The sequence below is a fragment of the Artibeus jamaicensis genome, unplaced genomic scaffold (assembly GCF_021234435.1).
Source record: "Artibeus jamaicensis isolate MK-2021 breed Jamaican fruit bat unplaced genomic scaffold, CSHL_Jam_final contig_432, whole genome shotgun sequence".
Taxonomy (NCBI): Eukaryota; Metazoa; Chordata; class Mammalia; order Chiroptera; family Phyllostomidae; genus Artibeus; species Artibeus jamaicensis.
Genome location: NW_026521828.1, coordinates 12,755,094 through 12,867,762, shown reverse-complemented (window position 1 = coordinate 12,867,762; position 112,669 = coordinate 12,755,094). Strand labels below are relative to the sequence as shown.

Sequence of the window (112,669 nt, the reverse complement as noted above, 5' to 3'; positions counted from 1 at the left end):
GTAGGAGGGCCGAACCCAGGGTGTGCTGGGAGAGAGGAGGGGACTTCCCGAAGAAGACACCAGTGCTGATTCCTGAGGACCAGGAGTGTTGAGCAAAAGAATGAGGGGTAACCCGCCCTCTCCAGCGGACTTGGGACTCTTAGGTGCGGTGAGGAGGTAGAGCCTGTAGGCATGGACAACTGAGATACGACACAGTAGCTGTAAGAGGCAGAGGGTCAGAGGCAGGGGTTCCTGAGAAGCCCCGTCGTTATATGCTGGCTGTCTAGGAGTGGGAGACAGTGGGGGAAACAGAGCTGTGCTCTGGAGCCCCGGCCGTGTCCACTCTGCACTGAGTCTCATTGTCTTCATCCTCAGAACAGTGGCTATCGCAGCTGGGACAAGAGGTGCGGTGAAAGGCTCTGAACTGTAAAAGGTCACGTTCTATTAGATAATAATAGTGTTTAGGTGGAGCTTGTACTTTTTGAGTGTTCAAGGATACGTCTTGAGGTGAACTGGGAGCACCCACAGCCCAGAACGTGGTAGCCCCACAGGGCACAGTTCCTCCTGTAACCTGCTCCTATGCTTCCACCTACTGGCGAGTGTCTGCAATGGCATCCCAAGCCTCAAGCCCTTCCTCTTGCCACGGCAGGAGAGCCAGGGCTCCTGAAGGCAGAGCTGGGTGGCCTGGTGCTAAGATTTGCAGGTTCAAGGGCAAGACTGCAAATGGAAGCGTCCAAGTTCCTCTGCAATAAGCCTTGGCCTCTGCTCTCGCTGTGAAGGTTGTCGCGTGTACAAGGGTCCAAACCCGTTTCCAAGAGCTCTGAGGCTTGGGGGCTTGTCTTTGAGGTTGGGCTGAGGGAAAACAATGGGTGGGAAAGAACTTCTGAAACAACCTCCTCCTTAATACAAGGAACTGAGGTCTGGAGGAGACATGCCCCAGGTCCCTGAGGGAGACTTTGCTATTTCCTGATTGTGACAACCACTTTGCTTTTGTTACGCACCCCCCCTGCGGTGTGCCTGAGAGCTCCACCCCTGGCTGTGAGATTGGGGAATGCGGCCCAGGCATTTCACAGTGATTGGCTCAGCCTTGAGCATGTGACCAAGTTGGTCCAATCGGAATGAAGACCTGGGTTTTTATTTGGCAACTGGGGAGATCTAGAACAGGAAACAAACGACCTCCCAGTGGGTGCCTGAGCCAGACAAGGAGCCAGCATGCACAGAAGTTTGTAGCTATTTATTGCACTGAAAACACCAAGAATAAAACAGACGCCCCTCTTTTCCCCCCTCCCCCCCTTTAGCAGAAAGTTTGAGCAGTGGTCATTCAAGTTCACAGCCACATATTTTTAAAAACAGAAAAAAACAAGAAAGAAAAGAAAGAACCAAAACAAAACCCCAAACAGATAGTAACAAAGAAACCAGCACGGGGAGTCTACAAACACATCCCCCCAGGGGGTCTTCCCTTGAAGGAAGACAGGAGGCCGTGGTCAGGATTAACACACAGCGGGCATGAACCCGGTGAGTACTTTCCCGTAAACATGTTTGCATGCCGGAACCTAGGTCTTGTCTTAGGTCTAGATTTTTTGCATGGTCAGGATGTTCTGAAGGAGTAGAGCTGACTGGTGGGGGTGGGCGCTGGGCTGCTTTGTCTGTGGTCCCCCCTGCCTGCTGCCTAAGGGTCACGCTGGTGCCTTCGTGGCCCGCACCTGCCAGCTGCCCACCCGCAGGTGTGGCCTCTGCGGCGGGGCCATTTCGGCCTGGGGTAGGGACCTGCCTCCACTTCCCTGGTACTTAGAGATGGACACAGTGGGCAGGAGGTGTGTCAGCAAATGAAAGGCAGGATATTGGTGTCCTCCACCTCAGTTTTTTCTTGTGGGAAACTGAGGACCACCGCAGGGAAGGTCTTGCCCAGGGTTTCACAGCCAGCCTGGTCAGAGCTGGGAATGAAACCTACTAACCCCAAAACCACGGCTCTTGCCCCACAGTTCACTGCTGAGAAGCAGTTGACAGACACCAAAGAGGAGAATGAGGGGCACACGGGTGAGGGGAGGGGACTGGCCAGGCTCAGAATGGAGCGGGAGTCCAGCCAGTGACTAACCCTATTAGTTCTCACAGATGTATTGGGCTTCACCTCACCACTCCATTTGATCCCCCATCAGCCCTGCCACATAGGCTGGGCAGGACTGTTTAACTGAGGGGGGACACCGAGGCTGAAGGAGGGACCAGACTTGGCCTCGGTAGTTGCAACATCCCCTGGTGAAGGCCACACCTTTGGCTTGGGGATGGCTGTGGGAGCTGGCAGCTCCCAGGGAGGCAGGCAGCTTTGCTCCTGGTGTGCTGGGATCACTGGGCTTTACCAGGAAGCCCTCTGGGCCAGGGGCAGGCCAAGTGCCCACCCCTGAGCCTCGGCAGCGGGGTCTCTGCCAAGGCTTGTGGCCAGTGATCGACCAGTTTGGAGACCAGGAGGCTCGGGCAGCCCGTTTCCTGGCCGGTTGGCCCTGGCCTGCCTGCCTCACCTGTCCCCAGGGCAGCAGCAATTGAGAGAAGGGCCCAACAGACAGCCCACGGTCAGGGAGAACTCAGAAAGGTCTGGGCCAAACATCCCCATCAGTCCTATTCCACCCACCACCCAGGACTCCGCAGCGGGAATCAGTGCCTCCTCTACAGCCGTGGGGATGTGGCTCTTCCTCCCCTAAAATCCTCCAGAGGGGACAATATCTCATGCTGGCAAAACACGGCCACACAGAGGCCAAAAGCACAGAGAGGCAGCAACATATTTCCAAGTTGGACACTGAGAATACAACCTCTATTTCTTTTTTTGTCCAAAACATGTAGATTGGTTTTGCTGAGTGTTTTTTCTTCTTTTCTGGGTTTTTCAACATACTTACTGCATATAAAGTCATGCAAAGAAAACGGTGCAGACAGCAGATCCCAGTGGACGTGCCGAGGCTTCCACGTCAGAGTCAATCTCGGGGGAGAGGGCACTCGAGGAGGGAGGGAGGGAGCGATGCCAACCCACAGCTGAAGGACGGGGGGTGAAGAGTGGACGTTCCAGGGCTCTGCTGGGACCAGCAGACACCGAGGGGGCGGACGATGGAGACACATGCTGATGAGCCACCCCCAGAGATGGGTGGGGGCGCTGGGGGTGGCACACGAACCAGGTGGGATGCAGTCCTGGAAAGCGTGGCAGTCAGGACCCCGAGTGGGAGGCGGGCAAAGAAAAATCCGGGCGTTTCCATCCCGATGACTTCCCTCACCCTGCCTGCCCTGAGTTACTGCTGCTCCTCAGCAGGAACAACTGATCTGGTCCTCAAAGGAACCTTGGGACCAAAATTTCAGCGAGGTTCTTCCTGCAGGGGTTGAGTCCCGCTGCCAGGGTAACCCCTGGTGACAAAAATCCATCTCAGAGATGACATTTAAAAATAAATACACAAAGGACCTAGAACGAAAAAAAAAATCATCCTTCTGCCCTCTCCCCACCTCTTTCCCAACCCAACCAACCTTCTTCGCACTAATTGAGAGGTCTAATTATTACATAAATATCCATTAACGCGAAATCTGTTTACGAAACACACAGGAGTTTGGCTGTAAAAAGGCATGCGGTCCAAGTAGTGATACCTAAACATTGCTTTCTTTTGCCCCCGAAAAGCAATCAGGTTTTCTCCCTCAGAAGCAATGAAGCTGGAATTCCCCAGGCCTGATGGAGGGAGGGGTGGAATGGGCAGGTAGTGTTGGAAGTAAACATCAGAGAAGGAGGAAGGAAAAAGTGGGGGCACCCTGAGAGGATCGAGCTCCCCCCTCGAGGGAGAAGTGGCAGGCAGAGACCTGGAGGGAGGGCAGGACGGGAGAAGAGGCCGGGCCCTAGTCTGAAGCAGGGTGAGGCTCCTAGCATCTGCTCTTCTCTCGCTCTCCCACAGCGGAGGGGGCCTTCCTCTGCCTTTTCCGGGGGCGGGGGTGGGGGGGAGACCCCTGGAAGAGGAGTGATCAGGGGTCTCCCAACTCTGCCCCTCCTTCTCCCCAGCCCCTGGGTGAACACACAGCTGGGCTTTCTGGCCTTCGGCCAGGGGGGGGGGTCCTGGGGGCCCGCATGCAGGGCACCCAGGCCTGAGGAAGCTCTGCCCTGGCTGGGGACAGAGACTGAGAGTGCCAGGCCGGAGGCAGGGAAATGTGGCCGTTTGCTTTGAAGACGTGGAGGCTTTGGGGGGCAAGTTTTCTTGCCGCAGGTATGAAGGTGACAGCAGTGGTGGTGGTAGCAGAGTGATGTGGTTGGGGGAATTCCAGCAAAATCCAAGGTGGGAGAAACAGCAGCGACATTCCAAGGCTGAAGAGTAGCTCTCTGCGGCGCTGCGCCCCAGCCCGGTCCTTCAACTGGAAGACACCGATATGTGTGATGGGTGTGCAGGTGCACCTGGGGGCGCCCCGTTTTCCTCCAACAACCACCCGGCCTTCCTGCTGAGATGGAGTTCCAGCTGCCACCTACGGGACCCGCCCAGCTCTTCCCCAGAGGCCCGCACGCCTGGTCTCCTCCTGTGGTCCTCCCGCCCCACCCCATGGACTTCCTTTAGATGGTCCTAAGGACAGATGGCGAGAAGGAGGGGCTCTTACTGGGGCAGGACAGAGGGCGCCCCGGATCTGTGGAAGTGGACGATCTGCCATTTGCCGTCCCGGCGGTGCCAGACGCGGGTCTCCTCGGACTGGGCCGTGCGAGGGATGCCGCCGGCGTCCAGGTACTGCGTGATGCGTATGTAGGCGATGCAGGCCGACTCGTCGCCCATCAGGTGGATGTGGGGGTTCAAAATGGTGGTGTGCACCGGCTTGCTGTTCCGGGACCACACTGCAGGCGGGGACGGGAGCAAGCAGAGCCGGTGAAACCGGGGGCTTCCCACCTGACTTCCTTCACTTCCCCAACTCCCAGCCACCTTCCCTGCAGAGGCCCCTCTGCCTGCCTCGTTTCCAGAGAAGCGGTGTCTGTGACAGGGCTCAGCTACCTGGGGGGCAAGGTTGAACTTCTAGGTGACTGGGTCATATCCCAGCTTAGATATGATGGATCTCAGACACTGCAAAGTTGTCAGGCCCAGGGAAATGGAATTTAGAACTGTAGTGTCTCAAACACACAGAAATATAGGACGAAGATGATTATAGAATCAATTCAGTGTAGACTAGAGTTTCGAACCCAGATCACTATTCAGGCCAGGCAACTACATGTATGAGGGGCTGAGCTGGGTATGAGACGCTAAATGACGCCTGACCATTTGCCTCTGGATCAGGGATGCAATAGGGAGTGGTGGAGACTGTGGTGAACTACTCACCACATCCCATCTACAGAGGGTAACTGGGACCCATTTTGCCCCACTTTCTGACTTTTCAAAAAAAATCTAGAAATCTGGATTTTTATGTGGAAATGTCTCATTTTTAATTATGGGCCAAATTTAAAACATCATGCAGGCCATGTGAACATATGTGCAGTCCAAATACGGCCTGTGGGCCACTCATTTGCCACCTCTATCCTCGACATGTAGAATCATGGAAACTTGGGGAATATTAAGATTGTGGACTCTCACAGTCTTGGAGTTGTAAGGGTGGCGCTTGCGGTCACAGGGTGCGGTCATGGGGCATTTCAGAGTTAGGGAGGGGTGCCTAGCTTTTACAATTGTGAGAACTGACAAAAATATCTGAAGCTTTTTCTCTATGGGGATATTATCCACCATTGCTATTTTTTTATTTTACCTATTTTGATTGTAGGAATTGTTCATGTTTTTTAGCAAGACAGAAAACAAAACACAGAGAGACGATGACCCAGCAAGGGGCTGGACACGAGCCACAGGCGTCTTGGGCTCCAGAGCAACCCTGTGCTTTTCCTTAGCATTGCCCAGATGCAGGTCCAGACCCCACAGACAGCATGTTTGCCCCCTAGAGGTCCCAGTTGAAGAGCTTATAGCATTGCCCTGGCTGGCACGGCTCAATTGGTTGGAGCTTCATCCCGTAAACTGAAAAGTCGTAGGTTTAATTCCCAGTCAGGACACATGCCTAGGTTGAGGGTTCAGTCCCCAGCGGAGGCACCTGCAAGGGGTTCCCCATTAGGGTGTACATAAGAGGCAACCAATTGGTGAACATATCAATGTTTCTGTCCCTCCCTTCCCCTCTCTCTAAAATCAGTGAGCATGTCCTCGGGTGCGGATAAAATAAATAAAACATTTAACAAAAACAATCTGTAGAATGTAAAAAGAACCCCCCCCATCCCCTTTCCCACCCTCTCTGATTCTGATGCCCAGCCAGGTTTGTGAGTCACTGATCTCCTGAAAAATCTGGAATGCCTTTTTTAATTTTCAAGACTGCAGAAAGCCTCCAATAGTACCCATTCTAAGATTATAATCACATTCTACTCAGGCTTTGGATAAAGTACTCAAAATCACTGAGTCTTAGATGGGTAGACTAACCGACTCTTACAATTCTGGGCTTACAAAGAGAATGTCCAGCTTTTGTGTTGTAGGCTTGGAAATGACTCAGAGGTCAGAGGTCACCCAGTGGCCCTCCTGCAAAATCCAAGGAGGCCTCCGTGAGCATCCTCGACAGCACCTAGGGCTGAAGACACTTAAGATGATCCAGTTCAACAGATCCATTTAGCAGATCTGGAAACTGAGGCCCAGAGAATCAATGTCCCAGGCTAGCCCAGTTTCTAAAAGAAATGCAGTAGGACCTAAAAGAAGTCAGTCTCCATGTGCAACTGAGTTAGAACAATCTAGAACAATCCCAGAAGGGACAAACAGAGCTCGACATCATTGAGGGCACTTGACGAGGGTGGGGGCCCCAAGGGGCATCTGTAAAGAAACAACCACCCTAATGTGCTGTCCTGAACGCACTGCAGGCTTTCAACATCCACTGTAGCAGAGAGCACAGGGGAGGAAGCCAGGCGCTCCAGCAGGAAAGGGTAGGCAGGAGGGCGGGGCTTGGCCAGGAGTGGGCAGTTATGTGTAGGGGGCTGGTGCTATGACCTTGGCCCAGGTGTAGGCCAAGGGCTAGCACAGGCTTCTCTCTGTGTTCTTTTCCCTTTTCCCATCCCTGAGCCTGGAGAGTCAGCTCAGCCTAGTCTCTGCTCTGCTGCGCTCTGCAAAGACTGTGGAGTGTACACCAGGGAAGCAGCACCCCCAGAGACAGACCAGTGGAGAGATAGCTGTGGTGATCTGCCAGGGGGCTCCAGGGCGATGGGCACTGTTGGGGGGCCCAGCCATTTCTTTTCGCATGACAACTCAGCTCCCACTGCTAACCTTGGAGAATCAGAGTTTGATCGATCGAGGAAAAATGCAGCTTCCTTCTTCACAGCTCTTTGGGGGTGCTCTTGAGCCCCTGTACTCTATAAGATTCGGTCAGATTGGGTGCAAGCGAGATCGTCCACCTGGTGGCCAGGATGCAGGGATGAGAGCAGCAGCACGTGGAAGGGACGGGCACCGGGGTGAGTCAGGCCCAGGGTCTGCCACTGACTCTCTGGGTTCTTTTGGACAGGTCACCTCCCCTCTCTGGGCCTCAGTTTCCCCTTCGGTGTGATGAAGAGTTGGACTAGATTCTACTTTAGTCACTTAAATTTCACCTTTATGTTAACCTACAAGGACCACCTGTACTTCATTAAAATATTTTCTTAAATCGATGCACGTTATTAATTTATATCAATGTATTTTACAAGAGAACATTCTGGCACAATGATTAGTGAACACCCAGTATCACAGAACACAACTTTCCTAAGTCCAGCGGAAACGAACTGAAGTTACGTAACCCTGGCTCCACACTCCTGCCTGCACGAGGTCTCAGCCCGAGATGGCTGCTCTCTTCCACGAAGAGGAAAATTAGAAAGTGTTAAGAGGCATCCAAGACGGACTAGCACCCAGTGGAGCCTTCGCCCTCGATGGAGCCGGACGTACTGAAGAATTTGGAAAGGGACCGGCGTTCTCACTGAGCGCCGGTGCACTGCCCACTCGCACTGGAGCCATCGGAGGAAACGCCAGTGGCCCAGGCCCTCCCTTTGGAAGACCCTGGATATATCACCTCCCAAGGCCTTCCTCCGAGTTCTCAGCTGCATGATCCTAACTTGCAGGGGCCCCATCTGACCCCTGGCCAAGGTGAGACACAGTGAGAGAGTGCCCAGGCTCAGCCCCCAACAGCCCCCGGGTGCAAAGCTGCTGGGTCTCTCCTGCAGAGGAGGGGCCCAGGAAGGAGACACGTGGACAGGGACCTAGACAAACAGGCAGGGCACAGCAGCGTGAGCTCGGGGCCTCTCTACCCAAGACTGCCCACCCAGAGGGGGACCCTTGCATAATAACCCATGAGCCAGCCTGTGACCAGTAGGGCAGCTGGGGTGGTCCCAGGTGTTAAGATGCCTGGAACTTCGGTGTGTGCCCTCATGGGGAGGCTTCCTTATCTGTAAAATGGGAATAAGGCCTCCCTGGGGAGGGTCACAGGCCGGAGAAGGCCGGGAGGGCTTGTCACGCTTCTCCCAGGTCCCCATCCTCAGCCACAGGAGGGGCAGCTGGCAGTTGGATATGCCAAGGTTAGGAGAGGGAGCCAAGACGGTACCAACCCCTGTCCACACGGGGTCTTCCTCTTCGCTGGCTGCTGAGCCGCCCTGGGTGCCCTGCCCGTCACCCTGCTGTGCCATCCAGCAGGACATGGAACAAGAGCAGACAACAGGCCCCCAGACAGAAGGGATTGCTCACGGTTTTCAAAATAGAATCGATGGAAGTCCAGGCCCTCGACCAGGTTCCCCAGGGCCTCGGGTTCGAAGGCAGTCATCCCGGGGTCACACATCTTCCTGGCAGGAGGAAGTCAGAGGAAAGAGGGGCTGGGGTGGCCTCTCAGCACCACCCTCTCATCCTGGGCCTGGACTCAAGGAGGGTGAGCCTGTGAAACTGGAGTGATTGCACCCACCTTACAAGATCAGTGAGGCAGATGGATGGGAAAGGGGCTAGCAAACTGTGCAATGTGGGGCCTGGCTGGTGCCATTTAGAACTGGGAAGCCTGGGTTCACGTCCTGGCTCTGCCATTTTCCCAGCAGGTGGCTTAACGCCCCCAAGCATTCATTCATTCTGCATGAATGGTGTACAGAGTCTGCCCAGCACGATTCAGCCCAGATGCTACGCTCCACATCAAATCCCATCCTCCCTCTCTGCCCAGGGCAGCAGATCCACAAGGGGGGTTTCTTAGTTTGTCTTCCTGGGAAGGAGACTTTTCCTTCATATTAAAGTGACTTCTGCTCGCCAGGAAGGTCTGTCCTTAGACAGGGTACGTTGTGCTACTTCAAGCGAAGATTCCCTACTGTTAGCAGCCCTCACTGGAAGCCTCTTTCTATTCTGGAAGATGAGGAAAAGAGTGGTCCACAAGGCAATGCTCAGGGGGACGGGGAGGGGGCATGGCCGTGGAGGCCCTCGGCCAAGGGTTTGCAGGGCAGTGCTCCCTTCCAGGTCTCAGTCTCCTGGCAGACCCTGACAGCTGGGTGGCAGAGGGAAAAACTGTCTCCCCTATCCCCAGGTCTCCACGGCACGACATGGACTCCTGAGAAGATGACAATGAAGCCAGGGACAGAAAGTACCCTGGGTAAAGCAAAGACCCCCATATGGGGGTGGGGGTGAACTGTAGGAGGGTGCCAGGCTCAGCATTTTCTGAGCTGGACACCATGGCCAGTGCAGGGTGCTCTGTCCCAGTGCTGTCCTGCGACTGTCCTGTCCCTGTGACCCAGGCAACCTGCTTTTCTACTCAGGACCTCAAGTTCTTCAGGTGGATTAACCCGGGGCTGGGAGGCTGGGCTCAGACCACAGGGGATGCTCAGGATCCCTCCAGCAGCAGAATCCTCCGAGCCTGGGGGCCTGAGCTTGAGCCTCCAGGAGGCTGAGCACCCGCACTGGGGAAGCCCCTGTGGTCCCAGGAGGTCCCAGGGCATCCCTGCCTCAGGAGGAGACCATCCACGCCAGCTGCACTGTGCAAGTAGGGAAGCCAAGGCTCACGATATGAAGGGGCTTATCCAGGGTTACACAGGGCCAGACCCAGGGCACCTCAGGCCCCAGAGGTCATGGAAAGCTGTCAGAACCTAGAGTGAACTATAGATGCCAGAGAAGGTGACATCACATAGGTGGGAGCAGGCCCCAGAAGTGGCATTGGGAGGCTTGGGGCCCACAAGAGCCACCTCTTTTTCTCTGTCCCTGGCTGTGCCCTACCAGAGCCACTCTCTGGCTCTCCCATGGCTGACTTAACTCTCTAGGGCCAGAGCAAAACCCATTTAGCAGCACATTCCCATGCTTTGAAGCAGCACCCAGTGCACACACACCCGTGCCACCCCCGTGCACACAGCGCAAAGGTGCATGCCAGGACAAGTGCATGCGCACCCAGGTCCGTGTAGCCTCAGTCTCACACCTGCACCTTCCCGGGTCCTGTTCCTCCAAAGACCACCAGTAAACTGCCGGGGCTTTGGCACCCCCTGCTGTGGGAATCCTCACACAGTGACCTGCCTAGCCTTTGGGAGACACACTTCAGTTCCTGGGCGTAGTGGAAACCAGGAATAGGCTGCCCAAAGAGCAAACCCCAACTGGGTTGTTCCCACCTCACCTGAACCCAACAGGTAGGGGTCACTCTGCCTTAATGGGCAGCTTTTGTTCACTAAAAAGCGTATGTGGGGTTTCCAGATGCAGGCCTTGTCAGCCCTGGCCAAGAGACTGAGGCTTCATTCAGCCAGGGATCCAGCTGAGGGCAGTCTCAGGGCCCACTTCTGGGCCAGACAAGGAAGGGTGTGTGGGTGACCACCAGGGGGCGCTCCAGCCCAGCCTTTGCACCCAGCTGCCCCTCCAAAGGCTGGCCCAGGTGTGTAGGGAACCTCTTACACCACCTGTTTCATTGTGTTATTTTTGTGCACATTGCCTTACTCTCCAAAGGATTTAAGGTTCCACTTTGAGATTCTTTTGCTCACCCTTGCTCAGTGGAGGTGCACACCCTATGGACTCCTGCCCACTGCTGCCCAGCTGAGGTCAGAGGTCTGAGGAGGTCCGGATTGGAAGACCCAGGCCCATGCAGCAAGACTAAGGAAGGGCCTGCCTTTCTCTCCTCCTTCCCAGCTTATCTCCTGGGGAATTCGATATGAGGAGCAGGAGGAGCAGGACTGAGATATGGAGAAGTGTTATGAACAGAAAGCTTAACAAAAGCATAAAGTCTGAATGCCAAACGGAAAGACGAGTTCATTCTGATTCACAATACATGCAGAGTGAACGACTGGGGATCAGACATGAGGATCCCTGAAGTCAGCCGCCAGCCCCCCAGACAACAATCCAGGCAGGAGGACATGCAGGATGGGCCCAGCCAACTCACGTGTAGGACTCAAAATCTCCATTGCTTATGGCTTCAATCAGCTGCTCTGTCACTTTTATAATTTCCTGTTTCCGCACTGCAAGGCAGGAGAGGACACAGAAATAGCAGCAATCTTGACAGTAATAAAGCACCAACTACCATTTCCTGAGTCCTCCTCATGTGCCTGAGGGCCCCCCACACACTGCCTCATCTGTCCTCAGGGTAGCTGCGACAGGTAGGTGGTATCACTCCCATTCCACAGAAGCAGCTGAGGCCTAGACAGGTGGGAAAGGTGTGGAGCTTCCTCAACTACAAGGACAGATCCAGTGTCTTAGCCAGCAGCCTTTGCCTCCAAAAAGCAACCATGGTGGGCATTCTGACCTAGACCTGTTTTGATTCCAAAATACACTTCCCTGTCACCTCTCTTTATCCACCGAATCAAACAAGGCAAGTGTGGTGGTCGCCACTAGCAGTCATGAACCAGGGGCTCTCTCCTGGCCCAGACTGGGCTGCTACAGCATGTCTCAGGGCTCACTCATTCCTTAGGTCTGGGGGAGCCTTTTGCTCCATTGGGGTGCCTGTGGAAATCAGGCACTGAGCTTTCCAGAACTATCTAGGCATAATGAATCCCATTTGCTGTGAGACCTGGCCTCCCTTGCCATCCCCAAAACAACATGAACAGTAGCTGTCTTTCTGGTAGAAGAACAAACGTCACTTTTCTCAGTAGGTGTGTCATGTTCTGAGCCCCAGTGGCCCCATCTGTCAAATGGAGACACCATCACCTCTCCTTCATTCAGTGCCACAAGTGTTATGGAAAGAACCCAGACTTCAGGATCAGACAGGCTTTGCCTAAATTCCAGCCCAAACGCTTACAAGGTGGGCAACTATGGGCTGTCCTATGAGATGACAGTGTCCCCACCCGGGCTGGGTGTGAAGGTGGGATGATGGGTTGTGCACAAAGCACTCAGACCAAAGCCTGGCACACAGTAGGTATGCGGTGCAAGTGCCCTTTACTAACCCCCCCACACACACAACTGCTCCTCGTGCACACCCTAGGAGCTGGGCAGGGCCGGTTTCCCCACCCGACTCCTGAAGAGACTGAGCCTCAGTAGCAAAGGAATTTGAAATCAGGTGTCCTGGCTCCCAGGACAGTCCTACCAGAATGGACATGAAGCCCATTTCTTGATCTGGGAATGTGGAACAGAGAGGTTGCCTGGCTAAGGCCCTGTCCCTGACCTTTTCCGCACCCCTTCCCAGGACACTCCACCCCAACTCATACTGGGGAGCTCACCTCAGACCCAGAGGACACAGTGTCACAGAGCAGCCAGGCGGGAAGAACCCCTGGAGACCAGGGACTCAGCCTCATTATCAAACTATTGGGGAAATAGAGGCCTGGTAGGGGGTTACGACTTGTCCAAGGACACAGAACACATAAGGCGCAGAGGTGGGCTCCCAGCCGAGGACCTTAACCGCAGGCTCCAGTGCCCAACACTTTCCCCGCCACTTTGGGCCTGTATGCTGTCTATTCCCCAGTCCAATACCGGCTTCACGGAGGCTGGGCCATGGCTGCCCTTGACTGCCAGACCCGGGAGCCTGGCACAGGCCTGCCCGGAGCGTGCCAGGCTCTGTGTTGTGTGCCCAGCCTGCAGAATCTTACGGCTCACAGCACACCTTCCTGTGGTTATCACTTCCACCTAGGAGATGAGCAAACTGGAGGTGAGAGAAGCCAAATGGCCTGCACCAGGGGACCAGCCGCCCAGTGTCTGCAGCTCCAGAGCCCATCACACATCCCCAACCCCACGCACACCACTTCCCCTCAGACAGGGGCCCTGCCCAGCACAGTGCTTGGCACGCAGTGGGCGCTCAGCAGACATGGCAATCATCATCTTCAATGTCTGCTACCATCGTGAATGACCAATTATTTCTCTCTTAGCTCCACTATGAATCCCCAGGGCTGGCAAGGGGTCCCTCTTAGACCCTGAGCTCTGCCAGGTCCCTCTTGGGCCATGCCTGGGGCTGGAGCGGAGGCAGCAGGAACAAATGAGTGAGTGGCACCAAGCCAGGGTCAGAGGCTGCCGTCTTTGCCCTGCTTCTTGAAATTTCCTAAGTCACCAGGTGGCCTCTACCCCCGGGAACCCAAGAGCCCGGCCTCCTGGCCAACTCTGCCCTCCTTCACAGAAGCTGGAGGCTGAGGGTGGGAGAAAACCCACCTCTGCCAGGAGACACCTCATTCCAGCCTCTCCCACCTGGAGTCAAGGTGGGTTCACCGAAGGCATGGAACTGGTGCCACCACCCTGCCTCCTCCATTTGGAAGTCACTCCCTGAGCCTGTGCTTGACGCCCGGCCCTCTCTGGGCTGCTCTCCCTGCCACCTTGACAGGCCAGCGAAGTGGTCAGTTCTGTAGCCAGATTCCCTGAGTTTGGATCCTGGCTCTGCCTCTTAAAAACTGTGGCCTTGGGCAAGGGGTATCCCCCATGCCTCAGTTTCCCCATATGTATAATGGAGCTACTAATAGTACTTACCTCATGGGGTGGTTCTGAGGACTGACTATGTGACTTAAGAATATATCAGAAGAAATAGCTGGTACATATGTGGTCCTCGCTAAGAACCAGCTACTGTTCCAAGCCCTTTGTATCAACGTCTTTATATAATTAACGATGCTTTATGTCGTTAAAATAGCAGCATCTGGCGCTCCACAAGTGAGGGCTCTGATTACTGTCACGTTCAAGTCTTTGAATGGGAAGGTCCTCGGAGGACAGCCTCTCACTGCAGGCAGGGATACTCCCCAGCAGCCCCGCATGTGGCGGTTCCGTCCGGGCCAGCGTTTGGGGGCTCCCAGCCCCCTGGGCAGCCTGCTGTGCTGTTGGGCAGCTCCTGCCATTGGCGCCTGTCTCCTCCTTTGTTCAGGTTGAAATCTGTCCCCTGAAAGCCCCTAGTCACTGTCCTTGTCCCTTTCTGCCTTCCGGGGCCCTGCGCTGAGTACCTGCTCCCTGCACCCCGGACTTAGGCCCTTCCCCTCCAGCAATCTTCTCAGGGCTGAAGGCCTCCAGGATGTGGTTTGCAGGGTCTGACTCGAGGGGCCATCTGCTCTCCCAGGTCTTTGGGCGATCTGGACGCCTCACTTAGCGTAAGCACACAGTCCCGGGGTGGCTTGGATATGACAGAATACCAGGTCTGGAGTAGCACTCTATCCACTCCACATTCTGGACACTATACCTCTATCAATGCAACCCGAGGCAGTGCCTAACTTGGCTGTTTCAGTCTCTGGGAAAAAGATCTGGGGATCTAGTGCTCTGTAAATCAGGGGAAATCCACTCTGGTTCTGGGCCCTGCCCACGCCCTCGGCAATCCCACTGCTGTGTGAGGGGTTCGTCCAGCAGCTGCTCAGACTAACCTGTGGCATTTCTATCTGCCAGGCATTCGCCTGACAGTGCCGGAGTGCCCCCTGACAGATGGGAAAGCTGAGGTCCCAGAGAGGTTAGGGCTCTCTCTCCAGGCCGCACAGCATGCCAAGGCTGAGATGAGACCAGTGCTTCTGGCTGAAATTTCCCAGAACGTCTCTGCCAAGATGCTGAGGTTCCTCTTTGGGTTGCAGAAGAAATTAATTTTTCCTGGAGCTGACCCGGAGGAGGCAGGGGAGTGGGGAGAAGCCCAGCAAAACTCGGGGTGAGCGGCCTGGGGATGAACCCCGAGGTGCTCTGAAATATTAACGTCCCTCTCTTTGCTCAGGAGAAAGTGTTCCCTGGAGGATGACATTTCTCATTAACTTTAATGTTAGCTCAGCATCCACCCCACCAGCTGCCATTCTCACTTAGGAAGAAGGCTTAACAAATTAGCACCAGAACAGGGCTCTCCGGAACTTTCTCTGAGGCCTCAGGAAGGCACAGTGCTCCTCTTCCTGGCCAAACACGGGGAAAGCTCCTGGCTGAGCCGGCGTCGTGGCCTTCGCATGTGGGGACACTGAGGCAGGGAACGGGGCCGGTTCAGCATTAATGACCCCATGTGACCTTCCTCGTCCACGAGCCTCAGATTTCCTCCAGGAAAAGGGGCCTGGATGAGCTAAACAAGATTCAAGACCACAGATTTCCCATCCCGCTCTCTCTAAAGCAGAGAACTACCTCGTGAAGGTGGGTCCTCGAGGTGCAACCCCGAGAGCCATTACCCCAGGCGGCAAATGTCTTTGGCAGCTTTCATTCTGCATTTGCAGCACATACAAATCTTGCATTCCCTTCTAAATAGTTTCCTGTCTGTTTAATATAGAAATATTTGCCTTGAAATAATCTTTCAGTGAAATCGATGTTCCAAAAATGTCATGTGGCTTCCTGTTAACCACAACTCTAGTTTTTTTTAAAAATCAAGATTTATTAGACAATTACCATGTGCCAAACACTGTGTAAGCACTTTATATGCAGCCTCTCATTTCATCTTCACAGCAGTCCTCTGAGGTTGGAACTATTATCATTACCTCTGTACTGCTAAGGAAACTGAGGCTCAGAGAGGTTGAGTAAGTTGTCCAAGGTCAACCAGCAAATGCACCCCAGTGAAGAAGCACAGAACTAGCTTGCCTCTGTGGTCCCTGTCTGCTCTGAGACCGGGGTTATGGGGCCACAATGAGTCTCCTCAAACTCTCAACCTTACCATTGTGACAACAAGCCTCAAATATGGGGACCATCTTAGAAACACCATGTCTCAGCCCAACACAAAAGTACAGAATCAGAATGCACAGGGGCAGGGCCAGAATGTGATTAGAAAATCATTCTGGGAGGGACTTAGAACACTGACTTGGCCCTAATAGGGAATTCTTTTTTTTTCCCCTATTGCTCTCCCTTGCTCCACCCCCACCCATTGGAATTCTTCTTCAAGATAATATATATTTTTAAAGGTTGTCACTAATGCCTTCATAGAAAACTGGTTTGCTCTAGTGCCCGGCTATGGCGTTAGTCACCACCCCCCTTGCCCGATCTGGGACTGACCAGAAAGGGGCATGAACAGGGTGGGCCTGGTCTTCCAGGGGGTCCTGGCAGAGTCCAGAGGTAGTCACGGCCTTTATCGTATCAAAACAGCCCTATAAGCCGGAATTGCAACTGTGCGAAAACATTTATTATGTAACAAAATGCTCTTTCCACATCACTGTATCCTTTTAGAGGCAAACTATCTGAACATCTCTGACCCAGGCCCAGATGCTCTGGCCTCCCCATCCCAGTGGGATGTGGAGGGCTGGGTGCGGAAAGGACACAGAGTGTCCCCACCTCATCCGAAGGTTTGGCGTCCCCTGACCGGAAGACAGTGTTCCACCCTCCATTCCCCATACTGCACACGCCACGGCCTCCAGAGCGGTGGTTATGAGCGGGCCCTGCAGTCACGCTGCCTGGGCTCGAGTTCTAACTCTACCCTTACAAGCTACCGGACCTGGGGACAGTCGACTCCACTCCTCTGTTTCCGGGGCTGTGGAAGGGGCTCCATCCCAGCATCTACCCCACCAGGGTTGTTATGAAGTTCAGGTCGGTATGAAGTACTGCCAGTCTGGCCCACAGCGAGCATCCCCACGAAGGCTGCCGTGTGCCCATTACTGTCCCGACTACTTCCTCCCTGACCCTCCAATCACAGCTAGCTGGCGGTTTGCTCCCTCGTCCACGGCAGGGCTTTGGAGGACGGTCGGTCGCCAGCCGCAGTCACTCCCACATTCTGGATGGCTCCTGGCAGCAGTGCCCATACTTCCCATGCACCTGAACTTTTTGCATCTTGGCTTTCTCTTCCTTTACGATGATTATATCATGGTGTTTTTTTTTTTTAAATCAGTGCACTTAATAAATGCAGAAAACATGCACTTCGAAAGGAAAATACATACCACTAGGATACATTTATGACATGAACATGTTAAATTAATTTTTTTTCTGACACATATTAAAGTAAATACATAGTCCCTGCAATAAGAAACATCCAGCTCGGTACAACTAGCAGGCTGAGCACCCCACCTGGGAAAATGGTGCGCTCAGTCTGGAAGGAACCAAAGCGAGTTTCCGTCCAGAGGAGCAGGATGCAGGCTTGGCGATGGGGCTGTCAGTGAAGGGGCCCCAGGAGGCCCGGGGGCCCCGGTGCTGGAGGCAAGGTCCCCCCTACCTTTGGTGTCTTCATCCTCAATGGTGGTATTGGTGCTCTCTGAAGATTCCTGCCAGAGAGAACAGAGAGTGGTGAGGCCAGCCCGGCCAGCAGGACGGGCGCGGCCAATGGAGGGCTGCCCCAGCTGCCTGACGCTGTGGCCCGGTCTCTGGGAGCCTCATGGGCTCTCACATCCAGATGGTCCCCTGAAAACCCTGGCAGACCTTTGAGCCTAAGGAGGGGAAGGGTCCAGCTAAGCAGACGGCCGGTGGCGGGGCCATGGACGGAGGGATGGATGCGAGGAGATCCCTGGCCTTTCTGGAAGGGCTGGGAAGGGTTCCTGGGCTCTCTCTGCTTCAGGGAGCAAAGAGGAGGTGTCAAAGAGCAGAGAGGCACATGGTGGCCCCGGAATGGGGAAGGGATGTACACATTGGCAGAAAAGGAAGAGAGAGAGGTAGGGGGACGGACGCCCGGTGCAAGAGAGCTGGGCTCTTCAGGGGAGAAAAACCACACGAGTGAGGGAGACAGCGATGGAGTCAGAAGAAGAGGGCGTGGGCCACCGTGCCACCGCTGGAACATCTAGACCAAGGCAGGGCTGGCGGCTCCTCTGCCACCGGCAGGCCCCGTGCGGCCTTGCTCAAGAAGGGCCTCCACAGTGCCCGCTGCTTTGGCCACACTGAGCCCCTCCACCCTTGCTGCACCTGGCACAAACCAAGCCCTGAGATGAGTTCTAGAGCAGGGGGCAGGAGAAGCAAGAAGCCAAGGGCTGGGTGTGGGATGGGGGTCAAATCCGCCTTCGTTACCCAGCGGAGCTCTCAGGCCTACTATCAGGCTGCGTGCTGGTTTGGGCCATGGAGGTGGAGGTGTCAACAGAAACACGCCAACAACACACACACACACACAACGCACAAAGTGTCACACGAGGCACACATACCAAGCACGCCCTGAGCACCCTCTCCCCGCCCCGGGTTCCCCGTGCAGCCTGCAGGAGGGAGGCAGGAGCGAGGGGTCGAGGCCCAGCATTTACCGGCGTTTGGGAGACGGCAGACACTCACCATTAACTGAACGCTGGAACTGGACTTTCTTTTCTGGAAAAACAAGGAGAAGAAATGGGACAGAAAAAGACACAGCGTGAAAACGGCAGGGAGCAGAGGAACGGATGACAGGGGAGGTGTGGAAGGAGGACGGGCCTCAGGGTCATCCTCTGTGGTCCCCTGCCAGCACGGGGGCAAGGAGTCAGGGCCACCAGCATCAGCTGATTTGGTGGGACCAGTCCTCTCTCAGCCTGAAGTTCTGGGGCCTCGTGCACAGCTGCCTGCGTCTCACAATCCAATCGCCAAGCTCCAGGTCAAGCCCCCTCAGCCCAGGGCTCCCTCTGCTCCAGGCTCTGATGGGGAAGTCGACCCTGGGTCTTGGACCCAGGTGCCCAAGGCCTCCAGAACCCAAAGTCACTGAAGGACAAAGGGGCGCTCAGGTCTTGAGACAAGGACCAATCTCTCCTTCTAGACTCCCCATGCGTCTCTGCTGAAAGGACCCCAAGTGTCATAGTCACCTGGGAAACTTGTCGAAAACACACAGAACCAGGCCCCTTCGAGGAGTTTGGTAACTCAGTCTGGGGTGGAACCTGGGGGTCTCCGTTTTAAATAATCTCTCCAGGATACTCCGGAGCAGGGCCAGGTGTGGGAGCCGATCCTCTCAGTGGCCTTGGCAATTCTGCCTGTGTTCACAGCTTCCCAGTGACTGGCCTAGCCAGCTCCTTTATGCTGAGAGAGGAACTGAGGCACAACCAGACGCACAGAGAGCCCAGAATTTCAGTTCTCGTGCCCTGCCAGGTGCCCTGTTCTGACTTTTGGCGACTCTGTAGCTTTCCTTGTGTTACTGGCTGTAGAACCAAGGGGAGGAGAGAGAGAGCAAATGGGGATTCTCTTCTCCTGCTTTTAGCTCCAAGCCAGGAGTCTTAGAGACTCGTACTCATAGAAGCTTGCAGGTCAAGATGACACTTGAATCGCGCAGATGAGAAACTGGGGCCCGGAGATGATCGGCCGCAGGTCTCTCGGCTGGCTGTCTGCAGAGCAGAGGCTGGGCCCTGCAGCGCCGCTCTCTCCTCTGTCCGGGCCCCCGGCTCCCACAGCCTGGCCACTCTCCAGTGGCTTATACTTCCCAGACGATTTACGTCTGCGGTCCGGAGGCTGCCCTCCTTGCTGCCCTGTGGGGAGAGTGGAGGAGACTGGAGGTGCCCCTGGGGCAGGCCTGCAGGGAGAGGCACTCAGTATTCTCTGAGGGTCCTCAGGTCTAATGCTGGGCTTTCTGACTCCAAGATCACCGGGCATTTCCCATGTAAATGCTCACAGGCCCTGCATCTGCGCCAGCTGGGCCTGACGGTGCGACTGCCAGAGCCGGTGGCCGGCAGTCAGCCTCCCCCTTCTCTCCTCCTCCCCTCCTGGCCAGGCACGGAGTCTGTGGGAGGGGACGGGCCCTCTCACCTCAGCTGTCAGCGGAAACCTGAGGAGTGGCCCGGGGATGCCGGGAGGTTCCAGGCAGGACACAGGAGGCAACACAGAGCAGAGACTGCGTCAGATTCGGACGTACAGTGACAGGATGGGACATGGGGGAGAGAGGTCACAACGGCACGGATGGGACACCAACAGGGGCAGTGAGTGGGGTCGCGGGGCGGGAGCAGTCGGCCCCTCCACGTGGCAGAGAGGTCTCGGGGTGGCTGAGAGGGGACATCGCTTCTTGGTAACAGAAACGCTAGTTCCCCTGAGTCACAAGGGCTGACAATACCAGTCATAACCCCCACTGACCGGCAAGTTGGAGTTTAGTTTTCGGGGGCTTCCACCGCAAGCAGAGTCATTTCTCTCAGAACCGACCACATGGCGAAAAGCATGGCTCTGAGGTCGGCAAGGATGGCAGGACGAAGTGCGGCCGAGCTCAGCCTCGAAAGGCCATTGTCAGTCCCTGAAGGGCGGCACTGTGTCCCACCCCACTCCCACAGGCCGGTTCCCTCCGGTGTTGGGACCAGTCACTGGGAATTCAGTGAAGCCCTGGCTGACACCAGCAGTTTGTCTCCAGGGTGACATTGCAGGAAGAATCTGTGTCCCCACTCGGGCCGAATGTGTGCCAGCCAAAGAAGCACAGGACGACTGTACCAGGGCCCCGGAAGACCGCCACTCTCCCCTTGCACAGATGACAGAAGTGATGACGCAGGCCCCAAGGGAGGGAGTGGTGGGGCCCAGACTCAAACCCTTGGCTTCTTGACTGGAGGCTCAGTTTCACGCACAGAGAAAGTAGGACCGGGCCCTCGAGTGACAAATTGCAGGCAGGGCACCTCAAGTCCTGGACAAGGCCCCTGGTCTTGACTCTGGTCTGCCAGCCAGATTTCCTCCTTCTCAACCCCAAGGAAGGGAAGAAGGATGCCAAGACTGTCTGGCCAGCAGCAGCCTTTGAGCTCCCGTCCATCCACACTCAGGCCACCCCTCAAAGTCACTCAGGGCCTGTTTGAGCTGCAGGAAGGAGGGCACTTTCTTCAGCTGTGCCTGCTGGGAAGCCCTGTGACGACCAGCCAGAGCCCCACCACGCCATGTCCTTGCCCCCCGACAGTGTCTGCCTCCTGGCCTCGCTGGAAGAAGAGCCAGATCAGAGAGAGCCTTGTTCCAAGACCCCGCCTGAGGGAGGCCCTGACCTCACACCAGGAGCTCTGAGTTAGCCTTTGCCACGGCCACACCCACGAGCCAAACAGACAGGACAGCCGGCCCTCTGCCCCTTCCTCCTCCACTGACCAGCTCCTGCGGCCTCTGTCCCATATCTCCCAAATACCAGTTTTCCCCCGGGGAACCCAGCACCCCAGCCAGAGCCAGAGAGGGCCCCAGCAGCTCCAGACCAGACCACCCTTTCGATGCACAATCCCCTCGTCACCCTTTCAGATAAGGGGCTTGACTCGTGGGTGACCCAAAGCAGCAGGCAAGCCAAAGCTCTGTTCTGAATCCCATTACAGATTTGGGATGCACGCCTGTTAACTTTAGAAACTGTGTCGGCTTTGCATCTGTGGACTACCAAATATGTTCTTGAGCAAACTTTGTTTTCAAGACAAATGTTAACCCGAAGTCCGATATATAAAACAGAGAGGACAGTGACACTGAGCACACGTCACATGCCCCGCACCACACTGGGCCCTCAGAACAGCTGCCGTTCTCCCCTCGCACAGATGACCTTGGCTCTTGCTCACAAACATCCCTGTGAGGTGGAAACCCCTTCTACCCCCGTCGCGTGAACGAGGAAATGCAGGCTCAGGGCATCCAAGTGACCAGCAGAGGTCTCGTCTGCTAACCCTGCCCAGACTCTCTTAACCATGGTGCTGGCTCTTACTTGGATCCGCTCTTGTTGGAGTGGGCGTGGGAAGCCCAGAACCTTCTCTGCTGGCCCCCACTTCCAATCCCACCCGACCCCATCTGTTGCTGGACGTGCCTCCCCAGAAGCTTTGGGCTCCAAGGAATTCAGTTTGAAGACCACCAACCTTAGCTGATAACCAAATAATTATGAATTATTCCCCAAGCACCCAAGATGAGAAGGGAGAGTGATTAGATAGGGTTTTGTTGGGTTTTTTCGTTCGTTTGCTTGTGTGTTTTTAAAGCTAAAACCCTGGAAATCATGGAGTTCACACCCCTTTCACCCACCCATTGTATCTTCTGGAAAACTCAAGCCTGTTGAGGGGTGACCCCAACCCTGGCCTCCGACAGCCAGCCCAGACACCCACTCACATAAACCTGACTGACCAAAGCCAGAGGCCTGAGACCATAAATGCCACTACAAATGAAGCCATGAAGCCACCTTCCCACCTGGATGACCGGACAGCATCCCACACCTTCCAGTGTCCTGGGCAAGCCCAGCCCTCAGTCCCTGGCCAGGCAGGGCTCTGAGCCCAGAGAAAGGCAGGGTCTCGAGAGAGGAGGACCCACAAGGCGAGCCAGTGGCAGGGAGAAGGGAGCTGCAGAGAGTGGGCATCGGGCCCAGAGAGCAAAGGGAAGAGAGAAAGGGGGGGAGACGGGGAGGAGGGGAGGAGAAGTCGTGGGGTGTGTAGGGAAGTAGCTCGGGCATCAGGCATGGGGTGGGCAGAGGGCAAGCCTGGGTCGGGGGCGGGGGGCTTGCCTAGCGCTGAACCAGCAGGCCTTGATGGAGAGGGGCTACTTCTGGATCCAAACTGGAGAGGAAGGGAACAGCTGTCCGTCCCCCACAGGCTTTGTGGGTGGGACTGAGGTGTGCCTCGGGCAAGGGGCCCGTCCCAGCCAGCCTGCACTCAGGAAAGGGAAGGTCGTCCCTCGTGACCATCTCTGTTCCTTCTTTGTACCCTCTCACTCACCAGTCCTCCCGCCCTGGAGCATCCCCAAAACCCCCTTGGGACCTGCCCCTTTCCTTGTGCCCGCTCCAACCCAAGGCCACCTGCCTCTCCCACCTCTTTTCAAACCTCCCCCTGCCCCGCCTGCCCCCGCCAATCCTGGTGAGAGGGTGGGCGCCCAAACCCAGGCCTCTGGGTCTGGGGGTGACCCGGCCGCAGTAGTGATGGCATCAGCCCGGAACACCATCAGCAAGACCTGGGTCTCACCCCAGGCTGGAAAGCTGGGCCCTCCTGCCGGAAACGCTGGCGGAGCAGGCCCTGGCAGGCTCCCGGGGGGCTTACCTTCACACCGTCATTCTTCTTGTTTCCTCCACTCTTCCCTCCTATAGAGGAGAGAAAGTAGAGGGTCACCAACACCAGGCAGGGCACCAGGGCCCACAGGGCCAGGAAGAGCAGCATCTACGGGCGGCCGGAGGGCGGGAGCCGGCTCCGCGATCCGGGGAGACCGCTTCCTCCTGCTTCTCCTCCCTCCTCCGGAGCCTGGGATTGCCGGTGGCCCACTAGGTGGGCCTGGGCTCCCCCAGTTCTCAGGGATCTCGAGTGTGACCCTCTGGCCCCATGGGTTGAGGTCGAGGAGGGTGTCCAGTGCGCCCCGAGACCGTGGGTTTACTGTTTCAGCCTGGGGATTCCCTCCGGACGCCAGTCCCCACCGGTGCTGGTGGTGGCCAACCCGGAGGCCCAGCCGCCCGGCGCAGGGCTGGACCCTCCCTCCCCAACCCGCCGGCTCTAATTTTAGCCCCATGCTGCTGCAGAGGTCATGTGTCAGCCCTGCCTACTCGAGCTGGACAGCTGCGAGCCGTGTTTTGCCAGTGACAAGAAGCAGATGCCCCCTTCTGAGCCCACCCCTGCCAGAGCACCCATCCTGGCAGAGGGTTCCCCACCCTCAAACTCCAGAGTTCCAGGCTGGCTCTGGCCCTGGTAGCCAGGAAAAGCTGAGCAACAGATTTCAGGGAGCCCCCACCTCCGTCATTCCCCTCCCCCTCCCCCACCCCCTCCTGGCCAGAGCCCGTGGAGAGGGAGGGCACCAGCTAGGAAGTGCCCAGCCCTATCCACCCTGGTATCCGGCTGCTCAGATCTCAGACAAATGCCTCAAGTTAAATGAGATAGGCTATCCATAAAGTGCTCACTTAGCACTGCACTTGACCTCTATGCTGTAGATGCTCAGTAAATGGCAGTCACTTGTGCTTCTGTTGGCGGCATGGAGAGGGTGAGCCAGAGACGGGGCAGGGGAGTACAGGATATTGCAGCCCCAGGGGCTCTGAAGGATGAAGCTTACAGTCTGTCTGTCCAGCTTCCCAGGCACCCTCACATTTCCAGTGGCCCCCGCCAGGCTGCCGTTCAAAGTCTCCCTCTTGTGAAGCAGGTGTGGGGCTGGGTACCTCTGGATCCAAAGCCGAGGGGAATGGCTGTCCTTCCTCCATGGGCTCTGTGGGCTGGACTAGGCTGTACGGGGGGTGGGGGGTGGGAGGGGGTGGAGGGAGTGCTTGCCCCTCCGGCCTCAAGGTGCCCCTCTGGTCTCCAGCCCACTATTGTCAGACAGTGGGCTCTGTGAGACCACATATTTTGGTTTTCAGGAGAAGACAGAGACCTAGGCTCTTCCATGAAACCTCCTGATGTTTCAGAGCTGAAAACTCCCCCCAAATTTTTTTACAAACACCCCTGGCCCTGTGCACATCTAGAGATTGGACCTAACCCGAGGGCGTCGTTTTGCAAGTTGGGGATTAAGTTCTCCAGGGGCACTTCAGCTGTTAAAAAAAGACTCTGGCTGCGGGTGGCTCAGGTTTCAGTTTAAGGAGCTGCAGGGTCCTTGTCTTGGGAAGGGATGGGAAGGAAGGCCGTTTGGGCAGTGGCAAAAGCCCAGGTCCGAAGTTCCAGGGTCTTCCCACCCCTGGTCTCATTCTTCGAGCTGGTGAAGTGGGTAGGTGGACCCCCTCTGCGAAGCCTGGGAGGTAGCTGCCCGGAGCCGCGCCCTGGCTGCAGGGCCGGCCATGTGACCGCAGCAGCCCTCCCGGGTTGCTGCAGCCCAGCCACAGGCAGAGGGCCCCTCAGGTGAGCTTTGCCATATCTCCTAGGATGCCCCGCCAGCCTCCGGCTCACCAGAGAGCAGCCTTCCGCAGCCCTAGTTCCAGAGCCCTCCAATGTGCCAGGGGGAGCTTCTTGCTAAACCCCGACGCTAATCCCTTTCCCTTCTCTCTTCAGGGCCACATGCCACAGGTCACTGGGCACTCCCCACCCTAACCAGCCTGGCTTGGCCAAGGCCAAAGGCTCCTTCCTACCCTGGACTCTCTAGTGATTCACCCTTGCATCAGGGTGGGTCTAACCTGTGCTGCAAACAGACTCCGCCTCCCCTTAGCGATGCGACCCGAGGCCCATCACGGTCACCTCCCTGTGCTTCAGTCTCCTCCTTCAGAAAACAGGGATGGCAATGGCCCCCACCGCCTCGTCCTGCAGGGCACGTGAGTGAAAGCACGGGGACTGCTTAGCGCAGGGCTCGGGGAAGGACAGGGAACAGGAGCACTGCCACTCCCCGAGCCTGGCTCAGTCCCGCCGAGACCGGGACCCCAACCTTCAAGAGGCCTTCCCCTCTGGCTGGCCTGGCCTGAGAACCCCAGCCCTGCTGTGAGTCGGGGGAGGCAGACAAAACCTCCGACCCTTCCTGCTGGGCCCTCAGCTTGCTGACTTTTGACCTTTCACCACTTCTGGGTGCAGTTTGCATCACGTGAGCTAAGCTGCCAGTCACGGGGTCCTCTGGAGCCCCCAGTCTCCCCAGGCCCCCTGGCCTGAGGGTGCCCAGGTAGCGGACATGGCAACGTCTCCACCTCCTGCAGGAGATATTTGGGACTTCGAGGTCCCGCTACCTACCAGAGAAGTTCCTGGTGGCCAGCATCGTGGTGAGGATCGCTCCCTGAGGCAGGTAAGCAGAGAGGATGTGGAGGAGAGATGGGGGGGGGGGCGGGAGAGACAGAGAAATGGGTGGTGGGTGGGGAAGGAGAGGAAGGTGCTCCATTCAGACACAGGGCCAGAGCCTTCTGCCCCTCCACGTGCCCCCTCCCCCACAGCCCAGGGACCACCCTCCACCTCCCTGGAGAAATCAGGGCGAGCTCAGCCTTAGCTGGAACCACACCAGGGACAGGGCCACCCTGGGGGCAGATATTAATAGGTTCCAGCGGCCTGGCCGGAACTGGCCGACAGGCCCGGGCCACCTGTCCGTGGAGGCTGCTAAAGACCAAAGGAGTTTCCTGCCTGGGAAAGGACAGTGGACCCTGCGCCCTGGCCCCCGCCCCCGTCCTCCCGCTGCCCACAGCACTCAGCACCCGACTCTGGCACTCATGTGTCCCTCCATCATCCCTGGGTTTGGGAGCCTGGAGGATTATTGTGGGGAAAACCCTCTTCTGTTAATGAAGGTGCTGGGGACAACAGTCCTTCAGTCCTGACACTGCCTCATTTGGACATTCTCTGAGTACGACTGTCCGCGATTTTAAGAATCGCTCTTTCTGACATTTTGAGACTTCCGGGACTGTTCCCTTTGAGGACTAATGATAATTTTCCCGGCAGCGTGTTGGCTGCCATCCTCTCAGCCGACGTCCTTTTCCTGTGCCACCACGCCAGGCTTGGGAGCAGTTGGTGAGAAGGTTCCCAATGAGCTGGGACCTCAGTATCTGTCACTCAGCATGCTGATGGCTTCTCTGTTCCGACCAGCTGGGGACCCCCTGGTGGCTCTTCCTGCCTGCTCGTGGGATCACGGGAAAGGTCCAGGCCAGGAGCTGTCCCGGCCCTGAGAACACGCAGGACCTACTCAGGCCACAGCTCAGGGCCCGCCTAGATCCCGCTGCACCTTCCCTGGAGTCACGACCCTACCCAAGTCTCTGGGCCATTCCTCTCTCATGCTTGGCAGCTGGCGCCTCACCCTCATCATGGCCTCTTGCCCTGTCACATGTCACCTCCAAACCCTCTCTCCAACTGTGCTGAAACACTGCAGTTCCCCTAAGGGATCCAGCCCACGCTTCCAGACTTCTTACATGGGCTTTTCTCTGTCCGGAACATCTGCCCACTCTGACCCCACTCGCACCTGGTAATCCTCTGGGGTCTCGGCTTTAATGTGACTTGCCCAGGAGGACTTCCAGGGTCCTTCCCTGGTCCTTCCTTGGTCCTTCTAGACCTGGTCATGGCCTCGCTGTGGATACTCACAGCCTGGGGGCGTGTGATCACAGCACCGACCACTGCCCCACAACGTCCCGGCGACACGTCTGCCTCCTCCACCACTCATTGCCCAGCCTGGGCACCGAGTGTCCAACAGGTCAATGAAGGACAGACTCAGCGAGCGGTCTCCTGGCGGCTGTGGAGACCCAGGCCAGGCCACTCCCACGTCTGGGGACATGCAGGGTGAGGACCTGTTACCTTGAGTTTTCTCCTGGCGTTGAACTTCTTCAGGCAGTCCACGGTCTCCTGCCTGTGCATGCAGGAGGCCACGGTGGACCGGTGCTGGAGGGGGGAAAGGTCTATGAATGGGAGGCAGACCAACCCCAGGGCCCCTCGGCAGGGAGTCTTGTGGATGTGGCTGGCATCTCGGGGGAGTGAGTCTCTGTTCTAGGGCGGCTGTACACACGGCAGGGGACCAGACATTCAATGCCAGTAGCACCCAGTCCTGATGCCAGCATCCCATTTCCACCTTCTTCCTGAGAACCGTGGCATGCTCGGTGTCTCTTGGATCAAGCCTTCTTGGTACCAGGCTGGGCCTGAGAAGCCAGGGACAGGGCTAGGACTCCACGAAGGACTTAACCTTGAGGTCTGGAGGGGCTCCTGGGAAGGGTCTTGCTGAGGAAGGCTCACCGAGATCCAGGGGTGCTTGAGGGCCTCGGCGGCCGTGATGCGTTTGGACGGGTTGATGGTCAGCATCTTGTTGATCAGATCCTTGGCTTCTGGGGTGACAGTGTCCCACTCTGGTGATGGGAACTGAAAGGGGCAGAGGGGCCAGGTTTGCCCAGCCTACCCCAGGCCACCCCTGCGATCCCCCAGCCCCTGACTGGCAGGGGAGCAGGCAGGGGTCCTACTGCCTATCTACTCAGGCATCCACAACCAGGAGGCGGCGGGCCAGGGTCCTCTGACCCAAGGACAAATCGGAACAATGGCCAGAGGGTTACCCTCTGCTCTTCTGAGTCTGCCTTATTTGGAGAGCAACAGACCTGTGGTTATGCCCCGACTCTGGGACCACAATGCTGGGTTCAAGTCTGCTACCCGGGCTGTGTGACCTGTCACATGACCCCTCAAGCTATCCCCAGAGGTGTAGTGAAGATTAAATATGGTATAAAATACCAGGCGCATAGCGTGATAGAAACCAGCCATGTAGAAAAGCAGTATAGCTTGTAGTTAGAAGCATAAATGCTAGAGCCAAACTGCCTGAGTTCAAATCCCAGCTCCACTATTTCTTAGCCATGTGACCTGGGCAGTTCTTCCATCTCTCTGTGCCTTACCTGTAAAATGAGGACAATAATAGTACCTATGTCATAGATTGGTGTGAGGATTAACTGTAATGATATATAGAAAGCATTTAGAAGAGTGCTCTATGAATGTGAGCTACTATTATTTGTGTGTATGTGGATTGATAGGTTGATATCTAGAGAAAGAGAGAGAGAGAGCAAACCTGACTCCTGGCACCTGTCCCCTCCCCCACTTCTCATCCCACTTTGCTGCTGCCTCTGCCCTCTGGAGTCTCACAGCTCAGCCCCATCACTCGGAGGCCCCAGTCATTAGGCACAGCCAGCTCACCACTTGGCCTCAGCCAGCCCTCAGGCTCCACCTGCTGTCCAACCCTGGCCCCACAACTAGCAAGTGGCAAAGAGACCTAGATGGGGGGGGGGGGTCATCCTCGGGACCCGACCTCGCTGGGCATTGGCTTTCACTGGAGGGGGACCCAGGGATGGCAGGGCAGCTGGAGAGAAGAGGAACACTCACATCATAGGCACCGGCTTTGATCTGCTGGTACAAGCGGTGCTGGTCCTCATCCCAGAACGGGGGATACCCAACTAGCAGGATGTACAGGATGACCCCTGGGGAGACAACCGGGGAGAAACTTCAACCCTTGTGAGCAGGAGCGGTGGGGGAGGGGAGTGCTGGGAAAGAGGAGAGATGGCGCTGGAAGCGCTCGTAGCAGGGGTTCGAGGGCCTTTGCAAGGACTCACCGCAGGCCCACAGGTCCACGGGCTTCCCATACGGGTCCTTCCGCAGCACTTCTGGAGAGAGGTATCCAGGGGTCCCTGCGAACCCTGCTCCCCAGACACACAGACAGGCAGACACACACATAGAAGGTAAACCAGAGCAAGAGCCTGCTGGGAGGGGGGTGAGGGTTGCCCTGGAGGAACAGCAGAACCACCCGCTGACCCCAGATCGGGCCCCAGACCAGGGCAGAGAAGCACATGGGACATTGTCACCACCCCCTCTCCACGGCCTACGGCAGAAGTCACTGATGAATGCCAGAGTCCTTCCCATGGGGCCCTGACTCAGCACCACAACCTAGCACAATCCTCCCAGCAGTCACTGGCCATCAGTTGCTGGTGGCACTCAAGATGAGATGTCCTTGCCATCGGAGCCCCAAGCTGAGCTGAACTCTTGCCACTCCCCACATCTTCTAGGAGCAGGTCCTGGGGTGGCAGGAGACCTGTCCCTAACTCCAGTGACACCTTCAGTCCCCTGGGCAGGGCTGTGCCTTCTAGGCCTTAGTTCCCTCATCTGTCAAATGAGGGATTAGGGGTTCTTATCTTAAATACCTCCCAGCATTACTGGGAGGATAAATTGAAGTAATGAACAGCCCTAATATTTGTTAACCAGTAATCATAAGAGTAGTTCCTATCTCCCGGCAGGGCCCGGCTCTTTCTGCTCCTGATCTCATTTAACCCTCACACAGCCCCGAGGAACATGCTATTATTATCCCCACTTTACAGATGAGAAAACAGGCTGGGGGAGCTGAAACAAGGCCCAGGCACACACCTCATATGCAGCAGAGGTGGGATTTTAACCCAGAGCTCTGCCCCTTAACCATTGATCCATACTGCCCGCTAAAAAGTATCCCCAGATGGCCAAAAAGGACTCACTGATGCCAAAATCTCAGAGCCTGCGGGTCATCTGAGTTTAAAACCTGGTTCAACCCCTTTCAGTCTCCCTTGACCTTCTCTGGGTCTCTTAGCCTCTGTTCCTCATCCGTAATCTCTGGCACTTAGGGCGTCAGGGAAACCCCTGGAAGCCTCCGGCCCACAGTGAAGATGTATGTGCATGTGAAGAAGCTAGGTGCTGTTTGAATAAGTGTGTTCCTGCACCTGAACCTCAGGCAGAGGGCGACACCCACTGACCCAGAGGCTGGGTGGAGAGAGACCGTTAAGTCTGCTACCTGAGCCCTGGTGGCACAACACCCTCTGCAACCTGCCCCTGTTCAGGCCGAGGGTTCCTCGAGGCCAACATGTCAACACAAGGCTGGACCCCAACACCCCGCCACCCCCAGTCCCCACTCACCGAACCATGCCTGCTGCTCCCCCTCCACCTCTATGGCCAGGCCAAAGTCTGCCAGCTTCACCGCGGCGCCCTTGAGCTTGGAGGCCAGCAGAAGATTCTCCGGCTTCCCAGGACCAGAGAGAGAGAAGAGGGGAACGGTGGGAGGAAAGGGCCAGAGGACAGTGAGCAGATTCAGAGACTCACCTCCAGGGGCCTGGGCTTGTAGGTGGAACAGCTGGATAATGCAGAGGCACCCCACCCCCACCTTGAGCTCCAACCCAGGACCCTGGCCTTAGCCTCCAGAGAGAGGACTGCCCCACCGCCAATCCTCTGTCTTCTGCAACAGGAAGACCCTTCCTGCACCAGCCACTCCCTCCTTCCCGTCCTCCCCCTCCTCTCAGGGTCTGGAGCTGGGGCCAAGGTGAGGGTGGGGGATGGAGGTTGGTGCAAAGAGCCACCATCACAATAAGAAAAAAGAACCGATATCTATTCTGTCCCTATTATGTACCAGCCACTAGGCTAAGGGTTTTGCCTACATCACCTCATTTACCATCTCAACAACCTTTGGAGTAGGCATCACTAGCCCCATTCTCTGCAGTGGCCTGATTATAGTCCATAAAACAGTCATGCTCATTTCCACCTCAGGGCCTTTGCACTTCCTGATCCCCCTGCCTACTTTGTATCCCTCTGAGCTTCACAGGGCTAGCTCCTTCCCTTCATCTGACTCTGACCTTCATGTCTGCCCCTCCAAGAAGCCCCCTCCAAGGCCACTCTATCTAAAGGAGGAGCCCCCAGGGATCCTCTGTCTTAGCCCCTTGTTGTTACCTTCATAGATCTCCTTACAGTTTGTAACGTTTTTCCCCATCTGTCTATGTGCCTGTTCATTATCTGTCTACTCGGTAGTATGTGAGTTTCTAATCTGTCCTGTCCATCACTGTATCACCAGCACCCAAGACAGTGGCACGTAACAGACACTTTGTCATGTGTAGAAAGAGAAGAAAACTGAGGCTAAGAGAGAGGTTAAGCGACTTGACAAAGATCACAGAGTTGGTTAAGAGACAGATCCAGCATCGAAGCAGAGTCTGGATCCCAAGCCGTGCTCTTACCCACTCTAAACTCGGAGGCAGGGTGGGGAAGCGGGGGTATAGAGGCCTCTGACATGCCACCTGGCCTCTGGGGTGCTGAGGCTGCTGCCTTTGGGGGCTCTGGAGGACAGGAAATGGCCCCAGTCAGGGCAGAGAGGAGTTAAGGGTGTGGACTCTCCAGTTAGATAGAGAGCTGCAGCTTCTGATTCCAGCTGTGGCATTTGGATCAATGATCTCACTTCTCTAAGCTTCGGTTTCCTCGCAGGAAAGTGGTGAGGATGCCCACATCCTGGGCTGGCAGACAGATTAATTTGAAAGACCCAGCGCTTCCTAGGGGCCCACAGCAAGGGCTGGGAAGCACCAGCGCTCGTGTTTTCTGTGTGGGGTGGGGGCGGGGCTCCAAGTCTCCAGAGACAGCTGGCTTCCTCGGACCCCCATACCCACTGAAATTTCCAAGGGAGTCCCACATCTGGCCTTTCACTGCCCAAAGCTAGCCAGGCCACAAACAGATACAGCTTGTTAAGGCCCCTTCTGTCCTCTGGGGACGGTGTTCTCCGCGTGTCCTGAGTCTCAGTAAGCGTCCTGCCCTGATTTGATGAATGCGAGACTAATTATTCTCTCCGCGGTGGCCTAAATCTGTGCTGCCTCTTCTCCACCCTCCTCCCATGCAGGGCCGCAGCTAGAACGGGAACAGGCCTTCCGGGAGAGCCACCCTGCAGCCTGGCCAGAGACCTTCCTGCTTCTGAGTCTAGACTGAGCCGCGGGGAGCTCGCCTGCATTCAGGGGAGGAGCCATGGACTCCTCATAACAGTCAGAGGTGGGCAGGGGTCCTGCACAGAGCATTGCACCCTAAAGAGGACTGAGTGGAGGAGGGCGCCTGAGGAGGGTCCAGGGTGAGAAGGGCCGGGAAGTCCTATCCTGGGTGGGGATGTGAATAGCCTGCCGGTGACTCAGGAGCTACTCCAAAGCCACCCAAGTGCCTCCAGGGCTGCTCTGAGATGGAAGCTTGATCTGTGTGGCTCCAATGGGTAGAACTGGTGTTCGCGGGGAAAATCTCCACAGCAGGAAAGAACGAAGGAACATTTCCCAATGGTGCAGGGGGCTACCCTGTAAGAAGTGAGTTTGTAGTCACAGAAGACCAAACAGCAGAGGTTTGATACCCAGCCGGGTCACCTAGAAGGGGCTAGTGCGGAAGCAGGAGCTGGATCGACTGGTTTTTTGGCCCCAGACCACCCAGGGCCTGGGATCTGAGGTCAGAGGCCAGGGCTCCAATCTTAGCTCAGGCACAACAGAGCTGCATGTTCTCTCAGGCAAATCCCTGGGACACTTTAGGCCTAGTTTCCTGCTCTGCAAAAAGGGAGAGATGTGAGCTACCAGTGACCCATGAGAGATATGAGGCCATGTGACCCAGCAGAGGGGAGCTATGAAGTCTGCACTGACCAGGCCGATGCCAACCCTGGACTCCACAGCTGCTTGTCCTGTCCACCTCCTTCTTCAGGGGGAAGAGAGAGGGCTCCAGGGGCCTCAAGGCCTCTTTGTGTTTCCGCCCACCCTCCACCTGCCAGAGACCCGGAAACAAAAGTAGTGATGCATCTATAGATCAGGCACTGTGCTGTCTCCTTTGACTTGCTCGCCAACCTGGGCAGAGGTTGCTATGGTAACTCCTGATGTAAAGAAGCTGACACTGAAGCTGGAAAGTGGCCCTACTGGGATCCGGACCAGGCCATAGCCAGTCTCGGCTTTCTAACCGTGTCTCGCCTGGCTTGGCTGGGAGTTAGGAGGCCTGGGTCCTGAGCCCAGATGCTCGACCTCCCTGAGCCCGGTTTCCTTATCTGAACAGTGAGGGAAGCGTTCTCCACCCAGCCCAACTCGCGGAAGTCAAAGAGAATCTGATGACATCAGTGGCTCTGCAGGTGAAGGAAAGGGCGAGGAGCAGAGGAGCAGGCTCTGGGGAGCTGCGCTCTGTGGGGGACTCTCACCTTCAGGTCCCGGTGTACCACCCCCATCTGGTGGCAGTGCAGCACAGCCTCCAGGATCTGCTGGATGCAGTGGCTGGGGAGAGAAAGGCAGGGGTCGCTGTGGGAAGCTGGGCCTCTCTGGGGAATCTGGCAGGCGAGATGCCCTATGCCCTGCACTATTGCCAGGCCACACCTGGAACTCACCTGGCATCAGCCTCACTGTAATACTCCCGGGCCACGATGTCCTCAAACAGCTCCCCACCAGTGACCCTGCAGAGACAGGCAGAGTCACTCACCCACGGGCCCCAGGTGCCCCTTCTTGGGAAGAGTCTCCAGGAAGCTAAGGGCAGGGCCTGAGGACCTCAGAAAACTCAGCCCCAAAGGGAGGGGCCTGGGGGGGAGAGGGATGTCGCCTGCTACAACCCCCTTCCTGGCTTCCAACCCACTCTTTCACTAACTTCCCTCCCTGCCCTCCTGGCTCTTCTCCCCCAGGGGGCCCAGGCTGGAGTGAAGGTGGGACCCTCTGAACCCATGTCTGGGATTTGTTAGGTCCCTAGAAGCCCGAGGGCTAGGTCTTGTTTATGGTTTTTAATAGACTTTTAACAGCACACTTGAGGGGCACTTGTGACTGCCCCCCACTTAGCCAAGGCACTGAGAGGTCACCCCTGCCCAGGATGCCTCGCTACGTGTTGCACGTCCCAGGGTGGGCCCGAACTCACAGGTCGAAGATCAGGTAATGGTGTCCCTCTTCGGAGATGCTGTCATGGAGCCGGACTGTGGGAGGAGCCAAGGCAGCCAGTTGCATGAGCTCACACAGTTCCCCACCTGGCCCTCCCTCCCATGGTCCAAAAGCCAGCATTGCAATTTCTCAGAGGCTGAGCACAAGCTAGGTACCAGGTGCTGTGACAAATTCAGGTGAACAGGGGCTCACTGATTTTGGGTGTCGCCAAAACAGGCCTGGGCTTTTAAAGACAACAGACCCTTTGTTTGGTCAAACTTTGGTCCCCTCCCCCCACAACCCTCAGTTTCTTTTCTGGGCAAACTAGCAGCATGGAATGAGCCTGTGGCTCAAATCTCTTCCACTTGCTAACTGTGTGACTTTGACCAGGTCGCTACATGTTCCTGAGCCTCTCTTCCTTGCCTGGACAACCAGAATGAGATTCTTGGGCTCAGAGGCACAGCCAGTGGTCACTCAGTGTTGGCCGTGAGCCAACAGCCCTGATCTGTGTCCAGGTCTGAGGAGATAACTGAGCCAGTGGAGGCTGCAGTGACTGCAGTCCCCGAGTTCTGCCATGCTGAGAAACTGTCATCCTCTCCTACCTCATTAACCAAGAGCAGAGCATGGCTCCCAGGAGCCCAGAGCTCCCGAAATTATCCCCTGAGCTCCTGAAAGGAAGGGCCTGGAGCCCGGGGCTGACTCCGGAGCCTGTACCCTGCCAGCCAAGGGCAAGTTTCCCCTGGACAGGTTCATGTCCTCCCCTGCACCACAACCTAAAAATGCCCACAGCAGGGGTGTGGGCCGGGAGGGTTAGGATGCAATGCACGATGGAAAATTACACAGCTGCGAAGATCATGCGGCAGTTACGTATTCACTGGTTCAGAATCATCTCTCAATTATGTCGTCTGGAGAAAAGCAAAATGCAAAACAGTGTGCGTAGCCTTCTTTTTTTTTAAGATGCATTTAAGCTTGTGTATGTCATAAGTCTCTCTGGAAGGATACAGAGAGGTGGGCATCGGGACACCTTGGAGAGGGGAATCGGAGGAGCAGGAGTCATGGATAGGCGAGACTTTTCACCCTAAAAGTCTTTTCACTGTAAATCTTAATGTGCTTGGAATTCTAGCCAAGTGCATGTATTTCTGACTCAGTACTGTGCCCCCTAAACTCCTCATGGCTCTCGTGCCTACACATGAAGTTTGGAAAAACAGGCATCAAACACGCCAGACTGGGCGCCTCCCGCAGGGGAAGAAGGGGAGATAGAGACCAAGATGTGGAGGAGGAGAAAAGGAACACACATTAAAAATTTTTTTAATTTAAATTCCTAAGTGATATATTTTTATAAATAATGACTGAAAGGTATTTTAAGTCTCTTTTAAAGCAAAACTAAAAAGTAGGCAGCCTAAAAGTACATATAATAATGTTGATAATTCTGCTTGGATTTTTTTAAATCAACATTTTATTATAAAAAAAATTCAAACATACGGTCAAGTGAACCGTGTGTCCCACACGGGTGTGTGCATACCACCTGGGTTTGCATCTAACGTTAACGCTTTTTCCTACTTGCCTTCCTACATTTCTATTCATTCCCCATCCATTCATTGATCTTAATCTTTGACTGCATTTCAAAGCAAATGCAGGCCTAACTTCTAAAGGGTCTGTGTGTGTTGAACGGAACACCCTGAATTTTGTGTGCAAACTGTAACAAACTTACATCTAGGCCCTGCCCAGACCCCCTCAGCAAGCTCCTGGGAAGGCGGGATGCCCAGAGCTCACAGTTGCCCTCCTTGTTCTGGAGAACTGCCCACTGCAGACGAACCACCTTGCCCACCAGGCTGCCTGCAGCCTTCAGCCAATGGCCGAGGAGCGTGGGCAGGTGAGACTGTGACAAGATCCAATCTCCTTGCCTGAAGGAGGGACAACTCCAAAATGGCACTTACCCTGCAGAGGCCTCCCCACTGCACTCTGCTCCTGCTTCAAAGCTGGTCAAAGGTGGACTTGACCTCGGGCCACGCTCCTTCCCCTTCTCCCTCCTCCTCTCCCACCCCACCCCTCACAGTTCTCCTCTGGGAGCACAAGTGTCCGAATCCCTACCCAGGGCTCTGCTTCTAGGAAACCTGACCTGAGGAAAGATGTGTGCAATGAACTTGCATTGTTAATGTACCAAGGTCAAATTTTGGAAAAGACCCTTTTCTCTGTTCACCTTCCTCCAGGTGGACTCTTGGCGACAGACTCCTTCCTGTCTATTCTGTCCCAATGGGCTTGAGAAGCTCTGAGAAGCCAAGCTGCAGCCAGAACCACCTCAGAAAGGGCCCTTCGGGCTGCTCAGCTGCCATCTGGGGGAGCTCCAACAAAATTGGGGTCCCAGGTCCTCCCTCTGACCAGGAGCCCCAGACACTTCAGAGAAGGTCCTTGGGGTTCAGGGAAATGGACAGAATTGAAAGGGGCAGGGGAGGTGGGAGAGGATTCTCCAGAGCTGCCTTTATCTGACGGTGCTTTCCTGCTGAGTGTAAGAGTCTGCCTTCCGCCGCAGGGCACTGGAGCCAGTCTCCGCCCCTGAGGGGCCGCTGACCACGGCTCGGAGCCCAGGAGATGGGCCTCTTCCTTCACCGCCATTCGAACAGACAAAACTTCCCCTCCAGTCGGCAGACGCCAGAGCCCAAGAGGAAAGGCAGAATCCCAGGGCCACAGGCTGCGTAACGGCCCCACTCCTCCCCAAGCCCTGCTTGCTGCCGAGATGGGCGTGTCTGTTGCGCCTGTTGAATTATGCTGTCACATTTAACATTTTGTCATTGAACAAAAATTCTGTAACCTAGTTTTCACTTATGTAGCCAAACTCACGAATTCCTGACATCCCCGCCCATATTTCTAACAGTTACTTTTTTCTTAGAGGCTGAAGGGTAGTGCTTGTTCCTCTGGCCACATGGGCCCCGACAGCACACACCTGAGGCCTGCTGGGGAAACTCACAGAGTGGCTGAGAATGGGCCCTGCAGTCAGACTTGCTGGGTTCACCTCCCCGTGATGCCTCCTACAGGCTGTGTGACTTCGGGCAGATTCTGCAACCTCTCTGAGCCTCCTCCCCCAACAGCAGTGGGGGCTTTCTACAGTCATGCCCATAAGGCACCCAACACAGTGCCTGGTGCCTGGAAGAACTTAATAAATGGACACATTGCATCCTCATCATCAACCAACCTCACCTCCCTTCCTCACCCTAAATCATCTGCTAGACTCTCAGGTTGTCCCCTCTCCCTGGGGTGGCCTAATGGGTCTGCCCCATCATCAGCTGCTGATGGGATCTGTCCGTCCCAGAGCCTACGACTTGCTGCTCCCCATTAGAGCTGGGAGTGAGAAGGAGAGGGGTGCAAATGGGAAGAGGGAGCATTGACCTGAAACAGCTCCGACTGTGCAGCAACACACACTCACACACACACACACACTCATGCCTCCTTCCTCCGGAGCTGACAGCCTTTATAAGAACCATGGGATTTTGTAGTCAGAGACACTCACAGCCTCTTTCATCATACAGTTGGGGGCTGGGGGGCTAGGAGGAACCACACAGCGAGGCCCGAAGCAGATCAGGGACTGGGGTACAACCAGAGTTCCTCCCCGCCAGCCGCCAGCCTCCCCTTCCCTGATTCTGGTGATTCTGGCGCTGCTGGTGCAGCTCTGCTCCCTTTCCCAGGCACAGGGAAGGGGAGGTACCTTCTGGGTATAAATAGCTGATGGAGATGCTTCTCGCTGGCAGGAGGGTTAACCCTTGGGGCCCTGGGCACAGGAAGATGCTCCCTGGGAGAAAGAAGCAGTGGTGGCTACAGAGTTGGAACATTCCCTGGAGGGCACCTCGACCTTGCCCCTCAAGGTGTGATCTGTGGGCCAGCAGCCTCAGAGTATGCTAGAAATGCAAAATCTTGGGCTCCACCCAGATCCCAGACCTGCTGAACCAGAATCTACTCGGTAACAAGATGCCCAGGTGGTTCACACAGCCCTCTACTTGTGACGATGGAGGAAAGTGCTCAGAGAAGGTCATGCTCCTACCAAGGTCACACAGCCATTTTCTGACAGAACTATATCTAGAAGCTGTACTTCCTCTCCTCATGACTCAGAACCCTGATGGGCAGGGACACAGCCCTCACCCCCACGCCCCCAACTGTGCAGGAGAGGGGGAGGGGACGTCAAGCCTGCACTCAGTCTATCCCTGGGGCAGGGGCCGCCTTGGACCTTGCCTCCAAGGGGCAGGCCAGCCACCAGGCTAGGCAGGCGGGCAGGACCACCATGCCAGACTGACTCAGCACGGGGGTGGGTTAGGCATGTGGGCTGCGTTGGTCAAGGCCAAGCTTGGCCTATTTTTGTCTCTCTGAAGAGACGAAAGTCTTCGGGAGTTTTCCTAAAACAGCTTTTCTGAAGGAGGCTGCTGGCAGCATGGGCTGCGAGGAAGGGCTCCTTCTTCACCTTCCCCCCAACCAAGCTGGTCTCTGAGGAAACTGGAAACCATCGGAGACATCTCTGCTGCCGCCATCCCCAGAGAAGAGAGCAGCTGACTTCCCACCCCATCAGCAGAAGACCACCAGGGTGGACAGGGGAGTGGGGGAGCGGGGGAGCCCCACCCTGTACCCCTCACTTGTCCCCTAAGAGCTTACCGATGTTGGGGTGCTTCAGCAGGCGGCAGATGCGAGCTTCACGCTCCAGCTTCTGATGGTCTGAAACACAAATAGATGCTCAGGTGAGTCCCAGGTTGGGGAGGAACCTCCACCGGCTCCATCTCTCCCTCCTACAGCTTTTTACAATCTCCATCTCCCAGGGCAGCCCCTGGGCAGGGCCTCTGGGTTGTCCAAGGAGACAGTGAGACACAGCAGAAGAGGGAGAGGACCAGAGTTGCAAAGATGCAGAAGCCCCTTCCTCTCTTGGGACCTCAGTCTCCAGGGCCCTCCAATGAAGCCTATCCCTGAGCCCCTTCCTGTGTAAGACCCAAACTCCAGGAGGCCTGGGCCTCTCTGCAGGCCAGGCTCCTGCTGCCCTCCTCCAGCCCTGCCCCTCACATTACGCCCCAGCCAGACAGCACTGCTCACTTCATTTCCCCAGATACACCCAGCTCAGCCCTCCTCTCATCCAGACCCTCACACACCAGTTCTTTCAGCTTGGAACGCCCCCCTCCACCTCCAGCGCTGGTCCTCCACTGGCCAGCACTCACTCCTACCCATCCTTAGATGCTGCCCTCTCCGAGCAGCCTGCCCTGACTGCCGGGCTGGCAGGGGCCCCTCCGCTGTGCTCTCGGGGACCCTAGACAGAGCATCCCACTCTGTCTTGTTGATATCTCTACCCCTGAGGGCGGGACTTGGTCTCTGCTGTGCCCCTGGCCTCTACTCAAATGCCTGGCACATGTGGGTACTCAAAAGTAACTGAATGGGAGAACAGATGACAAGAGGAGTGAGCCTTTCTAAGAGGGTCGGTATTCTCTGCAGAAAAGCCGCACCAATTTTCAGAAGCCGCCTCCCTTGTAGAGACGCAGAGAGCCCCAAAGAATCTGCAGGGCAGACTTTGCATGCGGCTCACCCGGGGTTTCTGCTCCTGCCTTCCAGGACATTTGTCCAAATCCCCTGGGTCTCCCCACCCACCTGGGAGAGAGGCCTGCTTCGGAATCTGCCACCCGTGGTCTAGGACTCCCAGGCTGCCAGAAGTCATACCCCACCGGGTCCTCCCGACAGCCCTGGCCGTGGGCATCGCTGTCCTCATTTTAGAGATGAGGAAACTGCAGCCTCGTCGGTGGCAGAGCTGAGACTGAAAATGTATTGCCCAATTCCCTTCCTGGTGCTTGTCTCACAGGCTTTAATTTAAAAAACAAAACAGTAGAGCAGGAAGCATTTATGAAGGTAGAATAATTACCGAGTGCTTTTTGCTGTGCAGAGAGCTTTATGTGCATCTCAAGCCCTCACTACAACCCTTTGAGGGAAGTGTGATTACTGTTTTGGCGTTTAAAAGGAAGAACCAGAGGTTCAGAGAGGCTAAGTTCCTGGCCCAGTTACACCCATAGTGAGCAGCAGAGCCAGGCTTCAGACCCAGGCAGCCAGACTCCATGGGTGAGCTTTAATACCCTGTGCCACGCTGTTCTCCGTGCCCTCACAGATCACCGTCACCTCTACCTGCCCCCAGCTCTCAAACGGGAAAACCAAGGGCCACTGGAGGGTCCTCACTCAGACACTCACAGGCAGAGCTAGGACAAGAAACCTTGTCTCCCGATAGCAGAGCAGGCAGGCACCGGGAAGGGGGATGAGGATGGAGAATGTCCCAGCCCCCGTCCTCTTTCCTCACCCCCTTTATTAGGGCAATCACTGGCCAACCTCCAAGGGCTACAGAAGCCAAGATCAATACTGAAACGTGGCTTTTCTGTCAGCAAAGCAATACAATCTAATCAAGTTTTCATAGAGTACAAGGTTAACTCCCCAGCTAAAGACCTGCTGCAGGCTAAGGTGGGCAGGCGGACCCAGGGGCATCCCCCTAACATGAGTCCCTCGCTGCCTCCTTGCACATCCTTTAGGGTGGGAGGTAGGTCAATTCCAGGGCAAAGGAGGGGAATCCCCATGGACTAGCTGAGGCTCCTCTGTGGGCCGAAGAAGGCTGGGTCCACCCCCTGCTCCATCCCCTGTCCCTCCACCCCCAACAAAACCAGAAACCGGGCAGGTCAAAGTCAGGCCTGTCAGAGGGGGCTGAGGGCCCTCTGGCTCAGGCCACGCATGGAGAGGGGCAGATTTAGAACTCTGTTTTCTCCACACCACCTTAACAGGAACAGAGTTAGACTGACAGGGGTGGAAGAAGAAAGAGTTGATCACACGGCTTCAAACGTGTGCCTGGTTACCAGGCCCCACTGCTAGAAATGCCAGGAACTAATTGTTTTTATAAATCTTACACTCATCGTGTGCATAGTACAATGACACTGCATTGCAACTTTCAGTGCTGAAAGCAATAGTTTATTGAATGGAAGCATACACGTTACACAATGATTTTTATAACTCTAAAATAATTTGACTTTCTCGTACTGTACAGGGAACCTAAAGAAATGCAGGGATTGTGTTTGTGTTGACCTCTGAGGCCTTGCTCTGTTATGTAGGTGGGGGAACTGCAGTGGTGAAGGAGCAGTCCCTTTATCAAAATCACTCATTGAGATGGTCCAGCCTTATAAGAACTCAGAGCTTCAAGAATTCACCCTGCACCATCCCCTGGCCCCCACCTGTCAAGTCCTGGGCATCCAAGGAGGTCTTATTAAAATATGAAATAGATTCTGTCACTCCTGGGCTTCAGACTCTCCAACAGCTTCCCAGTGTACTTGTAACACTGTCCAAACTCCTCATTAGACCCCGCTGGGTCCTGCCTCATCTTGGCCTTGAAGCTCCAGCCCCACTGGTCTTAGTTTGGGCCTGAGGCACACGGAGCCCTCCCCACCCCAAGGCCTTTGCACTTGCTGTGCCCTCTGCCTAGAGCGCTCTTACATCCTGGATCTTATCCTTCGCATGGCTCCCTTCCCCTCTTTTCCTGAGGGTCCCTCGTGCCCACCACTTCCCCACTGCCCTGCCTTATTTCCTTCACAACACACATCACTTCCTGGGACTACCCATCTGTGTGCTTCACATTTTTTTTGGTCTCGCATCCTAGAAAGCAGGTGCCATGAGAGCAAGACCTTGTCTGTCGGTCACTGCCACGTGCCCAGGGCCTGGAGCCCAGCTCATCCAAGACCCCATACCTAAGGGGTGGCTGAGCTGGGATCTCAATCCATGTTCATAATTACTATACTATGTTGCCTCCCATTCTAATAATTTATTAATTGTCAAATCAATACATCCCGCTCAGTGGAGTCCCACGATGGGGCGGGGTCTGAGGGAAGCAAGTCGGCAGTCCCCGGCCTGGGTGCCTGGGTGGATCACCCCCAGTGCCCACAGAACACCTTGTGAACATTCACCGTGCCTCCTTAGGTTTTGGGGGGCCGGCGCTGCCCAGAGCGCAGCAGGTAGAGGTAGGAGGAAACTCCGGGGGCGGGTTACTGCAGTCAGGAGGGCAGGGTGGGACAGAGGAGAGGTCGGAGAGGGGTGATGGGGAGAGCGCAGTCAGGCAGCTTGGAGGGCTCTCTGTCGGCAGAGGGGCCGGGTTCCAGCGGGCAGGTGGGCAGCAGGAATCTGACCAGAGGCACAAGAACCAGGAGAGAAAATAGGCCTCCAAGTCTGGAATAGCAAATGCCCCGCCCTCCATGGGGCCTCCGCAGGGCTCCGGTCCTGGGCGAATGATTCTGAGGACGGAGAGTGCCAGGCAGGGGTGGGGAGGAAGATGAGGAGGGCAGGAAAGATGTCTTCCTGCCCTCTCACAGGCTCCCTCAGGTGGACCCGAAGCTTGGGGCAGCCTGAGTGAGCTCACGCTGTGCTTCCCAGCCAGTGTCCGGAAACTGATCACCAGGGAGCCGAGGAAGTGACCCCTCAGTGCCAGGATGGACGCTGGGGCCTGTGGAGGTCCCTGTACCTGGCCCAGTCACCTCCCGCTGCACCAGCCACGTTAATGAATGGTTCCGTGTGTGCCTGGTGAGCTGGGGCTGTGAAGCACACAGAACCCCCGGCAGGGAGGCAGCGCCGAGCCCGCACTCCGGACAGGAATTCGTCAATGCCGGCACTTGGGCCTCACCTGCCGAATCCAGCCCTCCGGGGTGGAACTGCTGGGGCAGCTGCATTTTTAGAAAGGTGCCCAAGGGGGGTTGGCAGGGGTTTGGGCAGGCAAAATTTTTACTTTTCATTTCATGCCTATATGGTTTCTCAGAAGTGTTTATTTCATGAGCATTTTATTTAAAACACTAGTTTAAAAATATGTACCAAAAAAATATCTCCTGGATTTGGGTACCTGCTGGGTAGAAGGGGCTGCTGGGGTGGGAAAGAGGAAGCCACAGCTCCCTGGGGGTTGGACAGACGCCCCGAGTGGGTACAGCCCCCCTGCCCAGAGCTGCCAAAGTCACCCGGGTGTGCCAGCAGGAGAAGCTTAGAGTGTGTTGCCAAATATTCTGTCTCAAGCCACTCCCCACCCCGGGCACCTTGAGTGGCAAACAAAGAAACCTGCTAAAAAGAGCTCTGCTCTCCTCTCCCGCGGGGGAGGGGGCTCTGACAGTTGGCAGGCTTCTGTGGAAAGGTTCCCCTGAGAACATCGCCACTCCCATCCTCCACGCTCTCCTCCCTGGAGCCCACCAAACCACCAAACAGAGGAGGCCTGGCTGGCACGGCCGCCTGCACACACTGCCCAGGACTGCTTAGTCGCCTCCTGGGGAAGAGGCAGCGTCTCCCCTCTTCCCCACACGCATCTGCGTGTGTGTGTGCTGAGCTGACCCAAGACCCCCAGCACCAAGGAAGGACCTGACTTCCCTCCTTCGAGGTCAACCTCAACCTGTCACCTGGAGTCCTGGTTCTAGTCCTCCCCCACCTTTTGTCAAGGGTTGGGACATCTCCTTTGCTCATGAGAGACACAGAGCAGAGAGAGGGCCCTAGATTGCCACCTGTCACGCAGCAACAGCAGGCCAGTCCCAGTGTCGGGACTCAAGGCAGCGCTCTGGCTGGCCACACTGCCACCCCGGCCCCGGCCCTGCCCCTGGCTCTGGCTCCAGCCCTGTCACAGGTCTCTCCCTTTCACATCGACTTTCACACTGACCGTGTGACACTGGGGACCCTGGGCCTTCACAGAACACCCACTCCCACCCCCAGCCTTTCCCTGCTGCAGAACACCAGCTGCCTACAGGGGAGTTCAGTAACTAAGACGAGGTGCTGGGCTCCCAATAACACTGAGCCAGAGGGATGAAAAGCAGCAACACAAGGGCTGACATGGGGCCTGCTGGCAGGCCTGTGGGACACGGCGTGAACATCCTCTACCAGCCATCGTGAACCTCACACCTGCCGGGCCCTGGTCCAGACGCAGCTGCTGCCTGTGCCAGGCAGACACCTGGACACTACACCAGCCCTGCCCACAACGCCTCCCACAGGGCACAGGCTGCACGGCCTGCACCTGTGCAACCTACCCACCAGAGTTCCCTCCACCTCCCAGTGGTCCCCGGAGACCACTTAGACACTGTCCGTACCAGGGGCTGAATGTTTAAAGACAAGTCTCCCTGACACACTGGCCATGGTCCCCGCCAATACTCCCCCAATCCCTGCTAAAGTCGAGAAGCAAGACTTCCAGGCAGGCTTCCCAAGTTTTAGAGGGCTGTCTTGTGGAAAGGCAGACTCTGATTCCTTAAGTCTGGAATCAAGAATTTGCATTTTTAACCATCTCCTGATGACGCTTCTGCTGCTGGTCTAGGATCGCTTCCAATTAAAATTCCCTGGGGGTCTTTTCCAACTCTCAGGTCACACACCAGGCTAATTAAATCACAACCTCTGGGAGCAGGACCTGGGCAGCAAGTGTTTAAAGCTCTCCAGGAGATTCCAATGCAGACAGGTTTGGAAGTCACTGTCCTAGGTAGTCTTAGGGACCAGAGTTCAGCCTGGTGGTGTTGAAGCAGAGCACCCGAGTTCCCTGGACACTGGCTGAGCACCTGGGACATACAGGGCGCTGTCCCAGGTACTGAACATATCACAAGGAATGAGACCCATCCTTACCCTCTTGGAACTTCAAGTCAAGAGGAAAGATAGATGTTAAACAAGGAACCAAGCCAGTAAATAAGTTAAGTCCAGGTTGGCAGAAAGCCACAGGAAAATAAACAGTAATGAGAGATATAAAACGGGAGCGACGCCCTCAGATTTGGGGGTCAGAGAAGCCCCTCAAAGTAAGTGACATCAAGCTGAGACCTGAGGTTGAGAAAGAGTCAGCCTTGTAAGGGGCTGGGTGAGGGCATCCAGGCGGAGGAAACAGCAGATGCAGAAGTCTGGAGGTGGGAATGGGGTTGAGTGTCAGACAAGCAGGGGAAGGAAGCCCCACCTAGCACCTTAGCACCCTGAAGAGCTGGGTATTGAGGCAGGGAGCTTCCCCTCAGAGAGGCTGTGACTTCCAGTCTAGGTTTCTTAAGGAAGGAAAAGGGAAGAATCTGCTCATAATGCCCACAGGGAGAAGAGCTCTCACACCTGCTGGCAGCACTGCCCATGGGGACAGACTCAGATCCTGGTTCTAAGCCAATGGGTAGAGGGAGGGGCAAAGGGAAGGAGAGCCCGGAGGGTAGGAAGTCATGGATTCCCCACCTACCTCTGGCTGAGAGTTTCTTGGTGTTGATGATCTTGGCAGCATACTCCTGGCCAGCCAGCACCTTCACACACCTGCGCACGACGGAGAAGGCTCCCCTAGGGGGACAGAGAAGTCAAAAAGGGTGAGGGGGGGTCCCAAGGGTGGATGTCCCCAGGAGACACCGGAGGCCTTGCAGCTGCACCGTGGTAGGTAGAGAACCCTCCTTCAGGGCTTCTTGGGCTCATAGGGACTGCTGTGGCTCACTCAGGGACAGAGCAGGGCCTCGGGCCCTGGAGAACCCCTGGTGGAGGATTATTAGAAGCTTGGCCTGACAAGAGATGAGCCTTCCAGAGTCTAGTGAGTTAGGCCCACCAAACTGTAAAACATTAGAATCAAGTCATGTTAGAATCACAGACACTAGGTCCCTGAAAGTTTTTAGTGTTTTTATTCTTTGAAAGTTCAAGAGATACAAAAGACTTCTTCTCACCCCTGTGCCCCAGTCTCCAAGGTCCCCTCCCAGAGAGAGCCACAGACACCTTCCTCCACACATGTGCTACTGGACCTTACAAGCTGTTCTGCATCCTACATTTTTCAGTAAATATTTTGGTGAGTCTCCTTGCATTCCACAAAGAGCTCTTCATGATATCACATTTAGTCATGCGCCCATCCTGTGATTTCCCTAGCCAAACTCCTGTTGACAGGCCATTGGTTAGTCCAACCTATAGCCATGACGAGCAGCACCGCAGTGACTGACTCACACATGTGCTAGCATTGCATTTCCCACGTGTGCAAGTGTTTGCAGGTGAATTTCTAGAACCACTGTTGTCTGGTCAAAGGGTAGATGTGGTTTGGGTATTCTGATAGATTATGGGAGATTTTCTGTCTCAGAGATTGCATCAACTTATAATGAAGGGACCACGTTCCTCCACTCTTTTCTGCGTGGCGTGCTATCAAACTTTCTTATCTTTGCTAGTGAGACAGGTGGCAAGTGGCAATTCGGTGCAGATCTCATTTGTGATTCTCATGTTAAGAGTGAGGCTGGGCATCTTTTCCTGTGATTTAGGATGTTTCTGGGATTTTATTCTCAAAGTATTGGTGGTTGGAAGAAAACCTGAAGCAAGTATTTATGTGAAATTTCTCCATTTGAAAATACTGGCACCTTATTTTTTTTAAAAATGTGAACATAGCATCTGGCCAAAGAGAACTAGTTTGAGGGCTCAGTCTGGCACCTAGGTACGGTGTCGTACCCTCTACCACAAATCCCTTCATGTCACAGGGGAGGCCCCTGGGGGCTGCACAATGGCCGTGGTCACCAACATTACCACCCTAACTACAAGCTAATGGCAAGAAGTCAGTCTGAGGGGCAGGCCTCCCATTTTTCAGGCCCACACAAATGACCCGGTGTCTGGCTAAAAGGCGGATTTGGATTCCTTCCACCTGGAGTGCAGCTCAAGCCTCCGAGCTCCAGTGCAGCTCAGTGTAGATGGCAGAAGGCCACCCAGCTAGTTCCAGGCAGGACTGCACCTAGAGTTCAGGTATCTGCACTCCCAGGTTTTTCGTTTCTCCCCCACCAGTGAGCCTGCACATCCAGGCTCCTGCCGTGGACACGCCCCATTGTATCCTCCAAACTTCGATCCCCCTGCTAAGCATACAAGCAAGTCCAACCCACCAAGATGAAGTTGAGAGAAACATGGATGGGCACTGGCAGGCACCGAGGAGGCCTGCAGGCTGGTACAAACACCCTCTCTGCACAGCCCCTGGCTTCACGTCACTGGCTTTGTGTCTGGGCAGCATGAGGGGACTGGTTGGCAACTGGAGAAAAATGAGGAAGAGAGAGCTGGGAGGGTGGCTGGAAACTAGAAAAGGTGACCTGGTAGGAAAACTGGAGAAAGCCAGAATTTATGGGCAATGACAGTCTCGCACAGTGACAGACCCTCTGCAGGGTGCGCAACCGCTGCCTGTCCCCTCACTGGAGGAAAGCAGCAAGAGCTGTCACTGTCCCCGAGGAGCCTCCTGTTACGGGGCCTCTCGCTGGCACCCCCGGACACCACGTACCTCCCCGGTTGTCTCTCCCACCTGACAGCGAGTTCCCCTAGAGCCAGGACTTGAACTTTATTTTCCACGCCCCCATGCCTGGGTACCCAATGTCCGCTGCCAACTGGGACTCCACAGATGTCACTAGCAGGAACAGGAGGTCGATTTAAGCAACAGTGAGAGGGACTGAAAGGAGATGGGGAGAGGACTTTCAGTGACAGGTGGTGGGAACATGAACAGGCATCTGAGGAAGGCAGGGCACCAACTGCAAAGGTGCTCATGCTACCCAGACCGAAGAATGGACCCAAAGACCATCAGGTCCCTGCTCCGGTCCCTACCCAGCCATGACTTTCAAAGGCCCGGGGAGAGAGGGTGACTCAAGTGGCCACTTCTAGGAAAGGTCTGAGAACTCCAGGGAGTGGAAGGGCAGGGAAGGAGGGAGGCTACAAGCTCCTAAGTGCGGGGCTAGGCTTAGGTCCTGTTCACCAGCACCCAGTCCATGCCTGGTCTGAGCTGGGGTTCAATTAATGTGAGAGAGAGGGAGGGAGGGAGGTAATTTCTTCGATAGAGAAATAAAACTCCATTCTAGGTAAAGACCTTAAATCAATGGTTATCAAACTGGCTGCTTCAGAATCCCTTGGGAGGGGGGTCTTTAAAAAATACCTATTCTAAGACCCTGTTCAGACCTACAAAATCAGAACCCTTGCCTGTGGGCCCAGGGAACCTGTATTTTAATTTAACATGCTGTCCCATGCAGCTTGGCAATGCCCACTTTCTGGAAAAGTCCTGCCTGATGTCCACCCCGCCCTGGAAGTCAGCACTGACAGGGGGTCACTGGGGCTCTGAGCACGGGGGCTCCACGGGCCCCACAGCCTGGCTCTGTTCCAAGAACTCGGGTCCCTAGAGCTCTGCCTGTAAACTGGGAGAAGCACTAAATTTCCTCCTCAGAACACAGCCCTGAGCTGCTGAGTAAATCCCAGGTTCTCACTCAAGGTCCAGACCATGGGTGGGCAGCCACAGGGGCTTGTACACCCGAAGGACATCCTGTGCCTGTGAGTGGGCATATGTGCTTTTTTTTTTTTCTGGAGCAAGGATGCCTGGCTTTTAACAGATGCTCAGAGGGAGGAGTTTATCAAAACCAGTTCAGAGCTACAGATCCAGAGGATGCCGGCCTCCCTTCAATGCACGGTCACCATAAGCTCCCTCTGGGCCCTCACGGTTGGGGAATTCTGATCTCCCGTTTAACAGATCAGGACCCTGAGGCCCCAGTGAGCAGGCATATTGCTCCTGAGGCTGTGAAGAGAGCCCAGGTCGCCTGCACATGCTCCTCCGACTCCACCAAAGGCAGGAGAGTACGACCCTCAGGAGCGGAGCCTCTGGGCTCCCAAAGCCCTGCGGTCTGATCATGACTTACTCTCACTGTGAGTTGCTGAACCTAGCGCTGCACGTCTCCGTCCCCTCTATAGAATGGGGCAGTGACAGCCTCTACCTCCTTCCTGGCTGTGTTGGGGAGATTAAGGGAGACAACTCCCACAAAACCCTGGGCACAATGCCAGGCACGTGAAGCCTCCAAAGGGGTGAGGAAGGGCCCGAGCCGAGCAGCCCCTCTGCCTGTGCAGCCTCAGACCCGCATCCGCAGTGGGAGGCTCCTCCCCTCCTGCCGAGGTGCCACGGCCAGGGAGACGAAGAGCAGGGGAAATCTGCAGCAAAAATGAGAGTGGGGGCAGCAAGCCTGCTGCCCTAACTTCCTTCTCTCTAATCTGCTGTTGGAAAAGGGCATTTTTCTGCAGTCTCATCCTACATGAGCGAGTGGCCACAGCGCAGCTGCCTTGGCAAACAGAAAAGCAAGCCCACTCCTCCCCCGGCCCTGAGCTGAGCAGGTGGCCAGCAAGTGGGTGGGCAGAAGCTTGGAAACAGGACAGAGTGTGAGAGGGGAGGAGGTCCAGGTGGGGAGGGCAGGGCGGAGGGAGTGACCAGGGCTCCAAGAGGAAGGGATGCAGCCTGCATGGGAGGGCCCTGCCGAGTGTAGGGAATGAGAGGCAGGTCCTGGGAGTGCTTGTGAAATTGTTTTTGGGTGCAAAGGGTTCAAGGAAACAGGTCTGCCCATGGGTGGGTCGGCAGCCTGGCCAGTGTCCTGGTGTAGGGGATGCCAGGTGCCTCTGGGTATGACAGAGCTCAGATGTGTCGTCATGGGTGTGAAGCATGTGTCCATGTTATTCAGAGGGTCACAGAAAGTGGGCAGGAAGAGGCGAGGGTGTGAGACATGCAGAGGCCAGAGAGACAGAATCTCAGGTCTCAGCCGTGCTGGGAGGTCTTGGGCAGCGGTCTGCATCTGTGTGGCCTCAGTTTCTCCATCCGCAGCACAGGATGGGGTGGGGAGGAGGCTGAACAGCAGAAGCCCTTCCATCTTTAATTGTCTATACCAGCACCATCAGCAGGACTTTCCATGGTGATAGAACTCATCTGTGCTGTCCAGTGTGGCAGTCACTAGTCTCATATGACGAGAGCACTTCACATGGGGCTAGCAGGGCTGACAGACAGAATTTGTAATTCTCTCTCATTTAAATAATGGGATGTGGCTAATGGCCTCCTATTGGAAAGTGAAGTTCTATGCGGATAACAGCAGGCTCTCCAGAACCAGGCCAACCAGAGTTCAAATCATGGTTCAGCTGCTTACTAGCAAGTTCCTTAACCTTGGGAAGCCTCTTTCTTCCCCTGTAAATTAGATAAGAACAATGCTACCCTGTGCAGCTTTTTCAAGGATGCAAGGAGAAAATAAGGTGTGCAGTGGGTTAGTGCAGTCCCTGGAGTATGGCCCACGACCAGGAAATAACACCTTTCATTGGCATCATTACCTACAAAGCAATGAGAACAGCTGGCCTCATCAAGAACAAGAGGGACCCTGTTTGTCAAGCTCAGGGAAGAAGCAAGCCAGGAGAAAAGGTGGGGCCGTGATGAGGAGGGGACAGGAGCTGCTCCCCTAAGCGGACCAGAGCAGCCTGCCCCTGGGTGGGTGTGGGCATGAATGTGAGTAGGAAGGAGGCCGTCTCCAGCTCTCCAACCGACAGATGGAGAGGGTGCGGTAAAGGTGGGTCCAGCGTGGCTGAGTATGTGGGATTGCACTAATGGGCTGTGAAAAGCAAGAATCACACTGGGAAATTGCTTGCTGGATGCCTGGCAGGCATGGTGTCCTGGGAATCGCTGGCCACCCGCCCACAGGGGCTCACCACCAATCTCAAGCCTGAAATACCCCCTAATGCTGACATGGCAGCCAGGTGCAGCTCGATTGTCCTTCTGGGCTTCCAGAAGGACAATTTCTCTATTCGAAAGAGGGAGATGAGGAGCCCCAGCCCCACTTCCCTCTGGGCCGTCTGTGAGAAGTCTCTGCTACGTAGGAATGGGAAGAGATTCCTACTACCCAAGGCTGGTCACTGCCGATGTCTCTGAAATAACCTCCGACCTTCACCCTGAGTGCTCAGAGCCTGTGGGTCTCAGCAGACAGGAACACTGTGGATGGGGGCCTGCTGGGGACGGCACTATCACCAGCCCCCCCTCTACTCTGTGTTCCTTGGGGATCCGGTTGTCAGGAGTCCTGACAATCTTTAGGGTCTCCGCTTCATTGGCTGCCTCCTCCAACATACTCAGGTCTCCTTCATTCTGGAAAAACAATCAAGCACTGCTCCCCAAAAATAAAAAATACATATGTAAAAGCTAAGAACCTTTCTTTCTACCCAGCAGCCTGGGCTACTTCCTTCCTCCCTTCTTTGCTGCCAAACTTCCAGAACAAGTGTCCGACCAACATCCGCCGCCTCCTCTTCCCACCTCCCACACTCCATGAACCCACCACAATCTGGCTCCCACCCCCCGGCTCCCTGGAAGAAAAGCTGTGCCATGCCCGCCCACCCAATGCCCCCCACTCCAGTCTCAGCCCCACTGGTACTGATCCACCTTGCCTGCCCCACACAGGTGGCATTTGGCCCCACTGACCATTCATCTTTGAGGCTCCTCCCCCTTTTTGTTTCCGGGTCACAGCACTCTCCCTGGCAACACCCCTCACTAACACTGTGTTCACCTCTTCAACTTCCCCCCAACATCACTGCCCCCTGTTCTCACTCCACCATTCTCTTACCACTTCCCCTCCATCCCATCTACCCAGGCCATTAGCTGGGATCTCTGGGGAGGCTCTGGGCATTCGGGAGCACTTTAACAAAATCATTCTGTGTCTGTGTATTATTTTGGACAGAAAATGCATACTTTTCTTCAGCCTCACAAAGGATTCTATGACACCCCCCGCCAAAGTGGTGAAAGCCATCAACCATCACTCACAATGGAACTCTGCTTCTAGATGCCCCCTCTCCCCAGAAGCCCAGCCCCAGATTTCCAGCCCTTCACCACCATGCCTGGGTGCTCGGGGCCTTGCTCCTCATAATCCAACTCTAGTCTTCTACCCGAAGGCCTCCCCACTGTCGGTTAAGACACCTGCACATTCTGCCACTCTGCCATGAGCTGGGTGGTTTCAGAAGGGCCTCGCCCAATGCAGGCAGACCTGCTATTTGGGGCAGGGTTCACATCCAAAACCCCCAATGGCCAGTAGCTCATAGCCCATGCAGCACAGAAAGTCCCATGAGCACAGAGCAAGCCAGGGGTGGTGGAACCCAGAGCAGACAGGGTAGAACTTCCGGGAAAAGGGACAGCAGAGTTGGGGTAGGCCGTGGGAGCAGCCCCACCCAAGGGCCACCTGTGGCAGCACCAGAAGCTGGCATGCCTGGTGATATCTCACCACAGAGGCCCCCCGTCTCCCCATTCCACAGAGGGAGAAACTGAGGCTCAAACCTTGAACCCAGAACTCCTGCTTCATCTTCCGTTGCTCTTGCCAATACCCCCTACTCTCAGATCAGAAAGGGCCTTAATTTGGGGTCCACAGGCAGGCTTCAGATTGGGGGGATCTCTGAGTTGCAGTGAGGTGCATTTTTCTGGGGACCGTGCCTGTGGCTTATCTGAGATTCCAGGGGGGCTCCGAGATACCTCAACCATTGAAAAGCTGGTGTCAGAGTTGTTTAGAAACAAAGGACTATCCACAACACCCACCTCTATGTACTTTAAACAAACCCCTTCACCCTTATGGGCCTCACTTTACCCATCTGGGAAATCACCTGTTAATCAGCCATGTTTAAGCCATCTCTCTTTTTTTATTTCTTTCTTTTTAGGCAGTAATGCCCTTTCTTAATAACAAACAAGCAAACACAGCCATGCAAGTCCCCAAATGGCACATACAGCAGAGGAGATAGAGGCTGGGGGCTCAAGACCACCTTTGCTTGGTTTCCTCTCTCTTCTCCCTGGCTCACCACAGCAGCTCTGCCCAGAGCTCTACAAATGGCGGCACTTTACAGCCAGAAAATCCTAGGCACAGCCCTCCTCCCAGCCCAGGCTGCAGCCACCCACTCCACCGGCTCCAGAAGATGCCGTAGGGGCATCGTGTGTGGGAGCTGCCCCGCGCCCCCCAGGCCTGCTCCACGCCAACACGGCAGAAGTCATGTGGGGGACACAGAAGGCCTGGGGACCGGAAGATTCTGTTTGTTGCATTGAACCAACCGAAGTTCCTGGTTTGGGCTGTTGCATGGGTTTTCTTGAATGGGTTACAAAAAGGAAAATGAAAAAAAACATTCACAGAACATGGACACAGGACCAGAGCAGGCAAAGCAGGGAAGATGCTGAGCCTCAGAGGACCTCCTAGCTGGCTCTGTCCACCTGCACACCCTGAAAGCTCTCTAAGGTGCAGAGAGACATGCTCCAAGAGCCGAGCACCAGCCCAAAAAGAGGCTAACATGCCCAGTTCTTGTATGTAACTGGCTTATGTGACCTTGGGCAAGTCTCTGGCCCTCTCTGGGGGGTGCAGGACAGCCCCAACATCCTCAAGAAAGGGAGCACTCCTCACTCCAATATTCTGAGTAGGACTGAGGATATTCTGGCCCCTAGAACATCTCCTACTTCACGCACACAGCAAAGCATCTACCTGGGCCAGAGCAGGGATGCGGGACAGGCAGGAAACAGGTGCGGGGGTGAGAGAGGACCGTGAATGTGCGTATATCCGCTCCTAGACTGCTCACCACCCCCTGAGGACGCGTCCATCTACGGGCTAGAGGAGCAGTTCTGACCATTAAAAGGTTCTTCCTTACGTTGAGCTGAAATCCACCTCCTTGTTGTAACTACGCATCTGGCCCCGCTCTGCCCTGCCACCCTCACTTCAGGGGTCTCTTCATCCTGCTGAAGCCCCCAACTCCTCAGCCCTCTCTCACTTGATTTGGCTTCCGGACCTTCGTCACCCTGTTGGGCCCCCCTTCTTGACAACCAATGGGTTTTTAATATTCCTTCTAAGCTCCAGGCATTCAAAGGTTGGGAGCAGGCTGAGCAAGTCTAAGAGAGACCCTCCATTTCCCCAGGACTGACACGTTCCATCACATACACACCTCAGAGCCTTTGCCTGGGCTGTTCCCATTTTGAGGAACACTCTTCCACCCTCTTCCCTCTGATTCACTCTCATTCAGCCTCCAGCTCCTGAGTGGCGCCTCCTCAGGGGAGCCTTCCCTGATACCTCCCCCACCCCGAATAGCTGAGATCTCTGTGCCACTCATAGCTCCATATTTGTGCTCATAATTCTTGTCCAGTTGCACTTAAGTAATTTCTGAAGTGATTTAATTAATGTCAGGTTCCCACTAGACCGTGAGCCCCCTGGGGACAGAGACTACTAAGTCTTGCATGTGGTATCTGCTGGGCTCTGGAAATTCTTATCAAATCGATGCAAGAGTCATAGACATTCCTCCTTTTACAGGATCCCCGACACCAAAGCTTCAACCTTCTTCAGCACAGAAAGTCCCAGCAGCCTGAGAGCCCCTCCTGACTTACTGGTGGGAGGCCAGGCCCCACAAGCTCCCAGAAGGCCCAGGCTATGCTTCAACAGGTTTTGACATGCTCTGGGGGCTGCACCAGGCTGGCCTGGGATAGGGGCTTCTTACTGAGCCACAGAGCAGCTCAGAAGAGAATGTACATGGGCGACATGCATGCAAGAGAGGGTGAACTGTGGCACAGGGACCCACAGAAAGAAAGGGAAGGGAGAGAGAGAGAAAGAGACCAAGACCAGAGAGACACAGAGAAAGAGGGAAGGGGAGATAGCAGTAGAGGTAGAGGTAGGGGTAGAGACATAGAGACATAGAGGCAGAGATAGAGACATAGAGACAGAGACATAGAGATGACCCAGAAGGCAGAGATGAGATGACCCAGAAGCCCAGCTGGCGTCCCTTGCTGCACAGGGAGGTAGATTTGTGCTTAGCCTCCGGTTGGAGCCCATATGTGTGTGTGTGCACACGTCCATGTGCACGGGTGTGTGTACACTCGCAACAGGATGCCGGGGTTGCATTCCAAGAGAGCAACCCCGCCGAGAGAGTGGGGCCCCAGACTGCAGGGGTGCTGGCAGCAATGTCACCGTGTGCTTGTTCTGGGAGGCGGGCGAGCGGAAGGCTCGGCAGAGTGTCAGTGAGTCTCAGCCTGTGCGGGGGCGGTTGCGTGGGGGTGGAGGGCTGCCGCATGCACCAGAACATGTGCGCGCCTGCGGCTCAGATGGCTTGCAGGGGGAGGGAGGAAAGGCTGTCCCCTCCCATGTCCTTGCCACCCCCTCCTTATGGACCTGCTCCCCAGCTCTTCACTCCTGGCCTCTGGCTCCTGCACATCACCTGGTCCCCTCACCTGGCCTACCCTGGCCCTGAGTGGGCATCACTGCAGCCTGCCTCCCAAATAGCTTCTGTGCTCCTGAGAGGCCACTGCCTCCCACTTGGGCCTTGGGCGAACCATCTCCCTCTGGTGGTTGACTTCACCACCTGTGCTATGTATAGAGACAGTGTCCAGGGTCCCTCCTGTTCTGAGGTCCCGGGAATCTGAAGCTTCACATGTGTGCCTCCCACAGAAGAAGCCGAAAGAGGGCAGCAACTCCAGTGGGCCATTTTAACACCTGCAGAGCTATTCCAATCCCATTTTACAGGTGGTAAAGTGGAGGTACACAGAGGACAAAGGATCCACCCAGGATAGCCCAGTAAATGAGAGGCAGAATCGTGGTTGGAAAACAAGCTCAGAGTCCTCTCCCCTGCCGGGCCACTACCCCCTTCAGAGTAAGGTTCCCCAGACACAGCACCAGAAGGGGACCCTATCATCAACGTGCCCCCACATGCAGGTGCTGGAGACCTACATGCAAGTCTGAGCGCTGCCACCAGTCCCCGAGCCAGTCACTCCACCTGCTCAGCCTCAGTCTGCTCATCTGTGAGATGGGTGAGTAAGCCTTTGGCCTCCTGCACCAATCAGCTCGCGAGCCCCAAAGTGCTGAGGATGTGATGGGTTATTAGAAGCTAAATAAAAGCACAACACTCATCTTTGGGTGGTGTGTCCATGCCCAGGTGTCTTCTCTCTCCAGTGTTATGTCATCGACCCTCCTAGCAACTCTGCCAGGGAAGAGCCAGATAGCTAAATGCATTTTGCAGGCATTAGCGTTTGCGTCCCCAGAGGGAAACCTAAGCGCTTAGGACCCTGCACACCCAAGTGCAAGGAGCTGCACACCCTTGAGTCACTTCAGATCTGTTTCTAGAGAGAAAAGAGTGGGCTGCACCCGCTCTCCTGTCTTCCTCTCTCCCTCCCTTCCTCTCCTCTCTCAAGCAATAGCTCCTTCAGAAGCTCTTTCTGCTCTGCCTGCTGATTACACAGGCTGCAGGGCAATTCTCGGCCTCCCTAACCTTTCCTGGGAGTCGGTCCAAAGCCCAGAGAATGTCAGAAGCTGGAGGAAACATCCTCCTTTTCCACCTCCTGGAAACTGACCCCTTCCCTTCATTCTGGTCCTCGGAGAGCAGAGAACACAGAATGCTCACCTGTCTGGTCCGCCGGAAGCTATGGCCTGAGTACCTGGCCCACCCTGGCCCTGAGTGGGCGTCACCATAGCCTGCTTCCCAAATAGCTTCTGTGCTATTGAGGTCTGGGCTTCATTTCTCTCATCCCCTGGAAGGAAGTAGGATTGGGGCCAAAGGAAGGAAGAGTGAGCTAGGCTCTGAGTCCCAAGAGACAGCCCCACCTTGCTCCTCTAGGGGACCTGAAATCAATTCCTGGTTTTCTGAGTCTTGTGCAGTGGGACTGTCCTCCAGTAGCATCAAGAGGTCCCACCCATGGCACTGACTCCAGTCTCCTCCCCGCCAGCTGGCTGCCCACCAGCAGAGAGAGGGACGGCTTCTTTTACATCCCCAGCTAGCGCTGCCCCGGGGCTCCTTGAAGGAAGGCCCGCAGTCACAAGCTAGTCCTCACTGGGGAGGCACCAGGAAGCCCTGGAGAGGCACATGCCTCCTCTCCAGCTGAGCAGCCCCGATCCTTGCAGAAGAAGGCTCAAAGGCTCCATGTCCCCTGGTAGGGCCCACTCAGTGGCCTCTGCCAGGCTCCCTGCCAGTGGTCTGAAGTGGGCTCCTGGAACAGGGGCTCAGCGTCTGGGTGGTGGCTGCCGAGTCCTGGCTGGGATGAGCCCCGCAGGCACCTTCGGTGCTCCAGTCCCCAGGAGCCGGGCTGTAACTATGTCCTCACGTGCACTATCTCCTCTCATCCTCACAGCACTTCTGCATCTCCGATTACAGGTGAGGGGAGAGCAGTGCCCTAGCCTGCCCCGTGTTGTTGAGCTCTGGGTAGTGTCGGTCCGGAGCCTGTGCCCTCTGCGGGCACTGCCCCTCCCTGCCCCACTGGGCTCCTAGACTGAAGCTGCCATGCAGAACGGAAGAAGAGCCCCTCCCAGTGGTACCCTGGCACTTTTAACCAAGGCATGTGAGGTGTGGGTCCTCATCCTCTTTTTTCCAGTGAAAGCATCCTTAACCTGAGGCCTATCCACAGCCTTCCTGATGTCCTGCTAGCTCCTGGCATTGCATGCAACGTATTTTAGGTTTGCGCATTTTCCTGAGGAATGTAGACTTAAGCCTTTCATCAGACTCCTAGAGGAATATGTGACCTAAAAAAGGTTAAGAGCACTGATGATTCTGGAAGGAAGAGGTCTGAAATTGTTTAGACAAGACCAGGCCATGCCTGCCACCCTTGGTTTTTGTGCCATTGACACCCAAGGTCTCCCTGGCTCCTGAAGCGCTGCCATGGCCTGGTCCCCTCACCCAAGGTCCCCCTGGTCCCCATGGCCAGGTCACGCTGGCAGGCAGCGGGGATGAGGAGGCTTCTCTGCCAAGTCACCCCCACAGCACCCGGTCTTCATGATCTCCATCTCCCCTTGGGGCAAAACATCCCTTTTATTGTCATTTTGAGCACCTGAGTCATATTTTAAGTCCATTTCACTGCACTCTATGACACAGTCCTCCCAGACCAAGCCTTGGTCACACCCTGAAAGGCAGTTCCCAGCTAATCAGGGCACCCTGGGGTTCCAGTGGGCACTGGGACCTAGCTGAGAAGGGGTCCCTGCATGAGTTTGGCAGACAGCCTCGGTCCCCCAGAGCAGCCCTAAGCATTTTGTGCCTGCTGCCCACCCCCAGCACAGAAACCCACTCAGAAAGACAGGAAGCCTGCAGATAAGGCTGAGCACTCATCCGCACACGGGTGTATGTCTGCAGGGGTCGGAGTTTCCCAGTGTGCCAGTGTGTGTGTGTGTGTGTGTGTGTGTGTGTGTGTGCAGGCAGCCTGCTTGTACACAACTACAGGCCCACCTCCGCACGTAGGCGGACACCAGCATGAGCTCACAACCCCAACATTCCCACCCGAGCCTATGGGTCCAGGCTTTCCATACACACACATAAACCTTCCTGTGTTCATGCCCCCACGTCCCCACACAGACGTGCATGTCCAGACCTCATAGGGACAAATATGCCCAAGTCCCAGATGTGCACCCTTACACAAACATATGTTTGCACATGCCCTGCCCTCATACACAATTGCTAGCTGCTATGCACGCAACTCTAACTTGCCATACATGTGACTCACATTCACACCTTCACTCCCATGCAAACCAGCCAACAAGCACCCCTGTGCCACTTGCATGCATCTATGCTTGCAGGGCACACTTGCATTTTTGGGCTTTACACAAGAAGCACACAGTAGCACCTCCTCCTGGTGCATGCACCTCAACACTTGTACACCCTTTCAGTGCTCACCAGTGTACCCCAGAGTCAGTCCTTATACAACACATATCAGAATGCACACTTGTGTGTGCACTTCCAGGCCTCACACAAGCACGCATCTGTTTAGAGGGCCCCTCTCCCCTGGACCCCTGCTGCTACAGAAGCAGCCACCCGGGGCATTGGAGCTGCTTTGCCCACAGGGAAAACCTGCCTCCCAGATGTACCCTTACCCTGGATCCATCCCTGCATCTTCCACAAACCCTGCAGGGGGCAACCAGAAATGCTTCCCGGACCCTCCACAGCCCACTGGGCTATCCCAAGGGGCTCTCCTCTCCCCCATCCTCCAACCCTTCTCTCCACAGCAGTCATCACAGGCAGAAAATGAGCTCTGGGGCAGGACAACTTTGCCGAGGGACCCGAGCTGGCGCACCCCCACCCCACTAGCCCTGCAACAGCACTGCCCCTCCCAACAAGCCTGATTTCTGCTGATTGCCCTTCCCCTCCTCCCAACACCCAGAAAGCCTCATCAGTGGCTCGGTTATTAACCCCTGCCACACCAACGCCCTCCTCGCTCCTCAGAGGAGCTGGAAGGGGGCAAGTGAGGAAAGATGTGCTTGCAGGGAGAAGTTGGCCACTCTGCACAGTCGCCTCAAGGTGTCATAAGTCAGAAAGGACTACCTGGGAGGTGGTGAACTATTACCAGAGGAATCCAAATTGCTGGCCACCTCAAGAGAAACTCACAGGGAATTCCAGCCTTGGACTCAGCTGATGGGAAAATCCCTTTTTTAAACCTTGAGTTTCTAAGAATCTGTGTGTTCCCAGATCACGTGCATATGTGTGCATGTGTGTGCGCTCACTGGCACGCGCCATCAACCCTTCACCCCATACCCACACTCGCCCAACTGGCCCTGGCACATCTGTGTACCTGCAAACATGCCCACGCCAGTTCTGGGCACTCTGCACATGTCAGAGCCCCTAGACACAGAGAGCCTTCTTCCCTGTGTGAGAACAGGAAACCCCGCAGGTGCACACCCCCGCCCGTGACGCCTACCCTGCCCCCCCCCACCCTCCAGAGCTCTCTGAGGTGTAACTCACTTTCCCAGTTCCTCGAAGAGCTGGTACTCTTCTGTGAATCGGGTGCAGGTGATGGTGGCCATCCTGGTGCGCTGTGGGCAGGCGAGGCTCTGGGCTGGAAAACCAGGGCTGGGGGCACTGCTGTTCTTCTCCTGGAACCAGGGGCCACTCGCCTGCCCGTGCTGCCAAGTGAGAGCCTAGAACCAGCTTGACTGATGAGCCCCGGGCTTCTGAGCAGGGCACTGTGGCTGCTCACAGCCTCGCGAGCCTTCGTCAGCATCCAGGTCGCCATGGCAACCACCTCAGAAACGCCCTGTTCCCGTTGCCTCGGTAACTGCCTCCCCAACACCTGCCTGCCTTTCACTTCAAAACCTGCTCTAGGACACCCTGGCCCAACCGCACACAATTCCGCAGGCATGTGTGAGCCCCGGGGGCAGGCGGACCAAACAGCCCCAACCCCCAGGTGATGGACCAGGGAAGGGGCTGCAGGAGGGGGAGGAGAACAAACTTAGTCCACAAGTGATCTGCTTTCTTCCCACCTCTCACACCTCCAACTATGGGCCCCTCAGATGGGATTAAGTGGGGCAAAAAGGCAGTTGCTATGGTAATGGTGGGTTCCACATTCCACGATGGTCCCCAGGAAAGACAGGATGCAGTTACCCTGGCAACTTCAGTTCCTCTGGAGAGACAGGTATTGCCCCGTTGCCCTGGCAACAGCCGGGTTCTTAGGTTTATAGGGAAATGATGGCTAATTCATTGGAATGTTTCTCTCTATCTGTCCATCTCACTGTAGTCTCTGTAACGGTCTCTCTGCTCCTCTCCATTTTTCGTTTTGCTTCTGCCTTTGTCTTTCTTATTTTGCTGTGGTTCTCTCTGCTCTTTGCCACTTTGTCCATCACACTGGCACCCTAGCTTGGAGAAGAAGTGCAGAGGAGATACCAGGGTTCTGGAGGGAATAGCCCTGGTGACCTGCCCATCCCCACCTCTCACAGCTGCAGCAGTTGGTCCCCTCTTGAGGCCTCTTCCATAACCTCTCTTCCACCCCGTACCCCCAGAGGGACCGTGGAGATCTGGTCTCCTGGGGCCTGTGTCCCAGTTTCTGCTTGTGCTTCAAGTCAAAGCGAGAGAGGTGGGGGAAACCAGGGGAGGAGAGCATGGCCTGGCATGGAGGGAAGTGGCAACGGCCTGCCCCGAAACCCTCACTCCCCAGTCTTGTGGGCACTTTCCCTGCCAACTTCAACTCTTTAGGGCAATCACCATTATCCGTGGCCCAAAATCTCACCCCAGGGTCTGAGTTCAATTTCAGCTCTGGCATCTATTGGCTGTGTGACCCTGGGAAAGTCACTGCCCCTCTCTCAACCTTCAACTCCTTTGCTACAAAACAAAACAAAGCTGCCACTACAGAGGAAGGCTGTGAGGATGGAGTGGACTGATGCACAGCACTCTAGCCTGAACTTGGAAGCCCAGACTCTTCACACCCTGCCCCCTCCACTCAAGCACATTTCATAGCTCAGCAGACTGAGGTCTGCTGCCAGCATTTGCCCACAATGAACAGAGTTTGGATATCTGGATCCAAACTCTTTGGGTTTCTAGCCCACCCCCTTGGAACCCTCAAATTGCCCTACTGGTCACCTCATTTGCTGGACATGGCATGTGCTTGTTAGTAATCCCCAAGCCCAGCAGGTCCTTGACTCACATCCATAGATCCAGGGGCTGCTGGAGACATCAGGTACACCCTCCCCCAAATTCTACCCCTTTTCCTGGAAGTTGAGGGTGGAAATGATGGGGCTGGCTCTCCAATGCAACTACTTATTCCCAGGACAGGAGCAGGAGGGAGACTGAAGGGAAGGAGTGGAGGAGAGCAAGAAAGGAAAGGTAATGGCTTAGCCACTAATTGCACCATTACCACCTTCGGAAAAAGGAAAAACCACTCAGTTTTGTTTCTGTGAACAATGTGCTTCCCGCTTCTGCCGCCAACGTTGCAATTCAGAGGCAAAGAAGAGAAGCCTGAGCTCTGGGCTCACAGCCTGTGGGCAGCAGGCAGGGTGCAAAACTCGGAACACGGTTAGAGGCTAGATATGTAAGTGGGGAAGTACGGGGAGGGCTGCACCGTCACCTCCCACCGCAGCCCTTCCAGCTGGCTCCCAGGCGGGCATGGCTTCCACACATGAAAGTGAGTGCTGGACAGCCCTAAGGACCACGGAGGGCCTCCCAGCTATTGCCCAGGAGAGAGGAGCGTGTGCAGTGGTTAGAGCAGGTCCATGATCTGCAGGCTGTGGGATTTAGGATGAGTGTCCTAACTCCTCTGTGCCTCCATTTCTTCTTCTGCAAAACAGATGTAAATATGCTCCCTACCTCCAGTGCCGTCGTATGGGCTAAATGAGGCTCACACTGTACTTGCTCAGTAAATAGGCATAATTATTATTGAGGGATTCAAGAGACTTCCCTCTCCACGGTGCTCTCTCTGCACCACAGAAGCTCAGGCCACCATCTTCAAGTCCCAGCACTTTGTGGATGTCATTCTCTGAGCCCCCACTGGAGCCGAGCTGGTGGTTTGAACATCACCTTGCCCAGGCCTGGTTTGCAGCAATTCCTGTAGTGCAAAGGACTGGGGCTGGAGAGAGAGGGGCCGCTGGGCCCGAAGCCGTATGAATGGGACTCTAACGTCCTGAACAAAGGAGGTGATGGCTTGCCTTGCAATGGCCTGACCAGCCTGTTTCCTAGTCCTCGCCACCCCGCCTCCCGTGACATGGAGCATGTTCAGAAGAGCAAAGCACCCATGTGGTGGGGGAGGTACTGGCATCATCTCAGGGGGAGCTAGCAGTGACTTGGGAGAGGACATGAAGAGACAGAGGCACAGATGACCAGCTTTCACTCTGACTCTGACAGGGACCGTGGAGGTGGCCTATGTGGCTTCAGGGGGCAGGGCCACTCCAGCCTATCACCACTGTCACCCAGCTGTTCTTCTCCACTGCCACTGCTCTCTTCAGCTCTTCTTTCTTTCCTGCCTTTGCCCCATTTTCTTTCTTCCCTCCCTCGGGCCCTTCTTTCTCGGTGCCCCCCACCCTCCATGCCATGCCTTTCCACCTCCTCTCTTGTTTCCCTCTGCCCTCCTCTCTGTCCTCCTCTCTGTCCGTCTCCATCACTCTTCCCTCCCACCCAGTGCTGGTTGGACCCTGTGCACAGGGTCCTGGGGGTTGGGCAGGACCCAGGCTGCAGCATCCTGAGGGTGGAGCAATGGCTAAAGAGGAAGCAGGGGGAGGAAGCGGAGGGAAAAAAGGAAAAGATCTCCTTGGCAACTCTCTCTTACACACACACACACACAGCTCCAAGAGCCTTGCACAGGGGTGCGGGCACTGCCTGGGACCGACACCCCCGTCTGGAGTGTAACTGCCCACCCTGCTGAGGAGGTACCACTAATTCACTGCCTCCCTGTGCCTGCAAGCCTGGCAGCTGTGCCCCGTGGTGGTGAGCAGCAAGGAGCCGGCCCCGCCTCCATGGAGCAGAGAGAATGAGCCGATGACTGCAGTGGGGGGCGACTGTTCCTGCCAAACTCCCCCCTCCCCAGGGTCAGGACAGGCCTGTGAGCCAGCACACGTGCCCCCATCTGTGACCTGTGTGCGGGACTCAAGAGCAGGACCGCATGCCACGGGCTGGCGGCCGGGGGTGGGAGCCCCTCAGTCACTGCACGCAGCCGTGCCACACCAAGATGAGGAACGTGAACCGGGGTACAGGCTGCACCCCTTCTACGTGGGGAGGGACAAATGAGAGGAGGGCCGAGTTCCTGGGCCGTGGTCGGGGTAAGGGTGGAGAGACACTGAAGTCTTGGTGGCATCACGGCAGCCGACCTTCCACAGCCCACACATGTGCTCACACGCACACACCCAAGTGGCTCAGGGTCCTGCTGGGCCTGGGCAGGCACCACGGAAAACGTGCCATCCATACGGCCCCCAAGGGGCCTGTCCCACTAAGGGCAGTGAGCGTGAGGGGGCAGAATCAGTAGAAACTGGGCCAAGAGAAAAATGATCCTGCAGAGGGTCTAGGCAGAGGGTGATTTGGTTAATTCATTGCAGTAAGTAATACCAGGCTCTACTCAAAAGGGAGAGAAGTCAGGAGTCAGGGAGCAGCACTGTCCCCTGAGGTGTCCCACATAGCAGAGGGAAGCAGAGACCCAAGGGACAGGGGATGACAGCTACTGGGCCGGTGTTTGCACAGCATGACCTACAGTTAGAGGACCCAAGTTCAAGGCCTCCCATTGGCTCCAAATGCTCATGGCACATCTCTTTCCCATGAGCCTTCACTTCCTCCTGAGAAATATGGGGACAAGATGTTCCTTCACAGACTCCAAGTACACTTCAGAGGGAGGCCCTATGCTAAGCACTTGACCTATTGCACTATTAATACCTCACAAGCAATGGCCATGAGACAGGTACAGTCACTGCCCGTTCTGCAGATGCCACATGACTTAACCATCTAACGTCTGTGTGACTTCAGCACCCTGCCCTGTGTTCGTTGGCCTCCGCTAGGGCTGTAAGGGCCCTCAGGAAGCCCATGCTCCCTACAGATGGGGGACCGAGGCTTAGAGAAGGGAGCTTCCCTCTCACAGTCACACAAGTCAGGTGCAGAGTCAGGGCCACACCCAAAACCCCTGACTCCCAGAGCAGGGCTCCTTCCCTCACCTCGCCCTGCCTGCCCCCTTCCTGACACTGCAGGCCTGCTTGCCTAGGTCCCAACGTAGCCAGTAGGCACCGAGAGAGAGGAAGAAATGGTGCCAAGGCCCAGGGTGGGTCTCTTAGTCCCTCCAGCCAGGTCTGGGTCTCTCTTCTGGCTCCTAGGAAATGGTCAACGCTGCCCAGGATTCCATAGTCAAGGCCCAGCTAAGATAGGCCTGCCCCTCGCTTAAGCCTGTCAGCCTGGCAGAACTGCTGCCATCTGGCCCAGACAAAGGGCAAAACGGAGCTTGTCTGGCACCTCTGGGCTCCACTCCCCCAGACTAGTGACCCAAGGAGCCAGAGTTACCTCTGGTCTGCCTCCTCCCGTCCTTCCCCACCACAGGTGATGTGAGCACCTGCCTGGCGACACCAGTCAGAGGCCTGACAGAGTCCAGACCCGGGTGTCCTGGCTGAGCGGATGCGGGGGGCCACGAGAGGCAAGATGGGGGCCAGTGGGAGCCATGCCGATGGCTGGGCAGAGCAGGAGCCACAGCACGCGGGCTGAGCCTCTTGTCACCACGCCCTGAGTCCTGGTCACTTCTTATTTCAAACACCCTCTGCAGATCTCAGGTCAGAGCCGCCACCAGCACCCCCGTTAGGCAGGCTTGGGGACTGCTGGGCTGCGGACTAGGTTGTGGGTTGAAGCTCAGGTGGGTCTTCTGGGCCGTTTGCCAGGCTCTGGGTCAGGTAAGACTCAGGCAGGTGAGCTCCAGGCTGGGTTGGAGCTTAGACCGAGCCTTCTCCTCGGGGATTCAGGAGCAGGAGCCAGCCCCCAGCCCCAGCTGGCCTCCCTGTTTGGGGCCAGGTTGGCCAAGGGAATGGGCCTTGGCAGGTAGGAAAGAGCAGAAAGGACATTTGATAGTTCTGCACTTGTGGCCCCAGAGGGCAGGGGCCCAGGAAGAGAAGCAGGGCTGGAGCCGGAGGCCGGGCCACCTGGAGCAGGGCTGACTCAGCAGGAATGGGCAAGCCTGTTACTCAACTGGTACCAGCCTAGAGCCACAAGGGAGACCTGGCTCCTGCCACTTTAGAGGGCCCCGTCCACACAGCTGGGACAAGCCCCTGCACAGCTGGAGTATCCTGGGTAGTGGGCAGACTGTGAACAACCCCTCCCTGGGGGACACCGGGCCTGGGGCACTGTCCCAGTGGGTGACTTCTTCCAAGTCTCCCTCCTGAGCAGGTGAAGGCTCTGGGGCTGGCAGGGATCGCTGACCTCTGCCAGTCCCGGTCCTCGCCCACCCTGGCCCTGGCATCAACATATTGGAGAAACAGAAAGGTTCCCGCTGCGGGGGCCCGGGTTTGGGAGGAAGGGGCCCAGGACATGAATGCTCACCTCCACCCTGCAGCCCTAGGGCAGACCTCCACTCCTGGGCTGAGCTGCCTCTGCAGCGGGGTTGCAGCTCCCAGCTAATCCCCAAACCCCTCCACCGCACCCACCCCGCCCTACCCGGCCTGCTCATCCACAGGCTGACGAGTCCTAACAGGCCTCCTTTGCCAGTGACAAAAATAACTATTTTCAAAATTCACAGCAGGGCTTTCGCCTACACACGCTGTGCCGACTGGAACCTGAAGGGAGATACTCGGAACGCAGTGTGCGGATGGAGGCACGCTGTGCAGCAAGGAGGCTCGGAAACCCCCACCCCACTCCTCCCACCACTCAGCTCATGTTCCCCAACACACACACATGTGTGCAGGAGCCCAGAGTGCCCAAGTGGGAAGGGCTCTTAGATCACCCACGGTACACAGGCGGCGGTGGGCCCAGAGAGGATCTGGGATTCACCTGAGGTCACACTGTGGATCCGCGCCAGGACAAGAGCAGAACCTACACGTTCTGCGTCCAGGCCAGGCTGCCCACCTCCTCTCCCATACACGTAGCCAGCGGTTCGCTCACACCTGCCCCCAGGACGCACATGCACACAACCCCGTGCTCACAGACAGCACTACAGCCTTTGCTTCGGTGTTACTGCATTTTAATCAAGTTCATGGGCTCCTCCACAACCACTAGCCTGGCCAGTCCCCTACAGCCGTGTGAGGTAGGCAGGGCCAAGTCTAGCATCCCCATTTGCAGATGGGGAAATTGAGGCCCAGAGGGAAAAGGTTGGGCTTAAGATCAAAGCAGAACCCATATTTTCTGATTGTTGGCTCAAGGGCTCTTTTTATAGCTATTTCTACCACCCTGGGTCCTGTAGCAGCTTACAGCCAGGCCAGTTCCCCTGGGCGCTGGGGACAGGAAGGAGAGCTTTCTACCACAGCCCCCACTACCAGTCAGGCCCCAGGACTGGCCCAAGCCATGTGAAGGACTGGTCCGAGTCACCTCCCTGGGTCCCTGCACCTCCACCCACAGTGCTCAGGGATCTCTTCAGAGCGTGGCCAGAGTGCCATGTCTTGGCAGGGGTCCAGGCCTGGACTTGCCTCCATGTGACCCCTTACCCAAGCAGTTCTGCAGAGGACAGGGTTCATGGACGAGAACTTAAATGAGCTGGGAGGTGGTAAGGTCCCAGGAACTCTACCATGGTACCAGGCACCAGGTCCATACAACAGAGCCACAATGTCACTAGAGTCATCTCACAGATGAGGAAAGGAAGGCCCAGAAAGCGTGTGCAGGTCACCCGAGGCCACGGAATAAGTCAGTGGAGATGTAGGACTGGGATCCAGCCATTCCAGTCCAGTTTATTCTACCCCCACCCCAAGCCAAGATCCCCATTCTCCAGCAGTGGGGCTGCACAGCCTCCATTTCCCTTCAGACGGACACTTGACCTCAGGCCCCTCCCTGGGAGAAGCAGGACCAGGCTTGAGTGAGGCAATATATTTAGGAGGACAGAGAGCCTCACCTCCCCCACTCAGATTTGTTGGGACATCCATCTGGTGTTGAGTTTACGAAAAAATGATCGCAGCTTGCAAATCTTGCATTTTTTCTTGCGACGCCCCCGGGAGAAGCTTCGAGTTCTGGCTTCCTCCTCCTCCTCCTCTTCCTCTTCATCACTAGCCCAGGGCCCCCAAGCACCCCCATTAAAGTCAGGATGCGCCCGGGGATTCTCAGCCGGGTAGCGCACAGGGATGGCTGTGCGGTTATACTCTGCCAGGCGAGCCAGCAGGGTGCGGACCACGTCGGGCCGCTGGCCAGCTAGGTCTTCCCGTTCATAGGGGTCAGCACTGATGTTGAAGAGCCACACAGCCTGGCGGGCACTGGCCATCCTCTCCAGGTTCCACCAGCTACCAGGGAAGGCAGCCAGCGTCTGCGGTGGGATCCAGTCGCCATAGCCAGGGTCCCCCGTCAGCAGCTTCCACTCGCCCACGCGGATGGCCGCCTGCACAGCAGTGTTCCAGATGCCGAAGCCACCCTCGAGGGAGCCGTGCCGGGCGTGGTTGTAGAGCGGGTCGATGTTGTGCAGGATCTCTGTGCGCGGCGAGGCCCGGCCCTCGCTGATGGCTGGCCACACGTCGTAGCCGTCTAGCCCATCGGCTACAGAGGCAGTGCCACCTGCCAGACTCACCAAGGTCGGGTACCAGTCAGTGATGTGCACCAGTGCCCGGCTTGTCCGTCGTTTTCTCTTGAGTAGGGGGCTATGGACGAAGCCGAGGCCCCGCACACCACCTTCCCAGTAAGTGCCCTTGCGCCCTCGCAGTGGCCAGTTGCTGCCCCCCGAGAATGTCTGGCCACCATTGTCACTAGAGAAGATGATGACACTGTTGTTGTAGAAACCATAACGCTTAAGGGCCCAGGTGATGTTGCGCACGGCCTCATCCATGCAGGTCACCATGGCCGCGTACTTCCGCCGGGCCACGTTGCCCATGGTGCGGTAGCGGTACAGGTACTCACGGGGGGACTGCAGGGGCGTGTGTACTGCCTGGAAGGCCACATAGAGGAAGAGGGGCTGCCGGGGGCTGTGGCTGGCCAGGATGCGGCTGACGCGCTGGGCATAGAGCATGGTGGAGTACTGGCCGCTGAGACCCCAGGCCACGCTCTCGCCCTCGTGCAGGTCAAAGCCGCACACCCCGGGGCCGTCACAGTTGTCGTAAGTGTAGTAGTCCACGTTGCCCGTGAGCGAGCCCAGGAAGGTGTCGAAGCCCCGACGGGTGGGCAGGCACTCCTTCCGGTAGAAGCCCAGGTGCCACTTGCCCACCATGTGGGTGGAGTAACCTGCTTCCTGCAGCTTCTGGGGCAGGGTCACCTGGTCCAGGGGCAGGCAGTTGGGCTGCCGAGGGCGGATGATGGAATGCTGAAGTCCCGTGTGGATCTGGTACCTGGGGAGAAGTGCAGAGGGCACAGAAAGCACAGGTGAGCTACCACCGCTGCCCCGGCCGTCCAGCCCCGAGCGATACTCACCCTGAAGTGGGCTCTGGTCCCAGCGTGCCGGCATATACAGTAACAGCAACCAGCAGGTATTGTCAAATGTGCTAAGCACTTCAAGCGCTTTATCTTTTTGAATCATCAAAATCAACTGAAGCAGATATTATTATCATTTTACAGATGAGGAGATTAAAGCTCAGAATGGTTAAGCCACTCACCCAGGGAAACACAGCTAGGAATTTGGAGAGTTAAGAGTCAAACCGAGGTCCATCGTGACAACGAAATAATAACAGCAAACACCAAGCCCTCACTATGTGCTCGGCATTGCACTAGGCCCCTATACACATCACCTCACTAACCCCTCACTGCAGCCTAGAGGGTGCATGCCATTGTCCTTCCCATTTGCCAAGTAAAGGAACTGAGGCTCAGTAAAATAAGTCACTTGCCCAGTGATTCATACAACAGCGACTGGAGTTGAGATTTGTATCCCCAGCAGTCTTTACAGACTTCAGAGTCCCTGAGTCCTACGCCACTAACCTGCTATGGGGCCTCAAGAAGTCCTGCTCCCTCAGGCAAACTCCTACCGACTCGTCAGAGCTCGGCCCAGATGTCACCCCCACTGTAAAGTCACTTCAAGCCTTTCGAAAAATGAGCCACTTTTGCTTCTGAGTTCCCCCAGATTTAGTCCACACAATTATTGTCACACCCGGCCATGAGATTCCACTTAGTGTACGTGCCATTGGGCCCACTGCATTCCTCTCAGGTGGTGTTCAGAGAACACTCAATTACTTATGGAATGAATGAATGAATGAATGAATGAATGAATGAATGACACTAAGACGATCTCAGAGTCAGAAGGGACCCAAGTCATCTTCTACCTTATCCACCTTGTCCTAAAAAAGAACTAAGACCCAGAGGAGGGAAAGGACCTTCCCCAAGGTCATTTAAGGCCAGGGCAGGACTTGAACATAAATGCAAACAGAGTCCAAGCACAGATGCTTTTCCAGAAAACTAGGCTGCCACTCCCTTCCCCCATGTGTTTGCTCATGTGTAAGAGTGAGTTAGTTGAAATGGGAGATCTTTAAAAATCCTTCAGTTCTCAAATTCTGTGAGACTGATTCTTCTGCGCCTGTCTGTAAATGCATGTGGCCCCTGGATCTGGGTCACTTACACAGGCTACCACCTCAAGGCAGAAGGAAATGGTTAGCAGAATCCTCATTCATTCATTCCGGTCCCATTCTCCCTGATGTGGTAAAAGCCCCTATGTGATCTGCTTATAGGGTCTTGCCTTTACTCAAGTCTTAAAAGTCCAGAGTAAATAAAAAGCCGGGAACTTCACCAGTGCTTTAGAATCCCAAACCTTTTTTCTACCCCCTCCCCCCCCACCCCAAGGAATCCAAACTAAATCAAGACCTGACACCTTTAACCCCGACACTGGGGTGGGGTGTTTATTTTGGTTTCCTAATCTTATAGCTGTTACTGTTATCCATCATTAACTACTACTGCCATTTTTAATTGTGTATGCCACATACGTTATTTCACTTAATCCTCATAAAAAACCTACAGGGAAGACTATCACTCTGCAGATGATGAAACTGAAGCTCCCAAAAGTGAGGAGGCCACAGGTCCAAGTTCAGACTGCTGGCAAGCAGTGGAGCTGCACTGTGAACCCAGGTCTTGAAATTTCTCAGTGATGAGGCCCCTGAGGACCTCAGTCAAGCTAATGAATGATTAGATTTCATTCAAGAAGTACTCTGGAGCCCTGAGTCAGGGCCAAGCCTCTCTTTCTAGGGGCTGGGCACCATGGAGCACTGTTGTGTAAAGTGGGTGGGCCGGCTCAGAGTCCCTGAAGCCCAGTGCAAACAAGTAACATGAGAAACGCTGGCTCTCTCCAGCTTCACCAAACACGACTGGATTTATTAACAAACACTAATGAGAGTCGTCAGCATCAGTCAGATGCAGCCAGATGTAGGGGGTGGAGGGCAGATGCCGCCCAGCCATCCTTTACAGATCAGGGCGGGGGTGGGGGAGCAGCTGGAATACTGCCCCGCTGGCTGTTCATTCCCCTGCTCAAACCAAAAGTCGCCTCTCGGGACAGAAATGATAACTCGTGCACAAATCCCGGTAGTGCAGACTCTTCCTCCCTCTTCTGGAGGTGAGTCACCATTCAGTCTTCACCACCAGTGCCACCCGAAACACATACAGGGGCCCCTCTTCCTCCTCCTCCCGGCCTCTCTCCGTTCCTGGACCTGAACGCTGAGTGCCACACTGAAGGAAGGGAACGCAGCTATTTGACTCCCAGCTTCAGGACCCCTGCCAAGTACCTGGCCTCTCAGCCGCCCTCTCTTACAGAACCCGAAGTTGGGTACGGGCTTGAATGAGTTGGGCCCCGCCTGACTCCGTGCCTCAGTTTCTCCCATCCAGGAATCAGGGAGATTACAGCTCTGGTTCCTGAGGTCACACAAGTGGCTTTTGGGTGGAACTTGGGAGAAAACAGGCCTTGGACCTCATCCAAGGGGGATTAGCTTCAGCCTTGCCAAAGGATTTTCTCTTAAGTGGCCAGTTTGCTTTCCGCACCCCCACCTCCTGTTCCCCTGCTCTTTCAGTCCTGTCATCCTGCCACCTTGCCCGTGGACAACTCCTGTGGAAGCAGCATGTCTTCCTGGGACTCCCAGCCAATTTGGGAGGCTTTTGCAGATGAAAACCCGAAGGCTTGGGCAAAGGAAGTCACTAGCCTAAAGCTACTGAGGTCATGGCATCCCACGTGCATCTCTCACCTCCGCCTGTCAAAACCTGGGTTTCTTCCCAACAGTCATCATACAATTTGGACACCCCAGCCCTTCCAGTGACATAGAGGCTGCGATTCATTGACAGCCAAGCAGGGTACACGAAATTCATTCCATCCTTACTGCTGTTTCTCAAAAGAGAAACTGTTCTTCACCCCATTTGATGGACAAGAAAAGTGAGGCTTAGAGATATTAACTAGTTTGTTCAGGGCCTTGGAGTGTGTAAACAGAAGCACCATTCAAACCTAAGTGTCGGAGGCTGCCATATTCCTTTCACAAAGGGAAGATGTCTCCTTCACAGGGTGTGGAGTGTGAGTATCCTGCAACACGAGAGACCTCAAAGATGATTCAACTGGAGGCCCAGAGAGGGCAAAGGATTTACTAATGATCACACAGCTACCTGAAGACAGAATTGGCCCCGAGCCCTGGTTTCCCGGGTCCCAGAGGGGCGATGTAAAGGCAGGGGAAATCCACAACTCAGTTTATCTGGGGCTTGGACAGCCAGCCCCAGGGCCTGGGTCATGCCTACCTGCCAGTGAGAAGTTGGCTCCGTGAAGGCGTGCAGATGGGCTGGATATAATAATTCTCCAACTTGACACCCTCGGCGGCCAGCCGGTCTAGCGTAGGGGTCTCGATATCTGAGCCATGGTAGCCTACGTCGTGGTAGCCCTGGTCATCGGTGAGGATGAAGATAATGTGGGGAGGCTGGGGTGGAGCGACCGAGGGCTGCTCGCTGGCCTCGCTGGGCCCGTCGGCCACCAGGGTTGGCTTGGCCCAGTCCCAGGACAGGTAGCCGAAGCTGAGCAGGCTGACTAGCGAGAAGCCAGTGAGGGCGTGCATCGCCAAGCCGGCTCGCGCGCGCGTCTTGGCATACAGAGCTCCCCAGGCCTCACCGCCGCGCGCGCCCAGGGCGCACAGTCCTCCGCACGCCGGCCGGCCTGCCGGCCCGCCCGCCTGAACGCTGCGAGAGCGCTCAGCAGCCCCGAAGTGCTGCCCAGTGAATGGTCTGAGACAGGCGTTCGGGAGGCGAGGCCGGACCTGTGCGGCTGCAGCGGGGCGCCCTGGGGAGGTCAGTCCCGCGCCCAGCTGCCTCCCACCGCTCTCTCGCTCACCCTATGCCGCCCTCGCTCCCTCTCCCCCAGCTCAACTGGGCCAGCCTGAGACACGGCGTGGTGACTTCCAAAAAGTGCTCTCCACCATCCTCAAACTCTCCTCTTCGATCTACCCCTTGATTTCTCCCGCCTCCTAATTTCTCTCGCCTCTGCTTTCCCTTTCTCCTCCCTCCCGACCCTCCAGCCCCAGGCCCGGCCTCTCGCCCCGCCCGGAGTCTTGAGAACAGTCAGCCTCCCAGCAGGGAGGTGGGCAGGACCCCAGCGGGAAAGGGGAGGGAGGCACGGGTTGGGCGGGCCTGGAGTTGACACCGCGGAGAGAATGCGAAAAAGTTGTAACATCTGCCGGGCCAAGCCCCAGGTGGAGGGGCGGGACGCGCAAAGGCGGCTCCGCCCCCGGGCGGGAAGCCCAGGCTGCTCAGCCCTCCAGCTCCAGCTCCAGCCCGCCCCCCCCACCCCCACCCCGGCGGGATTGGGAAAAGGACGGAGGGGGCTGCTTGGAATTCGAGGGAACAGCTCCGGAATGGCCGGGTCAGACATTCCTAGATTATGGAGTCTTAGCATCTCTGAATACCCTCCCTGGAAGGAACGCGCATAATTTTCTCTTCCAACCCGCTCATCCACAGTAAAAGAAACTGAGACCCAGAAATGGGCGGGAACTCGTCTAAGTCATGGAACAAGTTAGTGGCTTCTTCCCTTGGCTCGCAGTGGCTGTTTGAGTGGCAGTAGAGAGAGCAATGGAGAACAGGAGGCGACTTTGGAAAGCACCAGGCGCTGGAAATCGGGAAGCTAGGTTCTGGCCTTGCCAGCTTCCCTCTCCACCCCTGCCCCCATCCCTAATCAGCAACTCATAACGGGAACCTTAGAATGCCAGCGCTAGAATCCAAAGGGCAGGGGCTGTTGTATACATCATGTATCCACAGGATCTAGAGGTTCAATCCGCATATGTAACGTGAATGGATGAATGGGCCCCAAGGGTCATTCAGGCCAACTCCCACCCAAGAAAGTCTCCACTGCTCAGAAAGCAAGTCTGGGGAACTCCTGGGCCAGGCGAGTGTTATAAATGAGTAAAGCAGCGGGCTCGCTGTGTTGCCAGATGAAGGCAGTGGAAGAATGTGGACCCATGCAACTGAGTCTTCTGATTTTTTTTTAAGAAAACCCAAATGTAGCCTATTATGAGAAATATTCCAGTTGTTAAGTGTTAGTAACTAATTTAAAGAAAAATGTAAGCACTATACAGTCTAAATCAAACCTACCGGAGGACCATTTTAGGCCATTGGGTACCTGTTTGCAACTTCTGTGTTGCTTTCCAAATTTTTACAAGGCTGCATTTTTAAATGGGAGCACTGAGTTAAACGAAACCAGGATTTCAAACGTTTAATATGCTAATCTCCAGAAGGGAGGCTGGTGAAGCTGTGTTCCCCAACTTCCTGTGACCAAGAACCCTGTTTTTCACAGAGCCCCTCGAAGGGACAGTGTTTTGTGAACTTTAGGAAACGCAGAGTGTCCAGGTGTGACTTCTCTCTTGGTGCCTTTCCCCTGCCAGTATTCTGGCAGGGGATCTTTCCCTGTGTCACGGTCCCTCCCTGTGTCCTTAAAACCACCCAGTGTGGGGAAAGACACCAGACCTCCAAAATAGCAGCCGGAGTCCATCTGCATTTTGAAACGAGGGCTGCGTGGGGCCACCACTCAACGGCCCATATTTAGGGTGACCAGATTTATCAGAAGGGAAAACTGGGCCTGTTGTTCTGGCAGCAGAAACGTTGAGGACAGACAGGGAAAATGCAGCCCCCTGAGGGGAAGGCTGCTGAAATGATGCTTTGGCAGAGGCCGTCCTGGGGGTCGAAATGGGACAAGTCACAGGGGGGTCGGATGGACCTGAGTTCTGAATTATTTTGCATTGTCCCAGATCTTGGTCAGGAGGAACTGGAGAAGTAGCACAAGTATAAATGGCAATGGGGATGAGGTGGGGATTCAGCCCCGCCCCCAAAATAAAGGTCTAGGAGGCTTGCAGGCTGCAGATTTCTATGATGCTGTCACAGAGACAGGACAAGCATGGTTTCTGAGAGTTCACACTGTGGGCTCTGACGTCAGATTGCTTGAGTTCAGATCTTGCTGCTTATTTGGGGTCGGGCCTTGGGCCAATTATTTAACCTCCCTCAGCCTCCATTTCCCCGTCTGTAAAATGGGATAATGATATAAATGAGATACGATGCAGTGCTCACTAATGTGCCCAGCACATCGTAAGCACTCGATGAATGAGAGCAGTTTTCCTGCTTGTCCTCTGTGGCTCTGAGAGAAAAGACGAAGTTCCTGAGAGTGAACGTGACTGGGAGACAGATTCCAGGCCAACCGAAAGGATTACTTCTCTAAGTCATCTGGCAGCTTAATACAAGGGTGACAGTGATGGGTGAATCACTATGCGGTGACGAATGGGTGGAGCTCTTGGACCTAGCTTTTTTTTAAAGATTTGATTTATTTTTTAGAGAGCGGGGAAGGGAGAAAGAGAGGGAGAAACACAGCGATCCGCCCCCAACCGGGGACCTGGCCCACGACCCAGGCATGTGTCCTGATGGGGAGTGGAACCGGTGATCTTTCGGTTCGCAGGCCAGTGCTCAACCCGCTGAGCCACACCAGCCAGGGTGGACCTAATTCTTGTTTCTCAATAGTCACATTTCTTTCATGAGTCCCTCAGTAATCACCCAAGCCCACAGTGTTCTCAGAGAGCACCATTCCCCCCTTTCATGCCCTAGGGAAATAAACACTGACCTTTGGCTCTTCTTTTAATGCCATTACACAACAGTGCCAGGCTGGAACGTTTAAACCAGGCCTTTCCAAAGGCAAGGAGGAAATAACCACAAAGGGTGAGGAGAATTCAGGCCATACCGCTTTTAAGGTGTGACTCACTCATCTTCCTTTTGTGTCCTCTGCAGGGTGCCTACCTGCCTTCTTTCCTAGGACAATGTCCGTCCGCCCTCCTCTCATCCAGGTAGACTCTCAAGAACTCTTAGCTGTATCAATGTCAGGCCCAAAAAGCATGTCTCAGAGAAACAGAAGCTAGTCTTCACAGTTTCCATCTCAGGCCCTAGCTGCTTCCCAGATGATTGACATTAGGATTATCCACCTCATACGGGTAAGATCCGTCCATTCGTTCACAGAGGTGAGCACTCTCCCCCCAGCCCCCAGAGGACAGCCACACCAGAGCACTGGGAGGAACCTAACATCTGCACACAAAATGCAGGTCAGATGTGGGAGGGATACTGTGGATACTGTGGATAGCGTGGCTACTTCCTGTCAGAAATTTCCATTGATGAAAGCAGACTTCAAACAGCACTGAGCTCCTCCACACTGGAATTATGCAAGAAGGGGATAAAGTGTCTGTCTGTCCAGGAAGTAACGGAGAAGAGCCCTAACCTAAAAATCAGGGGCAAAGCTCAAGGACCTTAAGATTCTTTCCTGCTTGAAAATGTTATGATTCTAATTATTTATCCTCAGAAAACTCTTTAGGACACAGATATAAAAGTGAAAAACTGGGTGAGCTGGTTCTGTGGCTTCATTGTTGTGCATGGTGTGTGTGTGTGTGTGTGTGTGTGTTTGGCCACCTTTGAACTAAAATTATCTTGGTGCAGATATTATTTCCTTCTGACTTCATGGACCTTGGCAAAGATCTCATGCCCAGATTATGCATGCTGTCGTCCTCCAGAGGTCGATTTGTTGAGGCTGGATCGAATCAAGGGCCTGAAAGAAAATGAGGATGGCCTCTGAGCAGTCGAAAATGTCAGGGTTCAACCCTTTGACTCAGAAGGGAGCTCCCGGGGCTTTCCTCACATCAAGCCTGAGGACTCTTACTTCATACACAATTCTTACAGGGCTTATGGTTTCATTTCCCAGCCCAAGAGTATTGGGAACAGCTCAGAAAGAATACATAAGAAGGTGGCTTGAGGCAGCTGCCTGTTTTATACTAATACAGTGTCAAAGTGAAAACATTAGGGAGAAACAAAAGAATAAACAGAAACATCAGATTGGTCCAAAAGGCTAGGAGTTTGGGGCCACTCGTACAGGAGCAAAGAGCCACATTTATCTAAACACACCGAAGGCGTCACCAAGTCACAGCCCAGCACAGACGTGAATGATGGATGGCTTGCCCTTCAGGGTGTCAGTGCAGTTCAGGAGCCTCTCTCTAATAAAGCTAGGGACAACCCGGGCTATTGTTTAAGTCTTCCATCCTGAGGTGGTTACTATGACAAGTTCACGGCATAAGCTCAGCTTCAGTTCTAGAGCATTCTCCCTGAAGAGGCAGGCTCAGGAGGCAGCAACGTCTGCAGTGGGCTCTGTGGTGATGAGGATGCTGGAGGTCAGGCTCGGGAACCCAGCAACATGTTCCACCCCAGTGGCAGGCCCAGCTCATCCACCTCCTGCCTCCTCTTAGCAGCCCTAGGGGCCAGCACGGTGCTCCCAGCACTTCAAGCCGCAAAGCTTCTGTGCCGTGAAAGGGCGAGTGGGCCCTGGGTAAGCAGCCCCCGGAGTGGAGCACAGGATTCCAGCAGTTTGGCCACATCCTCCCGCCGAGCAGCTTCTCTCTCTGGGAAAGACCTCTGCAAAAGAAAACTCCACAAGTTCCCTTGGATACCTAGTCTAGTGACCACTGGTTCCCATGCTCTCCACCAGGGCATCATTAATTAGAATTAATGGTTAATGGAAAGGCTGGAGATGTTTAAGAAAGCCACGTGGCTACATGATGGAGAATGTATTGCAAAGGCCCACGTTAAGGGCCTGCGTGAGAAGGCCAGGTGGGAACACGCCCGCCCACATGAGCTGTCCTCGCCAGTGGACAGGCTCCAGGCATCTGAGACCCAGTTCTTCCTGGATATTGCTTGGGGAAAATGGTTCTAAGAGGAGAAACATTTTCTTCTTTGATGCTGGGGCATCCCATTAGCATTTCCGGGAGAGATACACATCCCCCCCACCCCCACCATTGCTTCTGGTCCTCTCTGTGGTCTCACTGAGTGCCCCTTGTGTCAGGACCCCATATCAGACATCGCAGCCAGGAGTGTCAAGAGCCCGGGCACCCACAGCCCCTTGCCTTTAACCCTTCACAGGGCCCCTGCCTGGGCATTTCAATGGCTCCTTTCTCTGGTGCTCAATGAAACATTCTTCCAAGTAGATTATTGAAAGCAGAGCTCTGGGTACACAATGGGTGCTCTGTGCTCACAGCCGCTGCCCAATCTGTTTGCCCAGCCTGACTGCGGCCTCACCTCTCCACACGTTCCCCACCCTCCACCTACCCGACCCCGGCCCCACCTCGAGGCCAGCTCAAAGGGAGGCCGTATGAAAGGACTTGTTCTCCACCTCCTCAGAAGTACCCGCCGGGGCTCTGCCAGCCTCAGGAGGAATCGGCCTGATCCAGGCCTGCCTCCAGCCCATCCATCAGGGGATCTGCCCACTCTGATGTCCAGAGGCTTCCATCCTCACCGATCAGCTGACATTGCCCTCTCTCTACACACACGTGCCCACAAACACACACACACTGAGTAGGGGTGCTGAGATCCAGGTAAATCGAGGGGCTCCTACAGGTGAGAACGGCAGGCTGCCCACCAGCACCTCCTCACAAGCCTCCAGATTTGAATTGAGGTCCTGGTTAGATGTGAGGCCCCCAGAGCTGGGTTGCCTGTGTTCCTGCCCAGCTCCGCCGTGTGCTAGCTGCGTGACTTAGCTACGTGCATTAACCTCAAGGCCCTATTTGTAAAATGGGAATAATAATAGTACTCACCTCATGAGCTTGTTGCAAGGATTACAACAGACAAGCCGGGTGAAATTCTTAGCACAGTGCCTGGTGCACAGTAAGCTCTCGAGAAGTGATAGCTATTGTTGTTATTGCTACTGTACTTGGATTCCATTGTCATGATCCCCGGAGTCTATTCCTACAAGTGCACAGCCTCGGGAACGAAAGTCTGTCTTCCCCTGATCAAGTCAGTCCTTGCCTCCTAGATTTTCAGTGGCTACCAGCTGCCTGCAGCAAGAAGCTCAAGTGTCTTGGCTTGGCATTCGGTGACAGTATTTTGCCCTCCTTCTTCACAGTAGCCACTGGTTCTGTGGAAGATAACAGGTCCCCTCACATTTGGAGAAACCAACTTTTAGCACAAGCTGTAAGGAGACCCTGCCTAGGAACAAAACCCTGAATCAACACCAAACTGAAATTTGAAAATAATAATAATAATAATAATAATAATAGCTTGTATTTCTTGAACATCTACCATGTGTCAGATACCATGCAGGACTCTTTACTTAATTCTCACACACTCCAATGACACAGGTGACGTTATCATCATCTACATCTTACAGATGGAGAAACTAAGAAGCAAAGAAAGACTAAGTGTGACTTTTCCCAAAGTCATACATCTAGAACATGTCAGAGACAGGATTTGAACCTAGGTCTGGAACCTAATGTCTGCGGTGTTAGGTACCCAAACTTTTATCCTCCTGTTAGAGACAGCCAGGCTGGCAAGGGGTCTTCACTTATGGTTTCCCTTGAACTTGAGTGGCTACATGCTGCTCTGGTCCCAGAGCATTGGAATGGCCTGAAAGTCCCCAGGGGCCCTGGGAGGTCTGAGTGGGGACAGAAATGACACAGACTGATGATTTGGAGGCATCCAGCGACATCCGGCAACTTTTGCACTGCTCCACTCCTTGGGCGCCGAGTGGGAATGGAGCCACCTCGCCAGCCTGCTCTCATGTGCGCTCCCCGACCTCCACATCCCCTCCGCACCCCACCGCACCCCCTCCGCACCCCCTCCACATTCCCTCCATGAGGCCCCAGTGCCTGCTTAGACTGGCTCCTGTGTGTCCAAAGGCCTTCAAGGCAGGGGCCTCCCCTAGCTGTCTATCTTCTCAGGCCCAGATGTCACCAGATGTCAGCTCTGCCACCCTGGGAAACAAGAGTCAGCCTCCTGGGGCAGCAATCTCGCTGGGCATTTCTTCCAAGGGGTGGCCTTGGCTAGACAGCTCGAAGCCAGGGAGAGTCACGAATGACAGGGACTGTGGCTTGCCTCTGTTCCCATGGCAACGGCTGTGCTCCACTTAGTCGATCACTTTTTGAAGCTCCTGCTGGTGTGAAAGTTATTTTGCATAGAGGTGCTTAACTCTTATCCAGGAACTCTACTCTTGGTCTTTAGATCCTTCCAGGTTCCTTATAAAATTGACTTTCTCTTTCCTCCCTTTGTGGAAGTCCCTTCATCTTTAACGCTCAGCTCCAATCCCACCTCTTCTAACAGACCTTTCCAGATCCCTTCCCCTCCCCTGCCCACGTGGAGTCAATCTCCTGCTCCCCACACTCCCATGGGGCGTGTTTATGGCTCTACTAGATCACAGCCTGCCTGTTTCACAGTTATTTATGCATCTCCTTCTGAGCCCCTGGCGAGCGATCAGTCCATAGTAGGTGCTAAACAAACATTTGTTTGAATTTATTTGAATTTCCTTTCAGAGTTTTTAAAAATTACTATTATTAACAGTACAGACCATTACTAATAATCCCTTATGCTTGTAAAATTATTTACAGTTTATATATAGCTTCATGCTTGAGGGCACTGCTTTAAACGCCAGCCCCACCCTTGCTCTCTGCGTGACAGTGTGCAAGCCTTGTAACCACTCATGACCTGCTTCTCAGCAGTAACGGATTGTTGTAAATATAAAAATAAATGTGCACATGGTTTCCTTAGCCCAGGGCCAGATGCCTAGCGATGCCTCGGCAAATGGTAGCTCTTATCATGACTCATGGTCCCTTTTGGGCCTCGCAAAAGGTCTAGGATGTGAAGAAGGCAGGGGCTGTTGTCAGCGTTGTCGCCGTCGGCGACGTGTGAAGAGATGGACCTCAGAGAGGGGAAGACGTGCCTCAACATTCAGGCTGCAGTTGGATGCTGTGGTGGGTCTGCCTCGGATCCACCTGCTTCCTGGTGACAGACCCCACTGGGGGGTCACCTGCAGGAGCAGGCTTGGACAATCCAAGCATTAAATGTCCCCGGTTACCGTGATTACCATGATTAGTTCAGGGAAGTGACCCAAATCTGTCCAATGAGACTCAATTCTGAGATTTTCGTTTGAATTTTTCAGAACAAGATTGTCTCTTTTCTGCTGGACTGTAAGCCTGGACCTGCCTGGGGCTTATTCAAACAGAGAGGAAAGCAAAATGCAGAGGTGGGGACAGATAGATTCATAATATCCAGTGAGCACAGGAACCCTAGAGCTAGAATTCCCCTGGACTTCGGTGATGTGAACTAGTTAACTGTCTCGTTCTCCTGCTAGTCTGCATTGGAGCCCGACATTTGCAACTGAACAAGCGCCAACTATTACAAGTCTACTGTCTCTTCCACACAGAAGTCAAGGGTCTCTTTGTTCCATTCATTCTCTCAACAAACACTTATCGAGCACCTGCCATGTGCCTTCTACTCACCTGGGCTGAGACTACAGCAGGGGAAAGACAAACTTGCCCGGCCCTTCTGGAGTTGAAAGCCCATTGTCACTTCACTAGACATAGGAAGCAGGCTGGGCAGGAGTCGAGGCGGGCAGCTGGAACTTGTCAGTCACTGGCAGGAAGGAATGGTTTAGGCTTTCAGGAATATCTGCTCGTCCCAGATCAAAGCAGGAAGGTTCTAGACCAAGGTCAGAGGCTGGACTGATGGCTGAGGCTCTAGTCCTCTGGGTCCAGGACTCTGGGCAGAGGAAGGTTTCTGGGGGCGGCATAGCTCCAAGGTCTGATCTCAGGGATTTGACCCCCATGCTCTTGGCTTAACAGATAACCTCTCCCTTTGGGCTGGAACTCTGGTTGTTGAAGGCTCTCCAGCCTTGAGAGTATCCTGGGAGGATGCTTCTGCTCCCAGGAGCTTCCACTACACTTCTCAAGGGGAAAGGCCCCACTTTCTGGCCTACACTGAGGCTAAGTTTTTCCTTTACCCAGTGACTCGCCCCTGGGAAAACCTGTGTCTCCAGGGCCGGGCTCCTTGGGGAGGCTGTGATGTCTACAAGGTGGATTTGGACTTCTCAGCTGGCTCATCCATCTCGGCCTCATCCACCTCTAGCACAGCATCTGGTCCATAGGAAATGGATTGGTTTTTCTCAAATGAATGTTTGTGCGGTTTTCAAAGACAGAGACAGGCGCCATCCCGAGGCAGGCTGGTGGTGAGCCTAGTAAGCCTAAGTTCAGGACCTCTCCAGGCACGGCTCCCCTCTGAGTCCCAGGAGGGGCCCTAACAACGAGTTCACATGGTCATGTGCTTCTGCGAAATTTGCACAAGTCATTTTAATTAAAAGCAGCTGGGATCACTGACTTTTCCCACTCTGACCTTCTTTCTCACTGTCATATTTTCCTTGTGTCACATGGCTTTGGAATGGCCATGGCATTTTTGGGGTCTGGTTAAGGGAAGTTCAAGTCAGGATATGTTTAGTTTGCATCTGGTGGCTTGTCTAGGTTCCGTGCGTAGTTAGGTCGGCTCTCTTGATATAGAAGTGTCTTGCTGTCCACTGAGCTGACTCACCTGGCACACCGACACAGAGGTGCAGGCTCAGAGCTCGCGTGGTGATGTGAATGTGTCATTCGGCACCTGGCAACAGGACTATGTGTGTTGGAGAGAAGAGATGGTTGGAAATCTAGGGAGCCAGAAGCTAGGCTGTGGAAAATTCTTCTAATTATCAGCCCTGCACAATTGTAAGCAGACGACTTGGTGTTCAGAGATGCTCAGACAAAACAGAGGTTATTTCCTGTCAGGAATAGTCTCGGTGATACAATGGGTACAATTTTAAATGCACCGTAAAATTTTTTTCCTTTCTGATGGGAAGCATGTTGTTAAGGGATTGACTCATGTCCCTCCAAAGAGATATGTGAAGCTCTAGTCCATCAATACTTCCAAATGTGACCTCATTTGGAAATGGGGGTCTCTACAAAGGTAATCAAGTTACAGCTAGGTCTTTAGCAAGGGTCTAATCCACTATGATTGGTGTCCTTATGAAAAGGGGAAGCTTATTTATTTTGATTTCTGATTTTTTTTAAAGATTTTATTAATTTATCTTTAGAGGGGAAAAGAAGGAGAGAGGGAGAGAAATATCAATGTGTGGTTGCCTCTCATGCGTCCCCTGCTGGGAACTGGCCTGCAACCCAGGCATGTGCCCTGACTGGGAATAGAACTGCGATCCTCAGGGTCACAGGCCCGCACTCAATCCACTGAGCCACACCAGCTAGGGCTGATTTTTTATTTTTTTAGAGGGAGAGGAAGAGAGAGAGAGAAACATCGATGTAGGAAATAACATCAATTGCAATGCAGGCATGTGCCCTAGCTAGGAACCAAACCTGTGACCTTTCGGTTCATGGGACAATGCCCAGCCCACTGAGCCACACTAGCTGGGGACAAAAAGGGGAAGTTTAGACACATATATACACATACATGGGAAAGTCCCCATGTAAAGATGAAGGCAGAGTGCGTCCGCGTGTGAATATCTCAGGCATTCCAACTATCAGAAATTAAGAAAATTTCAACTAACCACGTAAGATGGGAGAGTGGCTTATCTCTGCATTTTCTCTACAGGAAACGAATGCAGAACCGTTCTCCCATCAAGAGCACACCTATGGTGGCACCTGTGGCCTACACTCTCCCCCAGTACTACGCTGTTCCTGCCATCTGAACCTTTCTTTTATCCTCCACAACTAGGACTTCCGGACCTCCACCTCTGCAGCCCCCACCCAGGAACTCACTGTGTCCCCCAGATCCTGTTTAGAAAAACAACTGGCTGGGCTCTGCTCCCAAGAACCCAGTTCCCAGATTTGAGATCCTAGAGAATTCAGACGTCAGAGCGGTTATCTCCACAACTGCCCTTCCCCTTTGCTTTCCACTCCTTCCCCCACCCAGAAAACAAAATCAGAGCTTTCCCTCTCGGAACCTGAAGGAACGTTGCCCTCATGCTTGGCCCCGAACGCGCTGTCTCAATTACCCTGGAAAGGCCATCTAAACATTGGCGATTCTGCTGGGTTTTTCTTTCCACCTTTTCCTCCTCCTCCCCACGGCCTGGCCTCCAGCCTCCCTTCCACTTCACCCGCTCCAGTGTCCTCAAGGGATCCCTGCCCTCTCCTCTCCTGCAACCTGGCTCCCATCTGCCCTTCCCCACCGGCCTCTTTGGCTGACTCTCTCATCAGATGACCAGCCAGGGTCAAGTCTATCTTAGAGGTCTGTCTGGGGGAACTGGGAACTTAAGAGTGGATCAACTGCAGGGCCCAGGTGGGGATGCAGTGACTCACAGTGTGAGGGCAGGAGGGGTTCTACCTAGAGCACCCTAAGACACAACTTGAACCATTAAGATTCTGAACTCAGTCCTGAGAAGAGGGTATTGGTCAGGACTCTTGAGGTGACAGAAACCCGACTTGGCAGCTTGGGGAAGAAGGGAGTTTTCTGACATGCGTAACCATGAGGAAGGGGATGGGACAGAGTAGAGCTTCAGGGGTGACTTGAACTCTTCCCACTTTTCACCTTTCCCCCTCTTTGGGTGCCATTTGCAGTCTTCCAGACAAATAGCACCCAGAGTCACCAGAATGAGACTCAGAGCCACGCTTTTTTGGTCTAAGTTACAAAGTCCCAGAAAGCTCATATTGATACATTGGTGACAGGAATACAAAATGGCGCAGTCACTGTGGAAGACAAGAAGTTAAACATAGAATCACCATATGATCCAGCAATTCCATCCACTCCTAGCTATTGGCCCAAAAGAACTGAAAAGAGGAACACGAATGTTCACCTGTATGTGAATGTTCATAGCAGCACTACTCACAACAGCCCAAAGGTAGACACAGCCCTTACGTCCTTGTATAAAGACTGTGCAGTGGAATGTCGGTCCGCCATATGAAGGCCTGGCGTACTGGTAGCATGCTGCAATGTGAACCTCCAAACTGTTCTGCTGAATGAAAGAAGCCACACACAAAAGCTCCTGTATTATGTTACTCCATCAGTGTGAAATATCTAGAATAGGCAAATCCTTAGAGACAGAATGAAAATTGATGGTTGCCAGGGGAAGTAGAAAGTCAGATGTGAGAGCAACTGCTTAATCAGTATGAGACTTCCTCTGGAGGCGATCAGAAGGCTTGGGAACTATGTAGAGTTGGCAGTTGTACATTTGCTTTTAAAAGGTGAATTTGAGGTTGTGTGAATTTCACCACAACAAATTTAGAAGTCCCAGAGAAGAGCTCTGATTGGCCTTGCTTGGGTCAGGTGCCCGCCCTAGCCAATCAGTAGGCACTAGCTCAGGATCTGCAAAGAGACAGCATCTCCCATTCTCCAGTGGACCACATGGCTGCGGTCAGGGGCACTTACGTTTCCGGAAGAGGTTGGAGACAGGGTGCTCTTCGGAGAAAATGAAACTTTGCTTCAATACACAAGAGAACCATCAAACATCAGAGCTGAAAAAGAGTTTAGAACTATACCATCCGTTTGGTGGCCACTAGTTCAGGATGGCTATTTCTATCTAAATGAATTCAGTTTCTAAATAGCACTGGCACCTTTCAAGAGCTAGTGGCAACCATATTGGACAACATAAATATAGACCTTTTCCATCGTTACAGAAAGTTCTATTGGAGAGCACTAATTTAGAGAGCGAGGACTCCAACCACTTCATTTTTTAGGTGAGGAAAATGAGGCCTAAAGAGAGGCAAGAATTACGCAAGAATTTGGGGCCATGTCCAGAACCAGTGCTCAGGCCTCCAGACTTCCCTTCCCTCTGTCCTTTCTCCCTACGCTGGCGTAGTCGGTAGGGCGCTGATTCTCTTCAGGGAGTTTTCAGTTTCCCTGCAGGGCAGACGTGCCCATAGGAATAGCAAGGCAGCCCCTTCGGTTCCATTCATAAATATTACTGAGAGCCTGGCAGGGGGGACCCGGCGCCCAATCATACTGGGAAAATCAGTGTGTGCCGGTGAGGGTAACAGGCAATCAGTCACACAAATACAGGAGAAGCAGAGAGGACGTTTCTAACTGGAAAGAAGCTCTAGTTTTTCTCTTTATAAAAGCAACATGCTTACTGCACACAGTTTAGAAAACCTCAAAAAATTAAGAAAAAATCACTATCACCATCATCTTCGTGACTCAGAGACTGTTGTAGTTAACATTTTTATTTATATCCTACAAGGCATTTTTTCCTATGCATTTCCAATTATAAACACACATCTATGGGGAAGTGCATTTTATGCATTTTATCCTGTCTCCTGCTTTTTTTCCACTTAATATACAAGCATTTTGGACATTTTTTTATGTCATCGAATGTCGGTTCATGCTATCATTTCAAAATCTGTGAGAGATGGATTTTGAATGGAAGGGTCTGAAAGGCTCCTTTGATGAAGTGGCTTTTGAACAGGCCCTTAAAGGATCAGAGGCAGAGATGGCAGCCAGGGCATTCTCAGCAGAGGGAACAGTGTGGACAAAGTGGTAGCCCACTCCACCCACCAGAAGCTGGCCTTTGATAGATCAGGGAACTGGGGCCCAGAGAGGGGAAGTGATCTCACCAAGGTCATACAGTGAGTTGGTGTTAAGGGCGAGGCTTGAACCCAGGATATTCACTCCCAGTCCAGCCCAGGGTCTTCACATTGGCACCCAACCACATTGGCGCTGCATCTCCAGATCTCGTCCACTGTCGTTATCTTGATCGCAGATGACAGCCCATCCTGGATCACGCTCTGCCTCCACTCCCTGCACAGACAGGAAAATCAAGGCCCATTGAGGGAAGGGCTGTCTGAGGTCACTGAGCCAGAGGTTAACAAGAGCATGTGTGGAGAGAGTCCTCACACGTGTCAGGCCATGAGCTGGGCCTGGCCTGCGTTCCACCTCGAGACCCTCTTTCTCTCCTGGAAGCTGAGCCTCCACCACCCTGAGTCACCGTCCCCCGCCCGCCTGCTGTGAGTCAGCAGCATTCTTTTGTTTTCTTGGGCTGAGAGCTTTACAGCGCAACCACAAGGCTGTTCCCTGGACCCCAGTGAGCCTGGTGTATCCCCAGTGAAGCTGGACTAAGTCAGCCAGATGAGTGGCCTCAGGTCATGGCCTGACAGCCTAGGAGCTAACCTAGGGGTGGGGATGACTCAGAGAAACCCCAGCTGCCTGGGGGCTGCAGGAAGCTGGGTGCTGACCCTGTGTGCTCCCTGAAACTGTCTGGGCTGGGCGAGAAGGGGAGGCAGTGAGGAGGTTCTCTGACACCCTCCACCCCTCCCTGGGCAACTCACTGCCACCTACGGTTGCAGGGGGGATGTAAGGAGCACAGGTTTTGCCACAAGACAAACCCGGCTTTTGGGTGGAGTCCCAGCTCTACCTGTTACACACATATGACTATGGCAACTCACTTCACCTCTTTGGGCTTCTGAAAATGGAGAAACCTGTATCCACCTCAGAGGATTGCGTAAATGACGTGATGTATGCAATGTACTTTGCCCAGTGAACAGAGAAAGCTCTTAGGAATTTCAGGCATTTTCCTTTCATTCATTCACCCATTCAGTCATTCATTTATGTAACCAGTGTTTATGGAGTGCCTATCAGGTAGGGTCAGAGCTGCGAACAGAGTTCTCCAGGGACTGGAAGGTTACCCAGTTGCTGATGTTCATGGTCAAGACCTCAGCTGAGCAGAGAAAACACAGATGCTGACAACTGGCTTCTGCATCATGGGGCTCAGGGTGTAGTGGGGGAAGTGAGACTGGGAAAAGACAAATGGATAATGAGCAAGAACATTACAGATGTGTTGAGGGTGATTGGAAGAGGCCACTTAGATGAAATGGCCTGGGCGGCCTCTCTAAAGGGATGATGTTCTGTAACTGAGACGTGAGGGCTGAGGCAGGAGGAGAGGCCAGGTTTCTGAAGAAGCAGGAGGAGTACTTCCACCAGGGTGAGAACAAGGTCAAGTACAGAGCCAGGAGGTCTGCTGGGGTAGGAATGGCAAGGAGGTGAGTGGGGCTGCCGTGAACCCTGTGACTACAGGGAGAAAGGGAGCAACACGGGACGAGGACAGGGTGCGCCCTATTGAAACATGTTCGTTCTCTCTAAAGGCAACTCCGTGCCTCCGTAGACTGGGATTCCAGAGCAGCACCCACCCCTCACACCCCACCACACACCCTGAACGCCTGAATCAGAACTAAGTTGGAAAGAATTTGACCATTTTTCCAAGGGGACAGCCTGTATCCCATCCAGGCGCTGTGTCCCTCAGCTCTCCCAGCACCAGCAGGGCCCCTGGAGGTGAGCCCTCCCTGGAGCAGGGAGACCACAGCAAAGCCAGCCCACCGCTATTTCTGGCAGGGACCCGGGCCCTTCAGCTGCATTCCAGGAGCAAACCTGCCCCCTCTGGACCAGAGGAATTCAGAGCCCACCCCTGTCCTAGACACAGGGAGCCTTTTTTGCCCAGGCCCCATGCATTGGTGAGGCTTTCAGGGGGCTAGAGGTCACCCAGTTTCTGTTGTATATGGTGAAGGCCTTTGCTGAGCAGGGAAAACACAGCTGTCTGCCAGAAGCCCAGCACAACACCTGCAGGAGGGACCAGTGGGGAGCAGGGGGGCTGCTGGACTCACTGTGGTCCTCTCCCTGCCTACCAAATCAGTCACACCGACTTCAAGGACTGCATCCTGACCGCCCTGTGTAAGGGTGACCACCTGCCGTAGATTTTCCCCCGAACCCACTTCAAAGACAGGGAAACTGAGGTCGAGGGGAAGGGGCCGCCCAGTTGGATAGTAATAATTGCTAACACTGAGAATGTGTCACGGATTTGGCAGTGTGGGAAGAGCTGAACCAGCACTTCCTAACAGCCCAGTGATGTGGTCACTCGTGTGACCACCATGTTACAGACAGGGAAACTGATGCTTAGAGATGTTCAGTTACGTGCCCAAGGTCAAGGAACTAACTACTAAATGGAGGGATTTGAATTTGAACCCAGGCCTTTGGATTTTAAAGCTCACTCTGGTTTTTTAATTGTGTATTCTTTACTTTAATTCTTGTCTGAAAGGTAACTTCTTATTTCTGCTGTTAATAAAAAAGCCCATATGGAGCAAAGGTAAAAATAATTGCAGCAAAAAACAGATAATGTTAGTAAACTCGAGCTAAAGTCTAACTAAATATACTGCGGCTGTTCGAAGACCTCTGAGCCTGAGAGGCGCTCTCAGCGGACGGAGAAGACAGACTAACGTGTGTTGGGAGGCTGGCGATGACCCTGAAGGGGTGCTTTCTCCCTGAAAGACTGCGAAGGCTAAAATGGGATTGAAAGGGAGCTCAGTGTCACACTGTGTGCTCCCCTGTCATTTAAAGCAGCTCAGCTCTGTGATCCTCACTGGTGCTGTCTGCCAAGCGCCTGTGGTTTTCTGCCTCCCCCGGGCGCGAGGAAGGATGACACCTCCGGTCCCTGTGTGGTTGGGTGGGGCCGCGTGGTCAGTTCTGGTTCTGAATTGTACATTATCATGGGCTGGAGCATTTATAGTGGCTGGTGTGAGGCCCCCGTCACTCTCTTGTGCAGAGAGTGGCTTCCTCACAGCCTGGGGTTCCAGAGGGAGGGCAGCGCAGAAGAGAGGGAGAGAGGTCCCAGGAGAACCACAGTGAATAGGCAACACGAGCAAGAAATGAGCCTTGATGGGAAAGCCTTCGAGACTTTCAGGTGGTTCATTGACTGTAGCATCACCCAACTATTCTGACTAACACAGCGTGTCAGGAGAATCACGCTGAAGACGCCGCCCCCTTTCAGAGCCCACGGCCCTAATCACTGGGCCACACAGACATGGGCCAAGCCCCAGCCTCCGTGTTCCTGCAGAATGCTCTTACCCTTACCGTGTCACCTTCCCCGGGTTCACTACCTTAGAAAAAGAACTACTTCCCTGAGGTGCCCCCTCCTGGAGCTATGCTTATGCATTTCTCCTTGGCAGGAATGACTCACACCTCCACCTTGGCACTGGTCGGGGCGACCCTGACCAGTGCTGAGGTGAAGGGCTGCTGCCCATGTTTGCACGGGGGCTCTGCTGTCTGCAAGCCATGGGATCCTAGGACAGTCACTTCACCCCTCCGAGAATCAGTCTCCTCGTCCATAAATGGAGACAGCGAAGGACTGGTCAATGGAGTCCTAAAATGGACAGAGCAGTCAGACTCTCCTACTCACAGAGCTGTTGTGAGGATCCAACGTAAGTGTCCGTAACATCTGTAAATGTTAATATTTGGCAAGCACATAGAACAGTGTAGGATGTTTACAAGCATCAAACTACCAGCATTATCTTTGCTCATTGAAATTCTGCCTTGGCTGCGCCTCTGGCCTGTGCGTGGAAGGCTTTGGACCTTCCCCCTTATTTCTGAGGGTCGCTTTCGATAAAGGGGGAAAGATTGGATACCAAGCATATTAGTTTGCCAGGTCCTCCATAACAAAGCGCCGCAAACTGGGTGGATTAAAACAACAGAAATTCATTCTCACACAGTTCTGGACACTAGACATCCAAAGTGAAGGTGTCTATAGGGCAATGCTCACTCTGAGACTCTGCATGGAATCCTTCCCTACCGCTTCCTGGCTTCTGGCAGTGGCTGTAGATCCTCGGCATCTCCTGACCTGCAGCTGCATCACTCCAACTCCTGTCTCCATGTGTCGCCTGGTGTTCTCCCTGTGCGTCTTCATGTGGCATTTTGTGTGTGCCTTGTCTTCTTATAAGGCTAGTAATTGGATTGGATTAGCACCGCCCCCCCCCCATTCAATTTGACCTCATTTTAACTTGACTCTCTCTGTAAGACTTTATTTCCAAATAAGATCACATTCACGGGTACTAGGCTTAAAATGTCAACATCTCTTCCTGGGGAACACCAGAAATGAGGAGACGCGGCTCCATGACCCCTGGCTTTCCCCAAGGGGGCCATGTTTACTAGGAAGGAGAAGGGAATCAGGAAGGTCTGGCCTGGGCACCAGGATACCTGGACTCCACCTTCAGCTCCCAGCCAGACCTTGGGCACTCCCATTTTTCTATGCCTTCTTCTTCTTCATGGTAAGATGGGGTAAAGCAGCCTACCCCCGACCAGGTGCTTCTGAGACTCCCAAAGGAGGCAGGGGATGCGAAGGAGCTCTGCGGCCTGAAAACCCAGCCCAGGTCAGAAGGCGTGCTCTCAGGCCTTGACTTCTCTCGCCTCTCACGGGAGCTGGGCGGTTACTACAATGGTAGGTTTTCTACCAAGGCTCCTAATTGGACACGCCCAAGGCTGGGCCTTCGGTGCTTTACCCTCTCCATCTCCAGGGTTGCGTCTGTGAATTCATCTTCCTCCTGGTAGTCCTTAGTTCAGTTAGCTGACTCTCCAAGCATCAGTTTTCTTCTCTGTAAAGTGGGAAGAGTGTTGGCCATTCTGTATGGTTATGGCAAGGCAGTTAAGTGAGCACAGTGCCTCACACAAGATCAACACGTATTGGGAACCACCCTGCCTGGTTTCAGGAGCTGTAACCGCCCCCCTCCCCATGGCTAAGGCTGAGTGAGCGACCTTCAGACCATAAGCCACTAAAGAGACAAAGCTTATCTCCCTGGCATGAGTGCCACTTCTGCTCCTTTTTTCGTAACTGGCCCCCAGTGCTTGGTCAGTTAGCCAATGACGGGTAAGATTCCCCAAGGGGGGAACGACCTAAGACAGGCATGATCATGTGGAGGCCCCAGGGAAGGACTTGGGGGGCTATGGAGAAAGGGGATGATGGACCCTCGCCCCTCGGCTTTGACGAAGCTTGAGTCCTCATTTCTCCTGATTCCTTGGCTATCTTGCCTCCTCTGCCTGACTTAAGCCTGAAACAATGACAGAGGGCAATGCAGCCCTGTGCTGGAAAGGGCAGCCTCCCCGGGTGATCTGGCCTGAGAAAGGATATGTAAAATCCTGTGAAGCCTGCTTTGCTAAGAATGCTCTTAGTTAAATGATAAAGGCCTGAGCAGGAAATGAGTTTGTTTCCTAAAATTTTGTAGCTTCTTAGCTGATAGACCCTGACTCAGAAGAAGCCCTAATAGTTCTTTGTATGCTATCAGTTGTTTGATCCTTACTGCCTGACAATGATTAATGAGCTGTACCTGTATTCCTGCACAAATTAAACCCAATAAAAGCCTGTCTAGGCAAGGGTCAGCGTGCTCTCCCCTTGGGAGAGTGGCCAGGCCTCTCTGAGGCGCTTCCCCCTTGAGGGAGTAGCCGTGCTGTCCCTTTTCCTCCACAGGACTCAGTAGTCCTTGTGAATTGGTCTCATATCTCATCATGACACCATGGGCACTGTGGGCTGGTGTCCACATCAAACATGAATAAATATTTGTTAATATTGATTGAATCATCACCAGAGGGAAATAGCATGTACAATATATAGACAGGCAGCGCACCATAGCCGTTGCCTCTCCCTTTAGCCAGTGGGCCTTCGGTCATGCATTCACCCAGCAGCCTTTGCTTCAGCTCCCTACTCGGTGTCTTGCCAGGTTTCAAAGAGGAAGGACCTAGTTTCATTAAAAACCCTGTTGGTTAGGGTTGCTGTGTGGCTTGGGAACGGCCCTCTGTCTCTGGTCCTTAGACTTTTCATCTGCACTATGGGGCATTAGGCTAGGCAATCTCTGAGAGGCCCACCGGCTTTCCTGGTGTGAGACTCCAGCCTGCAGTGGTCCTTTAGGACACTCTGGCCCCAGACCAGGAGCGGGAGAGAGCAGGTACAGTGAGCAGAGCTCAGACAAAGGCCAGGACCCCTGGTTCTACTTCCCACTCAGGCACCAACGTGCCTGGGCCCCTGCTTCCCCTCTGTGTGACTCTCTCCTCCTTCATCACAGAAGAGGCTACCTGAAATCAGAGCTCTGCACTCAGGTCTTCAGCATTCAGCCGAGCCTTCCCTCTGCACCCTGTGTAAAGGCACACGCATGTTCACAGCCCCGACACTGTTTGTCCCAGAAACATTCATCCTTGCTGATGTCAGACCACATGTTTATTTGTTGTAGCTCGCTTTCCCTCAAGCTCTCCCTAGAATATAAGGCCTATAATGTCAGGGACCTTCTCTGTCTTGTTCAGCTTGGTCCCCCAGTGCCTAACGTAGGACACATAGTAGGTGCTTGATATAGTATGGAAGGAAGTGTGGGAAGAAAGGAAGGAAGGGAGAGAGGGAGGGAGGGAGGAAAGAGGAAAGGAGGAAGGAAGAGAGGGAGGAAATGTTACCTACATCCATGGATTTAGCCTAAGGTCACCTAAAATCCTTTTTTCTCACCATTGCTGTCACTAGGCCATGTCTTTTTAGCTTGTATTGGTCTGTTTAACAAACATTGATTGCCAGCAGGCTCTGCCCAGGCAGGGAGCTGAGCCCAGGGGAAATGGAGGTGAGTCTGATGCCTTCTCCTCCTGGATTTTACATCTCTTGAAGAACACGCAAGTGAACATTTAACTCAACAATCAACCAGGCTTGCCGCCCCCGCCACAAAGAACAGGTACCACAAGACGGTGGGATAGAGCAGAGGCAGGGAAAGGGGAGGAGTCAGCGGAAGGCTTCTCAGAGGGCAACCGTGTGCCTGAGTGGTTGGTCAGGCTGCGGAGGGAGCCTGGGTGGAACTGGACTGGCTCCCTGGTGTGGACCATGGCAGTCTAGGGACAGGGCTCCGCTGTCCCACCTGGGCCTCATCTACTTGTTTCCCTGAGAACCCTCTCTCCCCAGCTGCCAAGTTGGACTGCCGCCCACCCCCCGTCCTCCAGCCATTCAAGGCTCCTTTCTTTACTCTCTGCACATAGAGGTGGCCCCTTCTTTCTCTCTGAGCTGTCCCTGTCTTGCCATGGACTCCCAGCTGCCTGACCCCCACGGAGCACTCCCTCCTCTCCCCTTTGACATGCACCAGGGTCAGGCTCTGGGCCCCCTCCCCGGCCTCTGCCCTTTACCTCCCTGACCTCTGCTTTACCTCTGGGGCATCACCTGTCTGACTCTTCCCAGGCCTTTCTCTCCCTCCTCATCCTCTGCCTTCCCTGGTGGCCTGGGCGCAGCCCCATGTTTCTTCCCAGAGTCAGCAGCACCTTGCTGATCTCAGGTGCCACGTGAGAACATCCATGGAGGCCATTGTCAGGCAGGCTCCACTTAATAATAATAATCGTAATAATAATAATATAATGAGGGGGAGGAGGGAGAAGGTGCTTCCCTGCACTACACCCCTTACACGTATCATCCTGTTGCATCCTCAGCAGGGACTCTCTTGTTAGCCCCATTTTACAGGTGAAGACCTTGGCAGGTGGCAGAGAAGGGGCTCCAAGCCAGGGCACAACACCCTCTGTGCCCACCACTCCATGCCCCTCAGAAGAGCAGGGTCCTCTCCTGCCGGGGCCACTGTGCGAGCCACGGGCCCGTTGCTGTTCCAGGGGTCCAGCCCTTTTGTGTCGTGAAGGAGTGGGATAGGGTCAGGAGACAGACAATCAGAATCAGAGAACGTTTCAAGTTCGGCCAAAGCCTTGGGGAAGGGAATCGGATAGCCACCCTGCCCTCTGGAAGTCTTCATAAATAATAAAAGGCACATGCACCCCGTGCCTGTATGTGCCAGGCACTGTTCTAAACAATTACACAAGCATCAACTGGCTTGATCCTCCCCCAAACTATATCCTCACTTAACCGCTGAGGAAACCGAGGCAAGGAACAGCTATGTTTGTCTGCACAGCCACCAAGTGACGGCGCTGCAATTGCAGCCAGTGGACTCTGGAGCCGCGCTCCTTGGCTTGACTGATAAAGTGTTTCTCAGTCACTGACAGCCTCACACACACAACACCCCCGGCCCTTGTCCTCCACCTCCTGAGCGTTCGTCCTCCAGACCTGAGGCCGTTTTCATGGTGATGGGCCCGGACGGATGCCTTTTACAAGAAAAATACGATTTTCTTTTCCACTCAGCTGAGCCCATGTTTCTCTCTCCTACCTCCAGCCCAATGTTTATTTCGGCAAGGAAAGGGCCTTTGAAGTCCTCGCTCCTTGAACGCCGAGAGGGAGAGGGAGGCACTACAAACATTTAAAAGCATGTCCACATTTGGCTTGGAACGTGGATTTCTTTTAAGGATTAATAGCACTTTTTGGAATCCATGGACCCTGCTGCTCTTTCAAGGTGAAAAAATAACCCCTTGAACAGCATGGTGAGGGCAGGGAGCAGCGCCAAGGGCCTCCTTGGCAGAACTAGGCAGACTCTGATGGGGAACAGGCCCAAGTGCCGGTCCGAGGGGAAGATTGCACCAGCCAACAGCAGAGTGAGGGGAAGAACAAGGTAGTCTGTCCTAAGGGCCATTTATCCCGTTTAAAAAACTTTCTCTCACTCAGTGATCACGCCCTTGGTCCTTTGATGTCAGAAGTCCTTTCTTTAAGGAGACTGTAGCTGTATTAAAAAAATCATCTTTTAAACATCTCCTTAGCAAAAGAAAATAGTTGCCAATCTTATCTCAGTCTTCCAGTTTTTAATTTTTTACATTTTGGGGGAATGTCTAGTCTATGACATCCCAGGTCAGAGAGTACAGATGGGGAGAAGGAAAGAGCTGGGCACAGTAATCAGGGGGCCTCATCAGACACCGCCCAAGTGCCCTGGAGGTTCAGAGGAGGTGTGTCCAGGCGCAGATCCTGGGGAAGGCTTCTCAGAAACAGGGGTACCCACCTAGGCTGGGAAGGGCAGGGACCTCCGCACACCCCGGGCCAAGGGACTGCTCCAAGGAGAGAGCAGGAAATGAACAAAGCTGCAGAGCCCTGAGGGGACACCCCCTGGGCTCCCCCAGAGGTGGGGAGCTGCCCCCTCTGCCTACGGGCTCCCCAGAAGCTGGCTTCAGTGACTTACTTCTCATGACAGCCCTGCAAGGAGCGTACTGCGACTGTCCCTGCTGGCACCAGAGGAAACAGAGGCACGGCAAGGTTAAAGTCATGCCTGAGGTCAGGCAGAGAGTCGGGCAGGGCTGGGTCCTTGCCCAGACCACCTGGCATGACTGGGCGTTTGACCCTGGGCACAGTGGCAGTGGCAGTGGCAGTGGCAGTGGCAGTGGCAGTGGCAGTGCCCCTGGTTCCGACAGTAGTAAGAATTTCAAAAATGGTGACCACAGAGCATTCAACCAAGCACAGTTCGGGGACCAGCGTGGCTGCCAGTTACACCACCACGGGGCCCGCCTGCCACCCAGCCTTTCCACGGGGCTGCTTCCCATTGGGTGGGGCTGCTGGGTTACACAGAGAAAGCACAGCCCAAATCTGCAACCTACCGTGTTATTCATCGATGGCTTTTTGGGGGTGAGGCCATAGGTGAATTTTTTCTACTTTTATGTGTAATTAATTTTTTAAAGTTGATTTTGAGAGAGAGAGGAAGGGAGACAGAGATTGAGAGAGAAAGAGAGAGAGAGATCTGTTTGTTGTCCCACTTACTGATGCATTCATTGGTTGACTCTTGTATGTGCCCTGACAGGGGCTCGAACCCAACTTCTTGGCTTAATTGGGACAATGCTCTAACCAACCGAGCTACCTGGCCTGGGCTTATGTATCACTAATTGTAATGTAAGTGTCAATTTCTTTGAAATAGAAAAAAGTAGATGATTTGCTTTATTGCATTTTAGCGGTTTTACCCTTATGACAGGAAAATTCTGCAGTTTCCTGGCCATTCTCTGAGTTTCTTTTCTAGACCTACTTGGTTCCTCTTTGTCTGTCATTCCCTCTGGTTCTGGACCCCCACCCACCCGCTTTGGGGCACCCGCCTGGCCCTGGCCCGGGGCCAACTGACAGGACCAGCGTGTACGTGATGAAGCACAGCATGTGAACCAGGGAGAGACCACAGGCCTGGGAGGGACACTGGGTCTTCCTCCTTGTCTGCTGTGAATATGCTGTGTGGCCTTGGGCAAACTCTCTTCCCTCTCTGTGCCTGATGTTACAGTGATGTCCTTGCATGTAGAATGGCCTACAGCTCAGTAGTTGCGATGGTCGAGAAGACAACCCTACCCGCCAAAATCTTCCTTCCATTTCCCCTTTTTCCACAAAAAGCAGAGAATGCCCTGGCCCGGTAGCTCGGTTGGTTGGAATGTCATCCTGCTACAGCAAGATTGAGAGAGAGATATCAGTTTGTGGGTTCGATCCCCAGTCAAGGCACATACAAGAATCAACCAATGAATGCATAATGAGTGGATCAACAGATCGATGTTTCTCTCACTCCCCCACTCCACTGCTGCCTTTTCCCTTAAAATCAATTTTAAAAAGTTCTTTGAAAGCAGAGGGGGACAGCCTGGGAGAAGCAGTGCGGGACAGTGAGAAGCGCACTGGGCCTGCCGTGAGGAACTCTAAGTTGGAGGTTCTCTATCTAGGTGGGCAGTGCCTGCCTCTCCCCGCTTGGCACCGTCTTCCTCCCTCCTCCAATCTCTCCATGGCTTCCAGTTGCCCCAGGAACAAACCCAACCTCCTCACCATCACCCTACATGGCCCATCTCACTGGCCTCGTCTGCCCCCATCACTGCCTCCTGCTCATGCCTCTCTTGCCACGCCAGCCCCTGCCTTCCCCGCACAGCTCATTTGCCCACGGGGCCTGCACCCTGGCTCTTCCCTCTGCTGCAGCTCTCCTCCCTAGACCTGGCTGCCTCCCTGACGTGGGGTGGGAGCCAGGCAGGTGGGAAAACTCCTCTGAGGAGCTCCTGCTGAAACATCAGTCCTCAGAGTTTTCCCAACCAGCCAGCCCCCCCCCACTAGTGTCCTACAGCCTTCATCACCATCTGAACACGGTCTGTCCACGTGCTCACAGCTTTATTGTCCTTTCCCTCGCTGTGACAATCAGCATCGTGCCAGCAGGTCCTTCTCCCTGGTTCCCGACAGTGGCCTCAGCACAGACAATCAAAAACATTTGATGCATGAGCGAATGAGTGAATAGAAAGAGCTTCCATTTACCTCTCAACACAACAGAGGGCAGGTATAGCTCTGGTCACAGATGCGTTTTAAAATACGATGCAACGCAGGGACCCTCTCCCCAGGAAAGCACAGGCACACGGCATTTTGCATCCAGTTTGGAGAGGAGGGCCTGCCCCTGCGGAGGCCCCTCTACACTCCTCTCTGAGGTTTTCAGATTTGGGGGCAGAACACAATGAAGATCAGATGGTGACTCCTTGGGCCTCCAAAGGTGCTCAGGGTTTTACACTCCCCTTCTGTGGAGTTTCTGTTTTCTTATTTGGAGGCAAACGTGACTCCGGGTGCCCCTGTCACTTCTGTCCCTAACTCAGCAGATCCCCCGGTGGTCCGGCTCCTTCTTCTTGCTCCTGGGTCGGCCTCCCTTGCTCCTCCGGCCTCTCCCCTCCTCTTCTTGCCGCTAGGATCTTAAGACAGCAGAGCGGGCCCCCCAGAGACGCGGACTCCCTCAATGCCACACAGCCCCCGTCCATAAAACCTTTCACAATCATAAACTCGTAACTGCAGAAATCTGTCCAAACATTCCAGGGCAGTTGTAACTGTTGGTGTTGGCTCGCAGACCGGAGCCGCGCTGCCAGGGCTTTAATGAGGAAATACTTAACCGGCCGGCCCGGGTGGTGGCCAGGTAGGACGGGAGCCCCGCACAGGGGTGCCCGGGGCTGTGAGCTGGCCTTCGCGGCACCATGGACAACACAGGCTTTCGAGCGTTTTCTCAGAAAAAAGTGACGTGGACGAAATCCTGTCATTCTTCCTGGGTGTGGGTTGAAGAGGCTGCAGGCGTGGGAGACGGGGGGGTGCGGGGCCGGCTGTCATGAGCGGGAGTGGAGCCTGGATGGACTTTTGTGTTGAGCCCTGCGCAGCCAGACAGATGAGAAAGGCGCTTTCTCCCTCCCAGGCCGGGGCAGGCTGCTTTTCCATGATTAATGTGGAGAGAATGGCTTAGCCACTTTTGAGGGCCGGCCGTGAGAAGTGGGCCTTTCTTCCACCTCCTCAGGCGCCTGTCTGGGGCACAGTGAGCCAGGAAGGGTCAGCTGTGCTGGTGGGGCTGCCGCCGGGCCGCCCGGAACTCGCACAGAAATCCACATCACTGAGCGCCGGGCCCTGGCGCCCAGGAGGTGACCGCGGCCGCTCGGCCGGCCAGGTGGCCACAAAGGAGCAACTTGGCCTGGAGTTTCCCCTCCCGGGGGCCACATGAAACAGTTTTGGGGGACAAGGGAGACAGAACCCACTTCAGAAGTGGGTGTGAACATTTGCGCCTGGCAGATGAGGTGCTTTCCGTGAGAAGAGGGCATGAAGGCCGTGACCTCGGATCTTCTGGCCACCAGAACAGCCCCCTTGGGCCTGGTCCTCAGGAGAAGGGGGCCACTGGCCGTGTGGCAGGAAACTGCTGCCCACCTCACCCCCGCCATGTGAGGGGTGAAAAGGGAGTTCCTTCTCCCTACTGTGTGTAGAGGGCCAGGACGGGGATGGGGCCACACCATGCGCCTGCGGCTAGGTGGGCAGTTCTGAAAGCTGGGCACCCACAGGTACCCAGTCAGAGCAGCATCGCTGACCTTTCCGAATGGTCCCGTCTGTCGCCATGGCTCAGGGCCCCAGTTTTCAGGGCAGCGGGCCTTGGGCCACGGAGAGCCCATCAATTCCAGGAACACAGAGAAATGAAGCTGGGGGCCTGGGATCCTTTCCGACAGGGCGATGGGTCTCTTTTCCCTTCATCACGTCTGCAGCTCTCAAGACCTCGCCTTGCCTACTGTCTGGCCCCCACCGACACTCTCCGAGATGCCCCACGGGACGGAGCCCCGCCCTCTTTCCAGATAAGACCGGGGAATTATGCTTACGGCCCTGGGGCAGGGAAGTTTGAGTTGAGTTCCTGACTGTTGGATAAAACAAGAAACTGAGGCCCCAGAAACAAACTGAGTTAGAATCACAAAAGAGATTTTCCCTCAGAGGCCTTCTGGCAACATGCTGGTTTTGCAGGCGGGAACCCTCCAGCCTCCCCTTCCTCTGCCCCCCTCCCTGGAGGGGCCACTGGGCCATCCTTCTGCAGATGTATGTCCCCTTGGCTCCCAGCAGAGGCCTGGCCTGGGCCAGAGGAGCCGCAGGGACCTCATCATAGCGGGGGGCAGGGGGCAGGCAGGAAAGCAACAGCTGTGGAGACAGAAGTCAAGAAAGCCAGCCCTGGCTGGTGTAGCTCAGTGGATTGAGCGCGGGCCTGCGAACCAGAGTATTGCGGTTCGATTCCCAGTCAGGGCGCATGCCTGGATTGCAGGCCAGTTCCCAGCAGGGGACACACGAGAGGCAACCATACATTGATATTTCTCTCCCTCTCTCCTTCCCTTCCCCTCTAAAAGATAAATAAATAAAATCTTCAAAAAGAAAGAAAGAAAGCTGATGCTGGTCCCAGTTCTCTGCTGGAAAACCCAGTGACCTGGGGGTTCTTTTACGAATACCCCTACCACTTGAAGAACATGCTACGTTTTACAATGCTCTTTCGAGTGTCATTCCATTCTACCCGGGAATCTCTCGGGGCCTCAGTTTCCCCACATCAAAATGCAGGGAGTGAACGGACCCAAGGCTTCCACCCCACACGCTTGTATTTTCTGAGAGACAATGTCTTACGGTCCCTCATATACCATATGGTTTGTTTTAGGACTCATGGTGCTCGGATTCTGTGTTCTGGGATCCTGGAACCCTGGGCTTCCACAGTTCCGTGGTGGCTGACGGAGAATATATGAGTTTTTTGTTCCACGGCTGCCTGCGTCGGTGTTTTCCAGGTTTCGGTGGCAGCTGAGCCACCTTTACCGCCCCGGCTCTGTCTGCACGCCACCTGTAGTATTATTCATTTAGTACTTTTCTTTAAATAGACTCTTTTTAACTTAAATAAATGTCTTTAAAATGGAAACTTTATATCACTACTGCAAATGGAAAACCGGTCTCACCTGCCATAAATAGGAGCTAAAAGTAAAAATAAATACAATAAAAACAATGTTATTAAATTCTAACTAGATACTGTTGCCTGCCAAAGGCTCTGAGCCCAAGGCCTGCTTTAAAAAAAAATAAAATAAAACATCTTTTTTTAATACATACAAGCAAGCAAGCAAGACTTAGAGAGGTTTTAAAGACATACTAGCAACAAATTAAAACAATATAAGGACTGAAAATGTAACAGAGCTTTTCCTCTCTTTCTCATGAAGTGATTCTGTATCCAGTGCCCTCCCTGGGTACCACCTACCTCCGTCCATCACGGAGCGGCAGAGACAGCGGTGGTCCCAGTGGGAGCTGGCCAGGAAGAAACACACTTGCTCCCGTGCAGGCCTGGCGGCAGCTGGGCCTGAGGATGCTGCCTTGTCCTGCGGGGTGGAGGGAGCCAGGCACGGCCCTGGGCTTGCTGCACCCCTAGAGTCTAGGAGGGTGAGGGGCTGTGGAGGAGACCCTCACACCCCTGGAGGTTCTTTTGGACTGGCTACAGGGCTAAGGAGGCATCGGGAAAGGCCCTGAACTGTGTGCAGGAGGACCCAAGTCCCAGTGCCACCGACGGTCAGCCTACTGTGGGGCCTTGAGCATGTCCCTTGTCTGTGAAGCCACTCCCTCACTGTGAAATCAGGATGGGTAGACCGCTGGCTCACAACTCTGTCTTCAGTACACGTGTACACGCAAATAAATGGCTGCCTCTGTTACTGTTATGACAATAATTATTATCTTTTGGTCCTCATGATTCTTTGAGAAAGGCTGGCATTAGCAGCAATTTTCTGATTGAGAGGGTCAATGCATATAAATGTTTTGAGACACAGAAGGACTTCGTAAATTTGATAACAATTCTTTTTCCCCCCTGCCAGATCCCTGGTGCCTGAGGGCAGAGTCTATCCCTGGCTGCGACCCAGCTTCCCGAGCTGACCATAAGGCAGCTTTTCTGTGATAGTGACCTTGACCTCACATTCAAAGGCAGCTCCTCTTTGACTCCAGAGCAATCTGCGGAAAGCCAGGGCAGCCTTTCTCCCTGCTCCCCTCCCCCCATGTGCCCTCCCCCTGCCCTTGTCTGATCCTGAGGACCAACAAGGTCCTGAGGACCAGCCCTGAGGACCGACCCGAGACCCAAGAGACGGTCCTGGCTGGGCCCCTGATTCTCTGGTTGCTTTGGGCAAGTCCCAGTGTGGCTGCTCTGAGCCTCTGTTTCCCGATATGAAACAAAGCCTTGAACTGTGTGACCTCCAAATTCCCTGTCGCCCTAGCACCAGGAATGGCAGGTGCAGTCGTGCCAGTCACGAGGAGGGAACGAGCCTGGCTCCTTGGATTCCTTTGGCTCCTTGAAGACCTGTTGGATTTGCAGACAGGAGAACGGGGCCATTGGCTTCATGGCCTGTGCAGTTTTATAGCCATCGGTTCACAGACTGTGGGCGACCAGAAGATAGGGCCACGCCCACATGTACGGACCCTCGCATCCTCAGCCCGGCACACTGCTCAACACGCAGAAGTTGCTCAATAAATACCGATCGAATTGATGCATGTAAGCTGGAACAGCGGTGTGATCATTATTAGGACATGAGGTTGGAGTGAAACAAACACAAGCTAGGGCTCCTTAACCTCAAGTTCCAGAGGGAAAAAAGGAGACCTCTCATCCTCCTTCACCTTCTCCTCCAGCCTCAAACTGCTCCATCAGTCCAGTCTAGGTGTGTGTGTCTGCGTGTATGTGTGTGACAGAGAGAGAGAGAAACAAGACTCTATTCACTTATCTTAGCGAGCTAGAGAAAACTTCAAATCTGCACTCCCCTTTACTGTGCCCAATATTCATTCATTTATTTCACAAATATTTCTTGAAAACATCTGTGTGGCTAAAACTACAGAGAGGGTGTGGGTAAAAACCACGGAATTTGGGCCATCAGAACACTTGGTTCCTGGCCCCAGCTCTGAGAGATACTCTTTGCATGACCTCAGGCAAGCCACTCCTCTTCCTAGTAGCTGTAGTGCCTTCATCTATAAGTTGGCAGTGCTGGACTTGATAATATCTAAGGGCTTTTCATTTCTTATTATCTAGGATCAAAGGCCCAACCCGTGAGCTATAGATTCTTGGAGAGGGTCAGGGACCCGAGAAAATGAATGACTCTCCCCCAGAGAAATGCACACACACACGCAAACTTTATATACAGTTTCATGGTGATCACAGGCCTCCTACTTCATCTCCCAAACCTCAGGTTAAGAACTCTTGATTAAATAAACTGTAGACAGAAGCCAGGTGACTCCGGAGCAAATTGATCACTTGAATTCTTGAACCAGAGCACCACATGAGTTATTAGGAGAGGTTGGAGCACATGCGGTCAGTGGCCTAGGGACCTGGGGGCCTCCGCCAGAGACAGAAGGGGGACTTGGGTAAAGTAAACCACAAGCCATCTTCTGTGCTCCTTCTGCTAGATAAGGCAATCATTTACGCTGTTTCAAGAGACCAAACTCATAAGCTTCAAAACACAAACAAGCAAAGCCTCTTAAATCACTGGAGAATTGTTTATGAATATAATTATTGGATTAAATTATCTGTGTATAATAAACAGACTAGGCTGAGAGTCCGCAACCTCCATTCTTGAGCGGAGAAGAGCAGAGAACCAGAAGGGCCCCTGCTGGGATGACAGCCCCCACCCCACCTCCATCCAAGGTGATCTTGTTCAAAGGCAAGACCACCAGCTGGAAAACCACCGGTCTCCATTCTCATGAACATGTTCCTTGCAATGCTAGAAACACGATGGACGTACAAGATTTACAAGGTAAAAATATGCTTCTGATCCTAGGGTGGTAATAATTTTAAGTCACAGCCACAGCCACCAGCGCTATAATTACACCCAGCAGTCTCGTGGCAAAGGACAAAGGACCCAAAAGCCAAGTGGATTTTGATTGAGGCTGCTTGTCAGCCAAGGGCATAGACCCCTGAGTGGTCGCTGGGGAGGAAGTGCATGCCATCGAACACCGGCTCCTCACATCTTCACGCACCATATCTGAATGACACAGGCATCTTATTACAAGCAGATTCTGATTCAGTAGGTCTGGGATGCAGCTCAGATTCTTCATTTTCAACATGCTCCCAGGTGATGCCGATAACACTGGTTCTCAGGCCACAGGCTGAGAGCAAGCTCGGAGGGGATGGCCATGACTGCAGAGCAGGGCTAAGCCTGTGAACGTGGGAGTCAGGCAGATCTGGGTTCGGATCCTGCCTTCCCCATCCCACTAGTTAAGTAACCTTAGTTACTTAGCCCGTTGGAGGCTCAGCTTCTTAGCTCAGCAAGATTATTTATTCATTCAACAAATATGTATTTAGTACCATCTCTGTGTCAGGCTGTTTGCTGGGTCCTGGGGATGCAATGGTGAGTCAAAATAGGCCCTGTTCCTGCTCTCATGGATCTGACATCTTTAGGATGATGGATGGGAAGTATTCAGCACGGTGCCTGGTACATGGTAAAAGCTCAACAAATGATACCTATTTTTATATGAAGGAAGAATATCATCAATTTCAAGGGCCCAGGGGAGACAATTCTGGTTAAATGATGACTGCATGAAAGGATTTGGGATTCATGCTGTAATCCAGGGGACGCAGATATGAAAAGCACACAGGCACTCTCCTCAAGGAGTTCCTGGTTCCGTGGGAGGTGCGTGTTTAGCCTAAGTGGCCCTTGGGGCCACCCAGCTGTCCCCAACATCACGAGTTAGACACAGGTCTCCCCTGTTCACACACCTGGTCCTGACAGCCAGCCTCCTCTCCCTCCTGGGTTCTGACCTGGGTTCTCCCCTGGCTGGTGCACCGCCAGCTCTAGTGCTCTTACTCTGCCTCCTGCAGATCCGCCCTTTCCTCACCACTGGGCCTTGAAACGCGCTGTCCCTCATTTCCAAAGATCCTGACCTCACTCCTGCCAGCCACAGGGCTTGTAGACCTGCACTTGGAGCTGGGCACCACCTCTTGGACCTCCCTGCCTTCCTGCCCACCAGGACCCTACTGATCCGTCAGTCTAGACACCGAGTGGACACCAATATTGTGGGGCTCTGGGGGGATCACAAAGACTTCGGATGCTCTGCACATCTGCATGCTGTCCTCAGGAAAAGGCCCAGCAGAGCCGGGATAGGCCTAATCAAGAGGTTAGAGTTCCCGGATGTAATGACAGCTTGCTTCCTGGTGGGCCTAGCTCGGGCACCTGGGGCCGGGCCTCTCTGTGCTTCCTTCCTGGTCCAGACTTTGTTGCAGCAGGGATCTGAGTCAAGGCCAGTGAGAAGAAGAAGGGGCAACTTCAAGGAACAGCCTATGACTGGAGTCCCTCAGGTGGCCTTAACCTCCAAATGCAGGTAAATGACAGAGGCTTATTAACCAACTCTCCTGTGCAGTGCTGGGCCTGGGGACACTGTGAGGAGCAGGGCAAGCCCCTGCCCTCATGGATCTCCCAGTCTAGCACAGAAAGCTAAGGAGTCGGCAGGGCATTTTGGTGCAATGCGGTGGGCACTTTCACAGGGGACACACGGGGCCCACCAGAGCGATGGGCAAAGCTGCCCAGGAAGCACTTCAGGGGAAACCTAAAGAAGGGAAGGCCAGGCAGGGAGAGAGCGTTCCAAGATACAGAAACAGCACAGGTGAAGGCTGAATGGACACAGCTTGTTCATATGGTCAAAGTGACAAGGATGAGAAATGGGCCAGGCAAGGAACGAGGCCAAGGGCAGGCCCCGGAAGGCCAATCGTGCTAAGGAACTTGGACACTCACCAGGGAGGGTTATACAGCACAATTCAGCAGTACAATAGCCCCCTTTTATAGTAGGGAAACTGAGGCACTGAGGGGGGTGAGTAACTGTTCTGAGGTCACACTACCAGAAACTGCGAGACGGGGCCAGGGTTCAATCCTAGTAGTGTGAGGCCAGAGCCTACACTCTCGAGCATGTGTGTACACAGGTACGAACACACATATGTTAAATTTTTTAAAAAAAGAAACTGCGCCAGGGTGCAGGGCTCAGCCAGAGGCTGTACTGGCAAACTCTATTTACACCCATTTAACAAGGGGGCTCTTAATGATCTCATTAGCCCGGACAGGGCCCTTAGGAAACTTGAGGCAAAGCCCTGCTTTAAATGGGGCTTCTTTGAAGTGGCCACCACCTGAAGCAGCCACCTGAGAGGGCAGAGAACAAAGCCGGCCTGTGAGCCCCGCACCCACTTGGGCAGGCGCCACGGGGCTTCCAGCACACGACGAACTGGCCTCAGTGTACCCAGGGCGCCCGTCGGGTTTCCATTAGCTTGTTCCCAGCCGCCCTCTCTCCACAGGCTCGTTCAGATGCGAGAGCTGGCCAGCCACAGATGAGGTCACACATCACGATGGTAGCAGCCAGGTGGAGCCTGTGACCTTCACCCTCTCAGGTCCGGACCTCCAGGCTCCCCTCATCCCTGGTCTAGCTCATAAGCAGGAATGACCCATGTATGGGGTCTCTGCCCTCTGTCCCCCAGTATTTTTTATCAGTCCTGTTTCTAGACTAACCCCCACCCCCTCACCAACTCTGGAATCTCTCTATGACCCCTGGAAGGGCGGGTGCCTATCTTCCATGACAATAGCTGTGGAGATCTCAACCAGACATCTCCAGTCACATGGACGTCTGCTTCTCTGGCCAACTCTGGGCCCTCTGGTCTCCCTCTCCCTCTGGCTGAGTCCCAGTGAAATGGGAGGGCCAGCCAGAAGGGCCACCCAGCAGGGCCACGCCACACATCTCCCAAGCCGGCCCAACAAAGGCTCAGGGTGATTGACCTTCTGAGAAATAAGCACCCGGCCAATTGTCCTACCACAGAGTGCAAAATCCAGACAGGCTGAAGGAACCGATTCACCTTTCCCGAACTGCATGCCGAGGCCCTCCCAGCAGGCTGTGGCTGAGGCCCCTGCCTATTAATAGTCAAGCAGCTGTTTGCCTCCCTGAATGAGACTCTTTATTGCAAGCTGCGTTGACAAAACAGATCCTGCTCCTTCCTGCCTGGAATATTTGGGGGAGGAGGGGCCGCAGGGAGATGTACTTTCCTTCCTTCCAGGGAAGTTGAGAAGGTCAGCATTGGAAGGAACCTTGGCAGTGACACCCACTCAACACTGGAGAGGCCAAAGACAACTGCGTTATCACCACCCCCTCTGTCCTGTCCCTCACTCCTCCTGCCACGTTCCCAGCTTTAGCAACAGCCCACTCTCCCCCCTGTACTTCTTCAACACTCTCACCGCCCTCTTTGTACCAGCTCCAATCTAGAAGCTTCAAAGTCAAGCCCTTGAGTAACTGCCCCCTGCTGAGGTGCTGGCCTCATCTCCCACGCCTTCCGCCCCTTCAACCCACTGTGCATGTGACTCTGAATGCCCTCCCTTAGCTCCTGGCCTTTGCACGTGCTATTGCCTCTGACTGGGACTCCCTTTCCCTGCCTTCTTCCCAGGTTTAATGGACCCTGCTGTCTCCCCACACCCACCTCTGTGTGCTCTCACACTCTGCTGCATTTGCCTCCTTACCTGAAGTTCTAGGATGAGGGTTTTTCACCCCAGATTAAAAAAACTGGATGGGTTTTTTCTTTCCATTGTATTTCTTCACCAGCCACCAGAACACTGTCTGACATTGAGCCGAACCAAAGAAAGAGCATACAAATTCTTCTTTCCCTTTCCCCACTCCCCCATAATCTGATCGGTCACCACATCCTGCTAATTCAACCTGGTTAAGAACAAGAGATCCAGAGAAGGCTGCCTGGGTCTGAGTCACGGCTCTGCCACTTACCAGTCACTTGCCCTTACACAGCCTTAGTTTTCTCGCCTGCAAAATGGAGCCAGGCATATTACTTGCCGCAGAAGGTTGTTGTAAGAAGTCAGTAAGATAATGCTTGTCAAATACCTGGCCCAGTGCCAGGCGCATGGAGCCAATGTTAGCTGCAAGATAATTCAATGATAATTTGCAGTGGTGAATTTCAGTTTCATTCACCACAGCAGCTCTCCTCCCCTCAATAACCACCACCCATGATGGTTAGTGCTCCGCAGCACTTGCTCGGAGAAAGGCTCATCTAAGCCGACCCTCCTGCTATTGAACAGGTGAGGAATATGAGCCCAGAAGGAACAGAAGAAAGACCCAGGAGTCTAACGCTCAGGCACTGTCGTGTGGCCAAATTTTCATGTCTCAACCAGGGCAGGTAAGTCCATGGCCACCTGCTGGCCCAGCAGCCCAAAAAGAAAGGTCCCCCAGGGAAGAACCAGGACCTCAGTGACCAGCCAGCTTCACATTAGAGCAGTCTGGGCCTGTGTTTTGTTCCCAAAGGCCCTCAGCACACCTAAGGCCAGGAGTCCACAGAGTTTGTTCCTTCTCTGACTGATGAGGGTAGGAATGTGAGGGTAGGAAGGTGAGGGCAGGAAGGTGAGGGTAGGAAGGTGAGGGTAAGGAGAAGGAAGGATACCTCCAGTCAAGCCTTGGAGCTGGTGCGCTCTGTGTCTCGGAGGGTGGCTGGCTGCCCCTGCTCCCCCAGCTCTGAAGGCTTCTTAAATTGTCTTCAAGGAGGGACTACTAATTCTTGCCTGGCACAGGACTTTTCAGTCCTCAAAGCACATTTACTTTCATTATCTCGTTGGATCTCTTAGCTTCCCTCCTATAAAGGCTCTCTTCAACTTGACTGCTGGTCAAACTGAAGCTCAGAAAAGGTAAATGCCTGGCTGGAGGCCACAGGGGCAGGTGACCATGCTGATGCTGTGTGCCATTAAGGGCATGTCTGAGATCGCGGCCTCTCAGTTTGGAGGTTCGGATTCTCGGACAATAGAAACCCCAAGTCAAAGGTATACTTTATTAAGCAAGAGCAAAGAGAAAGCAAGAATTAAGAGCAGACAGGAAGTCACCAACACCCGAACACAGATGCTGGGGAATCCCAGAGACTGGGGTCCACCTGGGAAAAGTCCCAAGCAAAGCATCCTTCCCTCGGGTGAGATTCCAAAGTCTCACTTTGGGGGCTCTGGTTAAATATGTTTGAGACAGAAGTGGCTACGCACCAAGGGCCTTTTGTGACTCAACTGACCAACCTTTCCCTCCTGGGGAATAGCCAGTTCTTCCCCATGAGAACAATTGGTGTTTACAGGTACTGAGCTAAAAATTAATGGTGCTTAATTGTCCATGGAGAAGGGCTAATTCTACCTGGGAGACAGCATACCTGTATTTCATTTTCATAATAAAGGTCAGGGCTCGGGCACAAACAGAGAGGATTCTTAATATTTCTTTAACCCGCCATGCCGGGACCCAGGTCTCCCAGCTCCCTTACCGTTCATCCTGGCTATCGTTGGAGGCAGGTAGCGGAATGTTCTCTGTGGTGTCAGACCACATCCCTTAAGCAAATAGGTCTCAGCCATAAACATATGAAAAGAAGTTCAGCCTCATTAGGATTCAGAAAAATAGAAATTAAGGCCCTAATGGGATATTGTACACCTACTAGATTGGGAAAAAAGGAACCTGGCAATACCAAGTGTTGACAAGGATGAGGATCAACTGGATGCTTACTTGCCGCTAGAGGGAACGTGCATGGGAAACAAGCTGGTGTCGTTTCATAAAGCTGGTCATTCATTTTCCCTGCAATCTGGCAATTCCACTCTTGGGCACACACACACTGGTGTTTGTCATTTTGACCGCGATGATTCTTAAAATTTTGAAATAATTCCATGACAGTTGATAAATAGCTACCACTCTGGTTCTCTCCCCACTACCCCTTTGCCATGTGACTCCCTGTGCTCTGGTCTCTCCTGGGGACCTTCCCTACGTTATCCATGACCCACCAGGCTCCAGCTCCATAGTGTTCACTCTGACCACTCAGTACCCTTCCCTTTCCAGCTGTTCATTGTCATTATGTTCATTGTTACTAGAGAAATCCTTGCTCACATGGACCAGGAGGCATGCACAAGTGTGCTCACAGCGCTAATGTTCTCAGTAGAAACAACAACCACCCAACTACTGTAATAACAAATAAACTATAAACAACTCGATGTGTGTGGATGGGAGTTGCCCATCCTGTTGGATCAGAGAAGCTCTCAGGGCTCAGGGCAGATGGGGAGATAGGCCTATTATTTAGCAGGACCCAGGTCCAGGGAGGTGGTTGTGCTGGATGGCGGGTACTAAGCACTCACTCTGGACCAGGTGCTGGATGTCTTAGAATCATATCTCATTTGCCAGCCAAAGAGGCAGTCATTATTCTTCATCCCATTTTCCAGGAAAGGAAACAGAAAGGTAGAGATGGCGAGTAGCTGCCCAAGGTCACATATTGTGGAGCTGGGGTTTGAGCTCATGTCTGTCTGATTCCAAAGCCCAAACTCTTCTTCACCACTGTGAGCTCATCACCACAGACTGGAGGGCCCTGGGGCACAGGACTTCCCCCACTCAGGATCCTAGCATTTAGCTCAGAGCCTGACGCAAGAAAGATGCTTGGCCCCAGACTTGACACAGGAATCAGTCGAGCTGGCATGCTGGACCGCAACCTCTGACCAGGCCTCCCTCCCTGCTTATCTCCTGCCTGGTCCCTGAAATGCAGCCCAGGAGGCCACTTCTGCCCTGAGTCCCCTGCTTCCTGGCCTCCTGATTTTGAACCCGGACTTGTGAGACATCTTCTCTGAGATGCCCCTCCAAATCTTTAAGCACAAAGAACATGACTTTAGTCACTCACTCCCGCATTCCCTAAATGCTGATAGAGCGTCTCCTAAGTGCAAGACCCCGAGCTGAGCGTGGGACAAACAGCAGTGACCAGGTACAGCCCCTGCTCTCCAGAGTTCACAGCTGTCCTGTGACCCAGAGCCCAAAACCATGCCCTCAAGAGCAGCAGGTGCTGACATGAATTCCATGTAGCAGGCTCGATGGCCCTTCACCTGGCACAGCGGTAAATCAAAGTGTCTAGCCCCACGGTCCTTGGTTGGGTGTCCTGTCCCCATATGCCTCCTGTCCAGCCTTCTGCCTGAGGAAGGATTTACTTTTTGCTCCGGGAAGAGGGATATAGCTGTGGGCAGCTCAGTGTGTTCATTTATTTGTTTGGTTTCCTTAATTTAATCTCTTTAACAAATAAAAATAAAAATGGTACAATATGTTTGCCCACACAGTGACAGGCCCCACCTGAGATGTTATTATTACACTTTCCATAATTAGAATCACACCACTCCTATTAATGGTCTAGGTGACCTGGGCAGCGGAGGAAGTGCCAGGTGGGGTTAGAAGCTTGACTAGCAGCCCGGCTCTGCCAGTAACTGATGTGGAGAAGTCGCAGCACTTCTTCAAGGCTTGTTTCCCCACCTTACAAAATGAGAGGGTGGAACACACTTATAAAGACTTTCACATTCACTATCTCATGTCACCTTCATAAAATCCTGTGGGATGGCACTTCCATCTTTATTTCATTGATGGGGAAACTAAAGCTGAAGAGACAGAAGAGTTCAGGTGACCGAGCCAGGAAGAGGTGGAGACGAGACCTGAGTCCGGGTTCCCAGCCCCGACCTGGTGCCCTGTGTCCTCGCCTGGATTTCTCACACTCGAGTGACATACAGAGGCCTCTAGAAAATTCTCACGGATCCTAAGAATCCATCCAGGGATCTGAGGGGCCTGCAGACACAAGCTATAGGGAGCTGTTCAGTTTGACCTACATGAAAACGTTGGCGAATTCAGGGGGCTGTGCAGCTGAGCATCATCCCAGAGCCGCTGTGATCGGACACACACACAGCAGCCTGGGCACGGTCACATCACCACTCGGGGTTATCAGGCAGACATCCAGATGCTCCAGAAACATAATTCTACATTGTTGGGATCGTTGGAATGAACATAAAGGAATTAAAGCCTAAGAGAACTTGTGGAACAAACCCCTGTCCCCATCTGAGATTCTGTCAGGCTGCCTCCACATTGCCCGAAAACCCCTCCCAGTTCTAACATTCTTTGAGTTTCCCTGGTAACCATCTGCTGGTGGAAATGACAATTAAGCTGTTCAGCTGCCTGGTTCACTTAGTTCCCTGATATGGCTCTGGGCCAGGGTCGAGAAGGCTTGAATGTACCCACCTGCAGCGATGTGCTGAAACAAGAGGGACCATCCCAAGGGCAGGGATGGGTCTTGAAATAGAGTGGAAAAAAACAAGTTTGTGTTGGCTGAATGTGCTACTATCACTGTTACATAAATACATACGTGTATTTACTCTCCAAGAACGTTGCTTCCTCCCAGGAAGGTGGGGGACTCACTTTTGTCCACATCCTATTTGCCCATTATGATTTGCATCATGAATGTACATTACCTATTTCAGAAATGAGTTTTCCTTGTAAACAGTGCTCCCGACTGCCATCCAGGGCTCTGGCCACTCAAGCAGCCCAACCCTCTGTGGCAGGGATTTGGGGTCAGTAAATGGGGTGAGTAAGGAGGCATCTTTTGGCACTGCCAACCAGGAGCTCTGTGGCCTTGTCCAAAAGGCTGCTGACCCCAGAGGGTTGGACCCCAGCTTGATCCAGACCCAACAGGGTGCCGGGCCCAGGAAGAATTACTTGAAGATGATAGGGATAAAGTCCTCCACTCCTGTGGCCTTAAGAGACCTGTTTGTGTGGGCTGGCATGTGGTCACATGTCGCATAGAAGTAAAAGTGACTGGGCACATGTGCCCTTTTCTCTCCACAGATAAATATTACCCTTGGAGCCCTCAGGCGCTCTCCCAAGCCTGCTGCCACCTCTGAGCAGGCAGCTTTCTGTGGCTGTGGTGCACAACCCCCTCACCCCCTGCCACGTCAGGAGTGCCACTCCACATGCGTCCCTGCCTCGAGACTCCCCAGTCACGGGCTCAGGACCCAGGACCATGGTGGAAGTGGGGATCACAGACTGGGGTTCCACTTGTCCCAGTTCCTCCAGAGAGCCAGCCCCACTTTGAGATGTTGTTAGATCTGCAGAGACTGGGTTGATCCCTTTGGGCCAGGCTAGATTGAGACATTCAGATGACAGCTTCTCTGGAGCTGTTCTCAATGAGTCTTCTCTCCCCTTGGGGTCTCAGTACTTCTGCTGCTGCCTTCCTCCTCCCAGCATCCCCGAGAACTAGCAACTGTCCTCACCTCTATTATGTAAGTGATGAAGCCAGAGCCCAGAATGAAACAACTGACTGTCAAGTTCACCTAGCCTGTCAATCCCTTAGCTAGAATTCAGGTTGCCTGGGGTCAAGAGTCCCTCCTCTCAGTCTGCCAAAAGGCCTCCCGAGAAGGGTCTCACACCCACAGAATGGCCCCCCCTGTGCTGCAGACCTGACCACAGAGGAAGAGATTGATGCCGCTGGTTACACCAAATGTAAAGTCCTCGTGCCTCGAGAGACTCCATGAATAAGGTGAAAAGACAAGCCTCCGACTGTCAGGAGGGTAGCCACAGACCTGGAATTAGAGCTCCCACAAATCTATAAGAACCACGCAATAAGAACCTCAAGGAAATACGGCGGGTGATAGATACAAAGGCAGTTTCAGCTGCACTGATCAGAGGCACACGAATTAAAAA

The 112,669-nt window shown here is 54.3% G+C and overlaps 2 protein-coding genes and 1 long non-coding RNA gene across 6 annotated transcripts; all 3 read right to left on the bottom strand.

Annotated features, from left to right (window-relative positions):
* Nucleotides 1-4,041: 4,041 nt before the first annotated feature.
* Nucleotides 4,042-59,635, bottom strand: CAMK2A (calcium/calmodulin dependent protein kinase II alpha). Of its 4 annotated transcripts, XM_037161938.2 has the most exons (19): nucleotides 59,452-59,635; nucleotides 45,218-45,312; nucleotides 38,665-38,724; nucleotides 34,031-34,085; nucleotides 33,516-33,581; nucleotides 33,333-33,405; nucleotides 30,290-30,392; nucleotides 28,966-29,049; nucleotides 28,739-28,833; nucleotides 27,617-27,739; nucleotides 27,185-27,268; nucleotides 25,649-25,691; nucleotides 23,069-23,109; nucleotides 18,450-18,482; nucleotides 17,416-17,464; nucleotides 11,317-11,392; nucleotides 8,682-8,776; nucleotides 4,582-4,810; nucleotides 4,042-4,344 (listed from the first exon to the last, which is right to left on the bottom strand). In XM_037161938.2, exons 1-19 carry the CDS (start codon nucleotides 59,511-59,513, stop codon nucleotides 4,341-4,343), a joined length of 1,470 nt encoding a protein of 489 aa, XP_037017833.1. In that variant the 5' UTR covers nucleotides 59,514-59,635; the 3' UTR covers nucleotides 4,042-4,340. The 4 variants fall into 4 exon arrangements, with proteins under 4 accessions (XP_037017833.1, XP_053521901.1, XP_037017835.1 ...); XM_053665926.1 differs by lacking the exon at nucleotides 18,450-18,482; XM_037161940.2 differs by lacking the exons at nucleotides 8,682-8,776; nucleotides 11,317-11,392.
* A 7,149-nt stretch (nucleotides 59,636-66,784) lies between these two features.
* On the bottom strand, nucleotides 66,785-72,318 carry ARSI (arylsulfatase family member I). The gene is made up of 2 exons (XM_037161966.2): nucleotides 71,746-72,318; nucleotides 66,785-68,384 (listed from the first exon to the last, which is right to left on the bottom strand). Exons 1-2 carry the CDS (start codon nucleotides 72,054-72,056, stop codon nucleotides 66,980-66,982), a joined length of 1,716 nt encoding a protein of 571 aa, XP_037017861.1. The 5' UTR covers nucleotides 72,057-72,318; the 3' UTR covers nucleotides 66,785-66,979.
* A 4,002-nt stretch (nucleotides 72,319-76,320) lies between these two features.
* LOC119061403 (uncharacterized) lies at nucleotides 76,321-80,899 on the bottom strand. Its single transcript, XR_005084771.2, has 3 exons — nucleotides 80,772-80,899; nucleotides 78,096-78,415; nucleotides 76,321-76,920 (listed from the first exon to the last, which is right to left on the bottom strand). It is a non-coding gene; the product is annotated as an uncharacterized LOC119061403 (long non-coding RNA).
* Nucleotides 80,900-112,669: the final 31,770 nt, after the last annotated feature.

Bases quoted from the DNA above. Each gene is read 5' to 3' on its own strand.
- CAMK2A (XM_037161938.2), bottom strand. From the start codon at position 59,513: ATGGCCACCATCACCTGCACCCGATTCACAGAAGAGTACCAGCTCTTC. The intron at 33,582-34,030 runs GTGAGTTCGGGC...CTGTCTCTGCAG, and splicing joins CATTACCTGATCTTCGACCT to GGTCACTGGTGGGGAGCTGT. The intron at 27,740-28,738 runs GTGAGTGTTCCT...TGCCCCTTTCAG, and splicing joins TCAAAGCCGGTGCCTATGAT to TTCCCATCACCAGAGTGGGA.
- ARSI (XM_037161966.2), bottom strand. From the start codon at position 72,056: ATGCACGCCCTCACTGGCTTCTCGCTAGTCAGCCTGCTCAGCTTCGGC. The intron at 68,385-71,745 runs GTAGGCATGACC...ACTTCTCCCCAG, and splicing joins AGCCAACTTCTCACTGGCAG to GTACCAGATCCACACGGGAC.